This window comes from Chaetodon trifascialis, chromosome 10, assembly GCF_039877785.1.
Source record: "Chaetodon trifascialis isolate fChaTrf1 chromosome 10, fChaTrf1.hap1, whole genome shotgun sequence".
Taxonomy (NCBI): domain Eukaryota; kingdom Metazoa; phylum Chordata; class Actinopteri; order Chaetodontiformes; family Chaetodontidae; genus Chaetodon; species Chaetodon trifascialis.
The window spans coordinates 22,835,376-22,959,662 of record NC_092065.1 but is presented as its reverse complement, the minus strand read 5'-3'; the positions used below and the strand labels follow the sequence as shown (position 1 = coordinate 22,959,662).

Sequence of the window (124,287 nt, the reverse complement as noted above, 5' to 3'; positions counted from 1 at the left end):
TTGTTCATGAACACACTGTGTACTTACTATATATTTGTTTTGTTTTATTTATAGTATACAGCTGTCACATATGGACTGTTTCCACTAAAGGAACTTTCTCAGGGGACCAGGAACCGTTTGAGGAGCTAAATCTCTGTTTCGACCAGAGGAACCAGGGACTAACTGCAGTTCCTGTATGATAGTTCCAGATGTTCAAAAAAGCTCCTGGTCTGGAGGCAGTACTTTCTGACAGTTCAGAAACTATGAAGGTGAAGTTTGTGGGGCTGACCATGGATGACTGGCCAAACAAACACAGCAGCAACTACAGCTCGTGAACCATTTAATTCACAAAACAAGGAACTATTCCAGTAAAATTAGGCTTTCTGACTCGTTTGGGAAAGACGCAGATAAAGAGAAAGAGAGCGTGAGCAAAGGAGAGAGAGAGGAAGCTGCAGTCGAGAAAGCTCTGAGTGAAGGAGAGAGCGAGAGAAAGAGCAGCGATGAGAGAACAAACGACGGTTCTTGAGATGTGGAACAGGAATGGAAAGGACAAACAGGAATGCGCAACAGTTCCTTGAACTTCTCGGTTGAAAAAGGGTTAGACACAGCACAGATAAAAAAGAAGGCCTTTCATTCTTTCTCCTGGTTTGACTCAAAATTGGATGAATTTATTAATTCATTTCAGAGTTATATCTGAAGTGTCTGAACACCATGTGACTTGGCCCAGGGTAAGAGGCGAAAAATAGCTGGATGAAAGTGAGACAACAACTGAAACTGTAAGCACGACAGTACTATGGCATACCTCCTCTTGGCGGTGGCGCTGCCGTCCTGCTCAGCCCTCCTCCAGAGGTAGACCAGCAGCCTGTGCTTGAGGGAGTTGATGGTTTTGTCAGTGTACAGACGAGGGAAGCCCGGCTGACTCTCGGCCTGAGCCTCAGTGTAAACTGCTGAAAGAGTAAGGAGGTCGTCCTCGTAACAGAACCGCCCAATAGTCCTGACATCTAGAAACGTTCCCTCTGGAGTGACCTGGGAGGAAAGAAAAATGATGGAAGATAAAAACAGGTGAAACTTGGGGGCTTTAATCTGCTGCTCTTTCAGCAGCAGCAGGTTGCCAAACTAGGCAGGATTAAATAGAAAACTGAGTAAAATTATACACACATACATACATAAAGATCAGAACATTTTTCAAACCTGATCGGTGCTAACCTGGAAGTCACAGGTACGTTACCTCTCGCATCAGACCACACACTGAACTGCATGGTGCAAAAAAACTGCTGCGGCACTGCTATCGACAAGTTAATAGCTGTCAAATGTAACTATACTCACTGGTGTGTCCCAAGTAGTGCAATATGCACTGAAGTGGTTGAGTGCAGATTTACATTTTAAATGGTGACTTTGCTCACCTGAAACACATGTATTGTCTGCTGCTGAACGGACAGCACAGCCAGGATGTTCCTGTAGAGGTAGAGGCCCTGGTTGTGGGACAGGATGATCTTGTCACACTTAAAGGACCTGGTGTCACACAGCCTTCCAGTGTGGAGGTCAATAATGTGGAGGGAGTAGTCCTCTAGAGGAGACCGGGGGTTTGGAGTCACAGATTCGTTGTTCCGGTATACCTGGAGGAAGATGAAATATGGATGGAGGGAGCAGTCTGAGCCAAACTATTGAAGTATTTTTAAACACATGGTAGTTTTTGAGTTTCCTTATTAATATGCAGCAGGTTTGATGCCGTAGTTACCTCAAAGAAGTAAGGTGGCGGCTCCTCGGGGACGTACACGGCTGACCCAACGATGACATAGCGGCAGTCGTCTGTGAAGAGGCTGCACTCTCGATTGAGGTGTTCTCCATTTGAGGCCACGTTAGTGACGTGAAGCAAGGAGAAAAAGCGCTCAAACAGGCGGCCTCGGATGTTGAGGGAACGCTGGTCATTGGCTGTTAGAAGAGTCTCTCCCTCTTGGCCTCTCAGCAGGTCCTGAGCCGCCTGACAGCCTTGGTATTCATATATCTGTAGGAGGAACACTGGGATTAGACACTATGTGGTATTTAAGGCGGGAATGTTTAGAGGGAAAATATGAGGGGAAAAAACAAGGTTTCTGTCTTCTTACCTCCAGAGAAGTCTGGTCAGAAGAGAAGGCGATGAAGCAGCGTCCGTCTGGAGAGAACTTTCTGAGGAAGCAGGGAGGCTTCTCCACATTGACCACAGTAAAGTTGGGGAAAAGGTTCTGGTGGAAGCAGCGTACTCTGTACCAGTGAGCTCCGGGTCGGCCCGAACAGATCCTGCGCCGCTCAAGACGATGAACCACGTTTTGATTCTGAATCCGTCGGGGCTTCAGGGTTGGAGTGTCCTCGTCCATCGCTGTGATTAGAGAATGATCTCAAACTCCTCCTCAGGTGGTAGTCAGGAAAGTGGGCAGTACCGTGCGACGACTACATCACGAAACAGTCCTGTTGCACCTTTGTTTTCTGGGAGAAAGTGAGCAGGGATTAGTTTTTTTCATAAAACTAAAAGTTGTAGCACTGAAATTATTAAATGAGCAATCAATCAGTTGACATAAAGGCAGTTATAAATTTAAGTTTTGATAACAGATGCACCATTTCAAGCCACTCGTCAAGTAAAACTACAGAACATTTGCCTTTTACAATTGCAGAAATGTGAAGGGATGCTTGCTTTTCTCATGTCACTGAAAATGATAAATATAAATGCTAAGTAAAGCCTGTGTAAGCTTTGCTCAATATAACAGAGTATACATATAAAATGACCAAATCCTAATTAATGTGGACCAGAGAAGACCGCAATGGATATCTCACACAGTACTCCAACAATTTAGTATCACATCACGTCCATGAAGGTGAGGACTTGTGAGAGGGAAGGGATAATCAAAGCTGAAGCACCAGGTGTTTAGACGTCCTGACTTCCAGTCAAGCTCCATAAATACTTGATCCTACATTTCCCATAATGCAACGTCTCAGCGGCTTCCATTAAAACTGCCCAGCCTGGAAAATGCCACTGTCTTTCAAAATTTCCGTCCCCAGTTTTCAATGCAGGCGCTCTGTTAGACATGAGGACAGCCAAGCCGAGATGACCCGATGACATCATCAGGGTCATTTTACACACTTCAGAAAGCTCCTCCAGAGCCATACATACACAGTATTGTTCAGTGGCCTTTCGTGGAGTCATGTGTGGAGATAAAGGAGCAGAAAAACAAAACACACATGTAAATAATCACACCGCAGCAGGAGCAGAAGGGCATCCTCCTGCTCTGACTCTGAGCCCTGGAAGTCTGACGACACCGGTCTACAACGTGTCTCACGACCGCAACCAGCTCGACAAGTAAGAGCAGCGAGTGGTAGTTAAGTTAAATCACTCTTAAATCAACACAATAGCTGTTACTCACATGCTGCTATTAAAGGCAAAGCAGCCTGCGACTGGGAAGCTTCTCGGTCGTCCGAGTTCGGCTCGTTATGTTAGCAAGAACACAACTTTGGCTGACGAGCTCGACAACTTACACTTAGCAACCGGCCGCTAGCTGCTACATTACGCTAGTGGAAAACGTCAAGCTTCGCTTCTTTTACAACGTGTAAATGTAACTCTAACCTATCATAATTTTCCAAATGTCCGACTGCCTGGAGCATGTAACATCAAGTGTCAAAAAGCCGCTATGTTTGTTGTGAGTAAGCCGCGGAGGAACCGCAGAAGAAGAAGACGAAGATAGGACTGAAGTACAGACCAGAGCTGTTTTAAACAGCGCCAACACTTCCCCTCAGGTGGAAAATGGCATTGCAACCTTATATGTCAGCAACCAAAATCACGTACAGTAATGTGCATTGTTAATTATAACTGAGCCCACATGTGGTGGCATCAAAGTAACACGGGACTGTTATACATAATGGTTACAATACAGTACAACACACCCAACACTTGTGTTAGACGAGTATGGAGGTATTTTGAAAGTATGCATTGCATTGATATTCAAAATACATTAAAGTAATAATGGGTGGAAGAGTACATAAGCATTTGGTTAGTATAAACATTTTTTTCAACCTGTGTATTCTATTATGCACACAAGTAACTCCAAATGTATTGAAACTAATAGACCATAAGGATATTTCTGAGCATCCCTGTGCAAAATTTAACTGCATGCAATTTCAAGCAAGTAACCACAATGAACTGTACTTTCAGGTAGCACTTATAGTGGCTTCACATGAGCCAAGCATACACCTGCTGCTTTTAGTCAAGTGCCAATTTACTGATCAGTAGGTGGGTTTGCAGGTGAGGAGTACAAGTGCTCCAGCAAACTTTGAACATGATTATAATCGCTTCCCCTAAATTGGCAGGGGCAAAACAACAGACCATTGGCCACTGTACCTACAGCACGTATGTAACTGTCTCATTTGTTTAGCCTATTTCCTTTAATTGATTTGTTTATAACAGCATGTAGCGTAAGTGAACCAAGATGACCTGCATTCTGCTCCCCATAATGACAGATAATTAAATTATAATTATCCTCTCTCTTATGAAGCATGTTCTTACAGATTGAGAACAGCATTGTAAAAAGAAGAAGAAAAATCCTCATAGAACACTGGTCTTGGAAGACTGCTAATGGTTCTTTGTGTAATTATCCCTGACCAAAGAGTCTGGTTTAAATGTTGTAATTTTCCATAAAAGCACATGTAGTGGGCATAAAAGACCGGCTTGAAAAGAAAAATGAAGAAATGAATGGAGGGAAGGATGTGAAATTATCCAATTTAAAATCTAATGGCATTTTCCTTTTCAACTATGCCTGATTAAACCTGTGGTTCAAGATGTGTGTGTGCGCGTGTGTCTCTGCATGACGTTTGTGTGCATTTGTGCATGTGTTTGAGTGGTGCCTGTCTTCACATGTTGAGCCTGTGCCTCAAAATTTAGTGTGTGTGTACATGCATGTGCACTTCCAGATGTTTGTGTGCTACAATAACCCACACAAAAGTAGTTCAAAATCCAAACTATGTGCTATCCTCTGGTTGTTCTTCTGTAATTTTCTAATAAATAGCTAATAAACTGCACACTAGGCAGGACCCTCGCCTCAGCTTTTAGCATCAGCCCATGAAGCAGAGAGGAGATGGAGAGTCTACATCTGAGTGTTTTTATACACTTTTTAGCCTATCTGCCAGAAGACACGGTGCTTATTTAAGATCATTTTTTTGTATCCTTCCGTGCTTTTCACAGCCCAAACTGTCTATTCTTCCTGCTCTTGTTCACGTCTATTTCTCCAAAGAGTAAGGCTCGCTGACACCCTGTTTTGGAACAGTTAATAATGGAGCCGAACAGAGTGCAAAGTCTGGAATTGCCGTTATTATCATCATTATAACGAACAGAAATGTCTAAAAGAGCATTTGCATTAAAGGACGTCTGGATGAAAAGTATAGAGCAAATTCATTGACTTGATAAAACTCCTATATAAAAGGCACTTAGAAAAGGTTATTCAAAGCATGGGGAGCAAATAGAAATACATTGTTTTACCATTTCTTCAATCTTTTTTACTCAGACAGTTGTGTTTGGCATTTAACAAAAGCTTTTAACTTTTCGATCCAGCCTAATTTCAGAGCACAATAGGACATTTTAACACTGTAACTTTCCAATCCCTATGCAGCATGAACTTTTCGTGTCTTTTGTGACAGTGGATGATTTCTGCTTTTTTTCTGAGAAATTACAGTGATCACAAATGCATTATGGCCGGACAGTTTGCCACAGTCTCCTCAGCTCCGCAAAGTGTGAACTGCCGGACTGTGAAAGAGGTGGAACGGGAGAGATGGGAGGATGCAGCTGCAGGCTGCACTTTTCTCTGTCTCCTGCATGGACAGATATATGAACAGGCGCGCAGGATACAGGTCCAGGGGCCCAAATCTGGACCCTCTGATGTTAGTATTACACGCAAGTCAAAGGCTGCATGCATTGCAGTCAATGAAAAAGCCCTAATTGTCCTACTGAAGGCCCTCTGAAGTGCTATTGAAACATTTGATGATTTCTAAACAGAAGTAGATTCTGCAGATTGTTTACTTAAGTAAAAGTAGCAGTACTGTAATATAAAAATAAATTCCTGCATTGAAAATACCACTTAAGTAAATGTACACCCATCACGACACTTTGCTCACACATTGTTGATTATATACCACTATTACTTACTCTATCGCTTATATATAAATATATATAATTTCATAGTCAGTCAGTGCTATTTCATGCAATGGGATTATTATTACTGATGTATGAATTTCTAAGTGACATTTCACTGTTGGTCAAGATGGAGCTAATCAAAATCATTTTATATACTGCTGGGTAGTTTCCGTAAGAATGCATCATGTTTTATAGACTATCTTTGTTTTGTATGGAAAATATTAACCTAAATCTAATAACTGAAGCCAGCAGGTAAATGTAGTGGAGTGAAAACTATAAAGTAGACAACCACAGTACCTCAAATTTGTACTTAATCACAGTACAACATTGAGTTGTAGTTCACCCTTCATGTGTTTTAGTGCTGAGCTTGAATTGTGACAAAACAAAATTCCCTACATGGCATATAAAAATTGAGGTTTGGGCCCACCAGAAGGGGTCTCAGGCCGAATTAAATCAGATCCAACCAACCTGAATCAGATCAAATCTATAAAAATCACATTTATTGTCACATCACACTTTACACAAACCTCGTTGTGGGAAAAGATAAATGGGTGCACAGTGTTGAAAAAACATATTCATGTGAAAGAACTGACAAACAATCTAAACACTCAATGAAACTTACATCGAAATATATGAGAATCACTGTGTACAAATACACATTCACGAAGACAATTCAATACACACACTGTCCCTATATACCTGAGGATAAGACACAATCAGATAGATTACAGCGCATGCTGATACATGATACGTCTCATAATCTGCCTGTGGTCTCTTGGCCGAAGGTGCAGGCGTGTTTGTGGGGAAAAAAAGGAGGCGCACGTACTAAAAGACACATTAACTGACATCCAACCATAAATTTGAGCCAGCAGCATTTTAAATATACGTGTTTCAGACCCAGACCTTTGATACCACTCAGAATACATTTACCCTCAGACAGTGTATGAAGTGGGGAAGCACAGGCCAAGTGTGACAACAGCATGAATAAGAGGCAACTGCTGTTACTTGGATATTTTATGGAAATTCTTCTTTTTTTTCCTCAGTGAGCCCACCCACACAAATCACATCTCATTTAGACATGCACAAGAAAGGTTCATAGGTTAAATATACACACAGGACACCACACATGCACACACACGCACATAGACACCAACATATAGACAAGCTGTGCCATTGTCTCCATGCTTGTCACTGGAATATGAATAATGTGGTCAAGGCATCAAGCCTTAAAAGTGATAAGAAATTCCACTGTCGATTGGTTAAAATAACAGTCAACAGTGCATGCATCATTTTTTGGTGAAGCCTAATTAATTTTCACATTAAAAAAAACCCACAGTTGTCAATTAATCACATGCATTTTCTCCAACCTCACGTTATTTATTCTGGTTGAAAATAGCTCCTCAGCCTTGGGAAGTTGTATTCTGGGTCTTGTGTGTAATCGGTTATTTGGGAACCCTCCTGCTAAATGTTCCACATTTTCAATTTCAATTTTCTTCAAGTGAGGCATAATTTTAGATGTGAGTTACTGGGGGGAAAAGGAAGGAGAGTGAAAATGCAACAGCCAGTACCCTTGTTTGTCAGCGTGAGTGTGTGTGTGTCTGTGGGAAGGGGCGGGTTGGTCTGTGCATGTGTTTTGCATTTGCATGTGTGTGCACATACTTATGTAATGTGAGGAATTTCAATTATCCATTCCTTTATCTCATTGCAAAGAAGAAAAAAAACAAAACAATGCCATTTCACAATTCCAGTTATGATTCAGTATTTTCAGTTTGTTCTGCTGCTGACTTCCTCTTGAATTTCCCTTCGCCACAATTTCTGATAATGGTATAAGATCAGAGGATGTGGTGTTAATGAGTGCATTTACGTGTGTGTGCAAGTTAGTGGGTTCAACAATGAGCTAGCATCAGTAATTAGGTGAGCATTTATTCATTCAGTAGCCTTCCCCTCACTCAGGTTAGCAGCACAAAATGACAAGTCAGGGACACAATTATTTTGCCATTTTTCCCCACAGAGAAAGAGACCTCAAAGCTCAAAGGAAGAGCTTAAAAAAGGTCACCTAAACTTGCCTCACTACCCTCTCACATTCCCAATTCAGTCAGAGGCGAATGGCCTTGGTGGGGGACTGAGCGGCTGTACACATTACAGCCGAGTCTCAACAGCTAGAGCAGAAGCAGGCCTGTAATTTCTGCCATTTGAGAGTGAGCTGAAAAGCAGAGTGATGGCCACTTTTCTGTTATTATTCCTTTGGCAGAGTGCTGGCTGAAGGAAACAGCCATGCTTTAAGAACATGTCCATCAGTCACTGGCAGTATTTGGAAATGGTATTTGTAGAAGTAACTCTGCCATGTTGTATTGTTAATTTTGAAAAGCAAGTGCACATGTTACAGTGTACAGTATTGCTCGACAGGATTCCTCCCTCATCCCCGGCGTTTCTGCTCTTTTCCCCTCCCCAGTGTGCCCTGTTCGACTCTCTGTTCGTGTGTATGGGTTTGTCTGTTTCAGTCAGGGTCTGACGACTCTCGCACTCTCAGCTGCACACCTGCTATCAATCCTCTCATCAACTACACCTGTAGCCTACACCTGTTCCTTCACTCTGCTCTTCGTCAGACTGTGCTGTGTGTCGTAGTGGTGCTATGTTTGGCTGACTCTTGGTTCTCTGCAATTTCTTCTTGCTGTCTTTGAACCTATCTAACTCTATTTTACCTGTGCTTCAGCTCCATGGTCTCCCGCCTTTCTGATCTGCCTGCTACGCCCTGATCCTCGTCAGTGTCCACTATTTTTGCTGAAGATTCCAGCCACTGCTGCCTGGATGCTTGCCTCTGATTCACAATGCACAATCCAGCCAGCCCTGCTGCATCACTCTGGATTTCCACCATAAACTAATCTTATAACTAATTGTTCTAGCCCGCTGCTTTAATAATCCAAACAGAACTTGGTGTCAGCTAGCTGAAAAGTGCATCATGGCAGCAGTGTTTAGTATCGGCACCAATTTTTCTTAACAGAAAATGCACGTTATGTCTTGTGAAAAAAAATATTCTTCCCATTCTGCTAATGTGGCAGGGATGCAGCGTTATGTACAATAGCCTGTCGAGGTTAGCTTGCTCAGCATGCTCGCCATCTTAGATGAACAGAGCAGGCTTATGGGAACAACACAAACACGGATTGAATGACATGCAGACATAGCTGATGCTGTGTATTCTTATTTATGTGTGTGTGAGCCTATGTATGTTTAAATATACTTTCTGTTTTTCCTTGTGATTTAACATTTTCAAAAATAAATCAAAACTGGTAAGTTGGTCGCTCAGCCTCAATGTGTCTCCGGGGTTTAGATTAAAGTAGGCTAATTATGAGGAAAAAACATTTCTGTTGTTTTTCAGTTATTATCTGTTATCGGTTAATAAAAAAAAAAGGTTAAATAACTTTATTGAACCACTGTGCCGTGGCACATAAGTGTGCTGTGAGCAATCATCAGGTGTGCTGTGGAAGATTATCCAATTTCACCTGATTGGTGGCTTTGAGCACCAATCAGGTGAAATCTTCCTGCGTGTCTTTCTTCAGTTCCTGCAAGAATATCAGCTTTGTGTTCAACTAAACAGGCCCAGGTTTCACACTGAGTAAGTAAATTGTAGCCAGATTTTCATTATATTTCAATAAATACACTTTATGTAACATTCATGTTTGGTGGTGTGCCTTGTCGCCTTTCTAATGTAAAATATGTGCCATGGCTTAAAAAGGTTGGGAAACACTGTTTTAAAACAACTGGGCACCCTGTTTTGTTTTGTTTTGGTTTTTTTTTAGCAAACATTAGTATTTACAGAGGTAAATTGTGCATTTTTGGGGGACAATTGTCAGATGAGGATTAATACACATTTGTTCTGGTGAGTATTTCCAGCAACAGGTCAGTGTCTGTGGGACTGAGTCAAAATAAACTGCAGTGTGTGTGTTCATGGTCATGAAGGAATATGTCAACAGTGTTTTTAATAGTGTTTGGACAACACTGGAGCTCTGTGGCGCACAGGAATAATCAGGCTTTTGTGCTACAAACAATGTTCTATGGGAAGAATTCATTGTTGGCTTTGGTCTTTTCATTCAATTTGGTGTGAAGAACAATATAAAATATCACTACATATTAAATAAATGGTTCCCTCTGCAGATTTTTGTTTTGTATTGTATCATCAAGCTGTTCAACGCTGTTCAGTGTTCAATAGCTTATTTTAAAAGTCTCTAGCTTTTATTCCTATTTCTTACACAAAACCACAAGAGGAAGTCTGGCCTCCATTAATTAAAAGCAGTTCATGAAATTACAACCATATCATCACAACAATCTTTTGACTTGCCATGTTGCAGGTGTTATCAGCCATGCTTATGAATAAAGAAATGCAATACGAGTTGATATTAGTGTCGAAAGAAATGGCCTCTGCATGCTATTATTATAATAGCACTGTCTGCTGAGGCGTAAAATTGTTTACAGACTGAGAAGACATAATATGAAAGGGAGGTGTGATTGTATAAGAGTTTATTCAATAAAAAAACATGAGTGACAGACAACATAAATTAACTAAACCAGTGGAGTAAAAATATAAACCCAGTATTTGGACTTTTTAGTTGTAAGCTTTGGACCTCCTGTTGAGCTCCAGCTGTATGGCTGCTCCCTCTCTCTTTCATCAGCTCTTTTCTCTCCCATGTTTTCAGCCCTGCCTTGGCTTTATAGCAGGTAAACGAGTTCTTATTGAGTATTAACTCAGATCAGTGGTGGTTATCTGATCAGAGCAGGTCACATGGAACAAAGACCTCTCCTTTTCCTCCAGCCACCTGCACTGCCCACCACAAATTAGCCTTAAAGCCCTGCGTGTGTGTGTGTGTGTGTGTGTGTGTGTGTGTACCTGCATTTGTGCATGTGACCGAATGCTCATGTAAGTATGTTTATCTATGCATCTATGCATAACTGTGTGTGTGTGTGTGTGTGTGTGTATGTGTGCGTCTCCAGGGCTGAGGGGTCGACAGATGCTCCTTCTCAGTGAACACAATGAATTACTTATAGGCCATTAAGCCAAGCACGGCTGCGCTGACCGTCGGTTTACCCAACACTGATAGGGCCATCTGCCTTGGTGACGCTGCCTTCCCCACTGCTCTTTACAGACACGTAACCAGACGCTTATCTGCCGGGGTGGGGCCCCACTGCTGATTAAAAACATCAAGACTTCTACAATTGTCTGTGTGGATTTGTACATGTGTGTGCATTTGCGTCTGTGTATGCTTCCATGCTTGTAAAGAACAATGAGAGGTGTTAGTGGGGCCGAGGCAAAAATTAGGGGTAAGTTTAGGTCAGATTATTTAAAAACAAACAAACAAATACCCAGGGTCAGTGGAGAAGAAAATAAGGAGAAGGTTCTAGAATTGGGTCATGGACGAACAGGGTTGAACCCAAATGCAGAGCAAATGGCAGTGCTGGTGAAATACAAGAAATTTATTGACTAAGGTAACTGAACAAAGACATACAACCCAGGAGGCAGGTGAGGGTCAAAACCAGAGTAAAGAGTCCAATTAGGCAAATGAATCCAACAACGGAGCTTGAGTCCAACAAATGAGAAAATTAACAAGTCTAATAAACAAAAGCAAACTCCAAAGAGACAACAAAATCCAAACCAAGGGAGTCCCAATACAACAAAGTTGAAGGAGACTAAGTGCAAATCACTGAATGACAGGAAAACTCACACTGACAGGAACGCATGGCGGAGGGAACGAAGATGAACTGACAAAGACGAAGGGGAACACACAGACTTATATAGACAGGGTGAAACGAATCAATCACAAGGGCAGGAAAGCACAGGAAGTTAAGTAAAATCTGACACATGAAGAAAGCTAAACTGAACAGACAGTACCTCAAGGGACAGTTCCCAGGTGTCCCTCAAAAACAGAAAGTCCAAAAAGTCCAAATCAAGCTGGGCGGGTAGAGGGAGGTCTGGAGCCTGATGACTGAATATGGACAGAGCAGAGAACTTCAGGCGAATGGCCTGGGGCTGGATAATGGCTGAGCAGGAGATCTGACCTGAGAGCTGAACTGATGGGAATGGCACAGGAGAACAGGAGGCTGGCAATGAAGGCAAACCGCTCTGGAGGTCTAGCTGGTGGCTGAAGACAAAAGCGAAGTCCCTCTGGAGCTCTGACAGGCCTCCGACAAAGGTGTTACCTCTCCAGACGACGGACAGGAGGCCGGCGAAGGCAACGGCTTCAGCGATCAGACTGGAGGCCAGTCAAGGGACATGGTGCGTCCAGGGGAACAGGCCACTGATGAAGCCTTACCACTGAGGAATACTGCAGGTCAACAGGATCTAAGGGTAGCTGCAGCTCTGGGTGAGTGGCTCGCTGCAGCTCAGAAACTGGAGGCAGCTGCATCTCTGGCTCAGCGGATCGCTGCAGCAGCCCAAGGACCAGATGGAGATGACTGAAGCTCTGGCTCAGGAGATGACTGCAACTCTGGTCCAGTGGACGGCCGCTGCTCAGATTCAGGAAATGGTTTCCAGTCTGGGTCTGCGGCTCAGGGTCAGAGGACCACTGCTGCTTGGGCTCAGGAGATGACTGCAGTTCTGGCCCAGGAGATGGCTGCAACCCTGGCATCGGTGATTGCCGCAGCACAGGAACTGAAGACAGCTGCAGCTCTGGCCCTGGAGATGGCTGCAGCACAGGAACTGGAGAGGTGTAGACTGGGACACTGGGCAGCATAACCTCTGGGGAACTGGGCAGCAGAACCTGTGGAGAGCGGTGAGGACAAGGAGCTTGGTAGCGGTGAAGCATGACGCCGGTGTCCAAAGCCCCACTTCTTTCTTGCGGGGGCCAAAGCAGGAACAGGACATGATTGGAGGCTAGCAGAGCTGTGGCTAGCCAACTCAAGAGCTGGAACTAGGAGAATGCTAGCAGGTCTGTGGCTAGCTAACTTGGAAGCTGAAGCTGCCTGGAGGATAGCCGGGCAGTAGCTAGCCCACTCAGACACTGCTGCTGACTAGGGCTAGCAGGACTGGGGCTAACTGACTCAGACGCTGGAGTTGACAGGTGACTAACAAGCCGGTGTCTAACTGACGTTGGCACTGGAGCTAGGAATGAAGGAGGACTGATGGATAATATGCCGGGGCCTGAATTGTAGCCAAAAATCTGGTCCCTCAATTTAAATTTGTAATTCTCCATGTCCATTAGAAAATATTAGTGTCACGTAATTCCATATACCAGGGTTTAGAGTAGAGATTCAGTCTGTCTTTAGCATCAGTAGATTGACTCAAACAAAAATTTGCTTGGACGTGGAGGACAGTTCTTGGAGTTCTTGCAAACTAAGGTCCTGCTGGGCTCATGATGGTCAGTTCGTACTGTCGTGATTGGCTCATGGATGAACAGGGTTGAACCCAAATGCAGACCAAACAGCAGTACTGGTGAAATAGAAGAAATGTATTAACTAAGGTGACTAAACAAAGTCTTACAAGCCAGGAGGCAGGTGAGGATCAACATCAACATCAACAAATGAGAAAATGAACAAGTCCAGTAAAATCCAAAAAGGCAGCAAAATCCAAACCAAGCAAGTCTCAATACAACAAAGTTGAAGGAAACTAAGTACAAAAACACTGAATGACAGGAAAACTCATGCTGACAGGAACACATGACGGCGGGAATGAAGATGAACTGAGAAAGACAAAGGGGAACACACGGGGAAGAGAACTAATCAGGCACAGGTGAAACGAATCAGACAATCACAAGGGCGGGAAAACACAGGAGGTAAAGTAAAATGTGACACATGAGGAAAGACAGGAAATAACAAAACAAAATAGACTGGATCATGACAGGTTCATACAACATAGAAGAGGGAAATAAAGGTAGGTATGATACAAATAATTTTAGTATATACATACTGTATAATAAAGAGACAGTGTGCTGTGTTCACAGTCAGTGCTGAAGGGTTCAGTTCCAAAATACATTTACTTTAAGATGAAAAACGCATTAAACGCATTGTGTTCAATTGTTCAAAAACTACTTATATGGTGTAAAATGTTACTGTTTCTAATGCAAACCATTATAGGCCAATGCCAATGTTAAAGTAAAATGTTCACATGATCGCATGCTGCTCACAACCCATAAACAAACAAAGAAATTGTGTACATTGTGTATAATGATCTTACAACATTGGATGCACATACTTTTTTTAGAACAACCTTTTCTTGGAAGCTGAGTTGTGGAGAAAACTCACAGATGTCTTCTGGGATGTAACTGTGAAGAGGATGTGTTTGTGAACATGCTGTGCACGTCTCGGGCTTAAACAATTTAAGGTCTTGCATCTTACCCACCTTAGCAAGACAAAACCTGCCGAGATCTACCTGAATGTCGACAACAGACGTGACGACTGAAACAACTCCCCTGCAGATTTAGCTCACATGTCGTGCTTTTGTCTGCTTGGCCTTCTACTTTAGGAACTCTGTCAAAAATTCTAGAAATTGATTTACGCACCAGGACTCGTATTGCGCAATTTAGGGTTCAAGAAGACAACACTACTCTGACTGGCAGACAGGCCGATATGATGGCACATACTTCTCTATTAGCTTGAGGCAGAATTTGGCTAAAATGGAAGTCTCCTTATCCTCCATCATCCTCTATCTGGCTTAAAGCCAAGCTATTTTTTCTTAAACTTGTGAAGACTAAATTCACTCTCAGGGCCTCTGTGGACCATTTCTATAAGAACTGGCAATGCTTAATAGATTATTTTACCAGCCTTCAAACACTCCTGAATAGGAGAGGTTTATAAAACTATACAATTTTCGTATTTCTACTCTCCTCCTCCCGCCTTTATTTTATTGTCTACTGCGCTTTATTTTCTTATATGGAATCAATCCATCCATTTTCTATACCGCCTATCCCTTTCAGGGTTGCGGGGGGGCTGGACTGGTCGTATAGGAATCAATATTGTTTGTTAAACTTGTATCTTTAAGGACTTTCAAGGTAGGGACAAGAGGGGATGGGTGGGAGATGCGGAGGGATGTTACTTAAAGAAAAAAGGTTGGAGGAAAAATGTTGCTTCCCTTGTATTTTGTATCACTTGTGTCTGTCCTTGAATAAAAAGACATTTAGCAAAGCAAGAAGTGAAGGTGGAGATGACCAGGCCGACGACAGCAGCTATTACTACCAGCTCTTTACTGTGTCTGTATGGTGAAACCAGCGAATGAATGTTTTGATTATATGTCACGTTCCCTGAGCACTGCATTGTTTTTCAAAATTGAATATAATAGCAGGTCGTGCAAAACATCGGAAAAACCAATCAAACTGAAACATTACCCAGATTTCCCCATGGGAGACCATTAATCTATTATTTCATCGAACAAATGTCACATCATTTTTAGATTCCTTAGCTGAGTGCATTGTAGATATCTGGTATATGCAAGAGTCAGATGTTTATTGCGTGCGTCGATTTATTTACACCTACAGGTGTTTATTTTTACAGTTGGTATTTGTCCCTCTGCTTGCTTATATTCCATCCAACGATGAGTGAGAGAGTACTTATTAGTTTGAGTAAGACATATATGACGGTGTTCTTACTGTATGTTAGCTTATTGGGTTTTATAGGCTTTCATTTTCATACTGACTGGACATTATTTTTATTTTTACCAGAAACACATCTTGTGTCTTGTGATGCATTTTTTTTCCACTTTATTAAAGGAATAGGTGGACATTTTTAGGAACTACATTTATTAGCCTTCTTGCCAAGAGTTAGCTGAGAAGATTGGCACCACTCCCATTGTCTGAAGGGTAACTACCTGCACACAGTTAGCTTAGCTTAGCATAAAGGCTGGAACAGCTAGTGTGGCTCCAAGTTTTTCCTGTGGGTACTATCACCTGAACTTTTTGTCTCATCTCAATACTTTGTTCATAGTTGGGACTATGTGGCTTAGAACATAGCGGTTAACAACCCGCTTCTTCTGCTCACAGCTGGAAACCCCACTGTGAACAGAGCCAGGTCATAACCAGCTTCATGACACTGATTATCCAGCATCATGAATGTTACCCCCAAAGAATCTCTCCAGTCTTTATGTTAAGCTAAGCAAACCAGCTCCTGGCTCTTCACTCATAATTATCGGACAGTGGTATCGATTGTTTCATCAAACTCTTGGCGAGAAAGCAAATTGATTTTACATAATGTGTCACAATCAGCTGAAAGTATTTCTAGTATTGTTGTATTTCTGCAGAGTTATGTGACGGCAGTGATGCAGCATCACCGTTTGGTGCCCTCTGCGATGTGCTAAAGTCAGAATGTATGTGAAAAGGTTCATTAGGTGAGCACAGGTAAGGTAGATTAAGATGCAAATCCAACCCCCCAACCCACCTCCACTTTTTGCTTTTTCAGTAGCAAAAGGTGTTTCTCATGTCAGCCTCTTGATATGTCAAAAGAGCCATCTTATCTCTACACAGACCGGCCAGAGGCAGTGGTAAGTGCTCAGAGTGGAGTATGCTGTGTTCACACTAATCTGGCAGGGTGGCACAGGCGGCTTTGTCACCCCCACTATTCACTGTCCTCGCTGCCATTCTCAAACTACTACAGTCTCACATGAAAGGGCTCAGACTTGACCTATATGTATGTGAAAAGGAACATGGACAAACACAGGTTGCATTCAAGTTCCTAAAAAGACTGAAAAAAAACTGTTCAAATGTCTGTATGAATGTGTGTGCGTGTGTTTATGCAGACCCATTTCAAAAGCTGCACACACATACACACACACACAAAACCCACAGAAAACAAAACAAAAAAAAAAACAAAAAAAAGCAAGCACTCGACAGCACAATTGCATTTTCTCACAATGGTTTCTGAGTCTGGGAAATTAGAAAGTACAATGATGCACAGAGCGCACAATGGCCTTACAAATTGCTCATTTGTGTCTGAAAAACTCCTCTTTTCTAGCGTTTCTGCCATCACTCTGCCAGGGAGACACACAGTGACAGATTATGTGTAGCTGTCATCTGCCGAGTGAGGAGGGTTCACATGAAATGTAACATCATTTTTCAATTTCTTTATTGGCTTGAGATACTTTTGAAGTGCTGCTGTGTTCAGCTGGAGAGCAACAAGGGGGCAGTGAAGAATAAAGCAGGTTGCCGTATTATACATACACATGATGGACGCACCTGTTACATTTACATGCATGTGCTTCTTTTTCAAAACATCAGTATATGGAAACCTTAACATGAATTTCTCTGCCATTTAATGTTTGTTCTTTTTCCACCGAATATATCAAATATATTAAAAATGTTATACCACGATATGTGTATATATGTATGTATGTATGTATGTATGTATGTGTGTGTGGGGGGGTGTATACACATATACTTATACATATACATATACATACATACACACACATATACATATATAGACGCACACATATATATCAATGGTTTGCATAAACACACACACAACATAGCTGTTAAGCTGAAAGTTAAGCATTAACTAGAATTGATACCTTTGGCATAAACCTGTTGATTTGAAGTCAATAGGACAGTAGTGGAAGAAGTATTATGATTTTTTACTGAAGGAAAAGCAGTAATACCACAGTATTATGCAAAAGGAGTCTCATATTGATCCCAGTTGGATTATTATGACTGATGCATTAACGTGTCATTTTTAATATCATCAGTGTGGAGCTAAATTTTAAAATGTGCTGTTTCGTGGTTCATTTATAAGGTGATCATGTGTTTTATATTTAAGTCAGCAGCTGTGAAGTAAATGCAGTGGGGCAGAAGTCGAAAGTACTTCATTACACTGCTTGTGTAAATGTACTTGGCTACATCCCGCGATCGCATTGGGCAGACAGTGAAGTATGTAACTCAAACACGTGTTCAGCTGCAGCCTGTTTGATAATCCACATTGGGAACTCACCTGCTCCTCGCTGTCTGTCTGTCTGTCTGTCTGTCTGTCTGTCTGTCTGTCTGTCTGTCTGTCCGTCTGTCTGTCTGTCCTCCTCTGTGATTATTGGCGATAGTGGAAATCAGGAGGTGTGTTTGCACCTCCTCAGTGGACATGGTGAAGATATGAAGGGATCATAAGTCTGACACATTCTGCGAGTATTTATTTTTTTCTTTTCTCCCAGCTTGCTTTGCTCTCAGTCTTTTTGCACCGTGCTCACATGCAAAAATCACACAGCATGCCACTTTTGTTTCTCTCACACGAGCCTCGGAATAGTAGCAGGAAATAGAAATGAACAAAGTCACTGAAGAGCACACACCAAAATCTTGTTTTGCGGCGGGACTTAAACGTTGTGCTCCCTCTATGCGGAGGAAATAAGGCTGATATAATTTCTCCTGCAGGCCTAGTTCAGATGTAGTGGGGGGTCGGGGTGACGTCAGGCCCCATCAGGCTGACAGACCTCCTATTGGATCAGTGGAGGCTTTTTAAAGGAGCAGGCAGCAGCCCACCGGAGGCTCGCTCTCCTCCTCAGACGCGCTGCACCTCTCCAGCTCTCCATCCGGCACGGCGGCGGCAGCGGAGCCGCGCTGACAGCAGCCAGGTGAGCATCCCGCATTTCAGCAGAGAAACAGACCGAGAGGGAAAGGCGGTGAGCAGAGGGGGTTGTGGGAAAGGAGCGCGCTGTCCCGGCGTTTGGTAAGCTCTCAGAATAGAGATGATGAACGGCAAGCAGGGATGAATTCAGCCAGAAGAAATCAAAGCACTTTGAATCAGTAAGATGTGAAGTGTAAGATAGATCCTTTCCTGCCTGATCCTCTGTTTTCTTCCTCACGCTGAAGAGGAGGACGCAGCGCGCACGGTGCCGACTGACTTGCAAAGATATCAACAGGTATGTGAACGCACCGATCTTCACGTAGCAGAGCGTCCAGTCTACACTTTGGAGGCGACCACCCTCTCCACACATCTCTAAATAAATAGTGACTCTGCCTGATCCCAGTGCAGCCTGGCGGCGTTAAGTGCCTGTATTGATCTCAAGACGACGGTGCCCCAATTAACAGTAATGGCAGCGTAATTAGATTGAAAATAAAATTCTTTATCTGCGGGTCCCCTGCAGACAGAGCAGCGTGGTTCCCGCGTCGTTACCTCCCGATGGATTATCAGCATCCCCCGCGTACACGGCCCGGCTGGGCTTCCTGGGGTCAAATGACAACAGCTCAATGTTGAATCCCTCCGATTGAATCAATAGCTGGTTTGTCTCCTGTAGTTTGGACTCCTGAAAGGGAGAGAGAGAGAGAGAGAGAGAGAGAGAGAGAGAGAGAGAGAGAGAGAGAGAGAGAGAGAGAGAGAGGAAGCTTAATTTGTCCTTTAAAAAAAAAAGTGTTTAAAGTGTGAAACGGTGGCTGCCGCGGTGAAAATGAAGTGCAGTTAAAAAAGATAAAAGCGCCCGCAGGGGCCTTTTTATGAGACTGTAACCGCAAACAATTTCACTTTTAGCAGTTTATTTCCTGTGTGGAGCCCTTTTCTTGAATATAATGGTTTAATTTGAAAGCTGTGGTCAAATCACAGCTTTTACGAGCGTGACAAAGAGAGGCGCGTGTGTGCTTGACTCAGGCGCGATGGAGATTTCAGCACCGCAGCGGCGGACAGCTCATGGGAGGACAGGGAGCAGGTCTGGACCGGGAGGAAGACACAGGGCCCTCAGTGCATGCTTTACAGCAGGCAGGATCAGATCTTCTCAAACAACCTGAAGCCCAGGTGTGATTTCAGTACGTCACAGCTGATAAGACGAGTTGAATCAAAGCTCTGACTGAACTGAAGGAGGCCAGTGATGAGAGCACGAGCAGCGGGAAAGGCCAAGATTTATCATGCATATTATTCATTTTTGTCAAAGTCCCAAATTATTCTGGGTGAATCGCCCTGGGATGTGTCAGTGACAGGCAGCCTCCTTCTGGCAGGGTCTAAGGTGTCAAAATGGAAACTGGAGCTCAGCCAGGATTTCTTATTTACATAACCCCCCCTTTTATATGAGCCTGGATGGGAGGAGAGCGCAATCTGAGGCTCACACACACACACACACACACACACGGACACATAAATACACCCACATGTATGAACACACACACGCACCAAATGGTGTGACACAGCACATACAATCTGTAGCCATGAGAGAAATTCAGTGCTAACAGGTGTTCAAACAGGCCGCTCGGTACATTCTTCCAATTATTGCAATTAGATGCTGCCTGGTTACCACTCCATAATGTACAACTGCTGTGGAGGAGTGTGTGTGCGCGTGTGTGTGTGTGTGTGTGTGTGTGTGTGTGTGTGTGTGTGTGTGTGTGTGTGTGTGTGTGTGAGGGAGAGCAAAAGGATGACACAGACTGACAGAAATAGAGGGAAAACAGCAGGAAAGCATGAGAGAGAGGGAGACAGAAAGCAGTCAGTGAATGTGATGATGTTGCGATTGTTGCTATCTGTGGAGAATTATATGCTATTGAATGCACCGTGAATGCATAACTAATCCCTGTTTTTTGCCCTGAATCATTATCAGCTCGTGCAGATTGTCTAGAAACCGCAGGCTTTTTCGCTTCTGCTGCAGACAACAGGGTTTCAAATAAAAAACACACAGGCACTCTCTCGGTACAGTGGAGTGATCGCTGCGTTTTAGATAAACTGCTGGTTATTACTGGTTTTGTGTTGTGCGTGTGTGTGTGTGTAGATGCACAGCATACAGATCGAATGGGCCTCAGCTGTAAAGCGAAGCCTTTGTGTGAGAGCGGGGCTCACTTTGAACAAAATGTGAATTATACTGACGATTGCCTTCATTCTCCATTAACGCGCTGATTAATTCTTCGGTTTGTAAAGCATCAGAAAAACAGTGAGAGCAGCCCATCGCAATTTCCTAGAGCCCAGGGTGACACCTTTAAAATGTCTTGTTTTGCCGACCACTGCTCCCAAACCCGAAGATGTTCAGTTCATTATGATGTGAATCAGAGAAAAGCAGCATATTCTCATATTTGAGGAAGGTGGAACCTCATTGGCTTAAAAGAATAATCGATTATCCAAATAGTTGCAGATTAACTTCCTGTCTATTAACTGATTGCTGCAGCTGTATTAGTGAGACAGGGCTTGCCTTACATTGAAGCCATATGCTTTCAATGAGCATTTTTGAGATTTGAAGGTTGAATTTGAATAAAACTGAGCGTTATGATTATGTTATACTTTATTTGAGGGGGAAAAAATCACCAATGGAAATCCAGGAAGCCAGAGAACGACAGGAAGCGAAAGTGTGTGATGGAGGACTCTGGTATTCCATCATGATCAGCGAGCGTCTTGATTTGATGAGTGATTGAGCTGTCATACTTTACGGAGAGCGGAGGGCAATCACGGCGGCCACAGTCCAGCGAGCACGAACAAGAAAGAAAGATAACAGGGTGCCATAAAGTGGGGCAGCAAAGAGTGACATCTGAGCATTATCAGTGTGTGTGTGTGTGTGTGTGTGTGTGTGTGTGTGTGCCAGAGGTGAGCATACACGTGTGTCATATTAAGCAGGAGATGTTTGTGGCAGCTGTCGGCCTTGTTTGAACAGCAATCACAATCAGCGGCAACAGCAGCCAAGCGTGTGGTTGTGACAGCGCTGGTGGGAGCCTCGCCGCCGTCGCTCCCCCGCTCTCTACCCCCCAATCTCTGCTCCTCCTCCTCCTCCTGCACCGTCTGTTGCTCTCTGACCTCCCCCTCACTGTCTGTCCTCCGTCCTGCACTTCCTGTTTGCCTCCTCTCCTCCTGTTGCTTCTCCGCATCCCTTCAGCAAAAAGTGGCTGACATTGCATCAGTTTCCACCCCAGTTGAGGCAGGATCTGGATTGATTCTCCGCCCTCCCGGCAAAGTTATTACAGCGTCAGATCTCTTTCAATCCAACTTCAAAAAGCCTCTTTATAAAGCCTTGAAAACAAGGTGTCTCTGTTCCTCCAGCGTGGCCTTGTGTAGCTCTTCTACATACTGCCTGGGAAAAACATCGCTTTCCTCTGAACTGTACTGCTGGGCTGCCTGTGATGAAAGTGACACACTGTGCAGATGATTTGATTACATTTCAGTGATTCTCTGTGGGGGAATTCAGTGGTTTCAGCAACAAAAAGTAGGACATAGAACAGATTATTTGAGAATGAACAGGAACAGGACAGAAATGGAACAAAACACAACATTTACATTTATCATTGCAGGTCAAGTTGTCTGTGGTTTTAAGTTTAGCTAATTGCTTTTAGGTATATTTTCGTTTTCATTTTATATTTTCCTTCCACCTCTCGTTTTTTCCATATGAGCTGTTAAATCGTGAGACATGTTGCTGAAATTTGAATGGAATTTTTTACCTTGTAACATTATTTGTCTTGATTTTCTATTAATAAATTAATAAATCAAGGTGGGCAACACAACAAATGCAGTGAGATTAAAAATAAAATCACTAAAAAGTGATAAAGAAAAGTACCCTTGTTATCACGAACAATGCAGCCGATTCCAGATGAGATGTTGGTGTTAAACGTGCACACTGCCATTCACCACTAATGACAAAAGGGATTAAAATAAAACATGTGAATATATCAAGTCGGTAAAATTGAAAATGCAGGGAAACAGATGCACTGATGAAAAGTGAGTGGGGATGTGAGGAAATCTGGGAAGTTGAAGCTCAAACACAGGATCTGTGTGTCACTCGCTGTCTAAAATCGCACATTTTATCAATGTAGTCTTGTGTAAAAGATTTAATACCACATTCTACATACAGTATTCAAGACCACTCTTTCCATCCTCCACCACCCTGTCGCTCTACACCTGGCTCTCAACTCTTCCACCTTCTTCCCCCACTCACACCCCCACCCCCCCATTCTCACCCTCTCGTATCCCAGCTTCATTTCTCCATCTTCCTCTGTTGTTTCCCTTCCCCTCATCTACTTAGGGGAGCAGGCTAAATCCATTGTTTGATGTGGCCTTTTCATTTGCTGGAGGAAGGCAGAAAAGAGGAGAGGGGGCAGGGATGGAGAGGTGAGGGAGGTGGTGCTGGTGAAGGGGGTTACTTGAGGATGGGAGAGAAAAGAGAACAAATATTGGGGGGGGGGGGGGGGAGGAGTCCTGGAGCATCAGGCCTCAGACGTTTGTGGAGGCGCCTTACAGTGATTAATTGACGCAGTAAAAGCAAGGTCAGGGTTTATTTCTTATTTATTCTTATTTAAGAAGTCAAATTGCAAATATTGACAAAATGGGATGTTGTTTTCTGGAGATTGTTTCTGAGATTTAGTTTCCCCCATCGCTGTGTGCTTTGAACAGAACACTGACACGTCTTTTCATTTGGATTTGCTGTTGTGTTTTTTATTTTTATTTTTTTCTGCTCCGTGAACATATGTCCTGTTCTCTACATTGAGGAAAAACAGGATCCCAAAGGAAAATATCATTCACTACTCCCTCTGTTATTAGACACTCAACACTCTACAGTGAGCAGTAAAGTGAGATTTTGGACGTCTATACATTTTTTAATCATGGTGTAATTTTCTAATCTATAAAATGTGGCACATTGCATTCAGGATAGTGAGCACAGAGGTGACTCTTTTTACTTTTTCATTCCAGTGTGGGAATTTGTGGACACTATATCATGAATATTTCAGACACTCAGATAAAGTGGCAGAGGGTAAATGCTGTGCACTCTACAGTAAATCGGGAGTGATTTTGGATAGTAGTTAGTACATAGTTCCCGGCCAACAGCCAGAAAGCAGCGTGCGCCTCCAGAGCCGGACCAGAAATCAGACTTTGAACAGCAGCCTACGTTAGCTTTCCTGCTAATGAGTCCTCTTTCCTTATTTCTCAGTCTTTTCCTTCTTATCTAACTAACAGACATATGAGCGCGTCTTGCTCTGCTCTGCAGCTTGTTAAATGAGCAACTAAATAAACATTAACCAAGGGAAAGTGCACTGTTAATATAAATACATTTGCAGGGTAGATATCAAGTTAGATAGTCAGCTACAGCACATTTAACACCTCGATGAATGAGATGCTAGTGTGATCTTGGTAAATTTGTTGTTGTTTTTTCCTTTTTCCTTTTGTCAGTGGTGGCTATCGTTGCTAAAGCTAACTACCTTAACCTTTGTTGATTCTGTTCAAATAAAGAAACAGAAATATAAATCTCATCGCTTCTAGTGCACAGGAAAAGGAGCCCCTCGACCCGCAGACCGGTGACACAAATGCAGAAGCTTTAATTAGTAACTACAGGTTGAGTCATTATCTTGTCACATTATCGCGTCAGTGAGAATTTTTGTTTTATTGATAATAACTTGAAAAATACATTTTTTGGCCCCCAGTCTGAAATTCTACATGTGAAATAGGGCCCAAAATAAAATGATGGATAAGTATATGTTCTTTCTGAAATTGGACACGTGAAAACTGGCTGTTTACTTTCCCTGTGATTTTTTTTTTTCATCCAGCAGAAATCTCATCTTGACAACAGCTTGACTAAAAAAATATTCACTGAACTCATCTGAAAGGTGAATAAATTAGACAAATCCTGGGCTGACAGGTGGTCGAACATCCTAATTATAACTAGTTGGAGAAAAGCAGCCGCGAACACAAGGCACACTGTGCAAAGAAAACAGAATGGAGTGTCAAAATGGACTAACGAGCAATAAACTGATAACCCTCGTCTATTCTGAGTGAGCGTATGATGAGCTCAAACCGTGGCTGGTTGATAGCTTCGTCTGATGGGTCTGTGCGGATCAGCCGGGCTGGTAGCTGTGTGGATGAATCTCCTCATTTGCTCTGACATTTGATCCCCAGCTGTGGCACCTTTGCTGTTATTCTGCAAGAAACGCAGGGCAAAGTGAACATTAGTGTTGACTGACGGATTGAAGATGATGGATGAAGTCGCGCTCATTGTTTTTTTTTTTTTCTTTTTCACGTGCTGGGAAAAATTGCCTGTTGTTTAAAGCGGAGCAGAAAGACGCACTGCCGTTTAGCTTGAGCTGCTCGGTCCTCGTGACACGCGGGTTGTGAGTCATGATTGGCTCGCAGAATAGACGATGAGGCTGTCTGTCTGTTGTCTGACAGACTATAACATCTGAGCTGTCAGGCTCGCCCCTCTGCAAAATGGTAAGAAAGGATTTATTTCAATAGCACTGACAAAGGACTGTCAGCATAAAGGAAAATACAGATTAATGCAAATAAAGTATCATGCTTGAAAGTGGAAGGTCAGAGTCAGGATGTGCATCATACACACGAGTGCTTCTGTGTTTTACTATGTTGCTTTGGTGCAAACAACTGGCTGCTTTTATTGGAAGCACAGGCGCGTTAGAGTGAAGTCCTGCATGACTCCTAATCTGAAAAGCTTGCTTTTAATTGATTTGTTCTGTTAAATCTCCCCACTCTTATTCATTTGGAGAAAAATGATAAGCAGACCAGTGATATCACACACATCCATCTGTCTTAAAATTACATTTCATTTAAAATAGTTGTCCGGCATGATAGCAAGTATTTTCTCAACAACAATGTGAGGGGAAAGATCATTAAAGATCTGTTGATTAGCTTTGTCATGGAGAGGCCAAGAAACATTTATGTGCAATCATCTTTCATCATAAATACTATACAGCTGTAGTAAGTCTATTGGTTGGTTCATATGCTCCTTTAATGCAATGTTTGTCCGGAACAGTACGTTAGTCTGTGCAGAGGGTTGCACACATCTGTTATTTCTCTGTATGTAAATTGATTTTAATGGACACAACACAGATTGTTGTTTCATTTGCAACATACATTTGAATCATCAGACGTGAGTCACACTGCACATGTGTGCATGCACTAAACTACAGAGCAGAGCAGCACTCACAGTTACGCGTCTTACTTGGTAAGAATTCACGTTCCCATGTGTCGGGCAGGAATGTGGAGGAAAAGCACACAGAGCTGCTGCACCGTTCGTGTTTGATTGCATTTAAATACTCACATTTCTATCAGGCCTTTCAGTCTATACAAAATGTAGCAGCGCTGACATTTGCTGAATTTCTGCGTGCAGATTTGTACATCTATTTTTGTGTGAATGACTACTACAGTTAACGATTCACATTTTTCACTCCAAGGTCGATGCAGAGTTCTTTAGCGAGAGGCAAAGCGTTTCCTTGTCCACCTGCACACTGTGAGTAACTGTCAGCGTGTCGGCCATCTGCCGACTCGTTTCTCTCTACACGCCGCATTGTGCCGTTCCTCTGATTGGAATGTTTGGAGTGGGCCTACACGTTTTCATCCCTGTTTTTCTTTTGTGAATGTTTGACCGTTTTTGCACATTTCTCCACGTGTGAAGCCTGTTACAAGTCTGCATGCAGGAGCGAAAGCGGGCCTGCTCTCAGGTGACGTGCTGCCTCGTTATGTGTACGACTCCAGTGGGTTTGTGTGATTGTGTGCTCTTTGTGTGCTGTCTCTTGGTGTGTGTGTGTGCTTGTTTGTTGACTGTGAGTGTGCGTGCGTACGTGTCTGTAGGCGTGTGCATCTTACTTCCTCTGCTTTTGCTTCTTTTTCAAGCATGATTTGTGTTATCTAAGTTTGTGTGTGTGTGTGTGTGTGTGTGTGTGTGTGTGTGTCCTTGTATGTCTCCATATGTATGTGTGTTTATAATCCAAGGCCATTCAATAGCACCACATGGATCCATCCCATATCCTGGTTGTCATGGTTACCGGGGCCACTTATCACAGAGGGTCCCGGCAGATCAAACAGGTGTGCATCCTGATGATGTCTCTCCTCGACGACAGTTGCTAGGAACCTTTGTTGCACACAACGCACAGGTGCTTGTCGCCACCAGTGAAAACCAGCAGGAGTGCAAAAACATTGTCTTGATGTCCCAGTCTGAACTGGTGTGTGTATGTTTAAGTGTGTGTCTTCTTGTACTTGCTGTCCTTGTGAGAAATACAGTAATTTAGTTCTTCTGAAAGAGGATGTTTTTTATAATAAAAAAAGAAAAGAAAGAAAGAAAAATAGGTCATTTTGTGGGTCATCACACATCAGATTGTTACTTAAGGACCTGGAGCTGAGTTTAGGGTTCAGATTGGAATAAGAGATGAAGTTGAAAGCTGCTGAAAATGTGGTTTCAAATCTTTAGGTTTCCTGTTTAACATTAAAAGGTCAATCCAGCAGTTTAATATTGCAGTTCCACAAAATTGTGGGACTTGAAGGAGCCCGATTTAAAAAAGGAATAATTGAAAGTCAGTGCAGCAGAGGCCAAGATATCCCAACTTTTAGTTGGAGTATGAGTGAAGCTTCAAACTTAACAGATCCTACAATTCCCATAATGCCACGCAGACTGTCCGTGCATTCCCTACATGCCTTCATCTTTCAAACTCTTTTAAGCCAGTTTGAAACACAGGTTTTCTGCCACTTGTTTGAAGTCTCCAGTCTGCCTCTAGAAAACCCCGATGACATCATCAGGGTGATTTTTTTTCTCCCTCTGTACAGAGTGAGGCACCACTCTGCACAATGTTCAAATTAAACAGCAGTCAATGTTTGCAAAAAAAAATAATTGAGACACTGGAGATTCAGTACAGGCGGCTCACATCAAATTCATGTGTGAAGGAAAAAAAATTCAAATTTACGAGTGAAGGATGGACTCGGCTGTGATGCATTCTTTACCACATCTGCCCCCGTCTTCATACAACACACATTTTAAATTCCTCCTGCAGCAGCTGTGCAAGATGTCCTGGCGCAGCCTTAATGTGTGGGTTCAGGGTTCGGGAAAGGATGTAGTCAATAGGAAAAGGAGGACAGGAAAGGAAATGAAAGGATGGGGAGCATGTGAAGGCCAGAGAAAAGAGCTCGAGGCCCCGTTAGAGAGCCAGAAAAGAAAGGATTGTATCGTAAACCCAGTGAGGGCTCTTTGACTCGCTGACCCTGCGCTCCACTCCTCCAACCTCCCTCCCACCTTCCATTTCTCTCCCTTTGCTCACCTCGCTCTTCCCCTGCAACTGTGTTGATGGCTCTGCCACCCTCACCCTCTCACCTCACACCCCACTATACTCCACAGCTCCTCCCCTTTCCACCCCCCCCCACCCCCCACACACACACATGCAGTACCTGCTCTCCTGTTCACCCTCCTGCCCATTTCTCCATCCTCCAGCACCCACTTCAGCCGTGGGTCCTCAGGAGGAGCCCCGTTGTCGATAAAGCACGCACCAACAATGTCTCTGCATCCAATCGAATTGGTGGCTTTTGCTGCACCTCCCCCACCTCGCCTCCTCGATATCCTATCTAATAAACCTGAAAGGACAAACAGAAGCTCCCCCCAAAAATTGACCTTACCTCTTAGACCCCCTCTCCACCTGGCATTTACATACGTCTCCGGAGCTGGATCTGACATTTAAGTACATCCTCTGTATGTATGTGCATCCTCCACCGTGGGTTTCTCTCCCTCCACGGGTAATATTTATGAGATAATTAATATTGACAGGAAGTGTTTTGGTCTTGCTCAGTCAGCCATACAGCCCACAAGTATCTTTATAAATCCATATTGACAAGTGGGTTGTAGTCTGAGCTGCCTTCCACCTGTTTATGAGTTTATTTCGGTGTACACAATTACTCCATGCAGGCGGGGGCTGAGCTGCGCTGTGCCCCGGGTACTTTTACACCTGCAGCCGATCTGATTTTGCTCTATCTGATTAGGATTTCATCAGGTTGGGCTTTGGTGCCAGGTGGGGGTCTTGAGTGAAGTGAGGAAGAAAATGTAATCTCTTAATAAAATATTTCTCTGTCATTCCTCTTTCACTGCACTGCTTCCCTCCTCCACGTTCTCCACCTCTCCCCGTCTCCCCATTCACCTTTTCCATATGTCGCCTATTTCAGCTTTAATCCCTACATAGCACCTTTCCTTTCTCTCGCTATCACTCCACCATTTCTGTCCTCTACCTCGCACCTCTCTTGCACCACTTCCCTCACCTCTCCTTCCTCAATAAGACACCCCTCCTCCTCCTCCTCCTCCTCCTCCTCCTCCTCCTCCTCCTCCTCCTCCTCCCCTCCACCCTCCCCGCTTCTCCTCTGCTCTTACCACTCGCGCTCCTTCCCCTAACCCAATAACCTTGCCTCTCGAGAGCTCCCCTCGCCTCTCCACCTCACCTTCCCTGCTGCTCTTCTAGCAACAGCCCCCACTCCCCCCTCCGCCTCCTCCCCCCACCCGCCGCCCCCACGTCTATGCTTGCTTCTCCCCCTGTGGCGAGCCCTCGTCTCAGGCCGCTGTGTACAGGATGCTCCCTCTGTGAGAGGTCAGTGGTCTGGCTGTTTTCCCTGTTCTCCCCCTCAGCGATTCTCCAACCATGACTGGAGATCACAGTCTTTCATTCACTCTTGAATAGGCTGCCAAAGGGTTAAATATTTATTTATAAGTCCACTGTTTTTTTTTTCAGGCTCATTTTAAGTCTCAGATCTCTTTAGACAGCTGTGCTCAGCGCTCTATATCTCATTTGTTTGCATGTTTGATCTCTTCAGAGACACAGAGGAAATTTCTATGCTGACATTGATTTGTAGCATTTTTAGACATGAATACAGGGTGTTCACATTAACTGTGAACCCTTATAATTACCACAAAACAATCCACATGATAATAGCATACCAGTGGCACTGTTAGTGCTACTGTTTCCCAAAATGAAGACCTCATTTCCACTGAATGTGGCACCATCACAAAAAGGATGCTGTTGTGACGTTTCTCCCCCTCTGTGTGTCTCTGAAGAGACGAAACAAAATGATGTTTCCAGATTGTTTTCACAATACGACTAATATTCAATTTCTGATAGTATCAAACAGATAAAAGCATAAAACTGCTTTTATCCTATGTAGCATGTTGGAAATATGTGGCATTACATGACAAATGAATTTATTTCGGCTTCTGATTATCAATACCGCCCTTTGGTAAAAACTGAGCTGAGAACTGAATTTTTTGACACTGTCTTACCTTATGAAAATTACACGATGGATGTGTGTTAGTTTCTTAACAAAAAAACAGCACGTGAAAAACAGAAAACACAGGTAGGAACCATACTGTTACATACCATACAGCTGACAAGAGCTTTGGCTAAAACCAAAGCCACTTTCTCTTGTTTCCTGTTATTGAATTGAAACTATTTTGATGCTTCATCATCTTAGTAATTAGATTTGTTTTACCACATCAGTAAGGCAGAAACTAGATTTAATCATAATGAAGAAAAAAGCAGCAGATAAATGAAAGCAGTGTAGTTTGGAGGAGTAGCTGCTGTCTCTGCAGCCGTCTCTGGAATTTTAAGACGCCTTTTTATGCATTTATTTAAAGATTAACTTACTGACAAAAAACAAAAGCTTTGTTTGAACATACAGCATTTGCCAATTGACCTTCAGATCGGGGGATGTAGGCTACTTTTTTAGTTTTTTTGTACCACAGCAGTGCAAGTTTAAAGTGGATCATTCCAACCTCATTCACAGCAGTGTCACAGAGTGCAGCCTGGGCTGCATGTTTCTGTCCAAAGCCGACCAGAGTCCAGGACAGCAGCACCCGAACCTGAGCCGAACCCAGCAGGCAATCTGTTCTCTATGTCTGAACCTGACCTGAGCCCGACGCAACTCATGCAAACTGAAGCACTGAGTTTGTGTTTACCGTGATTCTGCATATGTGGGCACCTTGTAAGTGACCGTCAGAAGGCACTGTTTTATGTAGAGTAAAGGCAGTTTAGTAGATCGCTAACCCAGTCAACATGACTGAACCCGACCTGAACCTGAACATCATCTGTAAGTCTTTGTTTGGACCCAATGGGTTGGACTGGCTATCCTCTCTTTAGTGTGATATAGGCTTACTTTATGTTTTCTATTACAAATTAGCAAAAGAAAAGAGAAGAAAAAGAAGAATTCTGGAGTCGCACCAGTAATTTCTATATATTCTTAAAATCTAGCTTACCGTATAAATAATGATTATGAATATTGCCACTCTGCTACTTGATTTAAAAAGGGATTTCAAGTAACGAGGAAAATTGGCATGAACCAATGATGCTTGAGGGAGAAATGTATTTCCCATTTAGCTCATTTAATAGGGCTAATTAATTTGTGAACCAATTTGAACATGGTTTTCAGTTGTGAAGAGATGTTATCATTTATTATTTTCCTCCCAGCTGAAAAGGACCTGTAGCAAAAAAAAAAAAAAAAGAGCCTTAACTGCTGAGGCCATTAATTTAACATTCATTTGTTTAAATGTACTTTTGGGAAATTAATCACAATATAAATTATCTTCAGAATTGCAAATCATAATGTATGCTGGTGGCCAGAGGACAGAGAAATCTGTTCTGTCACCGAGCGAATAATGAAAATGTGTCATCTTGGATGAGGAAGGCAGACGCGCACTGCTCTTCAGAGAATTCCATTTTCTAATTCTCTGACAGACGCAGAGGGGGAGCAGAACACATGTACCTCCCCCTCACATACACCAATTACCGCAATGAGCAAATGAAAGGTTGTGTCCCATCAGGGCCGCCGTAGGGGGTAGAGAGAGAGAGAGGGGAATGTAGCAAGAGGGGGGGGAGTTATACATAATTGCGCTGCCCCCCCCACCCCCACCACATACACATATTACCAACAATCATCATCTGCTGTCACCGTTGTTGATAATCCCAGAGTTGTCTGTTCAGTGTTACAGCAGATTGGCTCTCCCTGCTCGCTTTCACTCTCCTTTTTTTTTTCTTTTTTCTGTCTCACCCTTGATTTCTTGTCTCCATTTCTTCATCATGCCATTTTACCCACTCCACAGATTTTCCCTCCTCCTCCTCCTCCTCCTCCTCCTCCTCCTCCTCCTCCTCCTCCTCCTCATCAGCCATCACCATGCTCAGTGACATTTCACTGACTTAGTCTTTACAATAATAGCAGTCAAAATATGTAGAAAGGGTCTGGTGGGGCAATCAGGATTATTTACAGCTTCACAATATCCAAATGACAATGACTGACTGACTGACTGTTTCTTAAAAACTGAATTAACCAACTGTTAGTGCTTATATTAATGCAGCCAGTACATTTTAGTTCTCATTATAATCATAGTTAGGTATTTGTATCATTTTAGAAAACTGCATTGTAGCTCTGATTTGGTTTAAAACCCCACAATAGATAAACTGAAGTCAGCTAAATGAGCTCTGTGTATCACCGGTGTGCCAGAGCTAAAAATCCAGTTGTAGATCTGAGAGCCGTGAAGCCCACCTGACTGCATGTTCTCACTGTGCCCGGCTGCTGCGCGGTGTCTCTGCAGGCTAATTGAAGTCAACCATAGGGCACTGCTAATGATCAGCCTACAGCGACCCTTGATGGTCTGTCATCTTCCTGTCTGCAGGCCTGCGTGGTATTTAGAGAGATCCTGAAGGTTCAGAGAAAATGAGAGAGGCAAAAAGCAAGGGAGAAAAAAAAAGATGAAGAGGTGGGTGGGTGGAATGGAGAAGGCCATGGGGTAGATGTGGCGGTGGGGGTGGGGGTGTTGAACAAATGACCCAGGTGATGAAATGACCACCATGCTGTGTAGGAAGTAACCACGTCCGGCTCTGCTCACTTCCGCTCAGTGGCCATTATCCTTCCCCCGAGCTCCCAGCGGCTCCAAATTCACTAACACAGAATCGATACGAGCAGGTGGAGCGAAAGTTGGGAGGATGGCAAGTGTGCATGAGGTGAGAGGGAAAGGGGAGGAGGAGGAGGGTGAAGAAGGGCAGGGGGAAGAAAGAAAAGAAAAGAGGAGGCGGAAAGGAAAGGAAAGGAAAGGAAAGGAAAGGAAAGGAAAGGAAAGGAAAGGAAAGGAAAGGAAAGGAAAGGAATACTAATGGAAAAAATGTGGTGAGGAGAGGAGAGCAGGGGATGTATGATAAGCTTTCTGATGGTGACAAAATGATACAGCCGCTTTTCATCAATCCACAGAAACCTGTGTAAATTCTATTTTCCGTATCGATTTCTGAAATTAAATCTACAGCAATCACGAAAGAGAAGCTTTAGATAAAGAGAAGCTGAGGAATTACAGAAACCGTTCGAGCCTGGAGAAACGTTGGCTTGTGCGACAAAGAATTTAAGAGACAGGTGCTCTGATGTTTTGTCTGTTCGGTGTAGACTGTGTCCCTTTACTGCTGCAGCGCTGGAGCTTGTTTCTGCCACGTTTGCCCTTGTGGCATTTGGCGTTTATTGCGGGAGCAAGCAGTCAGCCTCAGCAGTTATATTTCAGGTAACGACGAGCACCCAGGCTCTGCCAGGCGGACATAATGTTCTGTGTTACCGTCCATCCTGAGCTCCATGAGAGGAGAGCCTTCACAAAAATTAGATCAAATTATCGGCCACTGCCACTTTTTATCCTTTTAATTGCTCATTTAGAATAATTGTCTTTTTTTTTTTGTTTACGGCTGTTCATACCACGTGCTGTAATGTGAAAATGAACAAGAATACATGCACATAGAAATTCTGAAGAGAGAAATCCTCGCGATCACTGTCTTAAACTATGTACTGAAAAGAAACAACATAAAAAAAAACCTATTGAAGAATGAATTCAAATGTTCATCATTTCACACACACACACACACACACACACACACACACACACACACACACACACACACACAAAAAAGACGTTTCAAAAGAGGGAACGTGTTGGAGTATAATAAACTATATTACATTCATCGCATGAGCGCTGGTTGAGGAGAGCTGGGAAGCCGGCTGGGTTGCAGATGAATCAGCCTTGATATATAATACGCAGGATGCACGCACAATAACAGCAACACCTGTAGAATACAATGCGATCTAACAGAACATCCCTGCGATACTCTGCGAAGCTCGTAACGCTCCGGGTTTTTCTTGGGACTGTGAGAACGCCATCTGTGTGTGGTGCTCAGTTGGACTGCGTTCTCTTTCAAGGTGTTCCTGTTATTTTGTCCATCCCCGGCCGCGTCAGCTGCAGACAATATGACTTCATTTAATAAACCCAGTGCGAAGCCCCTCCATCATCACCGCACTGAGAGCCTTGTCTGTTAGAAGTGGCGGCATGAATTAAAATAAACTCCTCGCATTGACTTGAAATCTTAACTTATTTGAAATCATCATCATGAACAAATAGTTATGATTTAATTAGCTTACCATCCATGTAAAGGGAAATTATTCCCATTGGATATGATGGAATATGATAGAAAGATTTTTCCCCCTGCCTCTCTAAAAGAATTACATTTCACTAACTGGCCTTGACAACCTAATTGAACATTAGTCTAATATAGAACATTACCAGGAGAGAAATGAAAGCCTGCTGTCCCTGAACAGTCTGTCAGCTTCATGGTGAACACTACTGTCTTCCCCCAGTCATTTCTCTCTTTGGCTCTGAGTGAAAGGACCTTCATCCCAAAGTGAAGAGCATAATTTAGCTTGCTCTAATGACATAGAGCTATTCAGCAGGCTCCCCATACTGTAATTGTTGGACCAGGACTGGAAGAATAATAGTCCCAAACTCTCACCCGCCGAGCTTTTCTTCACCACAAGTCTGAGTATATTGCAGTGACCTGCGTCCTCCAGAAAGACACAGAGACGGAGATAACTAGAGCCACTAAGTTATGTGAACTATGGGGAGCCCATTATTTCTTAATATGCTTTTTTAATGTGAAAATTAGAAGCAGACTGGACGTGGAGCTAATTCCTAATGTGTCATTCTGTGTGTGCGGGTGTGTGTGGGTTCATGGGTTTAACCAGGCAGCATGTCCTTGTGTGGCGATCTTCAATGTTCCTCGGCTAATACCTGTAACTCAGTGGCTCATACTGGACGTTAATGAGTACTGAGAAGGGCACGCCTCGCCAGGCAGAGAGAGGGAGAGAGAGAGAGGAGAAAGACAGCAGTGCTCGTCTAATGAACTCATAGCTCACTGTACGCTGTCACTCTCCTGCTCAGCGCTGTGACCTGGACAATGCAGCCACATTGTTGCCCCAGCTTTGTGTGCGCTAACCCAGGCAGCCAGCACCCCACCGAGAATCAATGGCTCCTGTAACTTAAACTTGGTGGCGGCGCGGGCCAGCGAAGGCAGCTGTCATTCTGAGTATTGTTTGCTCTGACAGCAGACTCTGATGAGGGCATTGTAAAGAGAGAAACTACAGACACAACGTGGTGCAATGTGGAGGCTGTACAAGTTCACCACGAGACGATAAAGATTTACTGTATCTGAAGCTGCAGCAACTGAAAGAACAGTTGAGTTGTGCAACATTATTTGAGGCAAGGAAGGTTCAGAAAGGGCCGGGGTTTGTAAGTTGTCTGCTGTTATATTTATATTTCATTTTAATCCCACCTTGATGAAGTTAATAATTACATAAATAACTACACTGGTGTCATGGGACTCACTGGTTTTATCAGCTGTCTTCAAACATCAGTTAAAATGTCATCTGATCTAATTGATATTCATTTTAAATTCTAGACTTTGGTGTGGGGTCATGAACCTTCACCAGGCATCAAATTCACAATATGCAGCAACATCTTTACACCAGAGCCACAGGCTGCAACAATCAGCAATCAAAAGTTAATTGATGGAGTCAAATCCGAAACACCTGAGACTCATTTCCCACAAACGCCACGAAAAGACTAAAAGTAACAGCGTGTTCTCGCTATTTTCTGACTTCCCTTCTTTCCCTTCTCCCTCTAGATGTGAATCTTTAAAAACAAAAAATGCTGTTATTTCTTAAAACAGCTGAGCATTGTCATGTGACAAACATTACACAGACAGGAGTAAATAATGTCTTTTGTGGGGACTATTTTCAGGGACCGACTACAGTGTGTTGGTCATAATGAAGGAACAACAATAAGATAAATCAGGCTTTGGCTACACAGACAAGACTTGATAGTTCGAACAAATCATTGGTGGTTTGAGTTTACCACTTTGTTTGGTGTTGATATCACAGAGTTGTTCTTGTTGAAAGCTGTAATTTTACAGTAATCACAGGCTTTTAAGCCTTTGAAACACCAGCTTGGGTGTTTTTTTTCTCAAACTAAACCCTAGATCTACAGTATATTTTGATATGCAAACCAGTGAAATCCATTTATCCTGTTCTGTGATTTCAGACATCAATCATCCATGTCATGGTTAAAATAAGAATTTGTCACTTAATTCCTAGGCAAAAAAAAAAAAAAAGGGTGTTTCTCGGAGATATGAAGTTTTCCTCCAGCGGTAGTAAAACATAAATTTTAAATTCTACATTTAACAGCCCCTGGGTCCATCTCTTTAATGGGCTTTAGACTGAGATTTGATTGGGTCCTCTACTGCTTCAACCCCAACGAGGACCTGAAAGGCTCCGCAGAGCAGAGCACACAGAAAGCAGGCGCATGAATACAAAGATATTGAAGCAGGTATTGAGGTCTGAAAGAGATGTGTGTGTGTGTGTGTGTGTGTGTGTGTGTGTGTGTGTGTGTGTGTGTGTGTGTGTGTGTGTGCATGTGATCTTTTCAGGTCTTAAGAGCTCTTATATCAAGCAGTAAAACATGGAGCGCAGCACTCCCCGACCCTGCCGGTCATTTCATCTACTTCCAAATGTCACAGTGTCACAGACCTTTGTTGAGATCAGCAAGCAGGGCACCTTTGTGTGTGTGTGTGTGTGTGTGTGTGTGTGTGTGTGTGTGTGTGTGTGTGTGTATACCACACAACATTGACCTGACAGACAAGGTGAAAAAATAAAAGACAGAAAAAAGAGAAAGAGCACAGAAAGCAGTTCTCTGCTGGGCGTCAGCTTTGCGACTCGTCTGTCACAGTAAAGCCATCAGGCCGGGGAAGATGACTGTCATTAGACAAGAAGTCACACATCTGGACCATCTTGGCCATAAGTAAAGAACTGGAATTCACCGAGGCTTGAAACAGCTCGGAGCAGACGAAACAGAAGAGAGAAACATTGCAAACATCACAGAAAGTCCACATCCTCGATACATGTCAGATAAATAAGTGATTTTTGTTGTTCCCTTTCTCTTCCAGGACAGTAATGAGGTGGGAAAGCCGTGCCGGTCAGTGTGTGGCGCGGGGACGTTTACCCACCATTAAAGATTAATAGAAATAGAAGAACGGCAGAGAGGTCAGCGGGGCTGAAGCCAGCGATATTAACAGGAAATAGGATGGAGCAGAGACGCCGTAGGCGGGCTACGGCTAAACAAGCCATTATCATTCATTTACAGGATATTTGTCATTCACAACACAACCTGCAGCCACAAATAGTGTTGTGATGTTTGACTTGAATAACAGACAACTGCGGAACATGAAAACAGTTATCTCGCTGCTTTATTCTTACTCACTGGCACTTTGCCTTCCCTTTTTCACTTTCCCTCTTGTTTTTTCCTCTCCACTCCTCTCATCTACTTTTCTTTAATTTCCTCTCCTCTTCTGCTCCTTCCTCTCCCTCTCCTGTTTTCCTTTCCTCTCATGTTCTCTTGTTTCCTTTCTTCCTCCTTTTCTTTTCTTTCCATCTGTTGCTTTTTTCCTTTATTTTCTTTCCCTTTTTTATTGCCTTGTCTTTCCTTCCTCTCTTCCTTTGCTTTCTTTTTCTCTCCTCTTCTGTCCATCTACCCCTTTTTTCTTTTCCCTGTCCCTTCCCTCTTTCCTTTCCTTTCCTTTCCTTTCCTTTCCTTTCCTTTCCTTTCCTTTCCTTTCCTTTCCTTTCCTTTCCTTTCCTTTCCTTTCCTTCCTGTGCCCCTCTTCTTTCCTGTTTCTTTTCCCTTCCTTCTCTTTTTTCCTTTTCTTCTAACTCCCTTTTTCCTGCCCTGTCCTTTCCTTGTCTTTCCTTGCCTTTTTTCCTTTCCTCTCCTCTCCTCTTTCTTATCCTGCTGGGATCCAACTTTATTGGCAGAGCTTTAGAGAACCAATACCAGGAGATTAAACTTGTGTCCTTTTACTCTTCTGTTATTAAAGCGGCTGCTCTGCCACTGCTGCTCAGCTTTCTGTGTGTGTGTTTGAGATCTCTCTCCACACTCCAGCCCAACCTGTACTGTGGCAGAATGGGATCCACACTCTTGTTTGCATCGACAAGTGCACATCCAAAGTGCCTTAATGTCCCTTGATGTTTGCATCATGCATGATGAATGAATGAATGAATGAATGAATGAATGAGGTAAATGTGATTCATTACATGAATTCATTGCATGAATCACATTTAGCGTGCACATTTAGGCTGGTCATTATGCAGAGTTGAGCGTGTTGTGACATTGCTTGTATAATGTGTTATGTGATTAGCCTCAAAGCACTGTAAGGATTAATAACTCCCTCTCTTTAGATGATGATCCATGATGCTTAACAAGGACATTACATGTTGAGTATTTCATTTGACTCTTGCTGATGACGAACCTTTTTCACATGCAGGTGAAACTTTTTTTAATCGGGAAAATCCCCAAGATGGCGTCACACCTTGTCCGACTTACAGGGCTGCTGTTGACAGATAATCAGGAGCCACTACTTTGAGTTCAGCCTGTCAGAAAAGTGCGACACGTTGTGGAAGACTAGTGATTTTGTTGTTGTACATTCCTGTTCTTGACAACAAGTCACAGTCTACCTCAGTGAGTCACACCCAAGCATCCGTCCTCTCCTCTAGCCTTGCCTATTCCCCTTTGTGTTGTGTTTTTGCCCTTCAGTGTCCTTATTGTGGCTGCAGCTTACAATTTTAATTGTATAGTAAAAAGGTGCGGATGGTACCAATACCTGGTCAGGTATCTAGCCCACTGATTTGGTACATAAAGGTGGAGGTATAAACACTGCAGTCCTTTGATTGGTCAGAGAGAATCGGAACAGCCACCTTCATCTCGTCGCCTGTGCTGTGATGTAGGATTGTGCAACTCTGTTTTTCTCTTTTTCCTTGCTGCCTGCAGCCTTTTCCTCAAACAAAGGTCCGTGTAGTAATAAACAACCACATAACGGGAAGAAAGCAGACGACACATTCAATGTCCTCCATTGTGTTGTTGTTATTGTGAGAGTAGCTCAGTGCTTAATGTGTGTGTGTGTGTGTGTGTGTGTGTAGCGAGTGTGTGGTTAAGCGAGCGAGGGAGAGTGAGTGGCAGAAAAGCGATGATGAATGTGAGCAGAACAGAGGAAAAGGTTCGCAGCGAGCTGTCACTCTGACAGGAAATGTACAGTATGGGTTACAGTGTGTCAGTTCAGAAATGCTGCAGCTCCTCAAGACCAAGAAAAGTCTCATCCGTTGTTTCCAGACTGATGGAAAAGTGGAAGACGTAAGGCCCAAAGGCCGCCTTACAATCCTGATTACATTCAAGACTACTGCCTGTGGTGGAAAGGCAAAACGGATCTAGCATTTAGGTCATGTGGGTATGGGTTAGGAACGGGTTTCAAAGTGTTTGGTGGAAACGCAGCTTAAATGTGGTGGCAAGCAGAACCCAGGCTGAACCCAAATATTTGTGCCTTTGCTCCTTGTCTTGAATAAATTCATGTATTTTGTTAAAGCCAAAATGAAATCTTAAAGTTATAATCCTTAAAATTGCAGCTGCCAACCGAACAATTCTTTTTCAAAATGGCACGTTTTGAAAATCAATGGTTGCATGAATCTCATTTTTAAAAGCTCCTCGGTCAGAAATACCACAGAAGAAGACAATCAATCACTGTAGCTCTGCTCGTGCCAACGGAAATCTGTTTCCTCTTCAAAAGCTCAAAACGGCATTTGAATTCAGTGGGGGAACGGCGGACTCCGCCACAGACCGTGCAAGCTGCTCTATGTAAAGACATCAGATACGTGCATACCAGAAGAAATGCCAGCCACAAACAGGGTTAAAACTCTTTGATGTGACAAAAAATTTGAAGGATTATAACTTTAAAGAAATGGGAGGTCATCTCAGAAATGTGTAACCCCCCCTTTCCATTTTAATCTTGACCCCTGACCACTAAAGTACCCCTTCCTTTCAGACCCTCTCTTGTAAAGGTAAGTTCTTTAGCCATTAACCAGTTTACTGCAGCCTCATTTCTGCTTCTGAAGACTTTGTGTCTGTATGTTATAGCAAGAATAACGTATTTTAAGTACATCAATAAAAGAAAACATGTGCAAAAGGTGAAGCTGCATCGCTTTACTCATGATACCGAACAGTTTCCTCTGCACATTTGGATATGACGGAGCTGCGAGGCAACACGACAAAGCACCTGGCAAAACCCGCTGGAACAAAAACACAAAAACTTTGCTGTTATTTCTTGCATCTGACTTGTACTGTATACATGTTCAACTGTACCTGAAATAAAATGAGAGCCTGTGGCCTGTTCGTGTGAGCAGATTAATGTTCTGCGCTCTGCATATTCCACCCCATTGTACATCTCAGCCAGACTCCAACTGTGGCAATCAATTCAATCAGCAGCGCTTATGAAGCCATTACAATCTAGCTGAGAGCAGGCGGGGGCTGCATCCTTCAACTGGCCTCGGAGTAATTACTATTTAGTCAAGCCAAAAGAATAGAATGATGGGTGCATAGATAGATAGATAGATAGATAGATAGATAGATAGATAGATAGATAGATAGATAGATAGATAGATAGATAGATAGATAGATTAAACATATCCCTAATGACTCGCATGTGACTATGAATATGCATCACAGCGATTGGGCAATAAGAGTGGGTGTCGCGTTATTTACACCCCCCCGCCCTTTGAGAATGCTGTAGCAGGTTGTTATGGTGACTAACGTGTACCATAGCAACCAGGCTGAAGGCTCTATCCCAATTGTGAAGTCCAGGGGTCTCGCGGCGCTGTGAGGATGTGTCCGGGCCTCCGGGCGTAATATGTGATGGAGGAAAATTCACAGGACGCGAAGCTGACAGAGGCGGCCCACCACTCTCACCTCGTGCATAATTACAGGCTCAGCTCTCCATATGCACAAGAAAGGGGGTTTTAACAATGCTGCGGGGGAAATTTACAAGCATGCGTTTGAAGCACCAACCTCTGGACAACTGGCATGTACTTCTGTGACACTGGACTGGGAGTTGTAGAGACAGGCAAAATGACCAGTGGTCTTATAATCACTGATGAGGCATTTATTGTTTTGTGCTTGTTTTTTAGCTCCTCAACATCCAGCTTTCACCTTTTATTTCCATTGAAGTCGCTTCTGGGTTGGAAAAGTCTCATTCACGCTGTCCAACAGTCACATCACTGTCATAAATATGATGCATCAACTTGTTCCAGCTCTTCATTAGATGCCAGATGTTTTGTACAAGGTTTTGAATATCACACTGAGCCAAACGTCGCTCATATAGTTCGGTAGGGCTGCAGGTCAGTGGGTTCAAAGTGGTTGAATGAACCACAGCAAATTGCACCTGTGTACATGTCTCTGTTCCATTTTATTCAAGGGCAGGCCTTGTACATACATCCACTCCTCTGCTCCTTAATCAGCCTTGACCACAAATAGCCAGGTCATGAAAAAAATGAAATTACTGTATTGATTCGTGCAGATTTGGAGCCTCTACAAGTTCTAAACTTGTGTTTTTATGTTGAAAATTTCTTGCATCTGAAAAACAAACCTGAGACATTTTAATGTAAAGTCACTGAGTTTGCTCTTAATAAAATGGTCTGTATTCACAGCGATGTCTCATGGCATGATGGGAAATATACAATATATTGTATTACAATACAATTTTTGTCAAAGGCCACCTGAGTTATCTGATGATAAAATAGTTATGTTCTTATTTCAAAACTGAAAAATAAAGCAAAAGAACGACATAGAAATCTGATCGACGGGACATCGTTTGTGTCTTGCGGAATAGTTACAAATCATTGAAAAATAAATCTATTTTACGATGTGACAGTGGTTATGCTTGTCTATGTTTAGACACAAAAACAACCTGGTTAGGTTTAGGAAAAGATCACGGTTTGGATTAAAATAAGTACATACTTAGGGTTGAGGACCTTTGTCATCATGGTTGCAATAATAAACATGTGGTTAGGTTGAGGAAATGATCGTGCTTTAAAAACATAATCACAGTGTTAGCTGCTGCTGGAAAAGGGAAACGATGGTTTGTTGAGCCACCCATCCACCCCAACCCGTCTCTATCTGGTCACTGCCGCTCTCTCACGACATCACCTCACTTCCTCCCGTCTTAACCACCATGGCCCCTTGAGGGTTTTGTCATTTTAACATAAGCATATGTTGCTTTGGGGGCACTTCTCGAAACAACTGATGCCGTCGTTCTTCATGCAAAGACAGTCTCACTCGACAGCGTGTGGGGTCCCACGGGGCTCCGTTCTCGGTCCTCTGTGGTTCTTATTCTACTGGCCTCACTGTTTCTCCACAGCTCGGGCTGAACCACCTACTGCTCTACTCTAAATGAAAAAGATTCAGTTGAACAGGTATACAGGTAGTGAATTTTCACATTGATGATGAGGTGCAAAAAATAAATTCACACTCACTGCAGTGAGGTGACACAGTCTCCAGCTATCATTAGAAGTGGGGTAAACGTTTAGAGCTTAATTTTTCCCAACCTGCCACGCGGCAGGTTTTCTACAGAGGCCTTCTTCATTTGCCTTCAGTCTTCTTCAGCTCCACACTTTGGACAGATTAATTATACTATACGCAACTCTGTGTTTAACATATGAATGCATCACTCATGTTCGAGAGGACAGAAACATAGTAAAAATGTGCAGTGCTTCCTCTTGATCAAATAGTGTAATTTTGCGTGTGTGTGTCTTTTGAGTTTATCTGTGGGCCATGAGGTGCAACCAGAACACAGGGACAGGAAGAAGCCATTCTAAAAAGCACCTGAGATCTAATGCTCACCACACTACAGTATGTATATTCTCCATCTAGAAATGCATAACACGAAGAGAGTTAAATGAAACGAATGAATGAAAAAGTAAATTCACATCTGAGGCCTCTCAGCGTTGTAATGATGACTATTCCCCGAGCTCGCTCTGCCCTCTGCTGTCCAACTGCTGTAAAACAGAAAGGCCACACACAAACAGCAGCAGTGACAGACGGCTTCATTTTGGAAAATGTCTGATGCATGAAACAAAGTGCGGGGAACTCTGTGCCTTTGGTGGAGTCATAAAATAAGCTGTCTGCTGTTTGTTGTTGCTCTGTGACAGGCAGGCTGAGTGCGCCAGCACACTTAACATCATCTCAACTTTATTGCCATGCAGTGATGTCTTATGGCCACGAGTAAGCAGGCACACAAATAGCTATCAAACAACAGGCCTGTGACAATGTTCTGTATTATACTCAAGTGTAACGCATTCATATGCAAACAGTCTGAGTCTTCCAGCTCCCGTATTTATTCTCGTCAGCCTATAATATGATTCTGAACCAGTTTATTCTGCATGTTCCTTGATGTATATACAGTATTTTACTTTGGAAAGTGCTTCATTACAGCATGTGCCATAAGACGATCATGTTGGCTATTCAGCACAGTCAACTAACAGCCATTAAATAGTGCAATAGGCTCAACAATTAGCCTGGTGGTAATACTGAGTTTTCTTGTTTTCATTTAATTTGAATCACTAAAAAAATCTGAGATGTGGGCAGCGAGTCAGAGGTCAGGAGCCAGGCTGCCTAACAATGTATGGTCTGTCCATTATGTAGGAGGTTACTAATAGGAGCTGATAGTCGACTGAAAGCAGTAACATTCATTGTAATTCCTTAATAGAAATTCATTGAGGCCTTTGTATAACATTTGCAATATTAAGCAACATAATTGTGTGTTCGTACACAATTATGACTGTCAAATCGGCCTCCAGGCAACGAGGATCCATGCAATTTTCCCATTAATTTCACATTTGACAGGCAGCACTTGAGGTGGATGACGTAATTAAAACACTTTTCATTTACCTTTATCAAACCTAGTGGCCAGCCGGGTACAATAGAAATAAACAGGTAGACTTTCCACTTCGTCCTGTTCGCCTGTCTGATAACAACGTACATTACATTGATGTACGTCGCAGTTCCTCACTCAAGTCGCCAATTTCACCACTGTAACATTTGATTTGAATTCTCATTTTGTGGCAAACTGCAGTCGAAGGACAGTTTTCTAACTCAGTTCATTTTCTGCTTGTATCTTATATGGTGAGTGCTGATGCTGCTTTGAGTCGTTGATGCTTGATTGTATTTCCAAATTGATGTACTGGAGATGTATAAATCAATTCATTCTAGGCAGCATGTTGCCTAATAAACATGCATTGGGCAAATATCAGAGAAACATCCTGAACACGTCTGTTATTCACCCACTTCAAAGCAATCCACCTTCCCTGCTCGTCTTCTGTGTAAGAGGAAAAAACGAAAAGGCAGCAAATAAAAACAGGAGATCAGTCATATGCTTATGGATGTATTTTAATAAAAATAATTCTGTCAAAATTAAACAGAATACAATATTTCTTTTTTAACATGTTTCCAGTACATAGCTTTTTTTTTTTTTTTCAATTGTCATTTTTCCTCTTTTTTTTTAATATCATTTTAAAGGTTTTAAAAGTCATGCTAAGTAGAGGGTAACTCAATTCACAATTGTTTTTTGTTATTTTTATTTTTTGCTAAAACTCAAAAGTCAAAATATCAAATTAAAATTATGACAGAAGTCAATTGTGCACAGCTCGTCTGTGACACCTAAATCCATTTCTCCGGCCTCTGTGGAAGAAGTCCATGTGGCTTCAGAGGCCTCAGGCCCATTTCCAAAACTGTTCACATGCCTCCTTTCCTTAAAACAATCACTGATCAAATCAGTGGCTATGTCTATGCAGGGATAAGAGGAAGGGTGCGTGGTAACAGTGCTGATACGCAGCCCAGGCTCAAACACAAAGGACAGCTGGGAGACGTTCCCTACAGGTATGCAACAGAGGTTGTTCTTCCACGTGTAAGTGTGTGTGTGTAACAGAAGTCCTTTACAGCTGTAGAAGCAGATGTTGTGAGTGTGTTTTGTATGTGTGGTTATTAGAAGAGTTCCTATTATAGCAGAAGGTCTTTAGAAAAACCAGCTTGGTAAAAACTTTGACCACATACCCTGTAGTAAACCCCCACATTGCATACACACATCTCCAGTATTATATTATTCCATAGACTTAAAATGCTCTTATAAATGGAAATATACACTTCAGGGTGGATCCACAAGCCATTTGCCAGGTCACAACAAAGCAGCTGGAGTGACAGCTTGCCATTAGTCCGACAATATGCAGTCACTGCTATTTGGCAGAAAATTGGTCTGATGGAAAAACTCAAATGTTTCAGGTAAAGCGAAGGGATGGAGCAAAACGAGTTTGTTAGCAAAATCCAATTGTTGATGCACATAGAAACAGGATACAGTTCAGTCTGATTTGAGATTTTACCATGAACAATCATCTGTTTAGATACAGAGACAGAAAGCCTGCCCGTCCCCCCAAAAACACCAACTGCTTAATAATTGAAGTGAAGAACACACAATGATCATGATGCTAGGATAAAATGTCCAAATTAGATTTGTGCTTCCAAAAGACACGCCATCATGTTCAATATTAAATAAACAAGACCCTAAATCAAATAAATAGATAAAAAAAGCCAATAAAATGAAAATATTTAATAGTGTAAATTACCAAATTCAGCTCAGGCTGGCTGCCAGCTAGCTCGCTCCTGTCTTTTTACTCTTCACAGAGTTGTGTCCTTCTTTGAGGAACATTTCCACAATCACAACACCGCCTCAGGAAATCTGAATTAATTGGCTAATGTTAGCTGCTGCTGCGAACACTGGCTCTTCACTTTAATGCCGAGTAACAAATCCAAGCCAAGGTAGATAGCAAACGTAGCCTTGTTAAGCTAAATATAAAGAAAGTTTAGTTACTGTGCAGTGTGTTTATGAGCAGCTGCGACTAGTTGATTGATTCAAAATCACTAACTAGCTCGTAAATTACTTGCTAGCTAATAGGAAGCTGCTGGCTAAATGTTTGGTAGCTGCTGAGCTGTCACTGTCACCCCTTGCCTGATATCAGAAAGAACTGTTAGCTGTTCGTAGTTTCCCTCAGCCATCACCAGAGATCAACGTACCTTCCTGAATCTAGCGTCATTTTAAGTAAACTGATGCGTCAACACGCCACTCCCTAATCCATACACAGCCCGATCAGTGCTGAGCACGTGTGTAGGTCAGGTCCTGACACCTAACCCAACCAATGACGCTCTAGGGCTGCATTTTCACACAATGAAAAATAAAAACACACTAAAGTTTTTCCACAACCTTTCAGTGGTAAATCATGAGGTGCACTCTAAAGTTAAAAACCTTCCTGGTTGGCAAATGAATTCACTTCTCAATTTGAAATTCCAATTGCAGATGCACAGAGCAGGTCAGGCTGTGGCAGATGTAAAAAAAAAACAAAAAACAAAAAACAAAGACTGCAGTAATGAAACCCCCAGGGGTGACTTGATTTTTAGTCATACACACGGTGCTTATTAGTCTGCTTTGAAAGAGATTTTCTTGATGCTGGCATCAAGGTGACCGTGATAATCGTGTTAGGTTGGGTCCTGAGAGCAGGTGTTGTAGCTGCAAAAAACAAAACCACTGATTGGTCAACGCTGAGGTCGTTACAGCTCCAACACCTCTAATATTTGAATTGAATCTTGTCATTACCCTCTCCCCTTGTTACTGGCAGTGTGACAGTGGCAGTCCAGCTCTGTTTTTCTACAGGGGTGATGTTTTCTGTCCCGTTCTTTGGCTACTAACCTGTTAGCTTTAAGTATATTATTCTTGAGACATTACTTCACTACAGCTCTACATTTCTTAACATTTGTTTACTAGTGTGTGTCTTTACCGGAGCTAATGATGCGCTCCATGCAATCAGAGGTGTTTTTCATGCTGAGCGCTCCTGAATGGATCTCAAGACTTGCATGTGCGATACTTCGGGGGGGACAAAGGTCTCAGAGTCTGTCTGTCTTCTGCATCTCATTAAAGACAATGTTATTATACCTCAGGTTTTGTTGAGATGACCTACTGTCACGGGGTCACCATGGTAACCAGATGTGGGTATTGTGGTCGGTGATATGGTGAACAACAAGAATGTGAGTAAAATACTGATCATAGGGAATCAAAATCCACCAATTAAAACAGAAGAAAAAATGAAAAGGGGAGTTACAATTTGTTTCGTAGGGGATGAGCACAACAAACTGACAAAAAAGAACTATAAAAATGGCTAGATAAACAGAATAATAATTAATTATCTTTAAATAGTGTCACACATTTCTTTATTTGATAATACTAAATTAAAAGGAAGCCTTTCCTCTCTCTCGCTCTCCTCTGCTCCTCTGTCTGTGCCGCTGGCTCGGTCTGATGGACAGCCAAACACACCAATCACATGCATGCTCTTTCCTCCGTCGCCATGACAACTACCTGCTGGACATGCCTTCTCTCAGTGCTACTTAACATTAACCTGTGGAGAGATGGGTAATCATCTAAGAAAGGTAACAAATGAACGAAGCATTGATTGAAACAGCTTGCTTTTACATTCATGTACAACATAGATATGACGTGCTATTTTGGCCTTCTGATTTGGTTTTGGGAGTCACTGTTCAGCCTTTTAATTCATATACTGTATGATCAGTGTGTCTTAGAAAATATCATCATTTTATTTTCTTATTCTCATCATTTTGGCCATTCTGGCTCACTTTGCACCTGGAAAAACAATGTGCATCAGAGAAAGCACTAGAAGTCTGTTTGAGCTTTCTAAATAAACTTACATTTTACAGAAAACATTTCAAGTCTCCAAGTAAACACAGAAATTAGCCCCCTGGATTAACTATTTTAGCTAAACAAATAGGCATCTACTTCCAGGCTAACCAAGCTAGCTAACCGAAACTTGCTTTGTTTACATGTGCGAGGCTGTGAAGCAGTGTAAAACAAGCAATTTAGTTTTGTTAGCATCTTCAGAAAAATGCCAGAATCTCATCCAGCATTATGAGGATGATCAAGCAATATTTCAATTTGATGGTGAATTTCACTCCCTGTCTTCTAGGTCTAGCTGCATCCATTATCATTCTGGTTCCTGGAAAAAAAACCCACTCTGGCTTGTATGTATGTCTTTAAATCACAATTGCGTCGGGCAGCGCGAAGGCCAGGATGCAGCAAGGACGCCCTTCCAAAATAGTGTCAAGGGGAAGTTGTTTCGGTGGGAACACGTGCATGTGGGGAGGCCGGTCCTGACATCAGAATGGCTAAATCCTCTCAAAGGTAACAGCTTCTAGGTCGTTTATGTTTGTACCATTACGGACCGGATTAGGGTTAGGATAACTTTCTATTTTCAGCATAGATCAGAGTGTAGGTCGCTAGCTTGGAGTCTGCTGTTGTTGTAAAGCAAAGGGGATTTTGAAAACAGTCTTTCAGGACATTTTTGCAATGTCTTGGTCAAGTAAAATCATGCTATATACAACAATAAGTAACGGAGGAATAGCTCAGTTTGGCTGGCAGGCAAGCTGCCCCTGAAGTAAACTCCTGCGCAGTCAGCTGCAATAGCTAATCCAGGGGGCTAACATCTGCGTATGCTTTCAGATGGACTGAGAGACAGATGTTTGAAATGCTTTATGTAAAATTTAGGTATATCTGGAAAGTTAGAAGGCTTTGTTTATCTGACTCTGATCTGATTGTCAGATCGCCACAATTTTGAGAAAGATCAAGGCTGAAATGTGGGATTTTCTATCATCTCACCAACCACCAACACTGTGTAAAGTCTCAGCATTATCCACGGTCGTGGTGTTAATGCCTTTAGCTGTATGGATTTACTCACCTGGACCTGGGCTAGTGCAAAAAGTTGTCTACTCTGGCAAAGGAGCACGAACCAGACCGGACTCGAGCCATAAGCTGAACACACTCTGTGGCCTGGCCGAGTGCTAACATCAGCGGAGGCTGCTTAGGCAGATTTTGGGACTCTAGAGCAGAAAACCACAATCAGGAAGGGGTGCAAAACACAAGTCACAATGCATCAAACTGTGTGTGTCTGGACAACAGTAATACTTAAGTTTGTCCTAACCGTGTCAGATACTCTGCTCCTTGAATTTGCACTTTCTGCTCACTGCACTGTTATCTGCTGTCTCAGCTAATTCACAGTCTAATGCCATTTCTTTCAAAAATGACCAGAAACGTGTAAAAATAATTGCACAAAATGATTATATATGGTATGTATCATTAGTGTAAAACAGACTACAGGTAGACTCTACATCTAACGGGCAGTGTCAGGTGGTTGCTTTCTTTCTGCCACATGGTGTTTGTTGTAGTTTGAAGACGTAACGCATCAGTGTCACACAGTATGTGTCTGTCTCTGCTCTTTACCCAGTATGGCGCTGTTGAGTGCAGAGCAGAGCGATTCTCTCTGGGTCGGGTCTAACTGCTGGCCCACGGGGCAGTTCCAGGGGTCTGAGTATGCAAGCAGGCTGAACGCATCCTTCACCAACAGAGAGACAGACGAACAAACAAACAAACAGAGAGGCCCATATGAATATACAGCGCAGCGCATACATTCTGCAGCTCCCTCGGCTGGGTTTATAATGCGTGTTTGGATTGCCTGGGTCCACTCCACCATGATCACTTGACTGATACTTCAGAGACTGGCATCGTGACATGAAACACCGGTTTCTTGTCAGTAAAAGCAGACGAACCAACGAACGCTACGGGGGGGACTAATGATTAGCCAATCAGTGCCACCGGTGGGACTAATGCTGTTGTCAAGGAAAAAGGAGGAAACTGTCAAACTATGCAGTGCTGATAGCGATGATCGCATGAGCTTAAACCATCTTTCCCTGCATGTACAGTAGCCGTACATTTCTGAGGGCAAAGTGAAGCAATGGTCAAGGGCCTATGTTGTGATGGAGGTTTTGCTATAGTGCAATTGGTAAAGAATTCTTATGGCATGAGAAAACGGTGTGTGTTTAACAAACAGCAACTACAGATAAGCCCCTTGGCTGAACCTTTATCATTCCAGAACGGTTTCTAGTGTTTTTCCCTCTATGCTATTGTTCTCCGAGTGGCTGCTTATGAATCAGAGGACACAGCTTGCAGGACAAAGTCATCCGAGCCTGCACCAGAGAACTGGCCCACTGGTTGTAAGACAGTTCAGGATCTATCTGCATTATTACAGCACATCCTAAATCAAACATCACTCAAACTCCTGCAGCGTGTACAGAACGCTGCAACCAGGATTTTCACTGGTGCCAAAGAAAGAAATCTCTTCAGCCCAGTTTTGGCATCACTTTAATCTGTTGTAGCCCAGCTGTTTGTTGAGTGTGTGCACGTGCGGCTGTGTGTGCGTACCTGTAACATTTTCTTATGTGTGGCGTTCTTGCCATACTCGCGGCACAGCTGTTCATTGAGAGCCTGCAGCTCCCGTCCAAACTGGATCATCCTCTCTGTGGCCGCCTGGTTCCCTCCGCAAAGCTGTCTACTATTACTACAGCCCTCATCTGCTGGCCACAGACACAGTGAAACAGTTAACGTACACGCATACACAGAAACGTTGAATGGAAATAAATAGGAGGAAATCAGCAAGAGGCAACAAATAAAGATGAATCAAAGAAAGGAGAAAGTGAAATAAAACAAAAAAAAGCAGGTCAGATGCCTTATATCCTGCCAGCAGGAGCACGTGGAGTTCAGATCAGTGTGCATGTGTTGGCGTGCGCGTGTGTGTACCTGTGACCCCATTGCCAATGCTGTTGTCATCTGGCTGAAGGATCTCTTCGTGTTTGTATGTGCCATTCATGATCCGCGCTGAGGAGCCCTCAACAACCCCATTGGTATAGTGCTCTGCTTCGATCTCCATCTCACTGTCACTACACACACACACACACACACCGCAGGCACACAAAAACAGACACAAAAGTTGGGAGACAGACTATGAACATGATGCAAACGTTTCATGCTCCAGGTGATTGGTCTTTTAAGTCACAGGCAGCTGCCTGACTCGACAGATAAGACAACAACTGGCAATCTCAACGTGACTAAAGATAACACTGTGCAGAGGCGCTTAAGCCCATGTTAAGGATAGGGTGCAATAACACACATCAATTATACTGCTGAACCTGGAGACATGATAACATCATTAACACTGCTTTACAGCAGAGGTCATAGACTGTAGTTCACTGAGGCCAGGAGCACCAAGCCAGCTTTTAGACATGTCCCCAGTTTAGCCATTTTACCTTAAACCACTAATTAAAATCAAGGCACACACTTTAAATGTTCCTTATGTCAGTCGACTGCATTGTAAAACTGTGTTCCACGTAGCACAACACAATTACTTTAAGTACAGGCAGTCAGTGGTCTGCAAAAACTAATGCATGGTTACAATAGCTTTGTAGTAACATTTCTCTTTTTTTTCCATTTCCAAATATGTAGTTTAGACAATGAGGTAAAACTGGGGATTAGCTGAATTACTGCCTGGTCCCTAATTTTACTTATGTTGTTATGCTGTTACCAGCACAGTAGCTGCATCTGCATGATTCAGCAATTAAGTCAAAGAGCAAAATGTTATCATCACCTAAAGAACGACGGCCAGAGACACTGAAACAAGACGCAAGTTGTAAAAAAAAAAGTACTTGTACACCATGCATAAGCAACATTATGCAAGATTTTGTATTTCTTGCCACTTGGCACTCCTAAAGGTTCAGAGTGTAGTTCAGTTTTGCACCGCTGTTGTACCGAGTCGACTCAGAATGGCTCCGACCAGTTCTCTGATCTGGATCATATTCTATGGAGAAAAAACTGGTTTGTCTCTGCGAACTGTAGCGGCCATTAGCTAGTTAGCTCAGCTACCTGTGTAGCTGGCGGTCCTGACTCTCCCCACTGCCCCGCTCCATACCAGCATTCCCCACTGGACGCCCCCACCCCAGGCCTAAAAAGCTCATCCTCCCAGCAGTCCAAAGCTCCTGTGCTGGTGGTATAAACCAGTGGTTTTCAAAGTGGGGGCCCCCTGGGGGGCCACCAGGGAGCGCTAGGGGGGCCTCAGAAAATTGAAGGGAAGTTAAGAAAAAAAAAGCAAAAAAGCGAAACATGTTCGTTAATAATATTGCTATGCTAAACAAATGTAATAACTATTGAATAGTGAATAAAAGTAAGAAGCTGATGTTTCTTTACATATTTTGTAGCATTGTCGGTGGGTTTGCAAAGGGGGTCCCCGGTCAGAAGCTAATGCTGTTTGGGGGGCCATGGCATGGAAAAGTTTGGGAACCCCTGGTATAAACACCAACACTCCCCTTCTTCCCCGAGAGTCAGCTAACAGGACTGCTAGCTGCATGGCTAATGGACCTAACTAAATGATGGATGCTACATTTAGCAACAAGTAAAGCCATCTGTCCATCAGGAAACTGTAAATCACATGGGAGAGGGAATGAAAAGAGACATCATCCTCCTCATTACAATCAGATTACCATCAAAATGATTTTAAAGCTCTTACTTTAAGGCAAAATAGTTACATAATGTTACTTTCAAGCACCAAAAAAAGACTTAAAGCTAGTTGTCTGTAAGATTGAATATTCATCATCAAAGTTAAAGTTCAGGGGGAAAAAAAGATCCTTAGTCTTTACTAAGAGCTCAAAACTGAGTGAATGTGTTTCATCAGTCTGCACGGTGTGGTTTGACCAGATTTGACTGACAGCGACAGACAAATGCACAACCTTTGCCAGGTTCTGCTTCAGATGTTGCTTCTTTTTGATTGGCGCGCTGAAAGATGGGATGCCCATTTCAAAGAGCAGAGACAGAACAGCACAAACAGTCATATCACTCACAGTTGCTGCTTAAGAAATAGGTTTTCAGGGCCTTTAACAGATAATGACATGCAGTCACTCAACACAGAACGACGTCTAAATGAAACTTTGCAGAGATAAAAATGGAACAGAGGCAAAACGACTCCTGTTTTCACACTGAACAATTAAACCAATTTCTTTCCATAAATAATCCTGTGGCACACAAAGTAACATGTGTCAGTGTTGTTGGGGGGAGTTAAAAGAAAAGTGACAATACGAAGCATAACTACAGTGCAACCTTAATCTCTGTGCATCTGTGACCACATATTGATGGTATCTGCTATGTCACACTGTACCTGATGTCTATTAGCTGTAGCGATAACACCGGTTCAACAAATGTGCTCTAAATGAAACTGACAGGCCTTCTTACCTGGTTTCCTGGGTGCTGTTGGCGCTGTGTGGCTGGCTCTTGGTGGAGTCGGAGGAGTTGGACTCGGAGTAGTTGACGGAGGAGGGGGAGGAGGAGGTGGAGGAAGAGGCGGAGGAGGAGACACTGGGGTATTTGACACTGCTGCTGCCAGCGCCACCATGGCTCTTTGACTTGCTGGTGGGAGTCACCCCGTTACTGCAGGTCGGACTGTCTGCTCCTAGCGGGTGGGGGTGGAAGGAAAACACGCAAACACACATATTCATTACAGCGACGGGGAAAATCATTCTTTTTGGTGTCTGTTTTAGGTATCCATGTCATTATGTTGCTCTTCAGAGAGGTTCGGCAGAGATGAGCATGTGTACCTCCGGTGTGCAGGTGTGTGTTGCTGGCCCCGTGGTGGGGGCTGAGGCTGGGTGACCCGGGGTAGCTGTCCTGGGACTTGGGCGAGCGAATGGTCAAGCAGCAAACCTCGCTGTCTGTACCGTTCACCATCTCCACGAACTGACGACACCTTAAAAGAAAGGCATACTGGTGTTACCGGTATTTACTGGAAAACTATGTTTCTTGTTCGGTGAACTTCACATCCACAATGTTCAGCTTTACAAGTAAAATATCGTTACACCATCTTGATCTTTAAAATCTGCTGACTTACTTCAACATGAATAGTAGGTTGGGGTTGTGTTCTAACAGGCCAGGATAAAGCTGCTGAGTAGCTTCTATGGCTTCACCCACCCGTCCTGCCAGCACCAGCTTCTGTATTCCTATTAGACGAAAGAAACAGGCTGCTGTTTACGGTATACTGATCAAGAGGAACCATGCTTTCCCTGCAAACATCAGAGAGAGGACAGTGCATCATTCATAGAGGCCACAGGTCATCAGGGACAAACCATACCCACAATATCTACTTGTGGACATCTGTAGTTTCAAAATAAAGGGATACTGACGATAAAAAAAGTTTGCCTGTGAAATGCTTTGGGGTTAGCGCAGGGAGTGTATTAATCCAATGGCAGAGTGATTACTGGAATCATCTTATAGTAAAACAAAGCTCGGAAGATTCTTTGAAGCTGTTAAGAAACTCTGTGTAATATTTGCAACGAGTCAAATGAACATGTAAAATACTACGTGTGCGGTTGGTTTGTTCGCTCACTCTGTCTGTTCTTTATAGATGTCTGGTCCTCTTGTATCATCGTCTCTGTGGCTCTGGCGAAGGCTGTTGCAGTGGCACAGTACCCATGGTGCACCAGGTAGCTGGACACCATACTGTAGAGGACAAATGAAAAAGGTTGAGTGTCTTAAAGGATAAGTTTGGTGATGTTCTATATTCATACTGTCAACAAATCAAATGAAAGCACTAACCAACAGTGTCTCAGTCTATTTCTAATATTTTCTGACTCCCCAATACGGTCTGTGCGTCTCAGGTTTCACTCAAATGTCAAAGGTGAGCCAACGCAGCCTAACGGCGAGCTATGTAAAGGGCGTGTGCCAGTGAAGGACATGCAGACCACTAATTCACATGCACACGACAGCCCTTTTGAAAAGGGACCCTCCGATTAACATTATCATTTTTAATACCACAATCCAAATCATATCCATAAACACTAACTTCTCTGATGGAGTGCAGAGGGACGTTTTGGTGAGCAGGCATATGGAGAATGGAGATGTGGGGTGTCAGAGCTGGTTGGTAATTAAGGATTTCAAATCCACTTGTCACTCACGCTGATTAAAGGGGCTCAGCGGGCCGACATGCTGCTCACCCAGAAACATCTCTCAACACACATCAGGGTGCATATTAAAGAGATTATTTTTATAACATCTTCTGATAGTGAGTTAGTCTAAACTGCCTTAATATTGGCATAGGAAAAACCAATCAGCGATCACCCCTTCAGTGGCCGATATATGATATGATCAGCGGTCAGCATAAGCCTAGTAAATACTGTATTTGTGGGGGACTATTTTCAGCAGTGGATTAATGTACATTTGTCTTACAGTGACAGTGAACAGTGCATGTGTGTGTCGCTGATGTGTTTTAACAGCTTCTGGACAACAATGCAGCTCTTTGACACACAGGAATAAGATATTTCAGATGCTGGACACACAGTCAGCACTTGTTAGTAGCGACTCTGTTGGTTTTGGTTTTTGACAATAAGAAAAATATAGAATATTACCAGTCATGTCCTTTATGAGATGAAACCATAAACACCACAGCCATACGGAGCATTTATTATCATCATTCGTATCTTGTAGCGAGATGTGTTTTTGAATTATTACATTTGAGGAGTTGTGCTTTCATGTGCTGCGGAGTGTGAAATGGTTTTTAGCTGTCACACATCATCACTATAGAAGCCTATATGGTGATTCACCACAATGTCAAACTCACTTTTGTATCACCGAACACTGTCAGCTTTTGCTGCATATGAATTAAATGCTTTGTTCAGCTGCTACATACTGTAGATACATGTACTGCATATTGCAGTGGCATCATAGAAAACAGTGTGTTTCCGTAGTGACGGGTGTGTGTGTGTGTGTGTGTGTGTGTGTGTGTGTGTGTGTGTGTGTGTGTGTGTGTGTGCGGAGGTGTGAGGACCAAATCTTACTTCTGCAGGACGGCCTGCCACTCCCCCAGCCTCTCTCCGATGGGGAAGCGGGCGATCATGCCATGGATCTTGGCCCTCCATTCGCTCATATAGTCCTCGATGTCGAAGACGAACGGCTGCTGGCCAAAGTTTGCGTCTACGATCTCACCCGGAGTTTGAAGCCCCACGGTGGGGTACAAGTTGGGCTGGAAGATAAAAGATAAAAAAAATGATGTGGGTTAAAACAGTCAGTTTCTGCATTGTTTTAGGCATTTTTAAGTATTTTTTAAATACTGGATGGCATTAACATGTATTTGTATTAGACCAATTATTACAAGTTGTACTAAAGTTGGATAATCTTAAAACAATAATAAGCTGTGTACCGGCTATTAGTTTACGGTGGCAGCAGAGTTTTGGTCTACCTACAGCTTATGGAGCTGGTACACTAAAGAGTGCAGTCAGACCCAAATGCATAGATCATGTGTGGAAATCTTAAAAAGGTTGGTTATGGAAAGCCTCAGCTTACAGCTTGTTAAATTCCTGTTATGGGAAACTGTTGCTGAATAAACAGACTGAGCTTTTTACTAAGCTGTCATTAGATTATAGGGTTCAGTTGGACTTTGGTCTTTTGGTATGTACAAAAACTACCAGCAGGGTATGAAATTAACACCAGCACCCGGGTGAGAGCTGTTTAGGTCGGCTGGTAACTCCATCTGCTCTTACAGCCACAGTGGCCAGCTGCCAACTGTGATTTTGAGTTCCTGTTCTATTCTTAAAACCTATTTGGCCGGTAAAACCGTTAAAGTGGCTGTTCAGTCAGTTACTGAAGCCACTGGACAAAAAAAGGTTAGTTGCCAACCCAGCACCCAGCATAAGCTAAAATTAGATATGGACCTGCATGGTCGATATCCACTTATACAACCCTGATTCCAAAAAAGTTTGGACACTGTGTAAAACGTGATTAAAAACAGAATCAATCATTCAAACAAACAAACAAACTGTGTTCACCAACAACAGTTTAACAAAGTGTTCCTGGGCTCATTTAGTAACATCCTGTATCCAATCATGTGCTCACAAAGTGCTGAACCTCTCTCCATCCTCGCTTGTGAACGACTGAGCCTTTCCAGGATGCCCCTTTCATACCCAATCATGATACTATCACCTGTTACCAATCAACCTGTTTACCTGTGGAATGATCCAAACAGGTGTTTTTGGAGCATTTCACATCTTTCCCAGCCTTTATTTGAAACATGTAGCTGCATTAAATTCAGATTTAAGGAGATATTTACAAAAATCAATGAAGCTGATGAGGTCAAACACTAAATATTATTGTCTTTGTGCTGTTTTCAATTGAGTATTGCCACTGTGTTTTATACTGTGTCCTAACTATTTTGGAATTAGGCTTGTACATTCATACACAGTTTGTCACTAGTTACAGGAATGGTGTGATAAGCATCATATGGCTTTGGTATAATAATATTAGCTTCATCAATAGAAAAATAAGTGACAAGTGTAATTTGTTTATGGAAGTACCGTAACTTTTCCTTTGACATTTTCTCCAAAAACAAACAAGGAAAAATTAGACTATTTTCATGGCTGCCAAGCTGCAGCAGTATAAAAACAGGCAGTGATGGAGGTAATTGAAATGTGTATCTCAGTGAAAGTCCAGCAATAATCTAGAAATACTGCCTCATAATTGTCTGCTCTGCCAATCAGTCAAGTTACAGTTCACATCCATGTCTGTCCAGACTCACCGGACATATACAGTGAAGACTTTGAAGGAATTTAATAAAAGGTATTGAGTGTCTTTTTTGGCAAAATGGAAGTTATGACTATACTGACATGTATGACTGCAGTGAATCATTTCCAGGTAGAAACATGCTGTCTTCACTTAGAGACTATTTCTACAGAAGAGCACAGAGGACAGAGAGAGAGCTTCATCACATGGAGCAACGGCAATCACCTGACGATCAATATCAGCAGAGCCAATGAGCTTGTAAAGAAGCTACTAACTGCACAACGTGGAAGCTTCACACACATTTTCAATCCAGCAGCACAAAAGATCTTTACAAACAGCACAGCTTCAAAGACGCCCAATTCAGTATCTGCAGATGTGAAACATGGTCACAATCTGCCTTCTGTTCCTCAGTTATGGTGTTCAATAAAGGCCAGAAAAGTGTTTTTGCACAACATTGTGATGTCACAGTGAAGCTGACCTTTGACCTTTTGGAGACAAATTTTCATCACTTCATGATTTTATCCTGTGTGAGACATTTGTGGGAAATTTAACTAGCTTATGAATTCTTGAGTTATGGTCAACAACGTGTTCGTGTGGTCACAGTGAACTTTGACCACCAAAATCTAATCAGTTCATCATTCAGTCCAAATTGATTTGTGAATTCCCCTCAGGAATTCTTGCAATATCGCACACAAGAGACTGGGAATTGTGCCTCCGGCCACGGCTCATGCCCGTGCAGAGGCATAAAGAGCTTCATATGAAAGAAAAGCACCAGCAGAGTTTAATTGGTATATCATGAAAATCGTTTTACAATGGTATGATGCACACATAATGATACTTACAGGGAGGTCTGTGAAGGCTACACCTAATGGACAAAAGGACAAACAATTCACGTTAGAGTATGCACAATGATTTCAAGCTATATGACACAATAAATCAATTCATACACAACACACAACACGCTCACTCACCTAAACTTATGCCATTTTTGGTGTAAAAGCAAGTGTTGTTGATTAGGTTAACGCAGCAGCCAATCACGTCCCCTGTGGTGAATGTTGGGCCGTACGGTTGGCCGGTTCCAGAGGAGCAGAAGGAGTGGCCGTCATCTCCATGGTAACCGTATGAGTGCTTGTCCCATCCTAAAATAGGACAAGGATTAGGATTAGTTTTGTCATTTTACACTTGACACTTATGAAAAAAGGCTGATCAGTCTGCGTGTTGTTGAACGGCGCCAGTGTGTTTCCCGCTCAGTCCGACGCTGCACACGTCAAGAGGATGCTGCTCAGCACAAACAGCGTCTGAATCTACAGAGCATTTGAGGTGAGGTGACTTGCTCGAGGTCACAGTAGTTGCTGCTGAACGAGACGAGACAGTTACTCATTGACTTCTGCTGCTCAGATTTTCCCATCTCACCACCGTTGCCTGCAGGGCGTCTCATGAAAATTTACACATACACACACACGCACACACGCACACACGCACACACACACACACACACGTTCTGACTGCTTGGCATGTGGTGCACTGCTGTGGCTGACCAGCAGGAGGATCTCGTCTATGTAAAGAAACTGGTGAGTCACTGCCAACAGGAACAGCAGCGCAGGAGGTTGAACCAGCAGACTCAGGGGCAGAGATGAGGATGTCATGATTTGCTCATTAAGCTCCCTAATGCGTGCATGTGTGTGTAACTGTGAGATATTTACTTGGCCAGATTGCTGAACAGAGCATGAACATCATTATTCACTATGCCGCTGTGCATACATGGTAATGCTTTACCGTATTTAAGCTTGTGATTTCATTTTCCGGAAATAACCATGTCATTTTGTCAGTGTTTAACAGTCCTTTTTCATAGCACATATTTCCACTCGTTATAGCAGGAAAAGCATAGGTGTGACTGAAAACAATCGCAATGGTCCTGGTGACAAGTATACAACATCAGAACCCTGAAACTGGAGCAGCTAAATGGAATTCAGCCATCGTTAATTTAATCATTTACATCTTTCCTATTAAGACAAAATGTCCTCTGTGAAAGAAGCCTCTTGTTTAAATACCAGTTAGTTAATTCCAGTCAATCGAAGCAGTGGTGATGAAGCAGGATGTGTTTGTGACTCTTCGTCAAGGTCTCAGCGTTGATACGAGAAGAGGTTTTCCTTTAGTATCTATTCTACGGGGAAAAAATGCAACCCAAAATCAAAATCAAAAGTTCTCCTGTCTTTGAGGAAGTTTAAAAGAGTTTGACATTTTGGGAAATTCGCTTTTTCTCTTTCCTTCTGACAGTTAGATAAAGATCAACACCACTCTTACGCTGCCTGAGAACATGAGGATAATGACAAGACTCCAACCTAACCATCTTCTAGCTTTAACTTCACATTTATTGTACAAACAAAACGTCAAACTATTCCTTTAACCATCTGTAACCACTCAGATTCACGGCAGCTCACCTGAACATGCATGATACATAATTGGTCTACAGACAAGCATACGAACAAGAAATTTTTAAATTAAAAATGCATAAATATTTACTGGGTTTTAAATGCAGCAATTTTAACAATAATTACATTACATACAGCAGTTCTTTCTAGTAAACTTCTGAAGAAACTGTTTAATGTCTAATACGTTCTCAGTTCTAATTTTATGTCAGTGTGTTTAACCATGCGTTCCCTTTCAGCTGATAAAATGCTCAAATAACAACTAAAAAAGAGAAAGATGCCTCGTGTACTGCGAGGAACACAGAGCATGAGGTGCTGGCACCTGGAAGATGAACATGCAGCATAGCCAATGTGCAGTCTGACCTCAAATAACCTTTATGTATTTATATACCACTCTTAAAGAGGCTGTAAGCAATCTCTACAGGGTTATGTGTCCAGTATCCTGCCTATCCAAAATAAATATACTGACACCTTTATTGAGCAGACAGATTGCTGTATGTCCCCAAAGCTAAAATACAACCAGAGGAATGGCCATGTTGAGAGGAGCAAAGTCCCTCTTTGAATGTCATCATCAAAAAATAAGATTGATCTCAGTCACTCTGGTCCAATGAATCTTAACCAGCTGACTCATGTCTAGTAAAACATTGGATCCGCAGAGATCATGTCATCGTGATTTCAGTACAGCAAAGAGCTGCCAACAAGGCAGGACTCTGAGGTCTGTGGCACAATTCCTCCACAGCGAGCGTCAACTACATTTGCTAACATCAGAGAATCATTTGCAGTTTTTAGCTGACACTTGTTATGCTTTAAGTTTTACACCAATCCAGTCTTGCAGGACTTCCTCTTACTGCGCCGGCCGGGCCGAAAAGAGACCTGAACCCAGTGGCGTTCAGCTTCAGCTCGCTGCCACTCTGTCAGTGTCTCTCCTCAATCACAGCATGTCTGTCGTTGCCAAAAAGCAAAGCAGGGTTAGTGAAAGTAGGTCGTGGGTGAGCCGAGATATTAGATGTGTACTCGTACGTGTGTGTGTATCTGTGAGCATGTACTAAAGTATTAACCCAAATGTGCTTGTTTTTGTGTTTGTGTCATCTGCATTGGTGTGTTTCATCTAACTTGAGCGGATACTGTTCTGTCTCTCCGTGCGCCCTTTTGTGCATATGTGCATATACTTCTAAGAGTTTGTGTGTGCGCATGTGTGTGTGTGTGTGTGTGTGTGTGTGTGTGGGAGTGGGTGGGGGTGGGGGTGGGGGGTATTAGATTAATCTGCTGACAGGGATATTGCCTCTAAAGCCAGGCTCACTGCTCCAACATGCTAATGAAATGGGCAGGCCTCCACAGCAGGATCAGACACAGAGGTCAGCAGTGGAGAACACTGTACTGTTAAGGGACACTCACACATACGCATATATAAACAAAAATGAAGGCACAAGTTCACTGGCACGTACAACACATGTGCAGATGGACATAAAGGTGCGCACAAGCACCCACCGACGCGCAGGCGAGTGGGGATAAACACAAACAAGTACACTCAGAGACGCAATCAGCTGGTCCAGGACACACACAGGCAAATCCAGAGTTTGGGACGAACACACACTGGCACACAAACACACTGAGTCAGTCAGAGTTAAGGCAATCAACAGTAATCTGTCTACCCGGGCTACAGACCATCTGTAGTGGAAACCTAGCAACCAAAAATATTGTCATAACTAACGTGTGAGCAGGTATTGAAAACAAGTCCCTCCACGCAACGCTGTTCCACGCTATTCCACCCTTTGTGTGACATTTGACACATGAGAATCAAGAAGAAAGGAGAATGAATGATGTGTGTGTGTGTGTGTGTGTGTGTGTGAATCTAGACTCTGCTGAACTGGCTGCCCTGGTGTCCACAGCATTCCACAAACCTCAGCCACCCGACAGATCTTGACTAGTCAATAAGCAGGTCAAACGGCCCCGGCAAGGGCTGGAAGCCACAGAACGTTATTGGCCAGAGCAGAGGAGTGATCTGATTGGTTGGGGAGAGGCAAGGGGCTTTATTCAGGCTCTAGGCTGATATATGGCTACTACATTTCCTCCTATGGCATTAGAGATCGCTAAACCATTCACAGATGTCATTGTGTGTGCATATGGTGGGCAGGGGGCTGAGGGCACAAGAAGAAAGATAAGGCCAAAACCCAATGACCCAATCATGTGACAATCTGCAAATAACATATGGAGAGTGAGGGCACAGCGCACAATAAATATTTGCGTTATGCGTCAGTAGACAAAGGCTTGATGATTAATGTCAGAATTGTTTTCTTACTAAATCTCTACAGATCACCTTTATTCTCTGAATCCAAGCAGTGCACACAGTGACCATGGTCTGAATCCAACTTTATTTACACACGTTTCTGCTAAATTCTGGGGAAAAAAGAGTAAAAAAACACTTTCCATAAAGGGGAACTCCACTCAGTCCATTTACCCATCATGATGCGTACCACTCAGCCTGTGAAAACAGTTTTATAATGTCATCTGTGACTCTGGAGAAGCTTTGTCATTAAGAAAACAACACTGCTGATGTCGCAGTGATGTCATCTGGGTAATCTCAGTTTGGGCTTGGAGACTCCAAACTTATACGAGGCTACAAACTGGGCCACCACATGGGGAGGGTCCAATGAAAGACCCTACTGAGTTGCATAATGGCAAGTGTGATGATGGAACAAGCACTTTTAGGGCTTAAAAGTATACTGAGTTATGGACCACTAGCAATGCTATGAAAATGTTTTTGCATGTTTATGTCTGTTTATGTCATGCATGCATGTGAACACTCTGGGCATCCCAATGCACATTTCTGTCACCAGTTGGATGCTATTCTAATGCAGCACTGCACAGACAAAGGCAGAAAAGAGAAAACTGCTCTGCAAATGTTTTATGAAGAAATCAACGCTGGGAAAACCAAAGAACTGGTCATGGACTTCCCACACCAGTGAACATCCAGGGCGGACAATGAGATGGTGGAATCCTACACGTACCTGGGTGTTGACCTGAATAATAGATTGGGCTGGACTGACAATAAAAATGCACTATATGAGAAAGGCTCGATAGTGAAGAGGGCACCCTTTTCTGACTCTGTGGCAGCACCCGGCATCTTCTATGGAGGGGTCTGCTGAGGCAGCGCCATTTCGACTGACTGGAGGAGACTTAACAGACTGATCAAGAAGGCCAGCTCTGACCTGGAACGTCCACTCGACCCAACAGAGGCGATAAGACAAAGGAGAATAATGGCTAAACTATCATCCCTGATGGAGAACGTGTCCCACCACATGCAGGACACTCTGACAGCTCCTTCAGCAAGAGGCTGCTTCACCTGCTGTGTGTGAAGGAGAGATACCACAGGTCTGTCCTTCCTGCTGCTGTCAGACTTTGCAATCAACACACACACACCAAAAAACAAATGTACTCATTCAATGCTGCGCATACAAACCTGGGCAATATCAATATTCCCTATGTGCAATAATGTGAATTCAATCATTGTTTGTTTAACTCATTGTATTGTTTACTTAGTTTTCATATCTTGCTGTTTTGTACTGATGCTTCTTAGTATTACACTATCACCTTTGCTGCTGTGACACTGCAAATTTTCCTTGCTATTGGGGTAATAAAGGATTATCTTATTTTAAGAAAACTCCACCTTTAATCCACACTTGGAACTGAAAGTCAGGATGGCTCTGCTTCTGACGCGTTGATTTTGACCATTCATAACTTCATTCAGCTGTCAATAATCCAGTAGGTTTTTTAGTTGGGCATATACAATCACGTGGAATTACACTCTCTGTAATTTCTAAATCAAACAAAACTGAGTGCAAGTTTAAATCAACGGGTCATTTTTTGGCAAAGACTGTATTATGAAATGGCTTCTGATGACAGCCTTATGTAGAAGAGAGACACATTCACAAAAATGTCCTCTATTCAAAAGTGCACATTCTACTCGTTTCATTTGGTGTGGCCAAAGACTGAGACCCAAAAATATGCTCCATGTCAAATGAACAATCTATCATTGCAGAGTAAGAAGCAATGCTTGTCTGAAGTCAGATTAGGCTGAGGTCAGACCGCAAGCTGATCCATATGACTGCTCAGTGACATGTCCTAGCATGTTCTTTCTGAAGCTGTCAGACTGTTCACGCTGAATCCACAAAACACATCTGATTTCTACAGCAACGCCACACAGCCTCATCTTCTCCTGCTTTTATCCCCGAATCTCATAAACGCTGGCACTTCTCCACAAATCCATTTCTTGTCACTTTCTTTTTTTCCTTTCATGTACATTTATATCTTGCCTCCACAAACTCCACACATGGAGGTATCATTCAGCGCGTCCAGCACAAAAAAATGTCGGGCCTGAGTGAAAACAGTGACTAAGTGCTAATAATCAACATCTTTCCAGTGTTTACATTGTTGAATAAGAAACCGTGTTATTCTGTGATGGAAAGGCTAAAGTAACCAACAACACAGCACTGTCAATGCTTGATTGCAGTCTGAGCCAGTGGGGCTGCGGGTCTAGAAGCACGGGTCAATAAGTAATTAGAAAAGTTCAGGGTCAAGGTTTTGGCCAGCCCCTCCAGAGCCTCTTCATTGTAGTGTGCAGACTGTCCTGTATGAAAAAGAAAAGAGCACTGCAGGGTGGCTTTCTCCTCAGCTTGCCAAAGCACTGGTCCCGTCCGACTGTTAAGTGTTTGAAATTTTGGCTCCAACCCAGCAAGCCAATGCTACTGCTGGAAGCCAGCGCGGTGAACAACCTGCCATACACTCTGTTCATGTTGAGTAACCTTGGGAATCCTTATTTGACCTCATCTCGTTGATTGCTCCGACCACAGACTCCGTCTTGTCGTCCTTTTTCACCAATTCATTTTGACATCCACTCGCCCATTGTAACATCCTTAAATGAACTTCAGCATCAATCTGTCAAACAAATGTCTGTCCATCTATCTGTCCCCCTGCGGGTTATGTTGTGCTGATATCGTTCAAGTTACTCACCAGGCAGTCTGTTCATGTTGACTCCCTGAGCAGACAGGCCGATGCCCATGTACCTGCAAACAACAAGAGAGGAGAAATTCAAATTGTGGCAGATTTTACACCACGTATTGCATGCACACAACCACAAACACATCTGTAATCACTTCAGAGCATCGACTTAAAAGTGTCAAGCTCTGGATCATATATTAAAGATCATCAGGTGGAGTTAACTTTGAACATACTGTCTTTGATCTCCCTTTATTTTCCAAATGTGTGTGTAACCCAGGTTATCAGAAGTGGCATATAAAAGGCTAACACTGTTCCCATGAATGACACTGAAGTGAGCCAATTACGTGGCTTAATCTAGTGCAGAGTTCCAATCAGTGGAGACTCCCAAGCAGCCCTCACTAGTCTGTCGAGAGTCTGATAAACGGGAGACCGCCATCTTCTTCATCTTGTGCTGCTGCATTAATAATGGTATTAATAAGTTTTTTTTTTATCAGACAGACACTGAAATTAACTGCGCGGATCTGTCGGGAGGTGCGGTGATTCAGACGACTCAGCTGTGAGTAAGAAAAGTCGTTACCTGTCGAAAAGGTAGGAGGAAAAAGGAGCGGAAAAATCTGCTAGCCGCTAGGCTAATTTATACAGTGTAAAATACCGCAGACTAACGCTAATAGTGTTAGCTGTGCATGTGGAAGAACGCAGTTAGCAAACCACAATTCTCTTGTCTGTTAGCCATGTTAGTTCAGTAAACTGCTTTTTTTTTTTACTGCTCTTAAGTCATGGTTTGTGTTGAATTTGGTGTAGTTTAAAGCACCTTATGCTGCACAGTTTATTTGAATCTGTGTGGTATGTGTTTTCCATGATGCTTAAGTGACTTGTGTACAAAGGGTTGGATAGATGTAATTGTAAAATCTTAAATCAAGGTAATTTTTTGGAGCATTTTAAGTAATGCTACCCTGAATTTGATATTCACAACATGTTTTGTCGTGCAACAATTTGAAATATGAATTGAATTATAGGTTTTATTAAAACTTGGTGATATTTCAAGCTAAATTGGAAGTAAAACATAACCTATATTGTGAGTGTAACTGTGGGTGTGTGACCTGTCTATAGGTCAGGTTTTGGTAGCTGGAGAAATTTTCCACAACTCTGAAGCCAGAGACGACACCCACTGAAAAAAAAGAGATTCCAGTTAACTGGATGGCGAGCCAATCTATGAGGACTGAAAGAGGGATTGGACAGACTGTTGTTCTGAAGAGGGATCCCTTTTCTCATTTCCTGGTGCGCTAGGATAGACAACAAACACAGTTTTGGGCCCCAATGATCGATCTATTGACTGAAACAGAAAACTAAACTCAGGGTTAAAAAGGGTTTTATTTTTGTGTGTGCACACTATTATTTTAGTTTGTTAGTTTGTGTTATTTGTGATCAACCTGTTATGCTGTTATAATTAATACACATTAATGCAAACTCATTTTGATGTCTGATTCTCATTACTGCTATTCAAAATCTTGGGCTGCTGCCGTTCTAGTTCTTCTGACATTGGTCCATCTTTAGCTACCTTATTGATAGATATTATAGTGTAACAAGGGTTACATGTGGACTCATTATGGCAGAGTCAACTGCCTCCAAGGGAGAGTCGTAACATCAAAAGTGACAGCGAGAGTTGAAGCTTAGGGGTCGACAGTGACATCCTAAGTCTGTCACACAAGGATAAGCACTTGGCCTGCATCCTTTTCATGTAAGCAAGCTTACGAAAGGCCGGCAAAAACCTTTTCGCTCAATTGAGAACGAGTCATCAATACTGTCAGCTGAATGAGTCTGGCATCATCTCAGCTCGCTGTGGCACAGGCTGATGTCATCACTCAAATCCCAGCAATAAACGACTTCTCGTCTAAGCCGAAACGACGGCCTTATTCGCAAGCTTCCTGCGTTTTCCTCAATGACATCTGGGATTTGAGAGAAGGAAAAGACGCTGGTGTCGCATCAGTCAACTGGAAGATGATTTTAAAGGAGCTGTCAAATAAGTTGAGTTAAGAGTGTGCAAAGAACTGTGACTCAGAGTAACAGAGAGAAGTCAATGTCACTTCTCCAGCAATTGTTCATCTAGGGAAGATTTCAATATTCGGTCGGCCATTGCAAAACAAGACAGAGCTGTGCTAACACGTCTGTGAGGCTGGCCTGCGGCACAGCAGTGCTTTCAGCTAAAAGCTAACATCGGGAGGCTTCATCCTCTGTGGACCATGAGCGTCTTTACTAGCTTTTGTGCAAACCCATCTACCAGGTGATGAGACGACATTTCACTGAATACTGATTGGTTAAACAAAGTGAGGAAATTACAGCCAGTGTTTTATTCTGTGGAGAGAAATCAATGATAAAACTCAACTCCCAGATTATGTTTTATGTCAGATTACAATCAGTGTTTGAGTCAAACTGAACAAATCAAACTGAGCCTTTGACCAGTCCTTCAGTCCTCCTCTCGTTGTTCTCCTACATTAAAGGATACAGTAGACTGCAATGTTCACTGCAGCCATTACTATTAAATGATTATTTTTCATTTAAATCCTTTCTATAGAAAGTCAAAGTCACTTTGCTAAGAAACTTGCATGCATATCTTTGGTGTTAATTCTGACTTGTGTACTTGTGCACAAAATGGGGGAATTTAAGTTTGATCTATTTTCTGCAGTGATAGTTGCCCAACATGGTGTCTTTAGTACTCCCTACGTTATTCCTGTAGTCCATCAGTTAGGTCGTAGGTTACTACGTAGTTACGTTACTCCATGTCATCACACAAATCACAGGCTAACAATTTGTTGCTGTGCATTTTGTGACTCATTGACACATCTAGCCCCATAAAAGGGAGACAACTAATACTAGTTACACCCTCCTCTCTACAGTATAATGTGTATTTGGGTCCTCCAAAATGTTCATTGTTGTAAAGCAATTGATAATCAGCACTAATCAACAGGCTTGGTGAAAATGTCGGTTCATAGCTGGCTTAGACACTATTTCCACAAATACAGTATGTCCACAAACTGTGACACAGAAGCCTGAAAACTCAGCCCATACTTTTGACATTTTGTGTTTTTGAAGTTCCAGTCCAGCAGTCAATTTCATATTTGGGTTTATTTTGGTTTGCATTTTATGGCCCAGCTTCAGTAGCATAACTTGGAAACACACATACAGTGCGTGTTATTATAGAGGAATGTTATGGCATCACTTGTGGCATTTCCTGACATACCTCTTCTATCTGCACTGTAAAAATGAAAGTCTATTTAGAAGTGGCTGTGATGCACCGTGTGTCATTATATCTTGCTGCAACTTAAATATGATTTCAATATATCATTAAGTCCTGCTTCTGGTCTAGTGAAGCAGACGACTGCTCTATACAATCACACTGTTGTCTGCTGTTTCAACTCAAGCAGCTAAGTTGATTTGGAAGGCCTTCTCATTTACAGCTAAGGTAGCAGTTACACACAGACACTCCCAAGTTGCAGTTGTCTTTTACACCACCGTTCTGTTTGCACCTGCTCCTCAACTTGAACTGGGGATGGTTAACAGTATTTTTTTTTTTTTTGAAAGCCTGGAATCTATGTTAGTCAACATATCAGTACAAGCAATAGCTGTACTGTGAAACTACACGTGAAACTAGATGTCGACAAGGAAGTTTTGGTACCATTGTCTGCAGAATAAAGGCGCTATAATCTGGACACAAACAAAATATCTCTGATACGAGTTTAAGACTGCATCACCCGAAACCCCTCAAACGTGGTTTAAAAGTCTATTCAACTGTGCATCTCTGTTCTGTGTTCTTTTTCACGTACATCTGTAATGTCATTCCTGTTTCTGGGCCAAATGTCACAGAGATAAATCTGGTGCAGCTGAGATGAAGCTTTTGATTTTTCAGCGACACAGAACCTCGGCAGTCAGGCTTTGCCCCTCAGATTTAACAAGCCAGGGCTCGTTGCTAAAGCTGCCATTTTTTGGTTTGTAACATCCGTATTTTCACTGACACAGCAGATGAACAAAAGTTTAAATGTCTACCACTGTTGATGCAACTCTGTGTTGTGTCAAACACTTGGAGAGCAGGACAGCTGATGCAGAAATTGGCAGCAAGATGCTGCTAACAGAGGTCGGGAGTGACATATTTGGAGGGACTGTTGTATTTGGCAATGAACTTGGAACAGTCATATCAAGATTGCTGTTTTTATGCAGACTCAAGGTGAAGGAAATGCTGCTGAAGCAAGTTCACAAATTCACAAGCCACTGCAGTGACCCAGGGATGTCAGACTAAAACAACCGCAAAAAACAAAGAGGACTAAAGAAAGTTGACTCAAATCAGAAGGTGTTTGACACATTATCGAGGAAAACTACAACCACAGAACTACAGACAGGCCAAATTAGCCTGTAAACATTAGAACACACATGAAATTAATGTATTTGTATTGGTGCTGACAAATTTACAATATCTACTACACGGCTTACTAATGTCGTAATGCAAGGAAAACACGCACTGGTTACAGACCGACAGTGAAAATGTTATGAGTGAAACATTCACCTACTGACCCCAGGCTGGAAAAAGTGACCACTGTGCAACAGGACCCATGCAATAGAGCTTGAACAGAGTTGCATCTGCTTACCCATCTCGACCTTTGCTGACAATCTTGACTTCAAAGTAGTAGATCCCACAGGCAGCGGGGATTGGGTGTGTGGCCCTCACCGATGCTGCATCCTTATGGTTCTTACCATGGCCTGCAAGAGGAGAAATACAAGGTGTGCATGAAGGACATGGCGACATTATTTTATGTAAGGAATAGAGTCTTCTGGAGAATGAATTGTCAATATTTGTGGTGGCATTCACTTAGACCGGAGAGCGCTGAGCCAACGGTTACAAAGTGACATTAAGTCTGCTGCTCCAAATGTTATTACACCAGCAAAGTGGAGCTTTAAAACAACACTGAGCCTGTATTTGATTACTGATTTTCTACCAAAGCTGGTAGAGCACATAAACAGTTTAACCAAACATATTTGGTTGTTGGCAAAGGGCAATTCCCAAACAAGCAGAGGCAAATGCAACTGCTCGATAAATCCTACATTTGTGCACTACCTTTGTCTCATGATGTGACACAGACGTCTGTCAGTGCAGTTTGTTTACAGAAACAGGGTGTTTAGCATCTTGAAATGGTAGCGTCTCTATTTTCTAAAATAAACTAAACCAGATTAAAAATCAGCTAATCAGGGACGGGAAGCTCTGCTGCCTGACCCTCTTATATGGTATCATTAGGCCCCAGCACTAACTCGTGCGAGGACCTTGTAGTATCATTATTTCTTAACCACTTGATCACATTTTTGAGGGGCTGAAGATTCAAAGGGTGCTCAGAAACTCATGAAAACCACTGATCTTCAGCTGCCTGGTTAGTTTGTTGGTGCTGCCAAAACACATGAACTTCGTTGGTCAGTTGTACGTGCTACCGCTTTCCCTAGAATGCAGCTCCAATGTGCAGAAATGTTCATCACACTGTAATCAAACCGATCTCCTCATTTTCTGCTCAACTGACACCAAACTCACTACACTGTATCTTCAGACTGTCCTCCACAAAACATCCAGACAGATTTTTTAAAATCCAAAATGAAGCCCACAGTGTATTCTTCATGTAAACTGCTGCAGTCAATGAGAGCATCTTCAACATCAGTTTGAGAAATCAACCTTCCAGACGATGAAGGACACAGATTGTCAGAACTTCGTTTGAATGACTGAATTTTAGTTTGAAATCCACCTCTACCTTCAACCCTGCTGATTGCTGAGGTCTCAGTGTGAAGCAATCTCTGGTTTTTCGGCCAGTCAACAAGATCATGACCTGCTTATTGCCACTGGTGCAAAAGTTGTGAATTCAAGAATCAGATGATGCAGAATGAACATCTTACATGTACTCAGGCATTGTGCAGTGTGAAGTAGAGACACATGACTTCAAGATTGACTGATAATTTTGGTCCAGACAGTTCTGCTGATGGACCCCCCTGTATTTCTCATTTATCTTCCTCCTCTTTCTTTTTTCATTTTTCTTCTCTTCCTCTTTCTTGTTCTTCCTCCTCAAAAGTCCCTGCCCCAACTCACTGCCGCACAGCAGCTAGAATTCCTCATTTATGTTGTTAAATGGACATTTTGTGAATTTCTACATTTCAAAATTAACCTCGAAACTAATTATATAACAAAGATCTGGTCTTGCCTTTGGTTTTCCACTATTAGTGTTTGTATGGCAACAAGCACCAATTCTAGGTTTGGTAAATCTGATCTGCCAGCTGACCAGAGCCTGACTACCCTGTGTACAAGCCAAAGCATTGCACTGGTGGGGGAGTCATTTGTCAACCGTGTGACAATATTATATTAGGGCATTGACTATGCTGGTCTGCTATATTTTCACGAGCTATTTGTTTTTTTTATTCTGTATTTCCCAGAGGATGTGTTTGATGAACAAGTTCATCTTTGTCTTTCTTCATTTTCTAGGACGTCTTATCAATCCACATATCAGACAGTGCATCTGACTGTTTAACTTGATGTGCTGGGACCTAGAAAGACATCAGGTGATCAGTCATACACAGATTAAGCTCTGATATTCCCCCAACAATGCATACTTTTGTTATGGTGTCTTATTCTATTATGACAGATCAAGATAATACACTATACATATAGCACGTGGTAAAAATGTGCACAACAGGGTCAAAGGGCTCAAGCACTGTGTCTGAACCAATTAGATTCAAGCACAACAATCATTACTGGCTGTCATTCTATATTCAGACGGCTGCTTATGCAATCCCCTGGATCATGAGAGAAAGAGGTGTGTTGTATAAATGCTATCTCGGCTCTACAGTAAACATGCATCTTTCTGTTACATGTAATCGCACCATTGACTGAGTTCACCTGTCACGATGAAGTCACTGTGAGCTCTGATGTGTGTGTACTCATGTATGAAATGTGGATAGGTTGTAACCTTAAACAAAGCAGCTGGCTGTCAGCAGACGCCTTGAGGCTGCTGTGGTGTGTTTGTGTAAGAGAAGGAACATGGAGGGTCCAGCTGCTAACATACAGTCAGCTGGGAGCACATCATACATACATAATGTTGGTACACATTAAATAAGCTTGTTGACTGAAACTGAGCTTAGTGTTTTGATCTATATTTGACTGATGTTCTGCATGTATTAAACTTTATGGAAATTTTGCACTTGTCGTGATTTTCTGATTACATGTTCAGATGATGTTTACAGGAGATAAATGTCATGCAGCCTTTCCCTGATACTGTTATCACTATGATATTGAATCAAAGCACAGCAGGTTCATTCAATTCTACCCATTCTATGACAAAACATATCTACTGTGGCACCAAGGCATGTTATGACATGTTTATTCATGTGACCAGCATGCCTGTGCATGTGTGTGTTGTGTGTGACTGTCCGGTCCAATGGCTGCAGCAACATTCATGGCATCTATTTTTAGCTGCTCCTCGTGAAATTGTCAGTAGGCCAACAGGTCTCTTTACAACTGCATGGCTGGGTAGGAGAAACGGCTACTACTTTTAACAACCCCTACCACCGCCAATCCTAAATCCAAAAGGCCAAAACATTTACTTTGTGTAGGATTTTTCACACTGCCAGGTGATAAGTAGAAATTCTCTAAGGTGTTTTAGAGACATACACTTCCAACTACAACAGCATTAGTGCCCGCTACAAAAGTACTCCAAACTGTAGCATTTACATTCAAATAGTTTGTTGTATATTGAGACAACTTCTTTGAGAAACAGCACTGGCACTGCACACCTTTCACTGCTATTATGATCAAACCTCTCCACCAGGGGTCCCGGTTCAAAGGTTAACAGCACAGGACTTAATTGCTTACTAGGACACCAGCAGTCTCACACCAGGTTCTATCCTCAACCACAAGCAAGGGAAAGTGCAAAATCTATCAGTTCAATAACAGCAAGTGCAACACAGCCCATAGCTACATGTTGTTCTCTGCCTTGTGCCATCAACGGCAGCCGCAGCAGTAGCAGAAAAGTGGATAGCACCGTGTCACCAATGCAGAGGAGAGAGATCATGGGGAGGACACAATTACAATGTCTTCAAGTACATTGCCACACTGGGTACAGAATGCTAGCAGATCAGCACAGAGGAAGCACAACAAAGAGCATCACTGCCCTTTGCCCTTGCATCTCATAAGCAACAACTCCGGCCAAAGTGCACAAAAGATTACACCTCCTTATTTTGGATGCCATCCTGGACTGGTTGAAAAACTGGTAGATTGGTACAAGAAACACAGACGTTCTGACGTTTGTTTTAAAGTTATTTAAACTTTAAAACAGTTGAGACTTCAGAATAGAGGGTCTGAAAACAAAATGACAACATGAATATTTGGGTCTGGCCATGCAGTGGAAAGCTACATACTGCCTGTTTGTTTCACAATGACGAAAACAAAGATCACACTGTTTCACACTGCCCAGAGAGCAGTACATATGTCACACAGAAATGCCTGAAAAGTACTGGTTTTAAACTACTGACAAATAATCAACAGCAAGATGGTGAGTTACAGTACTGGTCTCACTGGAAGGGTAAAGCCGGGCAAACACTGTATCACTTGAGTCCGTTTCTGACCCAATTTTTGAGCCGCACGCCTCATTTCAGAGTCGGACTGAATTTCAGCTTTATCTGGTGTCGTTAGTCATGCAGTATACATGCACGGCTGAAGAAGAGTCACCAGTCCATTCCCCAAGGTCAGTGCCCTTTTTCTCACTGCACCTGCACTAAGAGGCAAAAAGTGCACCTGAAGGTGTCATGGCAACTCGTTGCATCATGTGGACAGAAGACATGGAGGCCAGGTTGGCCCGGCCTAACTGGATGAAAATGCAATGCAACCACAAGAGACCTCGAAAAACAGCTTAGATATAACTTTGATGAGCACAGCCAAAGATTTCTAACTCCTAGCAATACTTGGATGTCACTTTTTTGTTTATCAGTGGTACCTTTCTTTTTTACTCTTGATGTTAATGTAGCTGTGTGTTAGATCAATGGACTTGGACTAGTCCAAGGTGTCCTGAAGGGGCAGCTGTGGGATTATGGGCCCTGGGGTTGTTATTATAAGCAATAAGGTCCTTGTATAACTAAACCCAAAGGTTTGATGTCGTCCTTGGCACTTTGTCAAGTGTTTTTTTTTTTTTCAATGGATGATAGACTCTGTTGTACCTTGTCATCTATTCTTTTTGTGATTTTCAAGGAGATAATTTTAAGGCACAGCCAAGGACTGGAGGATGTCCAGTCCTCTTTGGTGACCTCAGGACTGCATGTCAGATTCTTTCAGATGATGCTTTTTCAGGCTGTGACCTGCATCACTTTGGGGAGGTTTGACACTGAATGTAAAGTGGCTGGGATGAGGGACAGCACCTCATGTTTCATTTCAGAAGTAAGTCAATTATTCACAGTGGATTTGGGGTGAAATGCTGCCACAAAGGCAGAAGCTTAGAGCTGCAGTAGATGACTTGTATAAAAGTAATTTTTGTCATGTTTGCTAAAACTGTCCCTTTGCCCAGACAGCAGTACGTGAAACATGTCATCAGTGAAAAAAAAACGGCTCCATTGCTCCCACCTACTGCTCCTACTGCGATTTGCGAGAATCCACCGCACCCGACACAAAACAACCAATCAGAGACAGAGGAGAGTCTGAGGGAGTGTCTGACATCTGTCAAGCACTACTCACACACGCTGCAAACCGCAGGAGGCTAGTCAAAGCTATGGCAGCACAACAGCCACGCGAAAGAAGAAACTGCTCATACCGCCGCTGCCAACAACAGCATATATGGCTAAGACAACAAATAACCATCAAGCTAATATGGTGATTGTTACAGTAACCCTCCGCAGCGCATACGGTATGTTAGCGACTGTGATGTAGTGGCTGGGCAGAGTTAGCTTGTTTCCAATGCTAAGGCTACGTTACTGGTTGTCACGGCAGCCCCGCAGACACCGCAGGGAGGGGGTGCTTGGAGGCAGGGCATGAGTGCAGCGGAGAGGGAGGGGGAGTGACGTGGAACTTGTGTTGGTTCAAATTTTCAGGCTAAGTCTGCTCTCTTCTCCGTCTTACCTACTGCAGCTTTAAAGCTGCTTGAATTGTTTTTTGTTTGTTTGTTTGTTTGTTTTTTGTCATTTGGGGGCAGTGCAACAAGTTGTAAACTCAACACCTGCATGTTATTGACCTTAAAAGCTGTTACGGTGAATCTGTTAGCAGACAATTTCTTATTCAAACATCCAGCAGACACAACATTACCATTATTTTAGGTTGTGTCTCTTTTACTGTTAGCTGTTTTGTTCTGGGCAGGTAGGATAAAATGGAGCTTTAATTGTTGAGGAAAGCTGAGTTTACGAAAAAACAAAACAACTGATCAGGTATATCACAGTTATATCACAACCTGGCAAAGAGCTTTGGGTTGTGACTATAAGGATAGGATCAAGGGTAAGGAGGCTAACAGAAACGAGTTTCCTTCACCGCATTGTGGTTTCTGATGCATTTTCCACCCGGTGACAGTGTTTTGTTTTTTGGATAGGCAGCAGAAGAACATAACACAGCTGCTGTGGCTACTGGCTTCCTCTGATCCTACTCATGAAACGTACCATATGCTAAAGGCTGTTACTTCCCACATACTCTAATTTCATCACACAAATGAACAGAATGGGTTTTACCTTGAAGTAGGTGAAATAGTTAGCAACAGCACATGATCGGTAGCATTAGCTAATATAAATATTTGTTATTTGATGTATTTGATGCCGGTGAAGAGGTGTATAATTCAGCGAATTCAGACACGAGCAAAATTAGCTGCTACATCATTTTCCTGTTTTCTGTGGTTGCTATGGTCACACAGCAAGGGTTGGCCGCAAGCTGAAAAGTTCATTTCAAAGTTCAACCATCGTCAGACAGCAGTAGCAAGTAGCTGTGAGTTAACAAGAATGCCAGCCACCCTGTCTCTCTTTGCTGCTGTTGCTGCCACCTCTGTGACAGGGCTGATGTGTCGACCTTGGAAACAGTGGAGACAGCAGCGACAATCTCTTGCTTACCGGAGTTCAGGAAATCAGTGTGGCATGTCGTTTTTTACAACTCTTTTTTTTAAACGGAATTAAATACTTAAAGGTGTTTCCCTGCTTCTGATATTTGTGCAAAGCAAAGCCAACCTGCACTTGGTGGCAGCTTCATATTTCCTGTATATACAGACATGAAAGTGGTATCGATCTTCTCATCTAACTTTCTGGAAAAACGTGTTTTTCCCAAAATGTCGAATTGTTCCGTTTTGCTACTTCAGCTCGTTAACAGTCATTCACCTTCACTATTTGAACTATATAATTCAGTCACCCTCGGATCAATCAGATATTTAAGGTGGTAAAAGAAAGACTAACCAGTGAGCAAAGGGAGGAGTGAAGTTTTTAAAAAGGCAGATTTTTTCATTGCTTTTCTTGTGAAGCAGTTTGTACCTTTTGTTTTGATAGGTGTTATATAAAGAAATCTTAGTTTCTCGATATGGATTACTATTAAAATTAAACTATTTTTTTAATTCCAATAAAGATTTTAAACATCTTAGTCACCCCGGAGGGTGATCAAAAGACGCACAGTATTGTAACCATTCAAATTTAGTCATTTAGTTACTCATTTGTTTGTTTGTTAGAAGTATAAATACTTCAATAATGTTTTGATACCACGTGTTAACTTACAATCTCCACAAATTATACAGTAGATAGTATTGAAAAAAGCAAAGCTGTAAAATAATAATAAAATAAGATAAAAAAAAGAACTGCAGTCAGCTTTTCAACCAAGGGCTGCACTGGTGAAACAACAAGGAAGAAAATCAACTGGTCCTCAACCTGTGGCTGTTAAAGCATTCTCTTCAGTAATGAACCCACCATGTGACTGGAGGCAGAAGCACAAGCAGGCAGCACAACGGAAGTGGATTTCAGAACAGCCAGTAAGCGACCTGTCACCTTTATTTAACCACTGTACTGTGTTTACGAGTGAAGCATGGAAAAAAAAAGAATTAATACTAAAAACAATAACAATGACATAAAGAATGTATAAGCCTACAAGGCAGGGAAAATTTAAGAATGGTAATAATAATAATAAAAATACTAATAATAATAATAATGATAATAATAACATTATGACAAATGTGCTGGTGTGTGTTCAGTGACTTCTTCTGTACCAGCACTGTGTTGTTAATATGAAAAAGAAATACATTTTCCTATTTAATGTGCCTAGGACTCTTTTTCTTTTTGCCATGGTATAACATGAGGTATTGGGTATCATTTTTTAGTATTGTAGTACTGTATTGTACTAGTATTGTATCAGTCTCATACTTAAAGGAAGCACAGACAGGGTGTGCTGCAGTACATTAGTTATACATAATGTTTTGCTCTCTATATGTATGTAACCCCACTTGTCAAGCAATTGTCTTTGTCTCTCTATTTATCGATTCTTAAGGCCTATTAAAAGAAATCCTAATAATAATCCTAATGAGAGTGTTACTATTCTTAATTGTCAGGAAGCAGTAAACATCATTCATTTCGTGGATTCATAGGCACTAAGTCAATATGTTTGTTTCTATGTGTTACAGTGTTTACTTGTGCATCTATCGGTTGAGAGACTGGATATATTAATATGTGTCTGTGCATAGCAGGACTAGGTAGACACGGTGTGGCCTTGAACAGAGAAAATTGGCACAGCATTGAATCCACAAGGGTGAGGGAACAGAGCAGGAGCTAAAACAACCAGGAGAAAAATTATCCTGCACAGTCCAGAATAGACCTATCTATGCCATCCCTGAACAATCGTGCAGTGTCCCTTCATCTGTACACTCTTCATAGACATAAAGACTCAATGCCCTACATAACCCTGACATGAAATGACAAATCATTTTTGAAGACATACATAGGCCCAGTCATCATTTTTTTTTTACCACTGTCACAGCTGTGACCAGTGCATGGGTAATTTGAGACAGAATGCAAGAATCTCACTAAGGCAGATTAAATGGATGCATGATGAAAAAAAGAAAAACCTTTCTCACAACTCTCTTTAATCACACTATTAACTGAAATCAACATGGAGCACAGCATCATTCAGAGAAAAAAATGATGCACAGTGAGTTATCAACACCACTAATAAACAGAATGTAGACTTATATTCCATTTTACCACTGTTCATATCAACAGCAGGGACCTGAACAATTATGCATTAAATAATCTGTGGGTTATATCTGGCTATCTGCCTGAGAGTCTTGATTTGAACAAATAATAGGCCTTCCCTGCTATTCACAAACAGCAGGAACACTACGACGTATGTGCCAAATAACCCTTTCAAAATGGGTTACACAGCCTGCCTGCATCCTCACATCCTCTGCATGTTTCACTGATGTAAACAGCTAACAGGGCCCAAACTGGCCTCTGTGGAGCCTGAGATGCAGGGCTAGCTTGCCTGCTACTGAGGGTCTGCCCTGATGTATCGCCTGACGAAAAATAACAGGGCAGGCAAAAGACTGAGAACTTGACTTCACGCAGATGTCACCTTGTTTTGATTTAGGAGCTGTATGTATAAAATAATCTAGCTGACAGGCCTGGAAGGCCGTATTGACAGTTTTTAGCCGTCATCATAAGTGAGTGACTGCACAGTCTGACGAGCAAAGTTTCTATTATTGAGAAAACGCAAGAGTCTGCCGATATTACAGATTTATTACAAGATCGGTACATTTGGCCTGATGTAATGCGCAGAGGCCTCCTCCCTCGCAGCAGCTGTTGAAAACGAGCTGGCTGCCCGCTGGAGGCTGGACATGAGACTGTTGTGCTCAGGGCACATACAGATCTGAATGGAGTTGGACCGGTTGCTTCCAGGCTGGAAAAAATGATTTACGAATTCTGGAAAAGACTTCTAGAACACTGCCACTGAAATCACGCGAGAAAACACAACAATGCCATTTTAATTCTATTTTGGTGTTTGTTGTAGTCAAAACTAAACAATTGAAGTATGCCCTCAGTACTACATTGTAAAAGGTTAACAACAAGTTTGGCTCGTGTCCATCTTGTAGCCAGCTTATCCAACCGTTTTCATTACAATATTGGTCACAAGGAAGAGCTAGGTTAGCTAACATGAGCTAGTTAGCCACAAGGCTAACTACTGTATTTGCTTAAGAGATAGCTTGCTGTTAGCTAGCTCCTGTTTGTTAAATACCATTAGTTAGCTTCAAAGCAGACCCCTGTCTATGCGTCGTTATTGCTGCCAATGCCACCTTCCAGCACAAACTATGGAGAATGTCGGATACAGGTCAGTTTACTGCAAACAAATAACGTCATTAACGATAAATAAACAAAGGAGAGAGCCGTGTTGTTGAGGGTAAATTTCAGTGTGACGGTAATAAGACCAACTGTAAGGGTTAGCGAGTTCACTGTCACCCATTTCGGAATTCCTCTGCTCGTTTGTGGAACAAAGCAAGGTTACAGGACAGGAGAGGCAGCTCAGACTAGATTTACCAGGAGTGCACACATACACAATCAACATAATCGCATACTGTGTGTGTGTGTGTGTGTGTGTGTGTGTGTGTGTGTGTGTGTGTGAGTGAGTGAGTGAGTGACTGTGTGTGAGAGTGAGAGACAGAGACCCCCTCCGCAACAACACAGTGACAGATTAGAGCTGAGACCCTCTGCTGTTGTGACTACTTTTTCAGACCAAAGGGGATGAGCCAGCTCTCTAACCTTTGTAATGGACCCGCAGGTTGTTCTGTGACAGCCCAATGTAGCTGTATTTATCCTTGGGGCTCCAGGATCGGGGTAAAGGGGTCTCTTCCTCGTTCACAGCCGGGTAGAGACGTTTCAGTCGCTCGTTCAGCTCGTGCTCCTGGTAATTAAAAGCAGGATCTCCTAAAGGCAGGCTTCCCGCTCCAAGCTCTGCCATTTTTGGCCTCAGTTTTGTATCTTATTGCTGGTATCTTTCTATCCAAAGCCCCGCGTCAGTCCACTGGAGCTGTAGGCTGAGAGTGAGAGGGACTGAGGGGAGAAAATAGCAGTGGTGTGACATCCCCGGATAAGCAGCAGAATGTACTGTAGGCTCGAGCAGTGCCGTTTGGGTACTGTAGTTCAATCACACGTTCGCTTTTATGGTAATTTGTCTCGAAACGACTACACAGTTCCGGTACGGTTACCCTGGTTTAGGGCTTCCACTGAGAAAGGTAGCAAGGAAATGTAAATTCACAACTGCAAAATTTATTGACAGTTTGTTTTTTGGTTTTTGTTAGAAAATTATAGAATTTTTATAATGTTCATCTCACATAACAAATGCATGGAAGCAAGTGGAACATTAACATATATGCTAGCTAGACCATTTACAGCATTCATTGCACTATTATTTCCACAACTGAAATAAAGTGTAACATTTGCTAAATGTGCCTGCTCCTCAAGACACTACATCAAGTGATTTTAGCATATGCTGTTTTCTTTACCTTATATGCTGTCACTTCTGTGTTGCATTGTAATTATTAGAAGTTGCAGTTTCGTAGAAAGCAGGTTAGGTGAATGTTTATTTATTTATCAGGTCTGTCATTAGTCAGGGTTGATGGCTTATACATCTGCGTTTAAAAAGCTACAGTTTTCCGTGTTTAGAGAATGTCTCCATGTTCGCCACTTTGGAATAAAGTTTTCGTCTTATACAATTTGGAAACTGTTCAGGCGCGCCGCGGACTGCTATGTGGGTCCTGACGAGTGTTCCGTCCTCGTTACCATGGAAACCCGGTTACAATCCTGTGCTCTGTGATACAAAAGCCGGACATGAGCTAAACGGAGCAAACTCAGCAATTTCAACCGTTTGTTCTGTTATTTTCCAACCTTTATATAATTGCTAGAGATGTCGCCACGCAAAGACATTAAATTTCCACCTTTAATACCGTCACAAAAACAAAGGCAAGTGATTGAAAGAAGACAGTGATAAAACAACTACATAACTCTTGTAACGTTGTTATTATAACCATTCCGTGTATTACTAAATTACAATTTTGAATGACTTAGCTCTGTTCTTTTACATTTTAGAGTTACATATGACCATAGTCTACAAAATGACACTGTCCAGACATCAGAGGAAGAGCAAGAGGGAGAAAGTGTTGGTGCTGTTTCTGACCAACCAACAATGAGAAAGGTAAGCAAACCAGGTACAGGTGAAATTCTGCCAGGTCTCATACCTGGTATTTATCAAAAACATAGCATGACATAACCTACTGCTGTCTCCCCTTTTCCAGTCACAGTAAAGTCACAATCAAAGCTTTGTGTGTGTGTGTGTGTGTGTGTGTGTGTGTGTGTGTGTGTGTGTGTGTGTGTGTGTGTGTGTGTGTGTGTGTGTGTGTGTGTGTGTGTACATCTGTGGTGTGATAAACCATATAGCTATGCTGGACAGGTAGCAGTTACATTTATGCAGGCCCTGGGAGGAAGCCCCAACTCTTGATGCACCTGGAGAGCTATGTGAACAAGGAGCTGCAAACTATCAACTCCCATGAGCCCAAATATCAGGAACTGAAACTGCAGGTGCTTTGTTTTTATTTTGTTTTTTTTTTTCAGTAAAACTCCATTAACTAATGTACACGCTTTTTGTTGTCAGACACTGTACTTACATATCTTAATCTGCTTTGGCCACAGGTCTACCGGAACGTCTTTGGTCATTTCATCAAAGAGTTCAAAACCTACCAACCCCTTCTTTCAGCCATCAAAAAGGAATATGAAACCACTCTAGGTCAGTAGCTCTATGACTAAACCTGCCTGGTCATTCTCACTTCTTCAGAATAATTACAGTGGTATTGCCCTCTGCTGAATGGTGGCATAAAGTGCTATAAAATAAAAGGAACTCTGACAAAGTTGAGAAAAGATAAAGTTCATTAATACAGTAATTATAAAAAATAATGTCTTTGAAGATGACCAGAAATATCATGCATTTCTACAAGAAAAGACCAAGTCCCCTTGGATCCCAGTGACTCTGCAGGATGCAATTAAACCAGCATTTTTGAGAGCTAATCTGGGTTAAGAGGTTAATGAACAAAGTGGGAACAAATAGTTGGTGGCAACAAATAAATGTTCAGAGATATTTGAAGAAATGCCCTTGATTTTTTTGTGAATTTGTTAACAGTTGATGTAGTTTGGTACTATAAGCTGCACAAATTACTGACAGTCACTGTGGTGCTATCTGAGCTATCTGAGTAATTTTTCATTGTATCCATTAGTCATTTAGCCTTTAGCATGTTCAATATACTGACAAGTGCCATCACAATTTCTCAGATACTGAAGTAATAGCTTATTTTGTCAGATAGTCACAAAACCCAAAGGGATCCAATTTACAATGATATGAAATGAAGAGAAACAAGCACATCTTTAAGTCTAAGAAGCTTGTGTAAGGACTTGCAATAAATTTTCAAAATGATCATCAATTAGTTGTCATTTAAGCAAATAATTGTTTTAGCCCTATAGTTTAATGCATTTTACACCTGTTCAGCACATCAGCAGGATCAAATCCAAGAGCTGGAATCACTGCGATCCCATCTGAAGCTGGTGACACAGGAATGCGACAGGAAGATTCACACTCGCTGGGCAGAGGAGCAGGCTGAGATTGGAGCATTGAAAATGGAGAAGCAGCAACTGCAGAAGGACATTGGGGCCATGAGGGAGAGAGAAAAGGCCATGCAGGCAGTGGTACGTGACATACTTGTAAACCGCTGTTTATTTATTCATTCATGGGACTTTTTAGGGAATAAAACTTGCTGCAGTTTCCTCATGAATTCCTTCTGTAAATGTTTATGTTTATGTGCTGTCCTTATCTCAATATAGAATGAGAAAGTTATCCAGGATCACGGAAAAAGATCTCTTATCCAAAAATATCTTCAGTTTGAGATTCAGTTCAGGCAGTGATGTCATTGGTAGATTTTCATTATGTTGTCTCAGCCACCCCTCTGTCTTCTATTCCGCCCCAGGTGGACCGTCTGCAGTATGAACTCTCCCAACAGTATCTGCAGTACCGGGAGGAGCGTGATGCCCGCAAGTTGCTGCTCTGGCAGCTCAATGACCCATCAAAAGGCTCTGTGAAGGACGAGCATCCTGTAGATGGAAATAAAGGTAGCACAACAACAAATAGTCGATTATTCAAACAGTTGATGAGGTAATATACTGGACATTAAAACGATATAAATGTGATAATCAATTAATTATTAATCACTCTTTTTTTTTCTTTATAAATGATCTTGTTCCAGCTTTTCAAATGTGAGTATTTCATTAGTCTTCTATGATTGTAAATCTAAGACATTTGAAGACGTCATCTCATTCCATCCAGATGTGATGGATATTTTTTACCTGTTATAGACAAGTGATCAATTGATTAATCAAGAAAATAACAGACAGACTCATCAATAATCAAACTAGCCATTAGTTGCATTCAGAAACTGCACATTTATTGATCGTATTGAATTACTTTCAAACCTTGCCCACTGACTCTCAATTTTTGGTTAAGGCCCTCACAAAGTCTGTTTTAATAATGGGTTAAAATTGCTCTGTCTTTAAAGGAATAGTGTAACATGTTGGGAAATATCCTTATTCGCTTTCTTGTTGAGAGTTAGATGAGATGATGGATACCACTCTCACATCTGTCCACTGAAGATGAAGCCAGCAGCCATTTAGCTTAGCATAATGACTGAAAACAGCCCAGAAATAGTCTCCCTGGTTGTAGCTTCTTATTTAACATACAACAATGAGAGTGGTATCAATCTCGTCATCTATCTGCAAGAAAAGTGTATTCCCAAAAAATGGTAAGCGAAAAGAATGAACAATACCTTTCATGTTAGGAATTTATAAAGTAGACGCTCAACCAAATACCGAAAATATAGATTTACAAAATTAAGCAAGTTTTTCTCTGCAATTTGTTTCCATTTTGAAAGGAGAGACTAAGGACCCTGTTGAGCTGCAGCTTGCTCTGAAGGTGTGTCGAGTAGACCTGACTAAAGCCCAGGAGGAGCTCAACAGGATGAAGGCAGAGAACTGGGATTCTGTGCCACGTCGTGACTGGGACACCCTGGAACAAACGCACAAACAGACCCTCCTGCAGGTGACTCTTGAAGATACATAAACTGTACACACAGTGCACACATGCACATGCACATGGGACTCATAAATTCAAATCTTAACAGTCTTCATCGTGGTCATGTTTTTGAATTTTTGTGGTGTCCAGTTTAAGACTCTGCAGGGTGACTTTGATCAGCTGAAGAGTGAGTATGACACTCTGTTGGAGCTCCACAAAGCAGCCAACATACAGAACAAGACAGACATCCCCATCTCTGAGCAGGTACGTTATAACACCCATGGAATCGAGTGGGCACAGCGTGCTTTGATGAATAGGTATGGAGTTGTGTCTCCAAACTGCACAATATAGCTCATCGTACATGTGTTGTCAGTTTGTCTGCGTAAGTTGATTTCAATGAGTTACACTAACCTTGTTTGAAGGAATAATTTGGGGTAATGCGCACATTGCTTTCTTGCCAAGAGTTATATGAGAAGAACTTATATATGAGAAACCACTCTCATGCCTGCCTGTTTAATAGGAAGCTGGAGCTTATGTTAGGATAAAGACAGGAAACAGGGAAACAGTTTGCCTGGTTCTTTTCAAAGATAAGCAAAAAATTGTTCACCAGCATCTACAGTTCACTAATGAAATAGGTATTTAATTTTAATTGGATTGTAAAAAGAACAGATAAAGCAAACAAGATTTTACCTTAACTTTAATTAGCGGGATTGAGTGGTTCTTTTTACTTTGGACGTTGCCAGGCTAGCCATTTCCCCCTGTTTCCAGTATTTATGCTAAGCTAAGCTAAGCTAAGCTATCCATCGCCTGGCTCCAGCTTTATATTTAACTGACAGAGTACTATCGATCTTCTCAGATAACTTCTGGCAAAAAGGCCAAAAAAAACTATATTTCCCAAAATGTTGAAAAGCTGTTTGTTGTTTTACAGATGGATGAGACTGTGTCCCATGAGCAAAGCCAGAGTCCATCCAAACAACTAACAGTGCCGATTGACTCTGATGCTCCGGAGAGCAGCACACTCACTGTCCAGGAGTTTAGGTGATATAAAGAGACGCGCAAAGACATTTACAAGTCACTTTTATTTATACTGAATAAAATCACAAACTTGCCTCAGAAGGCTTTACAATTTCTACTATATGTGGCACCATTTGTCCTTACAACATTAATTCAGATAAGGATAAACTTCACCAATAAAAGTTTTTGTTCTTTATGGATGTCTGTGTTTCTCTTTTAAAACACTCTTTTGTGCATGTATGTGCATATAGGGCAGCCGTGAGGACAGCCTTTCCTCTGAAGTCAGATCAGGAAATAGATGAACTTGTGGCTACAGCTCAAAGCGAACCAGGCAGCAGCAATGACACCATCTCCTCTCAGAGGCTCCACAGCCTGGTACGTACCAGCAGAGATTTGCCTGTTTTGTCAGGCTAACTATATTTTTTGTAATTCACAAGATACATGTCTTGCATCCGCAGCCATTCTAAGACCTTCATGCTCTCATTTGATGAAAACATTGAATGCATCTTTAATATTTACATAATTTGTGGCCACCGAGACCAATGTGGTCATTTTAGTGAAGCAATATAAAATACTTTTTATGTCTTCATGGACAGTAAAAACAGTTTGAATTGCCCTCTGCTCAATTTCTACCCTTTGATGAGAGGTTAATGCTCCAACAGCTTGCAGAATCGGATGTGGCGGCCTTACCTGCAGCTCTTGACCAATCAGAAGAAAATGCTGCATCGAATCACTTTCCAGCCAGCTGCTGATATAATGCTTTTGTATTCATGTTAGTACGTGTTAAATAAGAAGGCAGGCCAACTTTCCAGCAAGGACACATAAGAACAAATGGCGTATGGAACCTGAAGTCTAGAATCACAGATTATTGATTGTACCCACAATACATTTTTAACAGTTCCTAATATTTGAACAACTGCAAACGTATGCACAGTGATAATGCATTTTGATTGGCGATCACAGACTTAAAATAAAACAATGACATCCGTTATGTTTGTCCCTTTTCATGTAATTAAGTGTTTGGACTTTATCTGCTAATAGAGAGTAAGGAGTGTGTCCTTGAAGTACGTGGTCTGGAGAAAGAGATTAATGAATGTGCTGTCAATGATAAAGTAACCACCCCAGATAAGCTCCTTTCCGACATGGACAGTAATCTTTAAATGCCAATTCTATGTTACATGTTGGTGTCATGTGTCCACCAGTCCTTTTTCCGGCGAAGTTGTCCTGTCAGTTTACTGGAACCTCGGTTAATATCCATGACATTCCCTAACTGGTTGAAATCTAAACATGAGCAATCAAACAATGGAAAATGTTGTACTTAGAAGCTGTAAATGCTGTACTTAGATCACAGACGTCATTTTGAAGTGGCAGATTTCACTCTTGAGAGTCTCTTTGCAAACTGTATGAGGAAAAACCTTTTTTACAGTCACTTACAATACGGAAAAAATTGTTGAGATTTTAACAAGACATGACTGTGTAAAATAATACAGCTAAATTGTTCCCTAACCCCAAATATTTCACTCATCACACCAACACCATTATTCAAAATGTTGGGTATTCCTGAACATAAGAAGTGGCTGGTCGAGCAGCCTCGATGAATAATAGCAGTTTCCTTTTCTTGACTAATTAGTGGAAGCTTGTGCCGTACTATTATTGATTTATTTTGATGGTTTGGAACATTGTTTTAAAGCCATTTGCCATAAAATCATTTATAGATACTGACAAAACCAAGTCAAGGAAGGTGCCTTGTTCTCTTTGTTGTAGTAGAGGGAGGGGGGAGGCCCTTTAATTCACCTCAGATAGTCACTAAATACTGACAAAACCATGGAAAGTGACAGAAAAAAAAATGGTAATATGATGAAACCCAAACAGAACATTGTGTTTTATTTATCTAATGGGCGGATGAATGTTCTCAAATAACCAGAACATGTTAATCTCTAGATCTTTTGTTAGCATATAATGCTGCAGCACATGCACTGTACACATAAACCTCCTCTGACTGAGGGACAAAAAACAGGCCTGGTGATGTTGGAATTCCTCAGGGGAAATCGAGGTACCAAGACAGCCAGGATTACTCCAGGATTCATTTCATTGTATCTGTGTGTACAGTGTGAAGACAAGAAGCGTTGAGGACAGATGAGACTAAATCCACCTTAAAAAGAGGAGCAGGTATACCACCACATCTGCCACAGTAATTTTGTCAACATTCTTCAATTCACAGTAAAATGGCAAGAATACACCGGTAAGCTATGGCAGACCATAAAAGTCACTGCAGTGTAAGGAGCAACACGGGAAACAAGTAAAGCATCTTGGATAATTTTTTGTTCAAGCCTGGAAGAACAGCCTTTGAATCTGTAAAGCAGTGTCAAACAAGTTTTTTTTAAAGTGAGCTTATGTAACTTTTACTGAACTGCAGTTGTGGCCACAAGTTACAATTGCAGGATAAATACTACAATAAATGTAGTGTAGTTTAAACAAATAAAGACAGTTCATAAAGCCAGTTTGTTGACTTAATAATGTCAGTTACAACATAATATCTACCCAAACTGCACTACCAATAACCAACAGTAGTGGACCCTATGTTCCCTAAGTCCTATGTCTCTTGTTTAGCCAGCGTGGAGATATCAGCGTCTAACGTCAAGAAAACTGCCTTGCCAGCAAATTTGAGAGCATAACATCAGTTGGCTATAAGCTATGGGTGGGTTCAACATACTGACTTGTTGCTGTACACTCACTGAACAGACTGAGATAAAGACAGACACAAAGTTTAGACCGCCATAAGTATAAGTGAGGTGAAGACAGTATAGACGATAGGATCAAGGACCTGTTTGGCTAGTTTGCTGAGAAGTAGCTAAAGGTTAGGGTGGAGCACATAGGCCGTGCCTTCCCCACTCTACAAAGTTAAGATAAAAATGCCTGTGTTCAATTCACATAACTCCAGCACTCCTGGAGAAAGAACATGTCAAAGAAGAAATAAAACATTTTCCAGGTGAGGCAAAGCAATTCTAATTTTAATTCCTCTAGACATATGAATGTACCCAAAAGCACTTCAACAGAAAATTACAATTATGGAAGACACAACAAGAACAAAAGCTTCACAACTAGAGTGACAGCACTGTGTCATCAATGCTGAGCAAGACAGGAGGGCAGAGCTGGGCTGCTTCAGTCTAGACCAGTTCAGGGGTGGACTCACAGGGCGAGTCCTGCACTGAAAAATGCACTTCACTGACGCACACATGGATGAATAGGGAACCACCTGTCTCAAAATGGACTGATGCACGCATATTATGTAATACCTAACAGGTAGCATACATATTTTAACTTGTCACACAGAATTTGTAAAGGTTTATTATTGTATGTAATCTTTAAATGAATGTTAAATGAAATGAAAATGACACAGAATGAGCTGACTTGGGTTAATGTATGACAGAAAAGTATGTGTTCTCCCTGACAAGTGACAAGATAATAAGTAAACCAAATGTGAATTATCTTTATCACAATGTGCTGTAAATGTCTACAGCCACACAAGCAGCTCTGTGAACCTCTGAAAGCACAATTTTATTTTATTTTTTACCATTAGAGGGCAGCAGAAACAAGCTGGAAACACAACACTGACAACATGCCACCACGTTTTCAACTGAGTTAGCAAACCTGTTAGCAAATGCTTATTACACATTCAGATATGGAACAACATTAGCATCCATTTAGAAGTATGTTTCTCAATCTTAGTCCAATATTCACTAGAAATGAAGCTAATAAGAGCAATAAGACATCTGTACATCTGTACCTAAATATGAACAGTCAAACTAATTATTAATTGGTATATTCTTCTATTTTTAATATTCTTATTTCATTATATTAATATCAATGCATCAACCTGATCATTTCTCAATAGTGTGAGTACCACAAATGGACTCTGGGGGTGGAAACAGAAATCACAGACACAAATATCTCTAAACCTGAGCAAGTAAAACCAAAACTCTCTGCATGGTTTGATACCATGTCAGGAAATGCTGGAAATCTTCAAATGCAAAGTAGGTAAGTAGCTACAGCTGTTATAAATGAAGTGGAGTATTTGCCTAGGAAATATGATGCACTAGATGTATTAAGTAGCATAACATGGAAATACTTGAAAAAAGTACAATGTGTTACTTGAAAATTGCAGTCAAGGGCAGCTGAAAAAATGACTAACTAACTAACTAACTAACGTATTATTTAAATTATGTTATTAGATTGTTAGTACTTATGACTCAGAGAGTAAGCAGTATTTCACTGTTGTAGCTGGTTTAGGTGAAGCTAATTGTAAGTACAAGGAGTTAGTTTTGGTTTCCAACCCAGGGGTCAGGGGTGAAATGTGGCAACTGGGCCAACCAGGTGCAGCTTTATTTGGCGTCACAAACCAAGTGGTTGCGAACAACTGGTTTAACCTTTACAGTGTATTGTATTAAGTTTTTTTTATGTCACCTTTTACACAGCTGATAACAACATAAGGTGAAGTAACCAGTGATAATATCTGTCAAATAAATGTAGAGAAGTAGAAAGTGCTTTCACAGTCACTTTAGGCCTATAGACCACACAGTAATCTCTGCTATTTTGCCTTCAAATACATGGTTTTAAGTCTATTGTAGGTAATGTAATGTGGTGCTTTATAAAATGTAAGTCACATGAGGATTCTTTACAATGTTCATCTACAATAATTAGGAACCTACAATTAACTAATAACAACATGTGGGCAATGTGGTCTAAGTGGGCAACCCCAAACATTTAAAAGGGTTCACTGTGTGTAGCACTTACAGTCAAATTTATTTGACAACATATGCTATATAAACAGAGGAACAATATAAACTGAAATGGTGAGCAATATAAGGTGGCTCCTGCATTTGAACCTAATCTTACACCTTGCTGAGAGGCTCTGTGTTAAGGGCCCACAGCTTTTTTTGCCCTGTGGCCAACTAGCAGTTTAGTCCAGCCTTGACCGACGAGTATCTCTCCAATATTTATATATTCACATCACAATATGGCTAATGAGTGAAACATTACACAGGCCATGAGTAAACTGATCTTCAATTAAACTCAAATTGACCCATACAAACAAACCAACTGTCAACAATTGTTCGCATAAAAGACTACAGTCCCCACAATCCACCAGGCCGCCCACCGTCTTGATTGCGTGCCGTCGTAGTGGAGCAGACACTGCGCTGTGTGATCGTGCAGCCGGCGTCGGCTTTGGTTAGAGGTAAGTTTTTATTACTTATTTTAAGGAAATGCTCTTTTGGAACAGTGAATGGAAACATGTGCGAAAACAAAATGCGCTGGTTTAGTCAGACATTTGAACAAGTATAAGGTAATACAAGTGGTTCAATTGGCTGCTCCTGGCTGGTTAACGGGCTCTGGTTTAGTGCTAGCGTTAATGTTAACGTTGGGCACGCCTATGTAGGGTAGCGGCTCCGGGCTTCCAGTGCTGTGCGCGCGGGCCCGGAGGAGGCATCAACACTTGCTGGAGACGGGGTATTTTTAGCCGGCGGTGAAAAGGCCAACGCCAGCGAGCCAGTTAGCTAACGCCTGGAGACATAATTTATCTGACGTCTAACATTAGCTGGCGGAGAGGCATGCGAGGTATATGAACTGTCTTTGCCAGCACAGGCTAAGTCAACCCTAGCAAACATCGCTCACAAGCTAACGCTAGTAGCAGCTAGTTAGCTTCGTTATCGAGCCATAAATGAGTTTTGTGTTTGTTAGCGTTACTTAAAAGCTTATATTGCTCTTCCTCTAGACTTTACTGTATTTATGCCGGCCTAAAGCTATGCAATGTTATGTCCCGTCGGTATTTATGGTGTGGTGTTTCGACTTAGCTGGTTTTCAGAGCTCTCAGATTGTTCCAGTAACAACAGTGTATGTGTGGAAGCACATGACTTCTGTGCTGTCAGTGTCACCCAGGCGGACAGAGACCAGGCCGTCTGGGCCATTTTACCTCAACTATTTTAAATGTGTAGCTCTTTTTAAGATCCCAGTGTTGTGGTGTTCATATGTCAACTAGTGTACAGTAAGCAATGGTGGAGTAAAAGTATTAATACGACACTGTAAAAAATACTAGTAAAGGTCCTGCATTGAAAATGATCAGGAAAGTGTTGTTAAAGTATTAGAGTAAAAGTAATCAATGTAGAAAAACATCCCCTGTGACTGTTAAACTTTTATATATATACAAATATATAACATTTGTATTTGTCACATGAATGTAAAAGTAGGATTTTACTGTTAAAATAATTTTGAACTATTTTGTATAGGACTTCAACTAATGATTATTCTTTAGATTAATCTGATGATTATTAGCTCCCGTAATCAATCGGTTCTTTGATTTGTAAAATTCCACTAAATGGTGGGAAATGCTATCACAGTTACACAGAGCCCAAGTAATACTTGTTTTGCCCACAGTCCAAAACTTCATAATTATTAAAAACACATCAAAAGCATTAGATTCGTTGGAAGGAAAAGCAGCAAATCTTCTCATTTGTGAAGCTGGAGCCATGACATGGATTTGCATGGGAAAAAAAGTAGTTTTTAGACATACATGAAATAAGCGCAAGTAAGCCACCTGTGAATTAAATAAGACAAAATAATGCTGTCACTATATTGCTGTACATGCATGCTTGAATGCTGGCATTCAACATAACAAACAAATGGCTGTAGCTGTAAAAAGGGTCAGCAGGGTCAGTTCAGGTGTCTGTGTTCTAAGGTATCACAGGTATGAGCCTGTGCAAGTTTGGGGATCGCTGCCTAGCCTGCAGGGTGGACGGTCAACAATCTGGTGGGTGTTTCCACAGAGTAATTTGTCTGTGCATCAGACCAAGCAGGCAGAACCAGGCTCTGGATGTGCCTCAACCAGTTGGGTTAGAGAAAGAGAGAGGGACAGAGACAGAAAGAGACAGAGAGCGCGAGTCTGACCCTGTTTTTTTTGCTTTTGTTTTTCTGATTTCTCTTCAATATGTGGTGAGAATTATGTTTCATTTCAACTTTTTTTTCTAAAATAAGTGAGCAAAGTGAGTTCATTTTTGGTTCAAGCAGAGGTAAATATGTGATATAGGTGTCCTGTTTGACTTTCCTTGGTCTATACATCATGGTGGTCTATACTGGATTTAGATATTGCTTTCATCTCAGTATTGTATAAGTGAATACATATACTCTGTTGCCATGAAGGTTATAATGTAAAAACTGCTTTAGAGAGGTGTTTCTAATGTTTTTACTGATATAAATGGGATGGACAGAAAACTGGAAACACCTGACAGATCTCCTGTAGGTGTTCAGCTGTGTTGAGATCTGGTGACTGAAGGCCACAGCAAATGATTGTCATACTGTTTTAGCCATCCAACTAGATGACCTGAATGAATGAGAATCTTCAGACAAAGTGGTCTCATTGATTTTTATTTTCATTTATTTATTTATCATTTTTCACCAATTCATTGCTGTGTTCATTCTGGCTCCCAGTCTGTCTTTCTGACCCTGTCCCCCTCTGCCTCTCCGTCTTCCAGTGTGCGTTGCAGGGGAGTCAGGATGGTGGACCAGCCTCTGTGGGAGCAGATAGGATCCAGCTTCGTGCAGCACTACTACCAGATGTTTGACTCTGACAGATCACAACTTGGATCTATATATGTGAGTGCAACAATTATACTTTTTTTTTTTTTTTTTTTGGCTTTTCTGGCTTCAAGTATAGATGAGAAGGACACATCATTGTCAAAGGCAGTTTGAGCTGAAACAATCAGTTGATGAGCTGTCTCAGTAATTTTTCAACTCCAATGTCAAATATTCTTCTGTTCCAGCTTCTCAAATGTGAGGATTTGTTGCTTTTCTCTCTCTCATGTATGTGCTGCTGTTTGGACAATGCAATCTTGGGGTCTGGGAAATTACAAGGGGCATATCTCACAATTGTTTTACATTTTACAGACAAAGCAATTAATCTGCAGCTTAATTGTTAATGAAAATAATTATTAGTTGCATCCCTATTATTCTAGCCCACGGCATGCAGTGTATCTAGACGATTTTCTAAATGTAAAAGTGAGTTTACTTATTGCTATGTTTTCATTTATTATTTGAGAAAATAGGCCAATTGATGGAATAAAAGATGAAATAATCCCAATGTCTAAAAAGAGTCAAATTTTGCAGGCGATCAACTGGTACATGCCATGTACAAAAAACACAGATGAACTGTGATGTGTAGGGCATATTCGCACTTATTAATGAGTTTTGGAGCAGTATCTATTTAGCTTTTACTTGTGTGAAGTATTTTATTTCAGTTTTATACTTCAGATCTTCTACATCAGATCCTCAGATTAAACCTTCTCACTTTGACTCTCAGAACTCAAACTCATGTCAATCTCAAACAGATAGGTGTTGAACAACGCAAGTAACACTTTTTTAACAGTTCTGTGATGCGGCTTTTTTGATGGACCATCTATAAATGGCCTCACCTGCAGTTCCTTCTTTTCCCCCAACCTCTTTCTGTCTTCCTCCACACAGATTGATGCGTCTTGCCTTACGTGGGAAGGACAGCAATGCCAGGGAAAAAGAGCAATTGTTGAGAAACTCACTGTGAGTTTATCTGGTAACTTATTGCTATGTTTATAGGTAGCACGTAACAGGTGGTGGACAGGCCAAGTAAGAAGTGCACAGGCAGTGTCAGTCAGTATGTTTACATGTACGCAAGAAACCAGGTTACTCTGAGAAATCTGGTTACGTAGGGAGTCAGACAAACCATTCACAGGCACTATATTAATTCTTATTTCTCAAGGGTCAATGAAATTATTTCAAGATAAATTAGAAGAAAGTTAAAATGTTTTGATTTCTTACTTTCTTTCAATGTGTGATATATCTGTATTAATCTTCCCATTGTGTATTTTTCATCTGTGTTTGTGTGTGTGTGTTTGTGTATGTGTATGTGCCAGAGTCTCCCCTTCACAAAAATAGCGCATAGTATAACAGCGCAGGACCACCAGCCAACTCCAGACTGCTGCATCTTGAGTATGGTTGTAGGACAGCTAAAAGTAAGTCGTATTCACACCTTATTTTAGAGCGTGTCGTCTGTTGTACAGCATAATCATCTCACTGAATTCTAAATTAAATTAGGGTATTCAAGTATGTTCCTTAGGGTATTCAAGTACGTTTATCTAATCACCTCATTGCTGTCCTATCATTTAAAAGTAGTCTTTTGAATTTCGTTTAAAAATAACTTTTGGCAACAAACTATCTAAGTTCCTTCAAAGACTACTCCACAAATTAAGCGTTGCACTCCTATAACATCGTTTGACAACGATATTGACAATGGGAGGACAGGAGTCAAAATGGATGCAGCAGAACCAGAGACATTGTCTTTTAATTCCATTTAATTTTTCAAAGTTCTGCAAAAGCATGCACCACCAAAGGTTGTATACAAATGTATTTATTTTTACACATGCAGTACTACTATACAGTTAATTTAAATAAATTTTAATGCGTAAAATATGGTATAATTCACCTTTCAGCATCCATATGAGCACAGTTTGGGGTGCATTTTTCAGTCCAATCTCTGACAGTGACCAACCATGACCCAGACCTGAGCAATCATTGTTTGTTGGGGGGAAAAATCGTAACTTTTGCAGTAGGTTTAATAAGGCCGGGTATCAAACTTTGATTCTTTTGTGGCACCGACCAGGTTGCTTCAATAGTATCGAGTATCAAAAAATACCAAGGCCTTATATATAGACCTTCTAATGCTGATGATTGGGTGTGTAGCCTTACATGTCGTATAGGCATGCAGCAAAAACACAACGTTCAGACCAGAGATGGTACAGCTAACCTGTATCTGCCTGTTAGTGAGGGCATCCTCTCCTCACCACTGTGGGGATGAATAACCTGGAGTGTTTCTGGTGGCAAACGTGTTGTTGCTTACAGACCAAGAGGAAAAAGGAGAAAGACATGCTGAAGCTGACAGAAGTTGAGAGAAAGTGGAGGTCTCACTTTGCCAAAATTTCCCAATACCAAAAACATCATGTTGGATTAGTCAGACTAGATGCTACACTGGCATATTGCTGCCCTCTACTGTTTGTTGTCAGTGCTCCTTTAGACATATATGTGTTTTAAATAGTCCAACACTGAACACATATTCCATCAGCTTCTTCATTTCAGTCAAATTGTCCAGGTTTAGTAAAGTAAAAACAGTTTCACCAGGTGCTCCTGGGTATTTGAACAGCTTCCTCCTTTGATGTGAGTAATTGTACTGTAGTGTGGGATGTAATTTTATAAAATTGGTTAAAAAAAAAAAGAAAGGAAAAGAAGTATCTTCAAGAATTGCTATTGAAGTCAGTGTATCGGCAACGATACCCAGCCCTACATATCAATGTCACTTTCCCTGCCAAAACAAATGCCTTGGCAAAGGTTTTGAGCAGCAAAACATTTAGAAGAAATGCATTTAACACATTTGTTGGACCTCAAGGATACGCAAAGTGTTTTGGTGAGTAATACTGAATGTAAACAGACAGCAAAGTCTTCTGGGAAGTGTTGTGTATAAGAAATCTTTAAGCTAAACTAAGTCGTCGAAGCCTTGATTCGAGCTGCCACATAGTTGGTACAATTTCAGGTTTGGAGCCTTCAATTCCTGGCTGACATTATTGGCTTTTTTGGACTTTGCACAGAAGGACGTATGTCCTCCCCGCTACAAGTATACTTACTTTGGTGAGCACAACTGATAAATGACATCACTACACTGCTGACTCCATCCTGAGCCCCTGCTATTTCCGTTTGTGTGTTTTCAGGCAGATGACGACCCCATCATGGGTTTCCATCAGAGTTTCATCCTGAAGAACATTAATGATGCGTGGGTGTGCACCAATGACATGTTCAGGCTGGCCATTCACAACTTTGGCTAAGCTCCCCTCCCCACTCTGGTGGGCAGGGGCGACCATTGTGAAGGGCACTGTGTGATGAAGTATGGAGGGAGGGCAGTGAGGAGTTGAGGATGGAGAGAAGAGAGAACACTCATCCCTCCCTCCTGCTGTCTCATTTATGCCTGTTTGACAAGCAAGCAAACACCGGATTCTAGATGTCAATCACTGAACCTCATCCAGGCGGGTTTTCAGACAACCCCAGCCAGTAGAACTGCAACATGTTTCTTTGCTGCGAGCCGGCCGACCAATCAGATGCCCCTGTCTGCCACTCCGCTGATCTGCATGACACTGGGGAGCAACCCCCCAAACCCCAATTACAATATCTACACTCAAGCCACCAGAAAGACAAACAGCTGACCGACGCCATTAACTCATAATCTGCTCTGCTCTCCACCCTTCTTTACTCAACTCTAACCCACTTTACTGTTCACTCTGCTGCTGTCAGCTCAGTTCATTTCAGTTCTGTCAGCACTGTTGTTGACTGGTTTGTAGATCCATGTTCAGGTTCAGTCGGCTTCTTCAGCTCCGACCTCTTGTGTTGTAAGTTGTTTTTAGATGCCACTTGTGTGTTGCCTTAGTGTGTTTAACTGGGTTTTATCTTCCTTTACATTGTTTACTTTGCCATGATTGACTCTCTAATGCCAGGCTTTGCTCTCGCAAACCAAAGAGTCATGGAGGACGTTAAGTTTGACTCTGCTGTGTGATTGGCTCTGATTCTGCATACTCTCTCTCTCTCTCTGTCTCTTCTCTCTCTCTCTCTCTCTCTCTCTCTCTCTCTCTCTCTCTCTCTCTCTCTCTCTCTCTCCTCTCTCTCTCTCTCTCCTCTCTCTCTCTCTCTCTCTCACGTCTGGCAGTTACCATGGACTACAGCCACGATAGACAATAAAAGCTGGACTTCTTTCTTAATTGTGTGGCCTTGTCTCTCCATATTATTCTCTATAGCTGATTGTGTTCCTAATCCTCCATTTATCTCTCCACAATAAATCTCAAAGGTGTCTTTAAGTGCATATTATTTGTGCTTTTTGAAAATTCATTAGTTTAGGGGAACTTATTACAGAAGATAAGCCGGAGAAAATTGTCAGTGCACGTCAGCCGTGGGTTGACAGAATCATAATCTTGCTGATACTGACCTTATTACGTGGATTCTGTATTGACCAGATGTGAATGATCCACTTTCAATTAGTTTATCAATGTTATAAAATCCAATATTTCTACTATGACTTACAGTCATTATGTCATGACAGGCTGCTCTTAGTACCACAGCAGTCGCTGGCTTCATGTCACTTTGCTTAAGAATGAGGTTAGCGACTTCCACGCTGTGAGGTATACAGATTTTAAATCTGGGGAAAGAAGAGAACTGGTATTGGCAGATAGCTGAGTCGTATCAGGAGAGGCAAAAGTTGGATTGGTGAATTCCTCATCAGCCATAACTGTAGGCAAATGTTAAAAAGGCTACCACTGTGCAATATTTTTGAATCGTATGGCACTACTATTGGCTACATGACCCAAGTCTAAGATATTATCGCACAGGGCACAAGGTTTCACATCCATCACAATGATTAATGTGGGTCATCTCTTTATAGGACCGATCATTTTCTCAAAGGGTGCAGCAGCACTTAGGTGCGGTTGCACACTGACTTCTTGCAGATTGCATCAGTTACATTTGTATAGTTTCAGAGAGTTGAGTGGAGCACGCCTGACTGGTGCAGGTCTGAAAGTGGGACAAGTCAGGTGACGCACTCATGATGCAGCACCTTTATGTAGAGTCTGGAGTGTGCCCTCTGAAAAAACAGTTGGTTTTTAGTGTTTATGATGATAAACTGATGAAAGAAAATTGCAATAAATAATGTTATTGATTCTGTATCGAAATGATGCCATTAAAAAGTAAGGATCTTCACTGGCCTAACAATGTCAGTCATGAGAAATCCCAGAAAAAAAAAAAAATAAGGGATTGTAAATTTTTGATAAAATATGTGAATTTGCCTATTTCAAGAAACCCTTTCAAAAATCTTCAGTGCATGGACAGAGAAAAAAGTAATTGCAGGCTGCAGGGGTGGTGAATTGGAGGATTGCATTCTGGATACAATAGCACAATAGTGTGCCTCCAGGAGGCCTCAGTGAGGAGCCTCTGTGCATTCAAAATGAGCACTGCTAACAAGAAACTGAACTTACTTTACAATGACAACACAAATGATTAACAAAAAACATTTGGTTGAATTTAAAAATCTGGCAATGTTTTGGTTTCTTTCTTTCTTTCTTTCTTTCTTTCTTTCTTTCTTTCTTTCTTTCTTTTCCAAAGAATGGGGCTTGGTCTGACATGTGAGGTATTTTGTGATATAAAAAATAGAGAAACTTGTCTGTCCAGTTGGATTTTTGTGGGTGGCAGAACACACACGGTTAGTAGGTTAGGAAGCTGCTAGTAAAATCACAAGGAGAAATACAAAAAATATGATACAAAGGATAAAGGCAGAAATAAGATGTGAACCGTCTGACAGTTCGAATGTCTAACAATCAGAGTTTCGGACTGGACGGCAACATTATGCCTTGTAATGTACAATACGAGTGAACGTCGTGGAAGATGAGGTGGGAACCAATGTCCTGACACAGACACGAGTCGGAGCCTACAGCGCGGACATAACGGAAGTTTAGACGGTTGCTCTGGGTGAACGAAGGGAACATTGACAGCATCGCATCTAACAAGAACTCATTCTCTCCCTCGAAAGTAACCCAGTTTCCCCTTTCCCTCACACATGGCGTCCAGTTCTAGCATAGATATTGAGGGTGCGACCCAGCATCTCCGGGACATCCTCAAGCTCGACCGTCCCGGGAACGGCACCGGTAAGTTGGACCGGGAATGAAAAGCGGCTGCGGTAGTTTAGGCCCCAGAAGCTAATGGAATGCTAGCCAGCTAGCTAAATGGTTACTTGGCTAACGTGAGTTGGTTTAACCCGCTGCTGTACCGGAGCAAAGTTAGCTCAATAGCAGTTTCACTACCAGTTAAATAAATGTACTCCATCGTATTGAAGCATAATTTGGATGCCAGTGAATTTACACAAGTACTGTTTTCTTGCTAATTTCCGCGGAGCAACGAATATGTTCAGGTTCGTCGTAACGTTAGAGCGCTAACTGCGTCGGAAAGGTCTGTAGTATTTTATCATTCCAAGTGTTAGCTAACGTTATGTTACGAGCTACAGTTAGCTTGTGTCACAGTCTATTCTCTGGTCAAGGGAAGCGGCGTATTTTGTTGTCAAGTGACCTTTAAGTAGAAGAAATGTTTCGTTTGTTCGAAATGGTCTTTATCGTACCTACTCATGCGTGGCTTCAAAGAAATATACTTTGATACAACGTTTAGTTAGAAATAATTCACTGTTATCAAGCATTAGCTTGAGCCTCCATAACTGCGTAGCAGATCGGTGTTCTTGGCTAATATGGAAACACTTATTCCAGGTTTGTTTGTGGTGCCTACAACCAAGTCATACACGCTCAGTTAAAAGCTCGCATTTGTCAAAATGATCCAGGAAGACTTAAGGATTTAAGGAAGTCGGAGGAAAGAAAACACAGGTGTCCTACAGCGTAGAATCAGTCCTGTTCCAGTGTATCCTGCTTCTGTATCAACGTTATTTACCTTTGTATTGCAGTATTTTGCTGTGTTTCAGCTTACACTGCTATACTATATTCACATACACATATTGATTATACACTGTGGAGGAGCAGAGTCATGTGATACATAGATGGAAGTGAGGAAATTATTATTTTCCTGTGTGATTAAAGATGTTGACAACTTTTTTTCAAACTATATGTGAGATTGAATCATTATTATAACTTTACCTGAAACAAAATTAAGCCCCCTGGACAGGGTTGATATTCCAGGTAAATAATAAAAGAAATGAAAAGAGGTGGTTTTGCAATAGAGGAGCATCTTCTGCTGCAAAATAATGTGACCTTCCTCACAAAAGCCTTAAAAAATATTTGCTGTAGTATTGTTATTAATAATTAATAGGATTGTTCAATTCTTTGGTGGTTATTTAAGTTATTTCATGTCAAATTAGATGGCTAGATAGTTGCACACTACTCAAATGGGTGTTTTGTAATACCTGTGTATCTTTTTCACTTGTCCACACTGCCAGCCCAAATTTTGGCATAATCAGATTTTTGCAAATTGGATCCGAGCCACATTTGGAGGTGGTTTGAAATACGATTCCAGTTGGATTGTTACACATGCATATCCTGCTGAATGCTCTGGCCAATTTGAATTTTAAAGTGTCTTTTGTGTCACACGACACACAATGCCAGTGTCAAATGCAGAGTGGTGGGAGTGCTCCACAGCAGCTGAGCAGAATCCATGCTGCACTCAGAAGACTGGTATGGAGGACAACACAGGGAACGTGTTCTGTGGGCACTTTGGGGGGAGGCTGGGAGATTATGGACCTCAATTTCTCCTGCTTCATGTTGGAAGGCTATGTCACAAGCATACATAGTTATTGACCTACATGGTTCATACAACAACCCATAGATAGGTTGGTGATGTCTGGACACACAAATCCAATCTGATCGCTTGCAAGTAACACTGTGAACTGTCTGTCATAAAGATCTGATTTGAGATTTGCCTGCAGTCTGAGCAAAGCCTTGGAGTTGTTGTGACAGGTAAAGAGCAGTGTAATTAATAACATTAATCAAGACTCTGATTGAAGTGTCACATTAAGTAATGATTGTGAGCCAAAGTACACATAAGCAGGGCTTTGGGACTAGTAAACATAAATTGAATACAGTCATTATAAATGTTAATAGTTCAGGGATAGATCAGGGATTTTCCTGTTCAAACACATCAAAATGTGAAAAAAAAAAACTACAGAAAGAGGGGGATTGATTGGAGTCAGTCAGAGACATTTGTGTGATTAGCATTTCGCAGACACCATTCTTCTTACTGCAATAGTAGTGATCTGAAAAGTCACTATGTGTATATATGTATGTATGTATGTATGTGTATATATATATGTGTGTGTGTGTGTGTGTGTGTGTATATACATATATACACACATACACACACACACATACATATATGTGTGTGTGTGTGTGTGTGTGTGTGTGTGTGTGTATATACATATACACACATTCACATATATATGTGTATGTATATATACATATATACACATACACATAAAAATCTGGGCTCTGGCCTAATGATGGCCCATTTTCCTGGGGATGGGAAAGGTACACTCAGGTGTACTCAGGTGACAGTGACATCTGAAAGCATTGTACCTGTCGCTGCTCAGACAGTTACAGCGCTGTTCCATAGTGGTCGTGGGATTTTGCTCTTTCTGGTTTCACTGGACAGTCACAGCAGCAAAACATACCACAGAGAAGACAGGGACAAACTCTCTCTGTCTGTCTGTGAATTACTCTAAGATTGGCCATTGAATTAATAATTAATAGGATTATTCATTCTCCTCACATTGAAGCATGCCAGATTGGTGGCCTTCTCATTTATGAATATAATGAATGTGATTTGAATAGACAGATTAATATGTATATGTAACAAATGTTTTAATAAAACAAGAGGTGACACACAAATAAATGTGCCAATGTGTGTGTGTGTGTGTGTGTGTGTGTGTGTGTGTGTGTGTGTGTGTGTGTGTGTGTGTGTGTGTGTGTGTGTGTGTGTTTTTATTTACTTTCCTCAGATACACAGTCAAGTGATGGTCCGAGAATGCCATCTTTTAACGGAGAGCTGAACGGGTTATTAGGAGCAGCAGGCCTTCTAGGAAGCGCTGATCGGTCAACCATGTCAGAATCTACCAGACCGCTCTCTGCAGACATCAGCGCACAGGAAACCCAGATAATGTGAGTGGGTTTGTGGGATCACTTGCACAGTTTTGCATTTAGACTGATTTTGTCACATAATTATTAAACATCGTGAATATAAGCACACAGATGCTTCTCTTCTTTTTTGAATTTAATCGTTAAAAAAACGCAAGCACTAAATCCCAATTGAACTTGAAAGTATTTGCTGCCTTTTCAGCTGCCTTTCCGGTGATGACGGCTCCACCTATATCCCCATCACCTCCAACAGTGTGGAGATTGTGGCGAGTCAAGATTCCAGCATCAACAGCAAGGCTCGTGGCAGCAACAAGGTCAGAAGCAATGAAATATCATTGTCCATTAAGGTTATGAATCAGAAAGTGTAAGACAGTCAGGCTGGTTGTGATGACCTGTGAGAGCTTGCTTATGTTTCAAGCTACTGTGTTTTTTTTAAATTCTGACATAGTCATAAGGAAGTAAACGTTTTTATTTTCGAATGGCCTGGCTTTGGCTCGTGAAGACCACAGCCTCATGGTTTAAAAAAGTTTTTATGAACTTTGTTCGGAGAGCTTTAATTCATTTTGAATGGTGAATTTCTTGTTCATTCAGGTGAAGATTCAGCCTGTTGCCAAGTATGACTGGGAGCACAAGTACTATTATGGCAGACTGATAGCTGTGTCGAACTCCTTCCTGGCCTACGCCATCAGAGGTGAGAGTCCTGCAGCGCCTCTTATTTCAACAATCAAATGGCGAGGAACATGTCTGTCTAGTGTCCCCGTTACTCTGGATTATACCCACCTCACTGTCTGCAGTTTTCATTGGAACTGTTTCAATCATAGAAACGTTTTCTAATGAAACCTGGTGTGTTTGACGTATTATCTAGTTATCTCATTGCTTTGCTTAAACAAATACTTTCATATAGCCTGACTCTGTAGTTGCCCAAGTGAAATGAATGTTGTGATACCCCAGGTGTCCTTGGTTTATGTTTTACTCTAAAATGATCATCTCCTCCCTCAGGAGCCAATAACCACGCCATGATTCGTGTCCTGAGTGTGAGTTTTGCTGAGCGCTCCCTCCTGAAGGGCTTCACTGGAGCTGTCACAGATCTGGCTTTTGCCCACCTCGACTCCTCCCTGTTGGGTTGTGTAGATGAAGCGGGCAACCTGATGGTCTGGCAGCTCACCTGCACTGGAAGCAAGATACTGTATCCTGACATGTTGGAGAAGCTGATCAGGAGTGTGTAGCAGGATGTACTGGTCTATGTGTCTGTAGTGTATTACTGCTTGTCTTTGCACTGTTTATTTAGTTTTATTTCTGGGTGTATTTTTAAGTGCAGGTAATCACTCACAGCAGCCCAAACTGTCTTGTGATTAAACACAAACCCCGGTGATATCACGACTTGCTTTGGCATTGTAATCACGGACTCAAATCAGTCAAGAAACGGTATTTTCTCCTATTTTCCTTAACCCATCCTCCCTACAGTGATCACATTGTGGTTCATATCCGTCGGCCAGAAGACACTCCACTGAACTCCCACCGTCGCCTCATTTGGTGCCCGTTCATTCAGGATGACAATGAGGAGAACCAGGATGACACTAGCCAGACCTTAGCCCTTCTACATGAGGACAGGGTACGTTTAACTTGAAACTTTGTTCTTAAACACTGCAGTCAAAAAAGGAACAGTCATACACATGCAATGATTTTAACTTTACAAAGAAGAAAGGACCTTTGTAATAGAATCAATGCTCCTTGTATTTAAGTGTCAGAATCATGTCAGGAGAGTGGGAACTCGCCATCCCTAATTTTATCCTCCTCTTCATCTAGGCTGAGGTCTGGGACCTGGAAGTTCTGAGAGCCAACAATAGCAGTTGGCCTATTGATGCTACAGATCTAAAAGAAGGCCTCATCACAGTCAAGGGACATACCCAGGTATGGGTCAGGACAAAACTGGTAATGTCATTGTGATTAACCTGTCGAGACTTAAATGCAGTACACTTAAATGATGATTTTCTGCTACTGGGACATGAGGAACCATGTACATTACTAAAGACGCTGGATAAAAGCACAGTTACGGAAAATACAAAGTGTTATCCTGTATGATTTTGGGTTTGTTACATGGATTCCTTGCAGTACTGATTTTGTATGTTGTTTTGTTTATACCCCTCCAGCGAGTGAGTGAAGGGGCCTTGTCTCCAGATGGGACCGTGTTAGCCACAGCCAGCCATGATGGATATATCAAGTTCTGGCAGATATACATAGAAGGGGGACAGGACAAGCCGAGGTAAGCAAGGTGTTCTTTGAATAGACATTGATGGTACCCTCTCATTTGTTTTGACACTTAACGTGTGATTTAAATAGAAATTCATTTGACTGAAAGAAATGAAAGATTAGGTGTGTGATGTAGTCCGTCACTGATGTTTTGTCTGTGGTTGTAGTTTCCTTCCTGTCTTTTCTTCACCTTTGCTCTTGTGTCCACTCTGTCCTTCAGATGTCTTCATGAATTGAGGCCTCACGGTGGACGTCCCCTCTCCTGCCTTCTTTTCTGTGACAACCACAAGAGGCAGGACCCAGAGTGAGTGTACACTGGTGCACAGTTTTCATTGAAAATTGGGACATGCATATATTCATCTAAGGGCTGTTGCTTCTTGACTTTTAGTTAGTTTCTAATCTTTTCCTCTTTTGTCACATCTCTTCTGTTTTGCTCTTTGAAGGGTTCCTTTCTGGCGGTTCCTGATAACTGGAGCGGATCAGAACCAGGAGTTGAAAGTGTGGTGCACTGTTTCCTGGACCTGTTTACAGACCATCAGGTTGTTGCTTTAATTTAAAAGTTTCAATTCTTTTTATGCACTGTGTCCTGTGTAATACGGCACGACCCTACTGCCATCAGATAGGTGCTTCAGACAAGCCCAAATTCAAATTCAGGTGGAGATTTATGCATCATTATCCGTGCTGTCTGAAGTTCATCCCATTGATTTACATTGCTGTGTAAGAGCACCAGATTTAAAGATACTAATTGGTGGTGTTTTTTCATTTTTCAGGTTTTCTCCAGATCTTTTCAACTCATCAGTTTTACCAAGTCTGAAGGCCAGTCTGGACCTCTCTGCTGAATATCTCATCCTCACAGACGTACAGAGGAAGGTCAGCAGAATTGTGTCAGCTGTGTGGTTTAAATAATGTTCCCAAATAATATCATTCAACTATGTATTTTATTCAACATCAAAAGAGTTTGAGTTGATCTTGTTTAAAATGCTGGGCCGTTACATTTGAAATGCTGGTATCGGTATCCGCACCAAACCATTTTCCTCGCTGCCCACATCACCACTTCATCCTGCGCCTACCTTCATACTTTGCTGATGTCATTGTTTGCCAGGTTCTGTATGTGATGGAGCTGCAGCAGGACCTGGAGAAAGGCAAGGCCACTTTCACCGCAGTATCAGAGTTCCTGCTGACCCACCCTGTGCTCAGCTTTGGGGTCCGGGATGTCACACACAGCCGATTGCGACACACTGAGGTCCTACCTGCAGAGGAGGAGAGCGAGAGTCTGACGACAGGTGTGCATCTACACACACACACACACACACACACACACACACACACACACACACACACACACACACTGAGAAAAATCTTTTCACTCTTGTTTTCTTTTTGATCATGTCGTTCTGTTGTTAACCATAATCTTCTTTCTATCAATATAAGGCATGTTCTTAGCCATTTAGATATTCCAAGGGCCATGAAAGACACAGACACACAATTATCTTTAAAGCAAAGCAATTTATTTTCTTTCAGCTTTCATTTGCCGACTTTTTGGGAACACTGCTGAATTAAATGGTGCATTAAATATGTAGCAGCATTGATCCTACAACACAGCATCAACTTTGTGTGTGTTTTCTTCCAGAAGGCACTCAAGGACCCACAGAGTCCAAGTCTGGGATTCAAATTAAACTCTACTGTGTTCACACCAAGTAAGTTTCCTCCCACATGCTGATATCAGTGTTAAGGTCATGTTGGCTTGAGTAAACCAGAGTAAAGCTTTCATGTCCCCAAGGGGCTGTTTGGCCTCCAGGCAGTCAGAAATAATAAATACCAAGTTTGCACTGATAACAATCAACTTGAGTGAGTCACGATGTTTCAGATTTCGACAGAAATGCAGGTCTGCATACCGATTACAGTTATATAATTCTGGAGGTTAAGTGATGTGTGTGCGTGTTAGTGGAGTCATGCATGAGAGACAGACCAGGGGCATAAGTCTTAATAATTAGTGTTGATTTACATTTGTATGTTTGTGTCTGTGCGTGTTTACAGGAGTCTGCAGGATGTCCAGATCTGGTTTCAGCCCAACTTGGGTTCCAGCTCTGCAGTCTTCCTGCCCCACTCCGATTCTCAGGATGGTTTTGGTAAGTGAAAGTCTTCTAAGTTACAAGAGTATTAGAGGTTCTTAGTGCTTTTACTACTTTTTTATGATAAAGCCTTTCTCTTCAACTCCAGGTCTCCTCCTGCTCTCTCAGTGATCTTCCCTTTTCATTTCACTGTCTCCTCCCCTCAGTCCTGTGCTTTGCTTTTTTAAGGTGTTGCTGCAAAATTGGACGAAATCCCAGAAATCCACTTAGTGTTGGTGCTGTCTTCGATTTCAAATAATACCACACAAATGAAGCACTTCTTACATTTTGTGTTTCCAGCAGGGTTTTCAGACCATCTCACTGACCAGAGCTCTGACAAGGAATCAGGAAGTGGCTCTCAGACCGACCTAAGGAAGATCCCTTCACTTCCTGCTCCTGCTGACTTCCTGTCAAGCTCGGGTAGCAGCAGTGGGACGATGCCGAAGCTGATGACTCCCGACGCCTTCATGACACCAAGCACTTCGGTAGGAAAACGCATGTACCTTGTAAACTACTGCTCTCTATCTTTCAGTGAACAAATTGTAAGGGATGTCTGGTTGATGTCTGAGTTTGCGGTTGACAAAATAACCAAAAACACGCCAGGCTTCCATCATTTTTTTATTTGTTACCTAGCAACATCTCAGCCAATGAATAGCACCTCCTCCCACGTATCGGCATTCAGCAGACATAAACCCATGACCCGGGTTATACAGTCTATACAAACTGAAGACTTGCTCCGTCTTTAGCTGAAGTTACATAAAGGCAAAACACAGACAGCTTAAGATAAAGTAAGGCTTTCAGTTTCATCCATGTGTGAAGTGACGGGCGAGGAGATAACAACTCTCTCTTTCGCTCTCACTCTCTCTCCCTCGCTCTCTTTGAAGAGTTTCATCATTAATGATTTTTGTCATTAATGTGACATGAGAATTTGGTCATAACGTGACCCATCCCAGAAATGTATGGCAGCATCCCGCAATGGCGCAGGGAATGATGCAGGATACAAATGTAGCAAAAGTGTTTTGTTTTTACCGTTGCATAGTGATTTTACAAATCCATTACATTTGCTGTTGCTAGATCACCTTTTTGTCACCCTCCAGGTACCAGCATCTCCTGGCAGCAGTGCCAGCAGTCTGACCATCGTGACAGCTATCAGTAGCAACTCTGATTCAACTAACAGGTGAGCTTTTCTATGCAGTACAGAAGTGATAAGATCATAATAAGTGCTTAGTAGTGACCAGTGTCTGTAGTACACTAAAATCTCCAACTGAAACTTTATAATGTGCTAAAGTGAAACACTCTGATCATCTTTGTCCTTGTCATATGCAGTTTATAAATTGGATTCTATGTGTTGTTACAGTGTAGTTTTGTAACCGTGCAAAATTTTAACCCCTAAACTTCAGCGTGCACGTTCCATCCACAATGTGGCCAGTGGAGCTGATCGCTGCCACTCAAGACAATAGATGCAATTTCACCGCACACGTTTCAGTAGCGTCCCAGAAATAGCGCACTGCAACGAATGCATGCCGAGTCGCTGTTTGACAGACAATGTGTCAATCTATACAGAGCAAATGGAGCCATGCAGGAAGTCAGACAGGAACTGTGTAGAGAATCTGGTAAATTTTCAAAATAAAATACCCTGTGCGGCCTCCTGACCGTACATCAACAATAAACACAATTAAAAGGAACAAAAAAGAAGCCACTTAATTATGAAGCCTATTCACCCATGGTAGAAGCACAAATATGTACTAAAAAGACTGTAAAACCAGGCAGGCAGAATGCTGCCGGTGGGATTTTAAGCCCCATGGAGAATGGAACAAAACCGTTGCGTGGCCATATCACAACACAACTGGTCCTGGTGGAATCTCCTAGTAACTGTTTTAATCGTTTAACTGCTTCAGTGCTGATTCCAGTTACATCGACAGAATTTACAGAGTACGGTGTTTCCTCTTGAGCTATTTCCTGTAATGGTAGCAAGGGTATGCTTGACTTGATTATAACCCATTGCGACATATCAGATCCCGTCCTCTGTTAATTTTACATCCAGACTCTATTTATCACATAGACTCACATGACCTCCTGCTCCTCTGGTCACACATGAACACGTAACCCTGAGTATGGTATGTCTTTGTTACCGTGTACAGAGCTATGGACGATGTCAGTCAGAGTCCCAACAGAGCAGAGAACAACAGCAGCAACAACAGTCTGGTGCTCTCCACTTCCACCAGCAGCCCAAGAGCTGCTTCTGCTGTGCTGCTGCCTGGACTGGAGAACCTCCAGGTAGGACCTGGCACTGTCCTGCTTCTACAAGCCTCTAAATACTCTGAGTGCTGTGATCTCGTTTTCATTCCACTTCTCATCTCCATATCCAGGCTTTAGCATCCCCTAGTGGTCCTCTTGCACTGGACAGCCCTCAGGTTCTGGATTCTCCCCTCCTGCCACCTCTGGCCTCTCCGACCAGGGCCCGCTCTCCTGATGTCATCTCCTCAGCCTCCACAGCCATGTCCCAGGACATGCCAGAGATTGCATCCCAGACCCTGCAGCTTCAGCGTGGACTAGTGTCCAGCTTGGAGCCCTCACCTCTGTCCGCTCTCCAAACAGACAGCATGGCCTCTGCTGCATCTGCCCTGCACCTACTCACGTCACCACGAACAGCCAATAACAGGTGTGTTGATTAAAAACACAGATGAATGCTGACTTCATGTTCACATCAAACGCACAACTCTGCAGCTGTCAGCAAGGTATAAAAATCCATTTTCAAACAAGAATGCATTGAAGAATACATGAACAAAACTACTGTCTTTTCTGTCTCAGCCTGTTGCCCCTCGAACTTGGAGGTGCAGATGGGCCAGTGGGTGGGGCAGTAGAGTCAGAGCCCAGACTCAGCCACACCCCGTCTCTGCTTGAGAACGCCTTATCACAGGAGAACCCTGGAGTTGGAGGAGTGTCCTCAGACGGTAGTGTTAGCCACACACCGTGGCCGGCTGCACCTGACATCACTAGAGAAACCAGGAACAGTCTCAGGGACAATGGTCTTGGCGACTGGTAAGAAAACCTATGTACAAATACATATCTGAGGTGTGTGAAAAGGTGTGTGAAATGCATTTTGCAATAGAGGTTTGTGTCACATAGGGTGGGGCAGCAGGTAGTGCGCGTGCCTCACAGCAAGAAGGTCGCCGGTTCGTCCCTGGGTCGGGCGGGGCCTTTCTGTGTGAAGTTTGCATGTTCTTCCCGTGCATGCGTGGGTTCTCTCTGGGCACTCCGGCTTCCGCCCACAGACCAAAAACATGCTCATTAGGTTAATTGGTGACTCTAAATTGTCCTTAGGTGTGAGTGTGAGTGTGACTGTGAATGCTTGTTTGTCTATATATGTTGCCCTGCAGTCGGCTGGCGACCGGTTCAGGGTGTACCCCGCCTTTCGCCCAATGACACCCGGGGATAGACTCCAGCCCCCCCGCAACCCCGAAAGGGATAGTTGGGTATAGACAATGGATGGATGGATGGTTTGTGTCACATATGTTCTGTGTTGTAGTTCAAGAGAGGAGTCCAAGGACAGACACTTGAGCTCTCCTTACCATCGACGTTATCACCTCACACAAAACGACAGTCAGGATGCTGGAGCCGAGCAGAGGTAAGACAAATGGACACAACATCTCCTTCTTTATGCATAGAAACTGAGACACGAAGGCTGCACCACGTATAGTTTCAGCTTCGACACAGCAATGTCACATCACAGGAAGTACGGCAAATGAAAAGAAGAGAAGAGAAGTCTGTCTGATGTAATTTACTGAGAAAATAATGGTAAGCGACAGGCCGGCTCTGAACTGAGCTGTTTTGGGCTTGTGGGGAAACAAAATAGACTCTGCCAAGTGCCTTGAACTCTTGAGACTGTGGGACGAGTCTGTCACACACACTCACATACACGTCAATACAATTGATTAATTCTTTCCAAATTGACATTGACCAGAGTTGCCTTATCACACATGTTGGACACATTCTCACCTAGTGGATATACTCTGGTTTATATGAGGGGTGGTGACTGAGTAGAGCGTGCAAGAGGAGGACTCATCTGTAATAATGACTGTTTTTGTGTTTATCAATGCTATTTGTCTTTGGACTTATCCACAATTTCAGCGAAAGAGTGGAAAACAATATACAGGCAAGGAGAAAAGAGGACGAAGCAGCTACACTCTTGCTCACTGTGTAGCACGATAGCAGCGCCGACACTGTGAATGACCGTGTGAATACGGCTTAAAGGATAGCTCCCATGGAAATAGTATTGTCAAATTACCAGTGGACACATTTATACTGTTGCACAGTGTATACCTTCATACCGACCAACCCTGATAGGAGATATACACAAAACAAGTTCCGTTCTTTATTTAAGGCACAATAACATTTCAATTTTACTGACCTTTTCCGAGACGATTCCAAAGCATGTGGCGTACAGTCTGCAGCATAGTCTACAGCAGCTGTGTAACTGTTTCTGTCTGTGTTTGACCCAGTGATCCTGACGATGAGGTGGCCAGTCTGGCATCGTCCTCAGGGAACTGTGGCGCTCGCTCTTCTCACAGACTACCCGTGAAGGACTGGAAGACATCACCACGAAGCTCACCAAAACTAAAGAGGAAGACCAGGAAGGATGATGGGTACGTTGATGTTTGATGATGAAGGAATGAGAGTACAAACTGGGGATGGAATAAACACAATTTGTATGTAGTCACAACAGTGTTAGTGATTTTAGGTGCAAGCTAATTTTGAAACCGTTACATTGAGAAAAATATTTGTTCTATTGTTTTTATGACATTGAATCAATGTTTTCTGTACGTCTTTAATAACTGCTCTTCAATGTAAAAAAAATCTTTTTTTCTTGATGCTGTCTGTGTCTACCTCAAGAGATTGCCAGATTATCAATTCTTTCTCCTTTCTCCTCAGTGAATTGTCACAGTCGAGACAAATGGACTCTGGTCAGGTAAGGCAATCACAAAACAAGCTTCCATTATGTACATTACTTGCCACAATGGTTGGACGACTGGAAGAAAAGTTAATCAATTTTTGGCCACAAGGGGGCAGGAGAATATCAAATCAAGCTTACAGATCCTCAGGCACCAACTTCACAATAAATTGCTGTTTCTAATCTGTTAGCAAATTGTCTACTTAGTAAGTCAAAAATATTGATGAATGTAATTCATATATTTAAGGAACACATTCCCTCGGTCCACTCTTTCTCCTGTTCCAATCATTTTCTCCGTTCCCTGTAGACGAATGCAGAAGTCCAGGACGAGCTGTTGATGCTCCTGCGCAGCCAGCAGAGGGAGCTGACTGAACTGCGTGGACAGATAGAAGCCATGCAGAGCTCCATTCTGACACAGGTCGAGCATGTCCTGACCAACCACCAGGAACAAGAACGTATCCTTCAGTCTCAGCTTAATCAATTAGCTTTTTTTTGGTAGCTTATTCATTTTGCACTAATAGCTCCTGTGAAACTGGAGCCCACTTTGTCCCCTTGGCTTAATGAACACCTGTGACTCCACTATTGAAAAATGAATTAGAATTCAGAAAAAGCCTTAAGCAATAGCAGCCTGGACCACCTGAAACTACCCTGCATCATTTCTACTTAAAGTAAGTACAATAGGTCACCTGAGGCCGAGGAAAGATTGTGTGTACAGATTGATACGAAACACATTTTTTCTGACAAACCTCCACGAAGTTGTTAGCAAAGTTCACATGCAGGCCCTAATGCAAAGCCCTCTGCATCATATTCTTTGAGCCTTGACATTTCATGACCTTAGAGCGCAGACTAGAGCGAGTTCTGGCAGAGAGTCAGAACCACCAGCAGCAGCTTCAGGAGCAACTCAGCCAGCAGCTCAGCCACACCCTCGGCTCGGTACTAACCAACAGAATGGACAAAGTGCTACGAGAGGAGATGAAGAAAACAGTCCCACAAAGTAAGAAAACACACGCACACACAAACACATGCCACTTAGAAGAAGATCGGCAACAGAGCAGAGCTTTGCTGTGCTCGTACCAAGTGGACTGTGTAAAGACAGTCATCCACCCTTCCTACAAAACGATGGTGGTGTTGCACCATTTCAGTGTTTCCCAGTTGCAGACAAGGAAGCTTTGAAGTGTTAAGTTAAAGAGTCCTTTCAGTCTGCATATAGTGCACATGGTGTCTCCAGTTTCCCATCTCCTGTCATTGACTTTTCTTCTTTAGTCTTTCCACCATTCGCTTGCAAATGTCTGCTTGGTTCACGAGACTAAAGTGTACTGATCTCCTGTCTTTATCTATTGTGTCCAAGGTAAATTTGTGCTGTTAGTAAGTGACACTTCATGATGTCTCGTATGACTTAGTGTTTCCTAATCTGATTTTCTTTAGTTCTGTAGTTTGTAGTCTAAGCAGAAGAGATATCTTGGTTCATTTTGTCTTGCAGGCCAGATGGCTCTCAGTACTCAGTTTATAAAATTTACCCTCACTGTTTTTAGTTGTTTGAGGGATTTTGCGTCAAAGCAGATGTGAGATTTTATTATCAAAGTATCTTCTATTTCAAGTCATCACTATTGACCGTGCTCATACCTCACCTGCTAATATTGAAAACCACTTTGATGTGAGTGCTCTCTTTTTGCCAAATGGGATGCGTGTATACCTTACTGTGTGAGGTGTGGTAATCAGGTTTTGGGATCCTCTGTACGTTGTGAAGCACTGAAAACTGATTGTGTGCCCCACGTTGACTGACTGAATGAAAGAGATGGCTGAAACACTACATTTTTTAAGGACATTAACAAGGAAACTGTATTTAATGTGGATCAGTCATGTGATGGCCAATTTGCTGTTCACTGAACAAAGTCAGTAGTGGTGCTGATAACAATCTGACCAATCAGATCATTACATTCCTGATCTAAATCAGCTGTAAACACTGCCTGATTACCCGGCCCTTAATAGTTTAAGTGAATCTGCTTAATCTAGATCTGATAGCAATATGCCCATTGTCCTTTTTATGTATGAGACGAGACATTTATGGCTTCCTTTTTTGAAAAGCTATGTGTCTAACTTTAAATTTAAAGTAAGCCCGCAGCACTTCGTGTAGACAGCCTCTGTTGCAGCAGTAGACTTCCTCAGTTTGAGGAGGTGCCAGTGTATCTCTGAAGAGGTGCCAGAACCACATCATTTTGTTTGCTTTCTTTTATCTTCACTGCTAATCTTTGTTTTGGAGCATGGATAAAAAGTGCACAGTAGCTGTATATCAATAAATTACAGTGTGATCTTAAAGTAATCATCCTAGGCATAAGATGAATTAAATATAATAAAGGCAGCTGAGGTGTGTTGGACTGCGACACTGAAATGAAGTCTTTGGAGAGATGCTTTCTTGGCTCGCCTCTCCTGCCCTGTAATTTGAGGATGAGATGTTCCTGTCTTTTTTTCCTCCAGCCTTGATCTCATACCTAATTATAGGGGAGTTCTTGCTAATCTGTCATGCTAATTCTCTCCCCTTTTTAGCAATCTCTAAGAGTCTGGAGCCAGTGACAGGTCACCTGAGCAATACAATTGCCGCTAAGCTGACCGCTGTGGAGGTCACCCTGAAGGACAATGTCAGCAAGGTGGTCAAATCAAAGGTAGGCGCCTTGCCCTGTATCATGTCCTGCCATAAATCTTCATACCATTACCTGCTCTCTCCTGCCCTTCTCACTGTACCTGCTTCTTGTTTTATAGAACACAACGGACGCAATTGGCCGAGCGGCAGCTGAAGCGATGCAAGGGCCCATCCAGGCTGCCTATAAAGACGCCTTCCAGAGCATTGTGCTGCCTGTTTTTGAAAGAGGCTGCCAGTCCATGTTTCAACAGATCAATGACAGCTTCAAACAAGGCACACAAGAATGTAAGGCAACCGTCAAACATCAAACATTTCTGGTTCTGTCTGCAAACAAATGTCAAAATGTAGTGAAGATATCAAGAGACATGGCTTAAAGTTCCAGTGTGTTTTAGATTTCAAAGTAGATACAAGAATATGGCTGTGTAATTATGTATACAGCCATAAGAAACACTGCATTTATTATTAATAAAGCAGACCTACTTTATTAATATAAGACTTTGCTTACAGCATGTGTTGTCTGCTCATCGTGGATGTGACTGCAGTACTCAAAAAAAGCACTTCAACCAATAGGTTATTCGTGTCGCTTTCATATTATTGTTGCAATCTTTTGGACTAATTCAGTCGTCGTCGAGTAGATAATGCATTTTTACACCATCTTGACCTTTTGATCCACACTTCACTGTCAGTAATAGACATGTTCCTTTTAAGGCCTGAAGATATGAGCGAGATGACCGACTGCAAGACAGGGTCAAATTAGTAATTACCACTCACATGCTGTGGAAATAGGCTTTACATCCCTTCATGAGATGGCGGTATATACTGTGTAACAGTGTGTGTCCACCGTGGGAAGTAACCCTTGATGTCTCTGCCATATATTCGGGGCAGGTTATGTAGGAAATCAAGGATAAGAGAGGAGAACTTTTTACTAAAAGGGTTCAAATTCTGTCCTGTGGATATGGTTTGGGTTTCGAACATCTGACATGGTATGGTTCATTTTTCAAAATGAAACCATTTCTTCATTGAATTTACAGCACATTTACTTTATTGTGATATGTACTGTTAGCGTGATTTACAATTAGATAGAAGATTTTGGTCATATTGCCCACTCCTCCTTGAAGCTGTTCTGATTGCTCATAATGGCCGGTGTTATTAATGAGACACTTTGTGTTGGTACTCTCTTCATGTAGGTTGTTTCCTGTATCTAGCTCTGAAATCAGGGTCTGTTCATCTGGAAGTCTAATTAAATAACCATCTCTTTCAAAAAGCTCAGGGACAACTTTTGTAATGATGCCTTTTCAGACTGCACCAGGGCCCTCGTGTTGATATGCAGTTTATTTATTCTGTGATGGTGCTCATGCCCCCCTCTCAAAGCTGGCAGCGAGATGTTTTTTAAAATCTACCAAGGCTGTCATAATGTTCATAGGGGGAGACACACACACACACACGCACACAGTTAGCCTGCGGTAACTAGGGAGGCCACAATAACCCTCTGAGCATGTGAGCTCTTGTGAGCTTGTTCCAATTTAAATTTAATCCATGATCAAATTCAGGGTTTTGTGTTTTATGTGTAAATGTTGGCTGTAACTTTGTGAATGCTGCATTAATGTCTGCATTGCCATCTAGTAACTGTGCAGGCCCTCAGCAGTGTTGTTTATACATGGATGTGTAATATGTTGACATATTATGCAGTGCTTCCCCTGATGACTCCTATTCATGGGTTGATATTGAATGTAAAGCTTTATATGGATTTACAGCAGGTTAGTCTTAATAGAAAGGCGCAGGTTGGTGAACAAAATAATAGCTTGAACAAACAGAGCACTACAGACCGCTGTCTTGAAAACCTTCTGTTTTGTAGTGCATGAGTGTTTTATTACAATAAATCCAAGTTCAGATTTCTGTTGTTTACTTTGCATGAAAAGGAAGAATTATTGAAAAGCAGCCCTGCTATATCATCAGCTTATCAAGTTGTTATGGCTAACGTTTTAGCAACCAACTTCCAATTTACATTTTACGTAAGAGCATCTCACTGGAGTTGTTTCTGGCATCCTGACAAATGGAACTCCAGTAACACTGAGCATTTCATGGTGGTCCTGAGAAAATATTTGGATGTTAAACACGCTAGATCGTCAGCTTTCTTCATGAGCCATGCATTTGTCTTTTTATGCTTGGAAGGTAGTGTATGCCTGGCTTGTCGAAGCTTGAGAATTGAGCCATTTCTTGGTCGAAAATATAGCCTCATGTAGTTTTGAGTGTGTGTAGAATGTGTTTGCTCACTTTAGGAGGGAGAACCAATTTTCTTTTGACTTTCATCTTTGCAGACATCCAACAGCTTGAGACCCATATGAAGAACAGAAAGCAGAGAGAGCAGGAGGCACGGGACCCCATGATTGGCCAGCTTCAGCAGATGATTGACGGCTTCCAAAGCTCCACCGACCAACTGACCAATAACATCACAGCTAATGTCCGGGCAGAGGTCCAGCACCAGATCCAGATGATGGTGGGAAAGTATGTATCCTCGACATCCCTCATCAATCACGCCGTTAACTGCTTGTAATTGAAAAGCTGTTGCTGAAGCTTTGTTTTTTGTTCACACTTACATGGGATTGAACCTCCTCTCAACCATTTGCACCATTTTCTGTCCTCTCTCCTTGTCTGTCGACATTTACATATAAATACGATCATGCTGTGTCTGCACTACCTTCTCTCATCAATGCAATTTCTTTGTTTTTTCACACTCAAAAAGTAAAACACTGAAATTGGCCACTCAGTGCTATGAGCTGTAACCAATGCAAAGAATCCTGCTGTTAACTGTTACTACTCGCAGTAATCGATCTGATAGCATTGATTGACATTCAAAGTAGATATTTCGAATATCAGATTTGCATGCCATCAGATGCCAGCAGCCCTGGCCTTATCCACTGCCTATCGAGCAGGTGTGTAATGGATTGGAGAGTAGAAACAAGCAAAGCTTAATCCTGGGGCTAATGTAAGAACATAAATTCGATCTAGTCTCTTGTTCCCACTGCAATTAATTTCATGGCCTCTAGAGTTTATAGATCTGTTGGGGGTGTAGCAAAGAGAAAGTAGAGTACAAAGTAAAACTTTCAAATCTTGAAAAGGAAATGACAACGGTGGAGTGTGCCAAGGCAGATTTTTCTTTTTACTCTGCGTTTTGAAATATTAGCTTGTGTTCCTGTGTTCCTGATGCTGTTTATGTTCAGAACGCATATGGAACGTTTTCAGACCTTCACATTTTGGTATGTTGCAGACCTTTTTTCCTCATCAATCTGCACGCAATATTCAGCGGTAACAAAGCAAAAACAGGTTTTTGGAGTGTTTTGTTAATTTATGAAACATAAAAGACAGAAATATCCCATTTACATTAGTAGTCAAACACTTTGTTATGACGCTCGCAGTTGAGCTCTGCTGCATCCTTTGTCTTTCACTGGTTCTTCAGATGCGTCTACAGCTTGACTGGAGTCCTAAAACAATTCACTGGGCATGTTTAGGAAGGACACACACCTGTCTATGTAAGGTCTGACAGTTGATTGTGTCCGTCAGAGCAAAAAGCAAAAGATCCTCCATCATTCTCAAATGGAAGTTTGGAGCCACTAATTTCTTCCTGGTTCTGACCGTCCAGCTGAACTCAGCAACCAGGGACCAAGATCCTTGGTCAGACAGGTAACCAAGAAGCCAGTAGTCCTCATGAAGGAGATCCAGAGCTCCTTTGTGGAGATGTGTGAACCTTACAGAAGAACAACCATCAGTGCAGAATTTAATCCATTTAAAGAATCTGAAACATAACAAAATGTGAAAAACTTTGTTTCTTGACTCAGCCAGCCTGCTACAGTGCAGCACACTGATTGAAAATACATGTGATATAGAGGATAAACCCTCTTTCTGTCCTGTCGTCCTCTGTCCTTATCTCCCTCAGCTTGCAGGAATCTATTCTTAGCCACGTGCAGCGAATTGTCAAAGTGGAGGTGAGCCTTGCAATGAAGGAGCAGCAGGCAGTGGTCACCTCCAGCATCATGCAGGCAATGAGGTCAGCGGCTGGGACACCCGTCCCCACAGCACACCTAGACTACCAGACACAGCAGGCCAACATCCTGCAGCTCCTCCAGCAGGGCCAGCTCAACCAGGCTTTTCAGCAGGTAACACGCGCACACACACACACACACACACACACACACACACACACACACACACACACACACACACACACACACACACACACACACACAGATATAACCAGGTGTAACGCTGTACATATTGCAGCCTCTACAGCTGAACTGTATTTTCCAGCACTTAATGAATGTAAACACCCTCACACAACTTGTAATGATGCATCGATGCACATGCACATTCACACACAAGAGATCCACCTGGACTACAAGGCCTAGAGACTACTTCACACAGTCCCACTTGCAGGCACCACTGCATTAGCTGTGCTACAGACACTCATTATGCATTTTCTCCTTTGGACCTGAACCTGCTTTAAGTATCAGCTAACGACTCTTTCCTCTTACTTTTTCCACCCCCTTTTCATCCACGTTAATGTGCATAGAGTTCATTTTTTAGCCTGTGGACTTTTGGATCGACGCTTTAAAAAAACATCAGAACATCTAAACTCATACTTTTTTTAGGATCTCTGACTTACTTCCTGCCAGGCTGTTGTGGCATGGACACACCTTGTTTTTGTAGTCTGAATAAATGCATAAAATGTGTTGCCAACAAGAAATATGACAGTAAATTTCTGCTTTAAAGCTGGACTATTGCTTTCTGTAAGAGACCCACAGCAGCTGTGTAGGAATGCCTGTCTTCTAGCTTTACTGCAGGGGCAGACATATTTGAGATTGAGATTCATAAAAATGGGTTCATCTGAATTTAAAACCATCTCTCCTGCCTTCCCCCCAGGCTCTGTCAGCGACAGATCTGAACTTGGTCTTGTATGTGTGTGAGACCATCGACTCTCAGCAGGTGTTTGGTCAGCACCCGTGCCCTCTCAGCCAGCCTGTGCTGCTGTCGCTCATCCAGCAGCTCTCCTCCAACCTCGCAACACGCTCTGAGCTCAAAATCAGGTGAGGACAATAAGGTTATTTCAAGTGCCATTTTCAGTACAGGACGTGATTTTCTTTTTCACTAACCTGCATCCATGAACACACTTTTCCCTACTTGTCAGAGCAAACATTCAGTGTGTAAATCGTCAGTGTGTAAAATGATACAAGTATTGCTGATTCTTACCTGTATACTTTTCATATTACTTGTAGGACATCATCTCACACGACTGTAGTTTTGATGTAAGACCTGTCTTCCAGTGCAGGAGGCATAACTTCCATAGTTATGTCATTGGTTTTAATAAAAAAACCTGTGAACTGTGCTAGCTTACCTCTTCCCAAAATGTCTTAATTTTAAGTTAATTTATCCACAAAACGATAGTAAACATGTTTTGAATCGCGTTACATGTCGTCTCTCCGCCACAAGCTGGATCTTGTGCTGCTGTCGATCAGTAATAAGAGCCCGTCTCTGCCTAAACTTTCGCTTCCCTTCTCATCTCCATTGTATGCCCATTATTCCTCGTCTCCTGAGTGCTAAGCGGTGCTAAACTGCTGACCCCATCACCCTGCTCTGTCTGTAGCCCTGGTACATGGCCGTCCGGGGAGTGCAGATGATCCTGTGAATAGCTTTGCAGTTTTTAGACGCTCTTTCTAGTTTGGTCTTTCTGTGTCCTCCCTATGTCCTGCATCTTTTATGCTGTCATTCGTGATTGCACTGCTGTCTGTTTTTTCTGTTTCTTTAAAGTGTCATGTTGTGCTTTTATTCTCAAGATGTGTGAACGTGCCTCCTCACAGAGCGCCCGCCTCACCCACTTTATGTCCCTTTCTCCGATGAATCCTTGCATCCCTTCTCCCCGTTCGTTCCTCTCTCTCCATCACAGTCCCTTTACAGCACTGCTGTGTCTGGATCACCTGTCTGGTTCTGCGTTTACATTGCAGCCGCTGACTATTGCTAATACGACCCTCTGGTGCTGCTGTGTGCCATCTGGAGAGACAAATGATGGCAGTAGGGTGTGGTTCAGCCTGGGACATTATTATGACAGTGCTCAGCTATGGTTGGATGGGTTGTGGTGCAAGGGAGTAGATAGGATGAAAACAGGATAAATCAGAAAACTTCTTAACATCTTCTCACTATTGTCTGCTTTGATGTCTACTTTTATTTGAGCTGTGCAGCAAAACTCTGTGCTCTCATGAGTGAATAGATGTCTGTTAACACTGAAAAAAATCACAGCAGTTATACAAAAGCAACGGTAGGGACTAGACAGGATTGTTAGCTGGTTTTGAAGAACACATTTTTGTCCAAACAGATGCAAGAATAATGGGAATGGAGGGACCGTGAACTGCAAGTTACTGTGTATCTCCTGCAAGACATTAACCTGCTCGCCGGTATCTGTGTTGTTAGGCGCAGTGCCATTAAATGTCCTTGTGTGTTGGCAGTCTTATGGGGACTTGATAGACCTTTGATTAGTGTGTTGGAGGGAACTCTGGCCAGAGGCCAGCTGGCGATGTGGGAACAGCTCTAATGTTAGACTGGGATCAGGTAGTGCTCCGAACTTGGAGATGAGTTGTCATTTAAACTATAAAGACAGTGCGGGTGGGAGAGCAACACAGAAATAGAGCGCTGCTGGACAGTCTGACCACCAGATGTCTGATTAAAACAATTAATTGAGGGGCTAAATTCGGTCTGAGTAAGGACAGGACACAGGTGACGGTGGCACAACTCAATTTCTGCTGCGATATTTGGGTGAAAAAACAAGGTACACATTCACACAATGCGCTGGCAGCCAGTCAGGCAATCAAGGACAGAGCTTGACATTCAAAGTGCGAATGATAGTGGATACATTGACAGAGCTGGCCTTTCTCTCAGTGTTTTGACCCATGGAGCAGCTGCAGGGGATAAAGTCTATCCAGGTTCTCCTTGTAGTGCTTGTATGGCTGAATGAATCGAGTTTCAGGTTTTAGATGTGAAACTTCTGTCATGTCATTTTCTTCACATAAAAAAGGATTTAAGCTAACAGTCTCTGTGAGGACCATAAAGCTGTGTGACTACGGTCATAAACACACAGAATTCTTATAGTGAGTTATAACTTCAAGTGTCTTCTGGACACTCTTGACTAGTTATAAACTAGGGTTTGACTAATGAGGCTTATAGTACATCATGACTACCTAAACACACTTCAACAATCAGCTGTAGTAAGGACTCATAGACTTATTTATCTCTTTTAAGATGATTATTTTGTTATTGTGATAGTGGCAGCTGGAGAGAGACAGGACAGGCGAGGGCTGAGCATGATATGCAGCAAAGGGCCCGGGCTGAAACTGAACCTGGGCTGCTGCAGTAGGGACTCAGGCTTAATATGTACTCTGCCAGGTGAGCTGCTGAGGTGGCCAAGAATTTTTTTGTCTGCTTAAGACTTGAGTTCTTAGCCTAACAACTCCTTCCTGCTCACGCAGTAGATGGTGTGTGCCTGGTTGAAAATTTCAGTCGTCTTTTGTCACCATCATCTGACGTCTCTGTCCCTCTGTGTCCCTGTCCAGCTACCTGGAGGACGCAGTGATGAATCTGGACCACGGCGACCCGCTGACGAGAGACCACATGGCCGCCGTGCTGGCCCAAGTCAGACCGAAGCTCTTTGCCTTCCTGCAGCAGGACCCCCACAGCCCGCTCAGCAAGAGGGCACGGCGCCTGATGATGATGCTGCAGGGTCTCGTCAACCACTAGTCCTTCATTTAGAAGAGCCGTTTCCTCATAGATACCGATCATGAGTCTGTTCTGTCATGAGTTCACAGATGTTTTAGAGGAGAGAGCAGCATGGACAACTTCAGCCCATGTTGAGCGGTTTCTTTGAGCTTGAGGATGGGACGTGCTGTTGGTCGGAGATGGAAGGTGAAAGCTCCTAAATGACTGAGTTTGAAACCTCTCACTTGGTTCAAGAAGACGGTTCCCTCCACCTGTCCCTCCACACAACCCCAAATCCAGCTCTTTCTCTCCCTGTTCCGTTTGTTCTCATTCCTCTCCCTGTTCTTCCAGCACCAGTTAAGTGTCAAGTTAGGAAATAGAATCTGCTTTTGTTCCTTTTTTTCCCCTGGACAGACCTTCAGTGCAAGACAATAATGGTCTAGACGACTCAGAAGTTCACTGTAAATTCTTCCAGACCTTTGTTACTGTTGCTTTCCCCCCTTGCCCACAAAGCATTCTGGTGGTCTCTTTACTCTTTTATCCCCACCAAGAAACATAAGTCTGTCTTTGAAACAACAGCCAGAGAGCCTGAGATTTCCGTCATCCTCGTCTCCCAGACACGCTGTACCTGACGCCGCTTTGATGTCATTTCATACAAATGGGCAGAAGACTCAAAGAAGCTCAGCTGTGTGGTCCACCAGACCAAACAACACTGTTTATTTTGTTCTGCTTGTGTTCCTCTGACTCGCCAGTCAGACATGCAGGGGCTTCTCCCAAGCAACAAGTAACAAAAGTAAAAGAAGACATGTTTCGCCTCAAAATGTCGCCTTGTATCTTGGCCTTAAGAGCAAACAGCAGGCCTGAACATATTTTGTTTTTTAAAAATACAAACCAGCATCCTCACAAGAGCCAACTTGGAATTCAGCTGCTGCAGGATTACGCTGTCCTCAGTTCAGTTCTTTTCAACAACAGAGCTAATCCCAGCAACCAAAAGTATGTAACATCCAAAGCCATTTTATGTTGGTTGCATATTTCCTTTCAGTTATTTCTTAATAGGTTGGAGACACCAACCTTGCCAGGCCAAGTCTTTCTCTTTGCTTCGAAGAGGATCAACACATTGAGTTGTTTCACCGAAAGTTAACAGAATTTATTCCTGTGTTTGAAGTATTCAGGATGAAAAGCATATCTCATTATACCTTTTCCACCTGGCCTTGTTTCCACAAATTAAAGATTGAAGGAGACAAGATTAAAGGACGAGAAACAACATTTTTCACATGCAACAAATATTTGCGAAGATCCTCCAGGCTGAAAAGAATTCGGCTGCGAAATCTGAAATGTTTGGAGCCCAGCGTCGAGTCTGGCAGCCGTCCATGTGTACAGCTCTGTCCTGTAAATCGATAGATTTCTCCCCATGTTTTCTTCTGTATGTCAGTCCCTTTTTTTATATAAACATTTAGTATTTGTAAGACTTGTATACTTGCTTTAAGAGTTGTCAAACTAGTTATAATACATGATAAATCACTTCTTAAACATACTGGTTACTGATGTTATTTTATCAGGATGTTCCAAATATTGTTTGTGAACTTAACATGCAGTTACTTCTCATAGACTGTAGGAGGCAGCACTTAGTTGGACTGCAGAAACTCTCCCTGCTCGTTTAGGTTTTCAGTTCAGAAATCATTCCTGTTCTTATAGTATCTGTTTAACCAAACATTGGAAAGCCTGCCTTTAGGTTGTAAGTGCACCATTTGTTCATCTTAAAGGTGTGATGAAAGTGTATGATAATTTGTGTACAGCCCATTTACACACGTGGTTTAATTGCAGGGTGGCCAGCCCGTTAAGCTGATTGTAAAATAAAAGTTCTGTTCATTTGACCTCTGTGTTTAGAATCTCTTAAGTTGGATTTGTCTAGCAAGTGCCTTATAGCATTCTCCATGTTTTACTTTGACATTTGATCCCGTTTAAGCCTTTAGACAACTTGTAATGTTCAAGCGTTACCCCATAGCAGTTCCATTTAACCTCTCCAAGCATTTATGTCATTAAAAGGTCATTTGTGGCTGGAACTTCAGTTAAAGCTCACACAGCAGAGGAGATTCTGTATGTTTTGTTTGCAGACATTTGGCTACCGAGACAGTTGATTGGAGTGCTCAGACAACCTTCTGTTTTGACCACCTTCACCTTTCAGTTCTAGACCCTGGTTTATTGTTCTCTGAGTAGAAGTACAGGCTGACTCCTGCTTTCCCCCCAGAGTGGGAGCTGTGAGGGACAAACATGACACATGTTTTTTTTTTGCTTTCCATTGTGTTCACTTCCCTCTGCTTGGATGGTTAAGTTGTATCTTTTACAGTTTCTTTTACCCTAAACATTTTGGAATAAAAAGACTTGCTCAATTTTTTGTCTTTATTTGTATGTTGTGTACTTCCTGGAAAAAGTCCAGAGCCAAAGTTCAAGCGAGCTGCTTCCTACAGCAGCCTGAGTGGCCGACGGTCTTCTCCCTCCAGAGACAGCGTTAGCATCCGTCCTGAAGAAGAGGATTCACAGCCTTGTTCATGTGCATTTAAAAGTAACTAAATACACTGAAGTATTATTCTTATGCACAGTTTCGGGGAGCAAATATTTCCATTTTTTGCTATTTTACTCTGTTATTATACAACAGTATAGAGTCAAATAATGTATTTCAAACCTTGCACTTAAGCAACTTTTCAGGAAAAATAAACTGCTTCACATTAGGCATCAAAGCAATGATTCCTCCCTTTTTGACTAATGACCCCTCACCAAAAAGCAGGGCTGGTTGGGGCCCCTGTTGATGAGGTGTTCGCGGCTCTACCTGAGAGACATTTCACCTTTCAAACATTGTTCATCTGTTCAATGCTCAAACGGGGAAAGTCAGACAAATGAAAATAAAATTGT

At 42.3% G+C, this 124,287-nt stretch overlaps 5 protein-coding genes and 1 long non-coding RNA gene across 9 annotated transcripts in view; 4 read left to right on the top strand and 2 right to left on the bottom strand.

The window, feature by feature from the left end:
• Nucleotides 1–3,684, bottom strand: part of det1 (DET1 partner of COP1 E3 ubiquitin ligase) — a 9,426-nt gene extending 5,742 nt beyond the window's left edge. Inside the window, exons 1-5 of one of the 2 annotated variants that reach the window (XM_070972228.1) lie at nucleotides 3,575–3,684; nucleotides 2,085–2,442; nucleotides 1,718–1,984; nucleotides 1,383–1,595; nucleotides 782–1,005 (exon numbers count right to left, since the gene is read on the bottom strand). In XM_070972228.1, the coding sequence (XP_070828329.1) occupies nucleotides 782–1,005; nucleotides 1,383–1,595; nucleotides 1,718–1,984; nucleotides 2,085–2,333 (953 nt within the window). In that variant the 5' untranslated portion in view covers nucleotides 2,334–2,442; nucleotides 3,575–3,684. Of the gene's footprint in view, nucleotides 1–781; nucleotides 1,006–1,382; nucleotides 1,596–1,717; nucleotides 1,985–2,084; nucleotides 2,443–3,374 lie in introns of both variants that reach the window. The other variant, XM_070972227.1, reaches the window with a different exon arrangement.
• A 14,873-nt stretch (nucleotides 3,685–18,557) lies between these two features.
• On the top strand, nucleotides 18,558–27,440 carry LOC139337730 (uncharacterized). Its single transcript, XR_011602541.1, has 3 exons — nucleotides 18,558–18,656; nucleotides 18,895–18,944; nucleotides 26,155–27,440. It is a non-coding gene; the product is annotated as an uncharacterized lncRNA (long non-coding RNA).
• A 16,872-nt stretch (nucleotides 27,441–44,312) lies between these two features.
• Nucleotides 44,313–79,945, bottom strand: ranbp10 (RAN binding protein 10). Its single transcript, XM_070972793.1, has 15 exons — nucleotides 79,602–79,945; nucleotides 69,479–69,590; nucleotides 64,854–64,906; nucleotides 58,386–58,553; nucleotides 58,257–58,279; nucleotides 55,698–55,882; nucleotides 54,251–54,363; nucleotides 53,756–53,864; nucleotides 53,466–53,614; nucleotides 53,104–53,320; nucleotides 50,626–50,765; nucleotides 50,251–50,399; nucleotides 49,273–49,384; nucleotides 48,731–48,872; nucleotides 44,313–47,380 (listed from the first exon to the last, which is right to left on the bottom strand). The coding sequence occupies exons 1-14, from the start codon at nucleotides 79,798–79,800 to the stop codon at nucleotides 48,742–48,744; spliced, it is 1,860 nt and encodes a 619-aa protein (XP_070828894.1). The 5' UTR covers nucleotides 79,801–79,945; the 3' UTR covers nucleotides 44,313–47,380; nucleotides 48,731–48,741.
• Nucleotides 78,967–85,949, top strand: tsnaxip1 (translin-associated factor X interacting protein 1). Of its 2 annotated transcripts, none has more exons than XM_070972797.1 (11): nucleotides 78,967–79,173; nucleotides 80,928–81,033; nucleotides 81,276–81,416; nucleotides 81,528–81,621; nucleotides 82,375–82,571; nucleotides 82,850–82,991; nucleotides 83,807–83,973; nucleotides 84,097–84,210; nucleotides 84,875–84,984; nucleotides 85,212–85,335; nucleotides 85,623–85,949. In XM_070972797.1, exons 1-11 carry the CDS (start codon nucleotides 79,112–79,114, stop codon nucleotides 85,710–85,712), a joined length of 1,347 nt encoding a protein of 448 aa, XP_070828898.1. In that variant the 5' UTR covers nucleotides 78,967–79,111; the 3' UTR covers nucleotides 85,713–85,949. The 2 variants fall into 2 exon arrangements, with proteins under 2 accessions (XP_070828898.1, XP_070828897.1); XM_070972796.1 differs by lacking the exon at nucleotides 78,967–79,173 and adding an exon at nucleotides 80,602–80,801.
• Nucleotides 85,950–90,121: 4,172 nt separating this feature from the next.
• Nucleotides 90,122–97,802, top strand: nutf2 (nuclear transport factor 2). Of its 2 annotated transcripts, none has more exons than XM_070973127.1 (5): nucleotides 90,122–90,196; nucleotides 92,487–92,607; nucleotides 93,472–93,543; nucleotides 93,897–93,995; nucleotides 95,742–97,802. In XM_070973127.1, exons 2-5 carry the CDS (start codon nucleotides 92,509–92,511, stop codon nucleotides 95,853–95,855), a joined length of 384 nt encoding a protein of 127 aa, XP_070829228.1. In that variant the 5' UTR covers nucleotides 90,122–90,196; nucleotides 92,487–92,508; the 3' UTR covers nucleotides 95,856–97,802. The 2 variants fall into 2 exon arrangements, with proteins under 2 accessions (XP_070829228.1, XP_070829230.1); XM_070973129.1 differs by lacking the exon at nucleotides 90,122–90,196 and adding an exon at nucleotides 90,401–90,576 and having other exon boundaries at nucleotides 95,742–96,873.
• A 726-nt stretch (nucleotides 97,803–98,528) lies between these two features.
• Nucleotides 98,529–122,248, top strand: edc4 (enhancer of mRNA decapping 4). The gene is made up of 30 exons (XM_070972393.1): nucleotides 98,529–98,711; nucleotides 101,555–101,714; nucleotides 101,893–102,004; nucleotides 102,282–102,381; nucleotides 102,690–102,876; nucleotides 103,155–103,302; nucleotides 103,497–103,601; nucleotides 103,841–103,953; nucleotides 104,161–104,244; nucleotides 104,384–104,479; nucleotides 104,711–104,810; nucleotides 105,043–105,223; nucleotides 105,571–105,637; nucleotides 105,978–106,069; nucleotides 106,352–106,536; nucleotides 107,149–107,228; nucleotides 108,193–108,328; nucleotides 108,421–108,713; nucleotides 108,863–109,093; nucleotides 109,581–109,679; nucleotides 110,554–110,697; nucleotides 110,984–111,020; nucleotides 111,310–111,457; nucleotides 111,841–111,996; nucleotides 113,547–113,662; nucleotides 113,760–113,925; nucleotides 115,959–116,145; nucleotides 117,575–117,794; nucleotides 118,558–118,721; nucleotides 121,236–122,248. The coding sequence occupies exons 1-30, from the start codon at nucleotides 98,624–98,626 to the stop codon at nucleotides 121,417–121,419; spliced, it is 4,179 nt and encodes a 1,392-aa protein (XP_070828494.1). The 5' UTR covers nucleotides 98,529–98,623; the 3' UTR covers nucleotides 121,420–122,248.
• Nucleotides 122,249–124,287: the final 2,039 nt, after the last annotated feature.

Coding starts and splice junctions, on each gene's coding strand:
- tsnaxip1 (XM_070972797.1), top strand. CDS start 79,112: ATGCGTCGTTATTGCTGCCAATGCCACCTTCCAGCACAAACTATGGAG. Junction 81,034..81,275: donor ACCAACCAACAATGAGAAAG/GTAAGCAAACCA, acceptor TAAACCATATAG/CTATGCTGGACAGGTAGCAG. Junction 82,572..82,849: donor AAAAGGCCATGCAGGCAGTG/GTACGTGACATA, acceptor ATTCCGCCCCAG/GTGGACCGTCTGCAGTATGA.
- ranbp10 (XM_070972793.1), bottom strand. CDS start 79,800: ATGGCAGAGCTTGGAGCGGGAAGCCTGCCTTTAGGAGATCCTGCTTTT. Junction 64,907..69,478: donor GTCAGCAAAGGTCGAGATGG/GTAAGCAGATGC, acceptor TGTTGTTTGCAG/GTACATGGGCATCGGCCTGT. Junction 58,280..58,385: donor CAAAAATGGCATAAGTTTAG/GTGAGTGAGCGT, acceptor TTTGTCCATTAG/GTGTAGCCTTCACAGACCTC.
- nutf2 (XM_070973127.1), top strand. CDS start 92,509: ATGGTGGACCAGCCTCTGTGGGAGCAGATAGGATCCAGCTTCGTGCAG. Junction 92,608..93,471: donor CACAACTTGGATCTATATAT/GTGAGTGCAACA, acceptor TCCTCCACACAG/ATTGATGCGTCTTGCCTTAC. Junction 93,544..93,896: donor CAATTGTTGAGAAACTCACT/GTGAGTTTATCT, acceptor TGTATGTGCCAG/AGTCTCCCCTTCACAAAAAT.
- edc4 (XM_070972393.1), top strand. CDS start 98,624: ATGGCGTCCAGTTCTAGCATAGATATTGAGGGTGCGACCCAGCATCTC. Junction 104,245..104,383: donor CACAAGAGGCAGGACCCAGA/GTGAGTGTACAC, acceptor TGCTCTTTGAAG/GGTTCCTTTCTGGCGGTTCC. Junction 111,997..113,546: donor GAAGAAAACAGTCCCACAAA/GTAAGAAAACAC, acceptor TCCCCTTTTTAG/CAATCTCTAAGAGTCTGGAG.